Here is a 144,179-nt window from a genome sequence, read left to right as displayed (position 1 = left end):
GCTCTATCCTCCTCAGTCAGCCCTACCATCCCTGCCCCGTTCAAAAATTCTTACACCTTCCTGTCTTCTATTTGTCCCACAGTGTACAGGGCTTCATAGTACTTCCTAAATTCTTCCGCTATCCCTTTAGTAGTAGAGACTACCTCGCCTTTTTTATTTTGTATTTTCTCAATGAATTTCAAGTCTCTTTTTTTTTCAATAACCTCGCAAGGTGTTTACTTGACTTGTTTCCCCATAAATATCTATCTCTTGTAATTTTATTTAGGGCCCTTCTCGTGTCCTGTTCCATACTATCCCTTAGCTCCTCCCTTTTGATGACAAGCTGATGGAAGCTTTCCTGAGGTTTCCCTTATTTTTTTTATGTTTTTGTTCTAATGAATGAATTTCATCAATAAGCTTTTCCCTTTTCTCTTTTCTCTTTTTTTTTTATCCCAGCCCCAATGGAGATGAGGACCCCCTAATATACGCTTTGTGTGCCTCCCAAATGGTAGAGGAGGCAATTTCCTCTGTGTCATTTACCTTAAAAAAGAATTCTATTTCTTTCTGTACCAGATCTGACACTTTTTTATCTTTAAGTAGATTTTCATTTAACTTCCAAGAGAATGGCCACCTTTGGAACTCAGGTAGCCTAATCCTCATGGAAATCGAGAATGGTCGGATAGCGTAGTTATTTCTATTCTGGTTTCCTCAACAAGGTCCAGCAAGCTATGATCCATCAAAATATAGTCCAATCTTGAGTATGTCCTGTGTAGAGGGGAGAAGAAGGTGTAATCGTTTACTTTTGCATGCTGCACTCTCCAAACGTCCATAATATGACATTGATGCAGCCGGCGCCTGATCGTTTTTAACTGTACCTTACTTGTCCCCTGTACCCGGGATGTACTGTCCAAGATGCGATCGAGGCAGAAATTAAAGTCCCCCGCCAGGACCACCTCCCCCGTCTTGAACTCCATCAATTTATCTAATACCTGTTTTAAAAAAACAGTCGGGTTTTTATTCGGGCAATAGACGTTTGCTAGGGTAAACATTTTGTTCCCCAGATTGCCCTTCAGGAAAAGATAGTGACCCTCAGGATCCGTCATTCTGTCAATCAGAGAGAACTTAGATGTTCTTGAGAACCCTTAGATCTCCTTATGGGCGTATCACTGTAAAACCAGATGGGCAATGCTAGAGAATATAACTTAATATTAGTATCCAGAGCCAGATGGGTCTCCTGAAGGAATACCACATCAGCTCGGTACTGTTGGAGTTCTTTTAATATTTTATGTCTTTTAACCGGAGAGTTCAGCCCCTTAACATTGTACGATAAAAAATTTAGGTCTGTCATATATTTTAATATTGTTAGAGAGTTTTCATCCACCCAACCTCATCTGCTTTCCTTTAAAAATTTGTAACCACCCCTGCAGGATATAGCACACTCCCCGCCCTCCAACACCCACCCCCCCTCCCCTCTCGCCCTCCCTGGCCGCAATCCAGCCCTAAGCCTGCAGATAGGAGACAAAACTGGTCCCATACTGCTTGCTTCTTCAACAAGGGTGAAACTCCGGCAGTGGCCACCAGTGCCCCTGCCCCCCCATGGAAAAGTGGGGGGAGTGGGGGGAGTGGGCGGGGTGGGAACATAGACAGGGGGACCAACCCAGGCTATACCCACCCCCGACAGCCCCCTTCACAGCACCACATTTTATCCATGTTACTTTAGCTCCACCCCCCCACCACCCCCAATCCAGACATTCTCAAATTGAATCACCGTACACCTTATAAAAGTCCACACTGAGAGGAAAAAAAAAAAAACACCCACACCCCCCCTCCTCTCAATGTCCTCAATATCCTCTTGAGAGTCCCCAAAAAGCTTGTAACTCTTAACGCGGAATGTCCGGGACGGGAATGCCCAAATTTTCTCAGAAATCTTGGAGATCTTCCAGGAACCTCATCCTATACGATCTTCCCTTTTTCATTACTACTAGGGATGTTGGAAACCCCCTGCTGTACTTTATATTGGACTTTCTCAATTGGTCCAGCAGAGGTCTAAGCTGCCTTCTCCGAGCCAGGGTTCCTGCTGATAGCTCAGGGAAAATCTGTAATTCCTTGCTCTCGAATCGGACTGGGGGGGCTCCCCGCAGACAATTCCAGATCTTTTCTTTGACTTCATATGAATGAAATTTGATTATTACATCTCTGGGAATATCCTGTCTCAGGTTTGGGGGTTTTCTAATCCTGTGTACCCTATCTATCTTTAGGGCCTCATCTTCCTGTCTGCTCAGGATGGGGTTAAAGATTTTTTGCATTTTAATCACCAAGTTCTCACTTTGTTGTTTAGGTAGAGATCTAATCCGCAAGTTTTGGCGGCAACTTTGATTTTCTTGCTCTTCCAATTTATATGTCAGGATTTGAAAGTCGCTATGCATTTTCCTCATTTGCGTTTTTAATTCTAGGATTTATTTGGCCTGGATTCCTGATACTTCCTCTGCCTCCTCTACTCTGCGTAGCAAGTGACCCGTGTCTGTCCGCACATTCAGTATCTCTGATTTTATAGAGTTTTCTAGTTTGGAGAACATTTCCAACATTTATGTCTTAGTTGAAATTAATGCAATGTTTCTTTGCTCCTCCATGTCTCTGAAATCAGGCTCTCTTTCCTGCTCCGGATCCTCCCTGGGCCTCTCCCCCTGTCCCCCCTTTTGTTTCAGCGGGTCTTTCTTTTTATCTTTTGTTCCTGTCTGTTTCTTATCTAGTCCAGGGCTCTTTAAACTCACGTCTTTGAGGTATTTCTGGATTGTGCTGGTGTTTAAGCACTCTCTTGGGGTCTTAGGTTCTGCTATTCTTTGCGATCGACCTCTCATATTACCACCTTAATTACTCCCTTTCTGCTTTATTTAAAGTGTGCGCTGAAATATATAGTCAATCACATAGATGCAAACTGACCTCGAGACCTTCAGTGTACCATCCACCGCTTATTGCTGTGTTCTTACATCAGGGGCCTGCTGACTCAATGCTGGATTAGCGCTGTATTCGCATATAGCGTGTTTATCGATTTATACACCTATAAGTCCATCCCTGTGTGAATAGGTATACTTTAGCAAGAATCGCTCAGCACCAAAAAGATAGAACCATATAGATAGATAAGAGCATGTAGGCATGCAAGTGCTGGTAAAAGCGCATATGATACCATGTAATCAAAAAGCCGATTTATTTAAACAAGTCTCTTTAAATCCTCTTAAAGATGCATAACACTGCAGTTCTTCAGTATAAGTAAGAATTAGTTTTCATACCTGGGAACGGTTCCTTCTGCTACCACCATACCGTACCGTCCCGTGCTGGACTGTGTCGGGTGCTTGTACTCTGAGGTGGACTGAGTGTTTAGCTTCCGTGCTTGTGTCCACTCTCAAGCCTATATGCGCTCAGAGTTTCCTGCGGGGATATGCGAAGTCCTGCGGGGGGTGGGTGTTCACTTGGGGGAGAGTAACAAACATTGGGCTAAGGAACAACGAGGCTCTTCCTCCACATCCCGCTGTTAGGGGGATTGCTGCATCCAGGATAGGGCATGGAGAATTGGTGTCCTCACTCCACACACATGAGCTTTTAAGCTCCGCTAGTCTGCTCCTGACTGCTCCCGCTTAACACCGGAAAACACCAGCTTTCCTCCCTCAGACATGTCGATGCTGTGGTGGGGCTTCCAAGGGTTTCCTTTGTTGGGATCGCAGCAGGCTCTCACCCCGCGCTACATTCGAACAGCCTGGTCCTTTCAGCCCACCCCCGTCCCCTCACACCAGCGCCGCCATCAGGCCCCTCCCCTTACTCTAATGCGTCACGTCAGCATAACGCCAAGTCCCAAGTCATATTGAAGTGTTCTAATATCCTTTCTTTATAAATACACATTTAAACCTTTTTTTTTTTGCATATGCAGTATAATATAAAATCAAAAATGAAATGAAATGCTTCATATTGGTTGAATAGTTGTCATTGTCAAATGTTGATGAAATATAGTTAGTGAAATATAGTTACCTAAGACAGTGTTTCTCAACTCCAGTCCTCAAGGCGCCCCAACAGGTCATGTTTTCAGGATTTCCATTATTTTGCACAGGTGATTTGATCAGTTTCACTGCCTTGGTAATTACCACAGCCGTTTCATCTGAGGGAAATCCTTAAAACATGACCTGTTGGGGTGCCTTGAGGACTGGAGTTGAAAAACACTGACCTAAGATATACCAAACCTCTAACTAGATTACTGGACCATTAACAAGTTACATATTTACTGTTATGATATAATTATAAAAGCCGCAAAGCCACGGATATACCTATTATAGTTATGATAACCCATTTTTTCCTAATTATTTTGTACTAATTGATATTGTTGTGATCATTTTTGCAGATCACATTTTTTCTTATGGGTTAGACTCACAAATCTCCCACTTCCCCACAAATACTCAGTGGATATATCTAATTATCTATAATAGATAATATGGGAGTACAGATGGCGCTGCCCTATTGTATAAATTAATTCGTGGTGGGTTGAGTATCAAGAGTTACAAGCTATGTTCACTGGACTCAAACATATAGGTGCTACATCACTGTGTGCCTTAATATGGTCTAGGCCAAAAAATGTGACCATGTATGTGAAAAAAGTTGGTAATACCTAGTTAAGGATTAAACTCCTATCATCCCAGTGAACAAAGTTGCCTCACATGTTAAAAATAGGTAAATAATGTGAGAAATACTGTGAAAAAATGTGAAAAAAATGTGAAAAAATTGATCCTTGAAAAGTTGATTGATTAAATTAAAATAGACCCCAGAGTTCAAAAGTATTGTGACAGTCTGGCGCCTACTAAAGGAAAAAATTACCTATTACGTGAAAACCATGTGTGAAATAAAGTGTCAAGTGCAAATGCTGTTATATCTCTACCAGATTTTATAAAAATATTGGATGAGATTAAGATTAACCCCAAGGTTCAAAAATATTGTGACAGTATGGCGCCTAATAAAGGGAAAAAATTATTTTAAAATAAAGTGAAAAAGGCTTTTGTGAAATAAAGTGTCAGTGCAAACACCAATATATCACTCCCAGAAATATTAGTCAGTGTATCAATGATAGGATCTCTATTAAAGTTGCAAATTCTGATAAATATTAAATCCCACGAACATCATACATAAAAAGTTATATATAAAAAAATTATTTGCAGTCTATCATTTTTCTTAAAAATGATAGGCCTCTTAAAATGTGTTATCCCTAAAACCAGAGAGTTATTATAGCCAGATGGTATATAAAGTAAAGTTCAGTAATATGCAGTGATTCAGCCTCAGGAACAAGAACAAAAAGCAGTGACTTCTGTGTGTGCTTCTCAAACGGTGACTTGAAGTGCTTACCCCCCAGTGCTACCCCACTCACCAAAACCAAACACCCCTGCAGGGGTACTGAGCAACAGAGTGGGCGCCTTGGGGTGGTGTAATTCAATCCGGTGCTACTCCTGTTCCTCTGTGCTGTGTGATCCCTTCAGTAGTTCCAGGATGAGCTGTGCGTTCCAAGCTCTCTTGCCTCTTCCACTCCTCCATGACAACATCACGGAGCTGGTGAATGTTAGAGACCTTGTGCTCCTCCACCTTTCATTTGAGGATGCCCCACAGATGCTTAATAGGGATTTGGTCTGGAGACATGCTTGGCCATTTCATCACCTTTACCCCCAGTTTTTTTAGTAAGGCAGTGGTCATCTTGGAGGTGTGTTTGGGGTTCTTATTATGTTAGAATACTGCCCTGCGGCCCAGTCTCTGAAGGGAGGGGATCATGCTCTGCTTCAGAATGTCACAGTACATGTTCGCATTCATGGTTCCCACAATGAACTGTAGCTCCCCAGTGCGGGCAGCACTCATGCAGCCCCAGACCATGACACTCCCACCACCATGCTTGACTGTAGGCAAGACACACATGTTTGTACTCCCCACCTGGTTGCTGCCACATGCTTGACATCATCTGAACCAAATAAGTTTATCTTGGTCTCATACCACAGGACATGGTTCCAGTAATCCATGTCTTTAGTCTGCTTGTCTTCAGCAAACTGTTTGCAGATTTTCTTGTGCATCATCTTTAGAAGGGCTTCCTTCTGGGACGACAGCCATGCAGACCAATTTGATGCAGTGTGCGGCGCATGGTCTGAGCACTGACAGGCTGACCCCATACCCCTTCAACCTCTGCAGCAATGCTGGCAGCACTCATACGTCTATTTCCCAACCTCTGGATATGATGCTGAGCAAGTGCACTCAACTTCTTTGGTCGACCATGGTGAGGCCTGTTCTGAGTGGAACCTGTCCTGACAAACCGCTGTATGGTCTTGGCCACTATGCTGCATGCTGCATCTCAGTTTCAGGGTCTTGGCAATCTTCTCATAGCCTAGGCCATCTTTATGTAGAGCAAAAATTATTTTTTTCAGATCCTCAGAGAGTTCATTGCCATGGGGTGTCATGTTGAACTTCCAGTGACCAGTATGAGAGAGTGAGAGCGATAACACCAAATGGAACGCACCTGCTCCCCATTCACACCTGAGACCTTGTAACACTAATGAGTCACATGACACCGGGGAGGGAAAATGGCTATTTGGGCCCATTTTGGACATTTTCACTTAGGGTGTACTCACTTTTGTTGCCAGCGGTTCAGATATTAATGGATGTGTGTTGAGTTATTTTGAGGGGACAGCAAATTTACACTGTTATACAAGCTGTACACTTACTACTTTACATTGTAGCAAAGTGTCATTTCTTTCTCACGGAAAAAGATAAAATGATGAAATATTTACAAAAATGTGAGGGGTGTACTCACTTTTGTGAGATACTGTACATCTTTTACGAGAGGATAATGTACAAATTGAAATGGTTTTCAGAGGGAATGATAATTCTAGGTAGAGATTTCAACATCAGACTTTATCCGCTACAAGACACATCTAACGGTCAGACTTCAATTGCTTATAAGACTCTTAAACGTATTTAAACAATGCTGAACTCTCTAACACTCATGGATTCTTGGAGATTGTTAAATCCCACTGAGAAAGATTTTACATTTTACTCAATACCACACAACAAATATTTGAGAATAAGTAATCTTTTTATTACACAAAGAGACATTACTTTACTGACAGAGGCTAAAATAATTTTCAGTCTGTTTCCGATCATGCACCCATCGCTCTCACTCTTTCTCACCCTAAAAAACAAAACAAAACCTGCAACTGGAGATTAAACCACTCTTTGCTTCTGAAGCCTGATATTCTTGATCAGGTAACAAAAGTAATTAAAACCTACTTCTCTCTAAACTGTAATAATGAAACATCCCCCCTTATGACATGGGAAGCACACAAATGTGTGATAATTTGCGCTCTTTCTGCCACTATTTCATGACTCAAATCTCAACATAAGCAAACACTCTCTGTTTCATCAGCTACTGAGTTATTGGAAGCCAGGAGAGAACTTCAATCCATCCTAAAAAACAAGGCAAGACGCCTACTTTTCTTCAAAAAAAGACTTTACTACGAGCATGATAATAGGAGCGGAAAATTCCTGGCCAGAGCTTTAAAAGACACAAACTCTCAAGAAAATATCTTTTGTATACGCTCCAGAGAGGGTACTTTGGAACACTCGACAGCCAAGATAGCTGCATCATTTCATAATTTCTATACAAAACTCTATGACTACCCCGCGAGCCACAAGCTAAAATCTCTTCAGGGAGATAGGAAACATATAGCAGAATTCCTAAACCCAGACAAGATCCAAAAACTAGAACTCCCATTAAAGGAAAATTAACTTACTCAAGCCATCAAAGATCACTTAAACCAGGCAAAAGCCCAGGCCCAAATGGTCTGACATCTCAATACTATAAGACATTCGTAGATATTCTGAAATCTCCTTTACTAGCAAACTTTAAGGGGAGTAACATGGAGGAGGCAGCACTGGGCCTCATTAAGGAAGCTAATGCGGCCCTGAAAACACCCCCCGATGCTGAAGAGGCCTATGGCTGCTATGTAGCTGTAAAATTGCAGCAAGTGGAAGAGGGCCAATGCCTCATGTGTGAGAATATTATTTTTCAGGCCCTTCAGAAGGGGTTGAGGGGCCAAATGAGTGATAACATGCACTTATGTGAGCTCACCCATCCTCCTCCTCCTCCTCCTCCTCCTGCCACAAGTCCACCTCCAGAGCCACAGCTTCCAAGGAAGGCTGCAGGGAAGGCTGCAGGGAAGCGTGGAGGGAAGGCTGCAAGAAAGACATGAAAGTGATTGCCTGGGTTCAGTCTGGTCTGACAGAAGATGCAGGCTGTGGTAGTACCACAGCCTGGGGACATATATGCCATCTGTTGCTGTTCCTGATCTCTGGGAGTCCTGGACCAGATTGTGCTCCCTATTATATAGACTTCTCAGGCTACCAATTTTTATTTACAAAGAGTTGATGTGTGCCCTGGGGTACAAAGGCTTCGCAAATTCAAGCAGTTTCTCCAGCATTGCCTTCCTCTTTATTTTGTTATGAGCCAGAATAAATATTTTTTTATATGAAAATACTTGCCTATGTGTTTTTCTTCAAATAGGACAGTTTGTTTGTGAGTAGGCAGGTACATTTTTTGCGCGTCCGAATTGCATACAGAAGAATGCATATTCGGATAGGAACTTTTTCTGACCGAAAAATAGAGAACCTGCTCTCAATCTTTTGCTGGCTGGAATTTCACCAGCAAAAGTCTGATGGAGCATACACACGGTCGCAATTTCCGACCAAAAGCTCTCATCGGACTGCTGGCGGAATTTCCACTCGTGCGTACGGGGCATTAGATAATTTTAAGACATATAGTTACATCTCAAACCTAAAAACAAATTATAACAAATCTGAAGCCTTAAATATCTCTTACCTGAAGACACCTTAAAAAGAGCCAGACAAACTTGCTCTTTTAAATGGGAAAATAAAGCCCTGAAATATTTAGGAATATGGCTTACCCCCAACCATAGGGATTTATTTGGACAAAATTTGACACCACTTTTGAAAAACATTATAACAGATTTAAAGAAATGACATTCAGACGGCTTTTCGTGGTTTGGGAAAGCCGCAATCGAGAAAATGGTTATCCTTCCTAGATTACTTTATTGCATGCATGCCTTACCGATCGAAATCACATCTGTCTTCTTTAGACATTTGCAACATGTACAGCGCCAATTTGTATGGGCACATAAAAACCAAGATTACGTTTCAACACAATAAAGCGCTCTAAAAATGCAGGAGGTATGGGACTACCGGATTTTAATTGTTATTACTATGCCATGCATATCACAAGGGTTATAGATTGGCACTGTCATTATGCAAACAAAGATTGGATAGCTATTGAGAATGCATCCTCCACCCTCCCCCTAAAATTCCTACCCTGATCTGTAAAACCCAATATCCCCCAACTCTTAAAACAGCACCCCTTCATTGGTACCACCTTGAAGGTCTTCCATGTAACCTCTGCTATTCAGGCCCTCTCACCCAAATAGCAAATAACCCAAAATTTAGTCCAGGAATGCAAAACAAAGTTATCTCCTCCACTTCCAGTGGCTCCCCATTACCAGTGACCCATTGTTAACAATGGGGACTGATAAAATCAAAAGAAGACATACAAATTTTATGTGAAGGTAAGATCCTTCAGACATACCTACAGCTACATAGCTTTCTCACCAACCACAAATAAAAACAATCTTTCTCAAAAACGCCCACAGAACTTGAAACTTTGTGCTTGAAAGCACAAAAAGTGAAAAAAAAACTACATCCCTAGCCTGTTCATGGTTACAAGCCTTTATTAACAAATCAAGTGTTAATTTCAAATCCAAATGGATAACAGCTTTAGACAAAGATATTAACAATTCCCAATGAGAAAAGGTGTGTATACTATATCATAAATGCTCTATCAGCACTAGACTCCAAGAGACCTCCTACAAATTACTCACGCAGTGGTATGATACCCCTGACAAATTACACACATGGTACCCACAAACGTCGGCTAGGTGTTGGAGATGCAAAAAAGAAACAGGCTACACATTTGGTGGACTTGCCCTTTGATTTCTGATTTCTGGAGAATGGTTTGTGAGAACTCAGAAAATAACTGAGACAACTATAGAGCTGGATCCTACTCTCTGTCTTCTTCACATATCTCCAATACCTAACAGACGTTACAAAAATTATCTATCCCAAACACCTACTTAATGCAGCAAAAATTTTGATAACCAGATCATGGAAAACCACACATACCCCTTCAACCAGAGATTGGCTTTTAGAGATTGATTTCATCTATTCGATGGAAGAAATGCTTGCTGTGTCAAATGACCGCTTAGAACAATACCATAAAACTTGGAATTCATGGTCTGAATTTAAATATTCTACTGATTATGAACATCTTATGGGCACTTGAACTGTCCTCATTTTCTGTACTTTGCAGTATAACTAGATGTAAATCTTCTGATAACTCGTTGCTACTTATTATAGCTAGATTGGACAGCACAGTGACATGGTTTTCATTGTAACATTTCTCTATGTTTAACCCTTATTGTTGAATATTTTTAGATCTGAATAAAGCATACTTCATTAATACCACTGATTGTATGTGGGTGCAAACTCATATGAATATTTGCTGCTGAGCCCCTGTAGTCACAGTAGCAATAATATGACCTTATGGTTAAGATTTCAATGTTATATATATAAAAAAAAGATTTTAATCAATCCTTTAGGCTAAGCATAGAAAAGAATAAGTAAAATGGCATCAGCATGAAATAGCAGGTACTGTGATGGGTTACTTCAAGTTGGTATTTAAGCAGTAACCATTTCTAAAAACTTTTCTTGCTAGGACAACTCCCTATTGTCCCAGGTATACAAAGCTGCCATATCAACATCTATTGTGAGATGCCCACAATGAATTTGCATACATTTCCAGGGCACGTAGGAGCATTCTTTAACTACCTCAATACCAGGCACTTACACCCCCTTCCTGCCCAAGCCAATTTTCAGCTTTCAGCGCTGTTGCTGATTAAATGACAATTGCGCAGTCATGCTACACTGTACCCAAACAGAATTTGTATCATTTTGCTCCCACAAATAGAGCTTTCTTTTGGTGGTATTTGATCAGCTCTGTGTTTTTTATTTTTTGCTAAAAAAATAAAAAAAGACCTAAAATTTTGAAAAAAAAGTATTTCTTTTGTGTTATAAAATTTTGTAAATAAGTAAGTTTTCTCCTTCACTGATGGGCACTGATAAGGCAGCACTGATGAGGTGGCACCGATGAGGTGACATTGATGGGTACTGATGGGCACTAATGATTGGCACTGATAGGCAGCACTGATGGGCACTCATTGGTGGCAGTGGTGGGCACTGATGGGCACTTATAGGCAACACTGATGGGCACTGATGGGTACTTATGGGTGGCACTGGTAGGCGGCACTGCCGGGCACTGCTGGGTACTGATAGGCAGCACTGCTGGTCACTGATATGTGACACTGATGGGCACTGATATGTGGCATTGATAGATGGCATTGATAGGCATCACTGTTGGCACTGTCATTGGCAGGCATTGGGGATGGGCACTGATTGTCAGCAGCCTTGGCACTGATTGGCAGCTGCCTGGGCACTGATTGGCATTTCCCTGGTGTTCTAGGGTGGCATACCTGGTGGTCCACTGTGGTGGCAATTCCTGGTGGTCCTGGCAGCATCCTGGTGGTCCTGGGTGGGCGTCCGAGGTGGGGCTGAGCTGATAAACAATCAGCACAGACCCCCCTGTCAGGAGAGCAGCCGATCGGCTCTCCTCCTCTCGGGTCTGTCAGACATGAGTTAGAAAAAGCCAATCAATGTCTCTTCCTGTTTACATCATGATCAGCCGTGATTGGACACAGCTGATCACGTGGTAAAGAGCCTCCGTCAGAGACTCTTTACCGAGATCGGTGTAGTGGTGTATCAGACTGACACACCACACCACCAATCGCAGCTCTGCGTGCCCCCACAGGCACGTGAGAGCATCGTCATTTGGGAGAGCCGTAATATGACGTCCACCCAGAACGAGAGCCATGCCGACCAGCCGTCATTTGATGGCCGGCGGGCAAGAAATGGTTAAAGAAATTGTGTTCCTTGTTATTTCATGCTAATTAGCAGGTTCACTTTAATTATACAATATCAATTTGAGAGTCAGAGTATCCCAAAAATAAAGATGGGCAGAGTTTCAACAATCTGTGAAAAGTTGTGTCTAAAAGTTGTTGAACAATTTCTGAATAATGTTTCTTAATGTAAAATTGCAAACCTTTAAATAAATTAACATCTACAGTAAATAATATCATTAAAAGATTCTGAGAATCTGGAGAAATCTCTGTGCGCAAGGGGCCAGGTCAAAATACTTGGATGGCAGTGATCTTCAGATGGGATAGCATCAAAAAGCTCCTTAATGCAGAGAAGAAACCCTATCTGAACATTACTCTGAAATGTCTGTCTTCTCTGGGCCAAAGCTCATTTAAAATGGTTTGTTGCAAAGGTGTAAACTGGCCTGTTGTCAGACAATATTTTACATTCTTTTTGGCAACCATAGGCGCCACATCCTCCAGGCTAAAGTAGAGAGGGGCTCTACTGGCTTGTTAATAGCGCTCAGGACAAAAGCCTGCATCTCTGATGGCATGGCAGTGCATTAGTGCATATGGAATGGGCAGCTTCAATACATGGAAAGGCACCATCAATGCTGAAAGGTATATTCAGGTTTTAGCGCAGCATATGCTCAGGCAAGAATGGGACAACATTGCTCTACCAAAACTCCAGCAATTGGTTTATTCAGTTCCTATAAATTTACAGAGTGTTGTTAAAAGAAGAGGGGATGTTACACCATGGTAAACATGGCTCTGTCTCAACTCTTTTAGAATTGGATAGCAAGGTTAACTATAAAGGAGGCAAAATGTTACTACAATTACTGTAAAAAATGTGCTGCACAAAAGCATTGTAAACAAAGAGTAATCGCTTATTTTCTTACTGCAAGATGTTCAAATCTAAGTTATGTGAAAGTATAATTTATAAACATGTATTTATTATAAATCCCCGAATTAAAAGACTATAAAAAGATAACAAAGTAATTTTTTTGCCATTATAAAGAAAAATGGGAAAGCTTAGGGAAACCAAACTGATCTAAAGGATTGTTCGTTAACCATTTAAGAAGTTCTGGCTTCTGACCTTTCCCAGAGGCATTATAAATCATTCTTGTGGTTTTCTGACCTCTTGCTCAGTAACACAATAACAGAAGTGACTAATTCTGATAACCTACCATATTCAGTATTTGCTTACAAGAAAAATTGAAATGACTACCAGTCAAATTCAAATCAGAAAACAAATTGGTGTTAATTGTTTTGAGCAATTTTATTTTTTTGCAAACAGACAACAATAAAACAATTTCTCTTTTCCTAAAGTTGCATGGCATGTGTCTCTAAATGTTTATATGTATATTTTATAAAAGTACTTCCATGACTCTTTTTCTTATTCAGCTTTTTGTTATATATATATATATATATATATATTTAGTGTTAAATCCAACTCTAAAACTGTTGCATAGCTTTGCCCATAACTGTGTTCCTTATTTGCTCTATAAATGTCCCCCAGAGACTGTTCAGCTGTATTTTTTTTTGTATATTAGCACCTGTTTTTAAATTATTTTGGTCTGCTCTACCGCATTGTGATATTGCTTGATTTGTGTCAGATTTAGTTTCTTTGCAATGTATTTCTGAAGATATTTTTTTTGCCACTACTGTTACCATAACTACAAAGAAATTACCCTTTTTGAATGTTGGCAAAGGTACCCAAAAGCAGACTACTTCGCAAACTAGACTATTGAAAATTGTCAAAGTATACTGTATATATGATATTAAACAATTGCACAATGCTTGCATTCTTGAACTTTATAAAAAAAAATACTGTTCATTTATCTTTTTTTTTTTGTTCCACAAAATTTTATTGAAGTGAAAAAAACATACAGATGTACATTCTCACTGATGATGACAAAAGATTAATTAGAAAATAATTGGTAGAAGATTGAATCATATGAGATATTTCAGAACTGAAATTGGTATACAACAAATAGGAAAATATGATAAAAATATGCAATAAACACAAATTACATAGAGCTGTGTTCACAACAGAGATATGTAAAAGGAGAATCTATGCAAGACACATGAGGTATGGGTATAGAAGGGGGTAAAATAAAGAATAAAGTGGGGGGGGGCTTCTCAGAGTATTCTTTCATTTATCTGGGATTGGTGTTAGCTATTATTCTATTTGGGTAGGTATTATTTCTTTGTGATGTGGGTTTGTGGGTCTCGTTTCCCTATAAGAATTTCATTAGGGACCTGATTTGTGTTTATCGGGGAGGATAGTATTTGGATTTTTGGTTGTAGAAAAGTGAGTTTGTCATCCATTATCTATGGAGTAAGCGTCTGTGGATTTGAAATGTTGCCAACTGTACCATGTTGCTGTGAATTTGGATAGCGTTTCATGAGAGATGTTAATAAGTTCTTCAATATGTTCAATATTGTTCAGTCTACGGTACCATTCCTCTCTTGTCGGAGCAGCTGGAGAACGCCAATGGCAAGGGATACATTGTCTCGCTGTGTTTATCATAAACATGTTGACTGATTTGAGGTATTGTCTTTTGGGGATCTTGGTGTGGTGAAGTAGGTAGGTTGAGTGAAGTAGGTAGGTTGCAGGGGAGAAGTCATTGATATGAGATGTGACTAAGGTAATGGTGTCATGAACTGCCCTCCAAAAAGTCTGGATGACAGGGCACGACCACCAAATATGGAGTAAGGTACCTTCTTCAATATCACATTGCCAACACCTATTTGTGTTAGAGCATGAGAATTTGTGGAGCAGCGATGGGGTTCTATACCATTTTGAGAGGATCTTGTATCCGCATTCTTGGGTGGCTACATTGAGGGAGCCCTTGTGGATGTATGTACAGATAGTTTCCCATTCAGAGTCAGTAATTTTGATATCAAGATCATGTTCCCATTACGAGAACACCTTGTTGGAGAACGCTGATCTATCTTTAAAGAGGGATATATAGAGGGCCGATATGAGATTCTTTGGGGAGTTTTTTGGAACATAGTTCCTCTAGAGTGCTTAAGTCTCTCGTCCAATGATGAGTAGTATTTCTTCTATTCAGGAAGTGTTTCAGTTGTGTGTATGTCCAGCTTGGAATGTGATTGGGAGATATTGTAGCATTCAGATCTTCCAGTGACAAGAAAGTTCCTCCTCCATTGAAAAATTGGTGAGTTTGTATGTCTTTGTGTGGCCAAATGTGATTAAGGAAGTTGTCGTTTGTTGCGGGGGGGAACTCAGGGTTTCCACATAGTGGAGTAAGAGGGCTTAACCATGGGTTGGGGTTTGTGGTTTTGGTTGCGTTTTGGAATGTTGTCAGAGTAGGGCCTATTAACGGGTGTTGTTTGTTTTGGGTATGTATGTGTCGTTGGTTTATCCATGGTAGGGATCTCAAGGACTGCGAGGAAATGGAGTGCTCTAGTGTGACCCAATCTTTAACATCCTGATGGATGTTCCAGTCGACTATTCTGGTTAAATGTATCGCCCAGTAGTAACAGCGTAGATCAGGGAGGGCTATTCCACCCTTCTCTTTTGGGAGGGTAAGGCGGTCAAATTTAATTATTGACGGTTTGTGTCTCCAAATAAAGGAGGAGCAGGCTTGTCTAAAGGAGTTAAAAAAAGACCTGGGAATTTGTATTGGGATGGTTTGTAGTAAGTAAAGAAACCATGGGAGAATCGGTGTCATCTTGATGAGTGAGGCCCTGCCAAACCAGGACACATTGAGGGCGTCCCATCTTTTTAATTCTTCCCTGGTTTCTTTTAAGGTTGGAGCAAAATTATCATGGAAGAGATTTGAGAGGGATTTTGGTATTTGAATTCCTAAATATGTAATTGAATGTTTGGCCCAGTTAAAGGGGAAGTTGGCTTGGCATTGTGGGACTGTTTCTGGTGATAAAGTAATATTCAAAGCATTGGATTTTGAGTAGTTTATTTTAAGATTTGAGATCGATTGGAAAAGCTTTAAGTCTTCTAGAAGATTTGGTATTGAGATGTGAGGGTCAGTTAAAAAGAGTAGGAGATCATCAGCAAAGGCTGCAAGTTTATAAGTGTGTTGTTTTATTGTAATGCCTTTGATGTTGGGGTTAAGTCGTATTTTGTTGATTAGGGGTTCAAGTGTAAGTACAAAGAGTAGCGGCGAGAGGGGGCAGCCTTGTCTGGTGCCATTGTGGAGTTTAAAGGCATTTGACAGGTGGCCGTTGACTAGGACTTTAGCAGTAGGTGAGGTGTATAATGCCCTTATATATGACAGCAATATGTTTGGTATACCGATAGCTGAGAGGACAGCGTCAATATAATCCCAGGCCACTCTGTCAAATGCCTTTTCTGCATCCAGAGATAGAAAGAAACCTTCTTTATCGTTTGAATTGAGCCAATGATGAATGTTTAGTGCTTTGGTGGTATTGTCCCTACCCTCTCTTCCAGTTATAAATCCTACCTGATCTAGGGAGATCAGGGAAGGAAGAAGAGGCAGCAAGCGGTTCGCAAGAATTTTGGCATAGATTTTCACATCGACATTGATGAGCGAAATGGGTCGATAGTTTGTTACTAGAGAAGCGTCTTTGCCATCTTTTGGAATGACCGCTATATGTGCTTCTAGCATTTGTGGAGGGGCCTGCGAGTTGGAATCAAAGGATCTGAAGGCTGAAAGGAAGTGAGGTTTAAGTATATCTTTGAATGTTTTAAAGTATTGTAAAGAGAAGCCTTCCGGGCCCGGGGCTTTCCCTACTTTCATCTCCTTTATAGCTTTTTCAAATTCCTCTCCAGGAAATGGAGTATTTAATTATTGGGCATTTTCTGTAGCTATATGCATTGGGCCATACTTGGAAAGGAAATCTTGTATAATGAGTTTCTTTGTGTCCGAGTTACGGGGGTAATTGGAGCTGGATGGTATGTTGTACAGTGTTTGATAATACTTTTCGAACTGTTGGGCTATAGCCTCGTTGGAGGTATGTGTGGTTCCGTGTTTATCGTTTATGTGGTGTATGGTAGTGCTATGTTTTTTGTTTTGAACCACTCTAGCTAGTAATCTACCAGATTTATTTCCTTGCTCGTAGTAGATTTTGTGTCTCAGTATAAATTGTCTTTTGGTCTTCATATTTAGTTCTTCTAGAAGAAGCTTTCTTGACTCGGGTCAATTCTTGATATGTTTTCAATGCTATGTTTTGTTTGTATGCAGCTTCTAGTGAATGTATTTGAGACATAAGTGCTGAAATTTTGGATTGGTGTGCTTTTTTAAGTTTGGAGGCCATTTTTATGAGTTCCCCCCGAACGACACACTTATGAGCTTCCCATTGTATTAGGGTAGGAGTGTCTGGAACGCTGCTGAGTGTGAAATAGTCTTTAATGCAGGTTGAGAAGATTTCTACGTTCACTGGGTCTTTAAGTAAGGAGGGGTTAAGCCTCCATGTTTTTGTCTTGGTATTTGTTTCTGGAAAAACTAGCAGAATAATAATCGGGTGGTGGTCAGAGATTGTCATGGGCTCTATTGTGGGTGTTTTTAGTAGAGGGATGATGGGTTGAGAAATGAAAAAGTAGTCGATTCGGGAGTATTTTTGATGAAGGGGTGAAAAGTATGTGTAGTCTCTACCTTGTGGATTCAGCTTTCTCCAGGTATCATCATTTATCACCATCCATGTACAGTGTTTTACATTCTCAATGCTTAATTCTAATTTAACAAAATAAAAAAAAATACATTTGCAAGAAGCAATATATTAAGTTTTTGTTTTTTATAAATATATATATCATTTTTTATTGCTATTTTAGATAGAAAAACAATAGAAAAACAATACAATATAGTGTATGTCATGTTGCATTGATACCATCAGAACAGCCATTAAATCCTATATTCCTATTACAAACAAAATTGTTCCCTGTAACGGATGAAATTAAAACTTTAACCTTTTTTAATTGTAAGTATAGCTTACATTGACTTTAAACACATACCATATATTTAAACATTTTTTAAATTCCTATCCTCTTCCCTTTAAGGGGAATGGAGGGAAGAGGGAGGGAATAGCAAAGAAAGAAAAACATAAAAAGGGGAAAAAAAGAAAAAAATCCATGGAAAAAGAGGAATAGGGGAACAGGAAAAAAGGAAGAAAAGGAAATGAGAGAACCTGCAACGAATAAATACAACTGTCAAAAAGTTAAAGATTAATTCATGTTAACTGATATGTTGTAGTCTGACACATCATTCACTGGGGTCTGAAATTATTGCATAGTATAACATAGTAGTCTTAAATTTAAACCATTTTGCCCATGTCTTAGGATATTTTCTGGTTAGCCCTTTGTTCCTACATGTTAGTTCTTCCATTAGACGGAGCTCATCGACCTTTTGCAGTCACTGCGGGATAGTAGGAAATAGTAGTAGATAGATAGTAGTAGAAATCGCTTTCGCCAGTATAATGGAATCAGAGATTTACATATGTTTAATAGGTGTGGAATCATAGTCATCCTATCATCCTTCATTCGTACAGTGAAGTAGAAATGACTGTGGTTCAGGTCTAATTCCCCCCCCCCCCGTATTAAAGGGATCAACTTTGCCACTTCCTCCCAAAATGGGAGGAGCTTAGTGCAGAACCGCCATATATGCCTGTGTGTAGCTCGGTCTTCGCAGTCCCTCCAACACAGGGGTGAACTTGTCGAGAACATTGCATGTAATTAAACTGGTGTATAATGCCATCGAGTAAGGAGTTTAAAATGTACCTCCACCATTCTGCGAGAAGTGGTGGACATATAAGAAAGTTGTATAATCTTATATATAATTATATAATCTGGATAGTCTGGATTTTGCAAGGTCAGTAGTGCCTTATAAAAAAGTGAGATACAATGCTGTGATGAGTCTTTATGGTGCACAATTGCTTCGATAGGGTTCTGTTCTTTTAGAGAACGAATAGGTTGCGGAAGACTCCAAATAGATTGAGACAGCTGTACATATCGCCACTGATCCATAAATGTTGGCTGATCTACTCTGCACATGGACCTTAAATCTAAAACCCCTGGCATAAAATATCCATGTCTCAGCAAGGGCATTATTGAGGAATTATATTCCCAGCAGTATCGATTGTGTAAAGAGTCCCATAGTGCCAAGGTAGATCTAGTCAGTGGAGATATTGTGGGTGCTAACCCTCTCAGCAATCGTAGTATCCATGGAAGTACTGATAGGTATGTGTCTTCAAAATGCCATTTCAAGTTTGGGCTAAATTTTAGTCTTTCTAGTTCCAATCTACCATATGTGTCAATATAATCGCTTGGTAACATAATTTAAAATTTGGTAGGGACAGTCCTCCCAATTTTTTGGGGTGGTGTAAGGTGTCTCGAGATATTCTAGTACAGTGTCCCTTCCAAATATAATGTGCAATAGTAGATTGTAGCATCGATAAGAATCATATGGGGACACCTAAAAGTAGCATTTGAAAGACATATAGGGCTCGGGGAAGGACATTCATTTTTATAACATTAACCTTACCTAAGCATGAATGACAGAGAAGGGATCATTTATGTAAGTCTAATTTGATTCTATTAAGCAAAGTAAGATAATTATGTTGAAATATATTATTAAGATTATATGTAAGGTAAATGGCTAAGTACTTTAGTGTATATGGTTGTGCGGTAAAGGGAAATAGCATTGTTAAAGTTGCAACTTCATATATGCGTAGAGATATATTTCGTATATTAATTTTAAATTAGATATAGTTTGAAATTCATGGATTAACCCAAGTAAATTTGGCAATGTGATCCTTGGTTGTTGAACATAAAATAGCACATTATCTGCATATGCAGATAATTTGTGTTCCTTTCCGTTCACTTTTACATCATGTATGTTTGGGTTCACCCGTACAGTCGAAAGGAAAGGTTGTAAGTAAATGGAGAATCAAATAGGTGATAATGGGCATCCCTGAAAGAGTACCGTTATTAAAAGTAAATGTGTCGCTTAATATACCATTAACCATTACTCAAGCGGTTGGTTGTACATATAAAGATGCAATTCAGTGAAACGTTCTTGGGCCTATTCCCAAAGAGTCAGCATCAGATATTCCCAGGCCACTCTGTCAAATGCCTTTTTGGCGTCAGTTGAAAGTAACAGGGTTTTTTCGGGAACAGTGATTTTTTTTTTAATGCTTAAAGTGAAACAATAAAAATGAAATATTCCTTTAAATATCGTGCCTGGGGGGTTTCTATATTATGCCTGCAAAGTGCTACATTTTTCCTGTGTTTAGAACAGTACCCCAGCAAAATGACATTTCTAAAGGAAAAATTGTCATTTAAAACTGATCGTGGCTGTAATGAATTGTCTGGTCTTGGCAATTTAGATAAAACTCATTGAAAAAAACGGCATGGGATCCCCCCAGTCCATTACCAGGCCCTTTGGGTCTGGTATGAATATTAAGGGGAACCCCAAGCCAAAATTTAAAAAGAAAATTGCGTGGGGGTCCCCCTAAAATCCATACCAGGCCCTTCAGGTCTGATATGGAAAGTAAGGGGTTAAAATTAAACAAACGATCCGCCTCCATGGGAGGCTCCCACCGACTTACGCGTCTACTCTGTGACAGTTCTTATATAACTGAGGGCGGAGCCACCCGGTGACGTAAACGGGTGATCCTGCCCCCCTCTGACGCAATGGGGACTTTATCCGCATTAAGTAATGATATTGGGCAATAGCTTCCAAAGGTAGATAAATATTTCCCCGGCTTTGGTAATATGGGTGTGTGTGCAATAAGTGACTCTGGCAATAAGTGACTCTGGTTGAAAGACCTCTGATCCCACAATGAAGTTGGCATAGACAATCAGACATGGGAAAAGAATCTTTCTGAATTTCTTATAATAAGAAATTGTATACCCATATGGGCCTTGGGATTTGCTCGTCGGTGTTGACTTTAAAGCTGCATAGAACTCCTCTTCTGTAAATTCAAATTCCAAATTTGTTCCAAATTAAGTTTAGGTAACTGTGCTTATTATAGATAGTATAACATTTTTCCATGTCTTTCCTCTATAGGCTCAGGGTTTGATTTATCTCTCACATTATACAGATCTGCATAAAAATCATAAAAAGTCTGTACAATATTGGGGAGAGGTATGCACAAACTCCCCAGAATGGGGTTTAATCTTAGAATTAAAGATAGCTGTTTTTTTTCCTTTTAATGAACGGGCTAGCATTTTGCCTTGTTTATCTCCCCATTCATACCATCACATGAATTGGGAGCGCCTTTTAAAATCTGTTTCAAGTAATAATTTTAGCTTCTCTTGTTTCCATGTAAGATTTACCAGGGCAGCTCGCTGAAGAAAAATTTATAATAACACCCTTGGCAAAGTCTTCCAATTTAGACATTATACGTATGTAAAAAATGTGATTGTTTAATGTTCGGGCAATAAATGTTTACTAAAGTACACTGCATACCACGCATAATGCCCAAAGAAATAAAAATCTACCATGGTCATCTGTTATGATTTGATCTAATATAAAGGATGTGTTTTTATAAAAAAACAATGGCGACTCCTTTTGCCTTATTAGTATTCAATAGGCTATAGTACCATACAAGGTACTGTGAGGATTTTATATGAGTTGATGTAAAATGTGTTAAATATGTTTCTTGCAAAAATACAACAGTGCAAGAGATGTGTTGTAATTCTCTCTAAATCTGGTGTCTTTTGCCCGAAGTATTCAGAACCTTTACATTATAAGAAGTCCAAGTTAGAGTGGTCATTGTATGACAAAAACCCATCCTTTAGCAAATATTCTAAGTTGCAGGGGAAAAGAAATATATTAAGTTAAGAAGGCATTTTCTACAGAATACAGAATTTTTTGCTCCCCAGAAGAACTTACTTACATGAAAAGCATAGTTTCCTTTACATTTACTGTATATTTTAATGTCCTCTTCCTTTAAATCTTAGGTTAATCCAGCTTTCTTTAGGAAGCAATACAAAAGGTAGAATAATGTGGTATAGAACATGGTAAATGAGGTGAAGCTCCGCTGACTCCCATCATCCAAACATGTGCAAGCAAAAATGTTGGTTTTGGTTTTCTTTGCATGTTATTAGGTATTCTTTGCAAAGTCAAATTTCAACACACTCACTAAGAAAATTTCCTTGCAAATTAAACAGACCAGTTGCTTTCAGTAAGGGCTTGTTTACACTTGCTTGAAAACATGGGTTCGGATACATTTTTTTAAAGCTCTCAAAAAGCCATTCAAAGCTCTTGTCACTAAATAAAATGGTTAACTTACAGTCCTGGGGGGCATGGTTTAACCCTGCTGGAAGATGGCCGCATAATTCCTCAACTCCCGCTGCCACTGATCGTTCCAACCGCTGCACGGGGGTAACACCACTCCACTACACCCCATATTGGTCCACAAAGCATGGGGACAGCCTCTCGAGCCTCATCGGTTTCTCGATCCCGCTCCCCCCGTGAACAGGGAGGGAGTATCATCCAGAACATCCCGGAGATGTTCCGCAATCATAGAGGGAACAAGGTGGCCTCCCGCCATACATACACACAGGCTGCATCCTCTCAGATGATGGGACTCACACCCACGCCCTCCTCACTAGGGACAGCAGGACATGGGGACACGTGTATCACTATCCCGCCCCAGCAACACCTCAGCATCCATGACCTGAGGACCATACCAGTGGACATAAAAGACATCCTGTCAGCCTATCAGGAACCATGAATCAGACCGAGATAGAAGTATAGTTAAATCACACTTGTTTAATAACAATAATATTAATACGGTAAACAGAGTAAGCGTAGTCAAAACAAGCCATAGTTCAGTAACCGGATCGAGTAGTCAGCCAAGCAAATGTCAGAGAGCCAGAAAGCAAAGATATCACAAAACCTACTTTGCTTCTGTCCGTGGGAAATGCCTGGGGCAGCATCTCATAGTATATCTCAACCTGGTTGAGAAACCCTCTGCATTGAACTGGATCACCCTCAAATCGCTGGGGAAATGGAGCGAAACCAAACATACCTCTTATAGAGCTAATACTCAAGGTGGGTGCCTGCACAGAGACTGGCGCAGCAGCAGGGACAGCCTGCAACAGGTTGTACCATAGCAACCACAGTGGGAGACTCCAGGTGAGCCGTGCGACTCAGGAGTGTTTGTAACACTATGGCAAACTGATCCATGCGGTGATCCTGCTCATCCAATCTGGAAAAAATATTACCAACAAGTGTATTGACTGTATCTTCTGAATTCATGGCCTTCGCCTTCTATCAGGAACCATGAATCAGACCGAGACAGAAGTATAGTTAAATCACACTTGTTTAATAATAATAATAATAATAATAATAATAATAATAATAAGGTAAACAGAGTAAGGGTAGTCAAAACAAGCCAGAGTTCAGTAACCGGATTGGGTAGTCAGCCAAGCAAATGTCAGAGAGCCAGAGATAAACGTAGTAGTACAGCAAGCAGGATCAGGAGCCAGAAGGAACATCAGCTGAGCAAGTCTTCAACAGGAACGCAGGATAAAGTCTGTGAGATGTTGACAAAGGCGAAGGCAGAGATTAAGTGAGCTGGATGGCTTTAGGTAGGCAGGACTGATGAGCAGAATCAACAACAGCTGGGTAACTGTGGAGAGAGATGGGAGCTGGCAATTAGCTGACAACTGAGCGGCCAGCTCAGAGAAGGAAGGGATGAGGCCAGCCCTGACACAGCCGCCATTTTTGAACTCAGGATGGACATACACACACTGGCTGACAGGGTTCAGGAGGTGGAAAATGTCACTCAGAAGCAAGACACCGTCCTCCGCAGAACCACTAGGAGAGTGGACACCCATACGCGCCAACTCCTGGAGCTCCAACGTTACATGGAGGACTTGGACAATAAGGGGAGACGCCACAACTTGAGAATCCCGGGCATCCCTGAATCCGTTGAACCGGAGCAGCTCTCCCCCACTGTCACACTCCTGTGCAATGATCTCCTCAACAGTCCTCACAGTCACAAATTTAATTGACAGGATTCCTAGAGCCCTCAGACCTAGAGGAAAGGAGGCTGATCCTACAGGGACATTATCTGCTTCATAGTGGACTACAAATTGAAAGAAGAAATCCTAAAACAGGCCCAAAGCAGGGCACAGGTGATGCGTGCAGGCTCACCCGTCCAAATCTTTCATGATCTTTCCAGCATCACCCTGCAACACCGCAGAGACTTGAAACCCCTGCTGGACACCGCACTAAGGGAATACCTTATAGATGGAAGTTCCCTTTTGGTCTGTCTGCCACTACACAGGGTCGCACCACATTGCTGAGAGTGCCCGAAGACCTGCCACAATTCTGCCACACCATGGACATCCAACTGACTGACATCCCGAACTGGTACACAGAATTCCGCCATACAGTGACCAGGAAGGAACCACAACCAGAGGAACCCATGGATGCCCAGGACACCCGATACTGCAGACGTCAGTCCCCTTCTGGAATCCGGAACCGGGCAGGCACCCACAACTACTGCGAAGATGCTAGCCCCAGACTGACTCACCTAGACCACAGAGAGCCAGACAGGCCTGTTAACATCGCCTCTCACATTCCTAGTCAATCTGTCGCACTCAGCCCTGTTGAGCACAGTTAAGTACTTACGTTACCTGTTTTCCAGTAGCTGTTGATTCCTGAACTGCCTTGTTGATTTTGACGCCCTACCCCTGTAAGGTTCCTGCAACCAAAACTTACCGGTGTAATTAGTGCAGAATGTTTAGCCTGTACCTGAGCACACGTGATCAGGAGGTGCAACACACCGGTCTACTTGACTTACATTCCCTCAGTGCCCGAAGGCCTAGAGATGCAACATGCCGCCTCCCTCACCTTCTCTCTGTCAACTGCCTCCAAGCATGATGCCCTACATTTAAAGTAACAAACTTTCTTCAGATGCTGCTCAACACTAGGTCTCCCAACAGCGATTGCCAATTACATCAATTTGCCTTCTCACACACTGAACGATTACGGATTTATGCTCCAGCAGACTTTTGGGTAACTAATGCTTGTTGTTTATGCAGGGCAGGGACGCGTTGAGGTGGAATCTGGGTTTTATAGCAACATACTCAGAAACACCCAGCCCCACATTACTTACTGGGGAGCCAGGGGCAGCTTGACATACAGGGCTCCCCCTCCAGCAACACTATTGGTGTATTCTATTGCCACAAGGGGGAGAATATGACCGAAACCCCAGCATCCCCCTCGTCTCCCCAATTCACACTCCCACTATCTGGGGACAAGACTATGATCTGGTTATGATGGACGGTTACCATTATAACCAGTCGCATGGGGCTGGATTGACTCATCGTATTATCCCCGTTTATAGTTGTGAAGCAGGGAGATGGGCGTGATGACGTAACGCTCGTCATGAAGGGAAAGAGCAGAGCGTGTCAGCTGGAGGAAGCAGGCTCTCCCAGGTTCCCCGCTGTTCGTGTCCTCCCCCCAGAATGGTGAGCCGTGGTAAGAGGACTATGCACGGCTGAAGGACAGGAAGGAAGATCCCTGGACGTCGTAGATGAGCGGACCTGAGAGGAGGAGGAGGAGAACGGGTCCCCGCACGCCACACGTCGCCGCCGAGTGATTCCGTGGAGGAAGAAGGGGAAGCGCCTGAGCGGACAGGCAAAGTGCCGGACGGCGAGTGCGGGAGGTCGGGCTCATCTCTGTCCCCCCCGCCCCCCCTGCCCCTGCACCCCTCCCGAGTGAGGATTCCGGTAATACGGAGAGTAACCCTATGATGAGCACTTTGATCCCAGGATGCTGGTAAAGTACAAGCACTTCGTTTTTTTTTCCTCCTCTCCTCTCTTGGTGTTTGCTGTTTGAGTAGAATACGAGGCAAGAAAGAGGTGAGCAGAAGGGGACACGTGAAGGTAAAGATATGCCCATGTTTTATTGCTGATGATTTAAATAAGAGAAACTTGTACACAACTAAACGCTGAAAGAAGAGACATACTGAATGAGTAAAGTGGAAAAGTGTCCTGTATATACTGGAGAGCTGTGGTGTAGGGGTGAGGAATATACGGGGCAAGTATTTTCGGTCTTTACATCACCTCAGAAAAGTAAAGCGTGAAGGAAAAAACACAACTGAATGGTATACAGGGCCACACACCTGGAGGGGTTAATAAAGGAGTGAGGCGGGATGGACTGTAGTTATCTCAAATTGGAAGCGAAGAGGTGAGATTTCATAGCTTGACACTATTTAAATGCTTTTGCTCATGTTTTGACCTTAATTGGTGCTATTGCTGGACATAAAATCGCTATCCCCTGACACACCTCGACTGTTGTAAGGAGAGGGACAGGCTGATCGGTGCTTGGGGTTCGGTCCATTTAAGGAACCTCTCGGGGTTAAGAATACCCCCCTCTCTCTTTCAAATTTTTTTTTTTTTTTTTTTTTGTGTGGCTCCTTCCCCCCATCTCTGGTAGACTCTCCCACGGGTGGGGGGACTAGGCTGATTTAAAAACAAACGAGAGGGGCAAGAAAAGAAGGGAATGATGAATAAAGCAGCAGCTAAGTCAGGAAAAGGGGGGGCACCTTAAACCCCGAAGGATAAGACCACTAGCAGCACAATAAAACAATATATGTCCCAAGGAGCTAGCCCAAGAGGGGGGGACTTAGAGGCCCAAGAAGCATCAAGGACAGAGAGAAAAGGGGGAACCCCAAACAAAGGGGAAGATAAGAAGGCGCAATCAAGAGAGATTTCCTTTATGGAAGGCGAGATGGAAAGGAGCCGGGGGGAAGATAGAAGAACAAGTGTCCAGATTCTTTCTAAAGGGGAATTGAGTGACATGCTCCAAAAGATGGAGAATGCAATAAAATCAGAAATAGGCCTGGTGAGAGCAGACCTGGGAAGTCTCTTGGAAAGGGTAGAAATAACGGAGAAAAGAACGGACGAATTAGAGCTGGAGATGAGTAATCTGAAAGAGCAATTAAAAATTTCAAGACAAAACCAGAAGAAAATTCTCTATAAGATCGAGGATCAAGAAAACCGAGATAGAAGACAGAATTTAAGACTCCGCTCCGTTCCAGAAAATAAAGAAAAAGATCTGAGGAAGATTGCCTCCATAATTCTGGGCCCACTCCTTGGAGAAGGGGCGGTAGAGTTCCCCAAGATAGAAAGGATCCACGGAGTTGGAAGATTATATAATAAAGAACCTCAGAGGCCTAGAGATGTAATAATCAGATTCAGTTTTTTTGAAGACAAAGCGACAATTCTATCCAAATTGAGATCTAAACCCCCTCTGAAATTTGAAGGATCAGAGATTCAGGTGTATACGGACCTTGCGCCTGAAACTCTAGCAAGGAGAAGGCTCTTGAAACCTTTGCTAATTCAGATGAGAGACCAAAACATAAAATATAGCTGGGGGTTCCCAGCTTGTCTAATGGGCTATAAAGATGGAAGATCAGCAAGACTAAGGTTCCCTGAAGAATTGAAAGACTTTTGCGATAAGCTGGACATACAAGAGCCAAAACTGCCGGGTTGGGAGGAAGAGTAATCTGGTCTATTCAAAGGGGAGAAGAGAGGAAAGGGGGAGGGGGGGATTTGGGGTGTGGGGGGGGACGGAGGGAGGAGGGAGGTGTGGAAGTGGGCTAGGCGTAAGAAAGGGAGATAAAAGAAAGAAATGTAGGAGGTCAGTCTGGGAGGGGGATGGGGCGGTGGGGAAAAGTGGGCGAGGAGTCAATGTGGACGCCGGCCTATCCCTTCCTGTTAGTACCGTCATGTAGGAAGGGGTGGGGGGCACGCTCGAGGTCTCACCTCAAAAAAGGAGATTCACTACGCTCTATGGTATCCATGGCGCTGGGCGAATGGGGGGCCAAAGGGTGGCAGAGGGAGGGTGGGTGAAGGGGGGGTGGGGGAGGGGGGGTGAGGGGGGGGAGGAAATCTGTGCACAGGAAAAAAAAACCTAGGGTTAGCTCAGTAATGACAAGGCCAATACAAGAAACATGAGAAGAGATGAGGAAGTTAAATTTCATGATTTATAATGTCAGAGGTCTTAACACCCCCAGGAAAAGACATAAGATTTTGGGGGAATTGAGGAGATACAAAGTGGATGTTGTGTTTCTTCAAGAAACCCATTTGACACACGGTTCTAGCACTAAGTTATGGTCAAACGCTTATCCAAAATGGTTTTATGGGGATACAATAACAAAAAGAGCAAGAGGTGTGGCAATAGGTATTTCAAAGGAGGTGAATTTTAAAGTCGAAGAGAGATTAACTGATCCAGGGGGAAGGTACATCTTTCTGAAGGGCTCCCTGGAGGGATGGGAATGTACGCTAGCCAATGTGTACGCGCCAAATAAGGAGGCCACTGGATTTTTAGTAAATACTCTGTCTGGAAAAGTTAATGGAGTTCAAAAAAGGGGGCCTAATCATGATGGGAGACTTAAACCTCTGTATTGATCCAGAGGTGGATAGTACGCCGCATGCACTGGGGAAGACGAACGTAAACCTGAGAAAGTTACAACAGAAGCTCCACTCTTGTCAGTTGGTAGATTTATGGAGGATTATGAATCCCAGGAAGAAGGATTATTCGTTCTACTCCCCAGTGCACAGAACGTACTCTAGGATTGACTATATTTTGATAGAGCACTCACTCTTAGACAGAGTTGTAGATTCCAAGATAGGGACCATAACCTTGTCGGACCATGCCCCAGTCAGCCTGGAAATGTATGCCTCAAATGCCCAAAGAGTTCCAGCATCTTGGAGATTAAATGAGGATCTTTTACAGGACCAAACAAATTTAAGGATAGTTGAACAGGAGCTAAAACAATACTTTCTAACAAATGACACAGGAGAGATTTCGGGGTCCTCCCTGTGGGAGGCCCATAAGGCTTATATTAGGGGGATCCTAATAAAAATGGGAGCAAGGAGGAAAAGAGAAACAAGAGAGGAAATTAAAAAATTAACTGAAGAAACATATAATTTGGATCAGGAGCATAAGAAAGGACTAGGCCAAGATAAGAGGGTGTACCAAAACTTAATCCTAAAAAGAGAAGAACTAAAAGACCGAATAGATAGAGAAACAAAAAAAGCATTTTACAAGGTGGCAAAAGAAAGATACCAGAGTAGGAATAAGAGCAGCTGACTACTAGCCAAAATATTGCGGAGAAAGAAAGCTAGAAACTACATAGAAAGAATTCAAAATAGCAAAGGAGGTATGGTTCATACAACAAACAAAATAGGGGAATCTTTTAGGAATTATTACAATGATTTATATACAGGAGGGAAAAATAGAAGTCAGGACCGAGCTCATAAATTAAAGATAGGGGAATTTTTAAAAAAAGCAAATCTCCCTAAGATCACGGAGAATTGTAAGGATAACTTAGAAAGCCCTATAACGGTTGAGGAGATCAATAAAGCATTAGGGGAGTCAGCTTCGGGGAAAAGTCCGGGTCCGGACGTATTCACCTGTCTTTATTATAAAAAATTTAAAGATATATTAACCCCTAGACTCTGCGAATATATGAATGGGCTGGGTACGGAGTTGAGTTAAGTAGGGAGGCGCTGAAAGCTGAGATTACGGTTATTCCAAAAGAGGGGAAAAATGTTACGATTTGCTCTAGCTATAGGCCAATATCGTTGATTAACACGGACGTGAAGCTATATGCTAGAGTATTAGCAAATCGGTTGAAAGAGTGGATGAGTGAATGGATACACCCAGATCAAGTGGGGTTCATCCCAAAAAGGGAAGGGAGGGATAATGGGGTGCGTACCCTCCTCCTTCTGCAGAACATCAAGGATAGGGGACCCCCAGGTCTACTTCTGTCTATAGACGCAGAAAAAGCGTTTGACAGTGTAGACTGGGGGTTCCTGTTCCAAACCCTTAAACACCTGGGACTGGGCCCGAAAATGATGGGATGGATTCGGGCTCTGTATAACCACCCTACGGCCTCGATAAAAATCAATGGGTCCTCTTCGGCCCTATTCGAAATGGAAAAGGGGACGAGACAGGGCTGTTCCCTGTCCCCCTTGCTCTTTGTCCTCTCCCTGGAGCTGCTGCTTTCAGCGATCAGGGAGGACCCGGATATAAGTGGATTTCGGGTTGGAGATGAGGAGCATAAGGTCGCGGCCTTTGCTGACGACGTGCTGCTCTTCATAGCCAATTCCAGAATCACAATGCCAAATATATTGAAGGTTTTGAGACAATATGGGGAAGTGTCTAACTTCAAGATAAACTTGGCAAAATCCGAAATACTGAATATTAACTTAGGTAAAAGAGAGGAATGTAAGCTGAAAAAAGAATTCCAATTTACATGGAAAAAAGAAATAAACTATCTGGGTATAAAATTAGCAAACTCATTAGGGAAAATTTATAAATTAAATTTTATCCCACTGCTTGACGAAATAAAAGCTGAGAGTAAAAGGATAATGGGTAAACCACTAACGTGGCTAGGCCGCATTAATGCTATTAAGATGATCCTCCTACCAAAAATCATCTATAAGCTACAGATCCTCCCACTGGCATTACCACAGTTCTGTCTAAGGAAACTCAATTCAATTATAATGAAAACAGTTTGGAAAAACAAAAGGGCTAGGGTCTCTTTTGACATTTTAAAACAGGAAAAAAAAAAGGTGGCCTGGTGGTCCCAGATATTCAGGGCTATTACAAGGCAATATTGGTGTCAAGAGCGATCGAGTGGGTCAGAGAGAACAAACACAAGAGATGGGTGAATATAGAAAATAATTTAAGTAAGGCACACTTAGGACACATAATTTGGAATCCCCCACATTATAGATCACTAGATGGAAATACACACACATTGATGAAGGTGGTTATTAGAGTGTGGTACACAATTCACAAACAAATAAACAAGACATTTAACTCCCCCTTAATTTCACTTAGGGAAAATGATTATTTTGCACCGGGGAAAATGAGAATAGGAGGCAACTGGATTAAGAAGGAAAAGGCACAACTAAGGGACATAATAAAAGAGGGGAAGATTGTTCCGTTTCACGAGTTAAAACAAGATAGAGAAGCTTGGGTGATAGATAGATGGAGATACCTCCAGTTGAGCCATTTTGTAGACTGCCTGCCACAGCCAATAAGGTCGGGAAAGGAGCTTTCAGAGTTGGAAAGGCTGTGCTTGGTCAATAATACCAAGGGCTTAATATCTAAAATTTATAAAATGGGGTTGACGGTGGGTAGGAGGGAGGTACCTCCATATATCTCAAAATGGGAAAGAGAATTAGGATCGCAGATAGATAGCAACACTTTAAAAAAAATACTGGAGCTGACTCATCGCTCGTCTATTGACACCAATGTGGCCGAAATGAATTATAAGATCTTGACGGGTTGGTAAGTTACCCCAGACAAAGCATGTAAATACTAAAGGGATAAGACATCGGAATGCTGGAGGGGATGTAAAGGAGTGGGAAATATGGCCCACTTGTGGTGGGACTGCCCTGAAATTAAAAAATACTGGGTAAAAATATTGGGGATTATTAAAGAAATAACAAAGATAGAAGTAAAAGCAGACCCCCTGGACAGTATTACACCATGGAACAGGAAGTGAGGTTAAAAAGTATAAAGATTCCCTGGTGCCACACTTGCTTAATGCGGCAAAAAAAACTATTCCAAAAAAGTGGCAGATGGTAGAATGCCCATCAATATGGGACTGGGTCAATGAAGTGGAAGGTATTCGCTTTATGGAGGAAGAGGGCTATGGGGGATGGAGACAAAATAGGAGATTACAATAACTGGCAGGGTTGGAAGGAATTTAAAAAACGGTGGAGTACTACTGAGGGATTGAAAACTTGATTTGATTGAAGAGAACAAGGTCAACCAAGGGGGCACAGACGTGGGGGGGGGAGGGAGGGGGGAGGAGCAGGGGTAAAGGGGAGGGGGTAAGGGCGGGGGATTATCAGGGGTCATGATGGGGTAAAAGAGAAAGTAAAGACCTCTAGTAAGAATTTTTTTTGTACACTGTTTTTTGATAATAAATGATTTGTAAGAATGCAAACAAAGCTACAATGATGTGAAAAGTTGAAGGGACACGGATGACACGCAAATAAAAAAATTCAACGAAAATAAAACCAAACATAAAACAGCAAAGTGATCCCCTTTGGAGTGTGTAGGTGTAACGTTGTCCTAGTGGAGAAAAAAGTGGAGAAAATGAAAAAAAATGGAAACAATGGAAGAAATCGCATAAAGGACTGCTGCCTCCACAAATGCAATTTCCACCAAGGTGGAAAAACAGAAGGTAAGTGAAGGGTTAGTGTGTGGGTGTGGCGCAGTCCTAATTCATAGAAATACTTGGTAAATCGTGTGTAGCCAAATCCCATATGTAAAGTCGCATATAAAGTATAAACCAAAATTGCAAATAAAAAATTCAACGAAAATAAAACCAAACATAAAACAGCAAAGTGACCCCCTTTGGAGTGTGTAGGTGTAACGTTGTCCTATTTCAAAAAATACTTTGTAAATCGTGTGTAGCCAGATCCCACATGTAAAATCGCATGTAAATTATAAACAAAATATAAACAAAATCACATATAGCAAATATAACGGCTAGGTTGGCCCCCTTTGAATTGGGGGAGGGGGAAGGGGAACAGGGGATGAAATCAAAAATGACTTTAGCCAAAGCTATTCCATCCGCATAAAAACCCCATATAGTGATTGACAAACATAACATTGCTGAATAATTACATAGGTTAAATCGTGACTAGTGCTCAGTGCAGTTTAAGTGAAAAACTTGACATCTTTGTAAAACAAGGCAGGTATTTGTATTAATCTTGGTGACCAGGTGCTCGTGTCTTGTGATCATGCGGACACTCACCAGCTTCTTTAACCCCTGCGGGGGTAATGCACAGTCACAGTGTATGCCACTGTGCGGCAATCCACAGGCTGTTTCTGGGTCACGGTGACGTTTTAGGCTTAAGAGAAGAAAGAGGAGATTCCATAGCGTAAAACCATAAAAAACTCTTTATTGAACGCAGATGACAGAATGGTACTCACATTTAAGCAGTTTATAATAGGCAACCAAATGTCATCAAAACAGGAGAGCGTCAGATTTAAGTTGGTGATCCTCTGGGAGATGATGCAAAAGCGTCAGAATAGGCCACGCCCTACGTGTTTCGTCATAGGGACGAAACAACATATGTTTTTTATGTTGTTGTTTTTTATGCTATTGATAAAAAGCACAGTGTAACAAACATAAATAAAAAAAAATGAGGCGTACAACTAGAAAATTGCACATAAGGATCAGAGAACACATTACAAATATAAAAAACGGGTTTAAAAAGCACAGTGTATCCAGATACTTTAGAGACCACCACAACAGGGACCCCTCAGGCCTTGTTTTTTATGCTGTTGATAAAATCAAAGGGCACTGGAGGGGCGACAACAAGAAAATTAAAGTGTTGCAAAACGAAACTAGATGGATTTTCCAGCTAGACACACTACAACCATCAGGAATGAATATAGATGTCGACCTAAATTGCTTTCTCACTAACTATTAGTACTACCAGTAAACTACCACTATTAGTTAGCTTAATCTTTTTTGACGTGAAAAATAAAAAAGGTTCCTGACATATGACATTAATTTTAGGCTCCATGATGACACAAACACCATCTTCCCTCGGTCTCCTTCCCACCCCTCTTATTTTACCCCCCTTTTTATCATTTTTATTTTTATTTTAATTTCATTATTAAATTTTCAGAAAATTTTTTTTCATATTTAGTTAACTTTTTATTTTATAATATTGCATGTACATAGTGATATGCAATTTATTTTTAGTACTTTGGAGCAATAAATATTAAACATTTCTGTGTATATGTATTTTAAATTTTATATTTTATATTTCTATGTATAATTCGTCAGGTATATTTAATTATACTGTGCGAATAATTAATACTGCCTCTGCCTATGATGATTCTTTGCGGATTTATTTTCCATCTTGATAGAGTAAATCTGTGGCTCAGAGTGACACATACTCGAACGGAGAAGTTTTTTCGTACGGGGTCACCGTATAATCCAAATATACCCCGCACATTCTACAAGAAAATGGCAGCGGACTCAGGTATATAACCTACATAGATCTTGCAGAACCTACAAGAAAATGGCCGCGGACTTCGGCCTGCAAAATAGCATATACCTATCAATTGCTCTATTGGGCTTCGGTCTGCAAAATCTCTCACAAAATGGCCACGGATTTCCCTTTGGTTTATTTCCTGTTTTTACAACACTAGGGCCATTTCCTGTTTTTACAACACTAGGGATATTCCACTAAAGGTTTATACACATGGCTCCGGTCTGCAATAGCCACATGCAAGATGGCCGCGCAAAAACCTAAGGGAAAATGGCCGCCGGAGGTTTCAGGTGTGCAGGCATGCAGCACATCGCACAGTATAAAAGGAGGGGAGGTGACGCAAAGGGGACACGCTCCAGTTGATGTCCCTATGATGAAACGCGTAGGGCGTGGCCTATTCTGACGCTTTTGCATCATCTCCCAGAGGATCACCAACTTAAATCTGACGCTCTCCTGTTTTGATGACATTTGGTTGCCTATTATAAACTGCTTAAATGTGAGTACCATTCTGTCATCTGCGTTCAATAAAGAGTGTTTTATGGTTTTACGCTATGGAATCTCCTCTTTCTTCTCTTATGCCTAAAACTTCACCGTGACCCAGAAACAGCCTGTGGATTGCCGCACAGTGGCATACACTGTGACTGCGCATTACCCCCACAGGGGTTAAAGAAGCTGCCTAAAACGTCACCGTGACCCAGAAACAGCCTGTGGATTGCCGCACAGTGGCATACACTGTGACTGCGCATTACCCCCGCAGGGGTTAAAGAAGCTGGTGAGTGTCCGCATGATCACAAGACACGAGCACCTGGTCACCAAGATTAATACAAATACCTGCCTTGTTTTACAAAGACGTCAAGTTTTTCACTTAAACTGCACTGAGCACTAGTCACGATTTAACCTATGTAATTATTCAGCAATGTTATGTTTGTCAATCACTATATGGGGTTTTTATGTGGATGGAATAGCTTTGGCTAAAGTCATTTTTTTATTTCATCCCCTGTTCCCCTTCCCCCTCCCCCAATTCAAAGGGGGCCAACCTAGCCGTTATATTTGCTATATGCCATTTTGTTTATATTTTGTTTATAATTTACATGCGATTTTACATGTGGGATCTGGCTACACACGATTTACAAAGTATTTTTTAAACTAGGACAACGTTACACCTACACACTCCAAAGGGGGTCACTTTGCTGTTTTATGTTTGGTTTTATTTTCGTTGAATTTTTTATTTGCAATTTTGGTTTATACTTTATATGCGACTTTACATATGGGATTTGGCTACACACGATTTACCAAGTATTTCTATGAATTAGGACTGCGCCACACCCACACACTAACCCTTCACTTACCTTCTGTTTTTTCCACCTTGGTGGAAATCACATTTGTGGAGGCAGCAGTCCTTTATGCGATTTCTTCCATTGTTTCCATTTTTTTTCATTTTCTCCACTTTTTTCTCCACTAGGACAACGTTACACCTACACACTCCAAAGGGGGTCACTTTGCTGTTTTATGTTTTTTGTTTTTTTTCCATTTTCTCCACTTTTTTAATTTTCTGTTCCTTTGCGCGGATACACCACTCATATTTCATATCAAAAGTTATGTATTTCTTTTGTTTGAGTTAAACATAAACTTTTTAGCTTATACATGCCAGCTACTCACTGTACCCTACTGACCTGAACCGCGTTTGGGCAGGACAGGTTGGTCCCCCCTGCACCTTGGTTCTATTTTTTTTTGGTCAATTAACCCTACCCCCTTCTTTACCCTCTGTGAGATTGCTATTTGAGCATACTCAGGACCCTTCCCCAACCCGACCCCCTCCCATCCACTTGAAGATTTCTGTACCCTTACCACGACGCTTCATAATACAGCTCACACCCTACTACAGGTACAACTATGCTCGCTGAACATGCGTTGCCTTAACACCCCTGAAAAAAGGACCCAACTACTATATACCTTACGAAAGTCCAAAGCCCACATAGTCTTTATCCAAGAAACCCATTTCTGATCAGACAACATCCCCAAGCTCCAAAGTAATTTCTTTCCACAGGTATACCATGCCTCCAATGGCATCTATAAAACTAGAGGAGTGTTGATCCTGATCTCCAAACATTGTCCCATTCACGTTCTAGATGTTCAGCGCAATCCCAATGGAAGATTTATTTTCCTCAGAGGAACACTACATGACAGACCTATCACTCTAGCTAACCTGTACGCCCTGAATAAACACCAGGTGCCCTTTTTTTGCAAAACTTTGCAACACCTCACATCCTTCCAAAATGACATTCTAATTGTAGGTGGAGATTTCAATGTGGCACTCTCCCCCTCCCAGGACACTTCCACAGGAACCTCCTCTATGACCTACAGAGCCCTACGAGCCATCAAAACACAAGTCGGTGACCTAACCCTACATGACACCTGGTGCACGCTACATCCACACGACAAGGACTTTATATTCTTCTCCCCATCACACGACAAATACTCCAGGATTGATTATTTCTTCCTGTCACAAAATGACCTGACACTCCTAACCAAAGCAACCATAGACCCCATGCTTTTATGGGATCATAACCCCATTTCCATGACTCTGACATTTCCCACCACATGCAGCACCTCCTTCATTTGGCATCTCGACAACTCTTTACTGACTGACCTTGAAGTATCCCAGACAATCAACAACCGCTTATCACAATATTTCCAGTAAAACACCTCCCCAGAAACCTCTCCGGCTACTTTGTGGACAGCGCATAAATGCGTTATTAGGGGTGACCTCATCTCCCTGAACATCAAAAGACTTAAAGCCAGAAGAGCACGTATTGAAGAACTATCCATACGCATTCGCACACTGGAACAGACACACAAACAAACTTTTGCTACCAAAGTTCTCACCGACTTAATGACAGCTAGAGAAGAGCTTCTAGAGGAGTTTAACAAAACTCTGAAGCACAGATACGCACTTACACAAAAGGTTTTCTATGAACATGGGAAACGTTTAGCCAGAGCATTACATTTAAGAAAAGCAGCTTCAACCATTCACACTATCAAAGATTCTGCGGGTAACACATTTGCAGCACCAGTTTTTGCAGTACTTTACCAAACTATACAATTTACCCACCTTGACTGCAACTGGATGGGCACCGGACTGAAATGAGGCCATCCTCGACTTCCTGAAACAGTACAGCACCACACCCCTCACGACGGAGGCAACTACAGACCTGAACCATCTTATCTTGTTGGCTGAAACCATAGCCGCCCTAAAACAATTGAAACCGGGCATGAGCCCAGGCCTGGATGGCCTAACTGTCAGCTACTACACATCTTTCACTGACATTCTACTCCCACACTTCACGAAGGCCTTCAACTCTTTATCATCATCACCACAGGCCCAAAAAGACATCCTAGAAGCGCACATTACATTGATACCAAAGCCAGGCAAGGACACCACTATGGTATCCAATTAACAGGCCCATCTCACTCTTAAATGTGGATGTAAAGCTCTATGCCAAGGTCCTAGCTAACCGTATACTCCCCCTCCTCCACAAACTGATCTCATTAGACCAAGTTGGCTTTATCCCTGGACGCGAGACCAGGGATAACACCATCAAAGCCATTAACATTCATCATTGGCTCACAACAACATCCAAACCAGGCTTTATGCTGTCCCTCGATGTGAAGAAGACATTCGACAGAGTAGCCTGGGACTACATGACAGCGACGCTACAAGCTATGGGTTTCCCAGATATTGGCTCTCAACTCGTCACCCACTGCTAGGATCCGAGACAATTGTCGCCTTCTCCATAACAGATGGCACATGCCAGGGATGCCCCCTGTCCCCTATTATCTTTGTGCTCACCATGGAACCCCTCCTACGCAGACTACGTGCCAACACAGACACCAAAGGAATTGACGTAAAATCCAAAACCTATAAAACGGTGGCGTACGCGGATGACATGTTGCTTTTCCTGTCAAACCCATTAACAACCATACCTAATCTATTAACTTTGCTCTCTTCAAAAATATCTCCAACCTACAAATACATTTTTCAAAATCCAAGGCACCGAACATATCCCTCCCCCCAACCTTGGTAGCACAACGCAAATCCAACTTTCCCTTTACTTGGGAACCACATGCAATTACTTACCTGGGCAAAAAGATTCCCACAAAGTTGTCCGAGCTATTCTCTAGCAACTTCTCACCTGTACTTCATTCCATACAGCAGGATCTCCAAAAAATGGACCTCAGGCATCTTCTTCTGGTTCGGGAGAGTTGCCATTATCAAAATGAATATCCTACCCAGATTCCTATACTTATTTCAGACCATCCCGATCAAAATCCCCACTTCGTTCTTCACATGCTACAAAAGGATATGTAGACACTTCATTTGGGCAGCTAACACCCCTAGATTGAATTGGGACAAACTGGTCCTTCCAAAAAATAAAGGGAGGGATAGGTCTTCCAGATGTACAAAAATATTATTGGGCATGCCATGTGTCCAGAATCATAGATTGGCATGTGAATAAGAAGACCAAAGACTGGATTAACCTAGAGGACTCTTTCGCGCAAATCCCACTAGCCCATACCCCATGGATTGACCAAAAATTGATCCCCACAGAAAATGTGACTCACCCTTTAATAGACCCTACCCTAATGACATGACGACATTAAGGAAACTAAATATGACCCCTACTCCAGGACCTCTTACCCCGCTAGACCAGAACCCAGATTTTCCTCCAGGCCTCATGGAATCCACTCGAAATTACCTTAGTCTAGCACCACCACTTAGAGTAGAACAATTTTATCAGGATGGCCATATGCTGACGTACCAGGCCTTGACCTTTCGATTCCCTGAGTGGAACATACCATTCTTCAAATATTTACAATTAATGCCCCGTACACACGGTCGGATTTTCCGATGGAAAATGTGTGATAGGACCTTGTTGTCGGAAATTCCAACCGTGTGTAGGCTCCATCACACATTTTCCATCGGATTTTCCGACACACAAAGTTTGAGAGCAGGATATAAAATTTTCCGACACAAAATCCGTTGTCGGAAATTCCGATCGTGTGTACACAAATCCGACGGACAAAGTGCCACGCATGCTCAGAATAAATAAAGAGATGAAAGCTATTGGCCACTGCCCCGTTTATAGTCCCGACGTACGTGTTTTACGTCACCGCGTTTAGAACGATCGGATTTTCTGACAACTTTGTGTGACCGTGTGTATACAAGACAAGTTTAAGCCAACATCCGTCGGAAAAAATCCTGGATTTTGTTGTCGGAATGTCCGAACAAAGTCCGACCGTGTGTACGGGGCATAAGACACTTCCTCAATAGTGCCAAACCCATCACTCAATGGCATAGAGACCACACTCCCTTAGAGGCACTCTGTTCTAGCACAGAATCGCAAAGACATTTGATTTCAGTCGTATACTAGCTCATGTTCAGTGGTTGCGACCCAAAAGCAAATAAATTAAGTCATCAATGGGAAAGGGAGATCGCTCTGGATTTATCCAAAGAAGAATAGGAGCAAATATACGACCACATCCACAAGGGTTCCGTTAACGTTTTGGCACAAGAAAATGGCTTTAAAATCTACTCCAAATGGTAGAGGACACCCGACAAGATTCACAAATATCACCCACAAGTCTCCCCACTATGTTGGAGATGTTGTTCTGCCCTAGGCTCATTAATCCATGTCTGATGGGAGTGTACCCTCATGCAACCCTTCTGGCAGAAAGTCCACTGCTTGACAACCCAAATAACGACCTACACTCCAGATTTTGCCCCGGGCCCAATACCTTCTCCACCACACATCTATACCTCAATCGGTCTACAAAAAATCCCTTACTCTCCACCTCATCAATGCAGCCAAACAATGCATATCGGTCCACTGGAGAAGCCCCAATCCCCCGACCATCCCCGAATAGCTCAGTCGCATATAGAGAATAGCGGAAATGGAAAACTTAATTCACCAAGCAAAAGAGACGCTGACCAAATATCAAAAAACCTGGGCCTGTTGGATTCACTTTAGGGAATCCCCAGACATCCAACAACTATCACATAACACATGAACACCTAACCCTTCATCATTACAATGAAACTTGACGTCTGAATAGTTTGGTTCACACACGAGCTGCTACCCCACCCCCACTGTCCTACCCCCCCCCCACCCCCCACATCTTTTACTTTGATGTTATTATTATTATTATTATTATTTCTTATCCTCTCTCTGCTTGCATTGTCTGTTGGGAAAACAAACAAAAAGACTTCAAGCTCCCATCCAGTACCCCCACCCATTCACAGTTAGCTCCTGTTATGGGTGTTTGGGAAAAAGGGGGATGCTGGCACTTTGCCTCTGCTTCCCAGATCAGACAATGCAAAACCAGCATCACAACTCTGTACAGCTAAGTCACCATGGTCAACACCTAAGCACACTCAACTACAATATATTTACAGGTTGCATTGTATTGTATTGTGATCTTCATGCTGAAATGTTCTCCATCTCCAGTATGTATCACTGTATTTGTCACGCTGAACTTATTATTCTGTTTGACTTATAGTTCTCTTGCAATGCTTGTCAATTTGAAACTGTTAATAAAAACATTGAAACAAAAAAAAACTTAGTCCTGCTTACACCTAATGTTTGCTCTGCTTCACTTCAAAACTTATACCCCATGTCACTTTAGTGGTTCTTTAAAGCGTCTTCAAAGCCTCTATAGAAGTCTACGAGGAAGCTCGCTTGAAGCGCCTGAAGCTGTTGAGAGACCTTTATTCAGCTTTAGCTTTTCTTTGTTTTGAAGAAATTACAGGTATGAGATATTAACACACACAGAGCATCTGCCAAGATTTATTATAGCTTCAAAAAAGCACCATCAAAGCATCATCGAAGCACCACTGAAGCATCATAGAATAATTTCAGAAGCATCAGAAACACATCAAAAAAGCATGTTGAAGCAATAGGTGCTTTAATGTGTGTTGAAGTCGAAGCAAGTGTAAATAAGCCCTAAATTGACCACACTGTCACTTCATCCCACATGGTTATGTGTAATTTTAACAATGAATTTCTGAATGTGCCCTTTATATTTTTATACACAGTAGTCATAGCCCTATGAAACAAAGAAGGATTAAGAACTTCTGTCCTTAAGGACAAGCATACCAAAATGACCCTTTTACAGTAGATGTGGTTTCCAGTAAGGTGAAGAAAGTAGACTACACAAACTGTGCTATGGTGCCTTAGTGATTGGTAAGCGACACATATTGTCACATGTTTATGCTTAAATCAGTGGTTTTCTAAAGATTAACTGAAAATTATAAAGAACTTTATGAGCTATACAAGGTGAATTCTGTTCTGTGAAAATTATAGCTAAGTTAAAACTAAACAAAATGCCATGCCATCATCACATGTTAATCTTTTTATCAAGCTTAAAGGGGTTGGAAACCCTTGTGTTTTTTTCACCTTAATGCATCCTATGCATTAAGGTGAAAAAACTTCTGACACTGACCAGCCCCCCAGACTCCCGTTTTACTCATCTGGTTCCCACAGAGGAGACACGCTCTACCTCTCTGTCCATTGTCTTGGCTCTTGATTGGATAGATTAATAGCAGGGCAGCCATTGGCTCCCGCTGCTGTCAATTAAATCCAATGACGTGGGCGCTGCGGGGGGCGGTGCGGAGTCCTGTATTCTGTGTGAATGGACACAGAAGCAGGACTCAGGAGCGCGCCCGCTCGGTTGTCCACCTTAGGAGAGCCTTCTCCAACGTGGGCACTCTATGCGGGGAGAAGCTACAGTAGATGACTGCGAAATTGTGTCAATCTCGCCGCTGTTATCGGCGAGATTTGACACCTATGAGCCCCATTGTGGGAGCCAGCGCTGAGCTGACTCCCTCATCGGGAAAGGAAAACTGTTTTTTCCTTTCGCGATGAGCGACAGGCATTGCTGACAGGTGTCTGGGATGAATCATGAGGGGGAACGCAGCGCCAAATTTAAAAAAAAAAAACAGCATGGGTTCCCCTCCAGGGGCATATCAGGTCCTTAGGTCTGGTATGGATTTTAAGGGGAATCCCCTACGCCGAAAAAACGGCGTGGGGGTCCCCCCAAAATCCATACCAGACCCTTATCCGAGCACACAGCCTGGCCGGTCAGGAAAGGGGGTGGGGATGAGCGAGCACCCCCCTCCTGAACCATACCAGGCTGCATGCCCTCAACATGGGGGGGTGGGTGCTTTGGGTCAGGGGGGTGCCCTGCAGTCCCCCACCCCAAAGCACCTTGTTCCCATGTTGATGAGGACAAGGGCCTCTTCCCAACAACCCTGGCCGTTGGTTGTCAGGATCTGTGGGCGGAGGGCTAATCAGAATCCGGGAGCCCCCTTTAATAAGGGGGCCCCCAGATCCTGGCCCCCACCCTATATGAATGAGTATGGGGTACATCGTACCCCTACCCATTCACCTGGGGGAAAAAGTGTCAATAAAAAAACACACTAGACAGGTTTTTAAAATTTATTAGGCAACTCAGGGGGTCTTCTTCTGACTTTGGGGGTCTTCTTCTGACTTCTCGGCTCTCTCCAGCCTCTTCTCCCGCTCTCCAGTCTCTTCTCTGCTCTCCGGTTCTTCTCCTGCTCTCCGGTTCTTCTGCCGGGCTCCTCCACTATCTTCTGCTCTTTTACCGCACTTTTGCTAGCGGTGGCCCGGTCTTCTCCGTCGTCCCTGGGTAGGGGTACGATGTACCCCATACTCATTCACATAGGGTGGGGGCCGGGATCTGGGGGCCCCCCTTAGTAATGCCCCTGGAGGGGAACCCTTGCCGTTTTTTTATTTAAAATTTGGCGCGGCGTTCCCCCTCATGATTCATACCAGACACCTGTCAGGAATGCCTGTCGCACAGTTTTCCTTTCCCGATGAGCGAGCCAGTGCGATAATCACAGTACCCTGTCACTGAGAACCATGGGATGGGATCGCGCTGGAAACACATTCTCGCGATCAGGTACTGTACCAGCACCGCCGGGGGACCCCAGAAGAGGAAGACTGGGGCCACTCTGTGCAAAACAAACTGCACAGTGGAGGTAAGTATGACATGTTTGTTATTTAAAACAAAAAAAAAGAAGGTATACAACCCCTTTAAAGGGTAACTCCACTTTTGTGAGGAAAAAAATAGCAAATAAAGAAAAAATAATATAGCGCATATAATTGCAACAATAATCATTTTGTATTTGAAGGACTTACACCTACTTTAACAGATCTGCCAGTCTACAAGTCCTGGCATGCTTTTAAGATACCAGCACCAGATGTTTAATTATTACCTCTCTATTGATAGGCTAACTTTCTGCTTTAGACTAAAGCCACGTACACACGGGCGGACTTTTCTACCAGACTGGTCCGACGGACTTTCCGATGGACTTTCAACGGACTTTTGACAGACTTCCGACTGACTTTTTAACAAACGGACTTGTCTACACACGATCACACCAAAGTCCGATGGATTCGTACGTGATGACGTAAGAAGTTGATAGCCAGTAGCCAATAGCAACCCTAGCATCGGTTTTTGTCCATCGGACTAGCATAAAGGCGAGCGAATTTCTGGGTCCGGCAGAGTTACAACATAAAGATTTGAAGCATGTTCCAAATCTAAAGTCTGTCAGATTTTCGACTGGAAAAATGCGCTGAGGGTCCGATGAAGCCCACGCACGATCGGATTGTCCTCCGGACTCGGTCCATCGGACCAGTCCGGTCAAAAAGTCAGACTGTGTGTATGCTGCATAAGAAGCATATTTATAAAGTGGTAAATGGTGGGTTGTCCATTAATTTGCTACTCCATGTCAATATATTTGCCCTTTACATTGTTTGCTGTACTAAACAAAATTTGCTTCACATTCATTAATAGGGAATCTAGATAAGTTAAATGATGCAGTTTCTAGATCGGGTCCTATTAAGTTTTCCTACTTGAAATTTCATAATTATTGATTTGGCAGTGATTCCTATGGAAAAGCCAATGTGCTCTCACCACTGATTGTTTCCCTGTAAGTAAATTTGCTAGACCTCTAATAGTTAAAAATGTTAGGTATAATTAGGGATGAGCTTGATGTTCGCCGAACAGTGTACATTATGGGGCGTTTGCGTGTAATTCGCGAGCACAGCGGAATGCCCCATACAGCACTGCAAGATCGCAGTGCATTAGCGTCTGATGATTGGCCAAAGCATGCACCTGATCTGCATGCTTTGGCCAACCACAGGGTGTTCTGCTGTGAGAGCCATAATTGGCCAAAGGCAAGGTGCCTTTGGCCAATCATGGTTCAGGGGACTAAGTCCACGCCCCACACTATATAAGGCTGCTTACATAGCAGCCACATGTAGTGTTGTTGGCGTCGACGGAGAGCTAGCTTGAGCTAGATTAGGCAGGTAGGTTATGTAGTTAGTGGCAGTTAGGGATGAGCTTCGCGTTCGAGTCGAACCCATGTTCGACTCGAACATCGGCTGTTCGAACGTTCGCCGAATTGCGAACGTTATGGGCCGTTCGTGCCAAATTCGTGTGGCGCGTCACGGCCCATAATTCACTGCGGCATTGCAGTGCATTGCTGGCTGATGATTGGCCAAGCATGCACTATGACCTGCATGCTTGGCCAATCACAGCGCCGTAAGTAGAGAGAGCTGTAATTGGCCAAAGCCAGGGTGGCTTTGGCCAATTATGGCTAAGGGGGTTTAGAACATGCCCCACACTATATAAAGCTGCATGCCAACTTCATTTGAGTTAGCTAGATTAGGCAGGACAGTCAGTGAGTTAGCTGCATTTATAGTGTATTGTGTTTATATATATATGCATCCCAGGTGTTGTGTGTGTGTGTATGTGTGTGTGTGTGTATGTATGTGTGTATATATATATATATATATATATATATATATATATATATATATATATTATATAATATATATATATATACTGTATTCAGTTTAGCTAGATCCGTTCCTGTTATCTTCCTACTGACAGGCAGGCTTGTCTTATTACAGTATTTACAGCTACCTGAAGAAAATTGCTGGTGTTATTTTGATCCTATTAGTACCACAGTCAGGCAGCTAGACTAATTAGAGTTAGTGTAGTGCGTCCTCCTTACAGTGTTCAGCTAAAACTACAAGTTAGTGTAGTGCGACCTCTGCACAGTGTTCAGCTAAAGCTACAAGTTAGTGTAGTGCGACCTCTGCACAGTGTTCAGCTAAAGCTACAAGTTAGTGTAGTGCGACCTCTGCACAGTGTTCAGCTAAAGCTACAAGTTAGTGTAGTGCATCCTCCTCACAGTGTTCAGCTAAAACTACAAGTTAGTGTAGTGCAACCTCTGCACAGTGTTCAGCTAAAGCTACAAGTTAGTGTAGTGTGTTCTCCTCACAGTGTTCAGCTAAAACTACAAGTTATTGTAGTGCGACCTCTGCACAGTGTTCAGCTAAAGCTACAGGTTAGTGTAGTGCATCCTCTGAACAGTGTTCAGCTAAAACTACAAGTTAGTGTAGTGTGTCCTCGTCACAGTGTTCAGCTAAAGCTACAAGTTAGTGTAGTGCGTCCTTCTCACAGTGTTCAGCTAAAACTACAAGTTAGTGTAGTGCAACCTCTGCACAATGTTCAGCTCAAGCTACAAGTTAGTGTAGTGCGTCCTCCTCAGTGTTCAGCTAAAACTACAAGTTAGTGTAGTGCGACCTCCTCAGATTGTTCAGCTAAAGCTACAAGTAAGTTTAGTGTTACCTCTGCACAGTGTTCAGCTAAAGCTACAAGTTAGTGTAGTGCAACCTCTGAACAGTGTTCAGATAAAACTACAAGTTAGTGTAGTGCGACCTCTGCACAGTGTTCAGCTAAAGCTACAAGTTAGTGTAGTGCGTCTTCCTCACAGTGTTCAGCTAAAACTACACGTTAGTGTAGTGAGAGCTCTGCACAGTGTTCAGCTAAAGCTACCTGTAGAAGGTTGGTGGTGTTTTCCTGATCCTATCACTACCGCAGGCAGCTAAATAAGCTACAAGTTAGTTTTTTGCAAGCTCTGCAGAGTGTTCACCTAAAGCTACCTGTTGAAGGTTGGTGGTGTTTTCCTGATCCTATCACTACCGCAGACAGCTAAATAAGCTACAAGTTAGCTTTTTGCGAGCTCTGCACAGTGTTCACCTAAAGCTACCTGTCGAAGGTTGGTGGTGTTCTCATACTACAGGCAGGCAGTTGATTTTGCTAGCTGCAGTATCAATATATATATATATATATATATATATATATATATATATATATATATATATATATATATCCCAGCTTAGTGCAACTGCAGGCCATTAGTATGTCTGGAAGGCAGACAGTCACAAGCCAATAAAAGAGGGCAAGCAGGCTCTGTGTCTAGAGGCAACAGTGCTGGTCGTGGAGACGGTGCATCCTCATCAGCACTTGGCCGTGGGACACGCTTGGCCTTCTTTTCGGCAGCTGGCCGTGTTGAGCCGCAACATGCGGAAGACTTGGTCGAGTGGATGACCTAGCCGTCCTCATCCTCCTCATCCTCTCTCACCCATGCTCAGGGTACTTTGTCTGGCAAAGCAGCTGCCAACGCGGCCTCTTCCCTTGGCTCAATGGCATCAATGACTCCTTCCCTAGCCCCACCATGTTCTCCTGAGGAGTCCCTCGAACTGTTTGACCACAGTGTTGGGTACATGCTCCAGGAGGATGCCCAGCGTTTAGAAGGCTCTGATGATGATACTGAGCTAGATGAAGGCAGTAATGTGAGCACGGACAGAGGGGGTGCCCAAGAAGGACAGCAATCTGGCAGTCATGCTCCCCCTGCTGCAGCATACTGCCAGGTTCGCTCCAGTGATGAGGAGGGAGGGGATGATGAGGTCACTGACTCAACGTGGGTGCCTGATAGGAGAGAGGAGGAGGAGGAGGAGGCACATCACCAACGAGGCAGGATGCCCTCCAGGGGCCAGCCTAAGGGCAGCACACTGACTGCATCATACCCCAAAGCTCCGCATGTGCAGGGTGCTGCTGTCTCTGTGCGTTATTCCAAAAGTTCTTTGGTGTGGGTCTTTTTTGAGATGAGTGCATCAGATCGCACTGCTGCTATTTGCAACATATGTCTCAAGCGTATCTCGCGTGGCCAAAACATGTCCCGCTTGGGCACCACATGCTTGACCAGACATATGTTGACCTGCCATGCAGTTAGTTGGCAAGTGTATCTAAAAGACCCACACCAAAAAACAAAGAGGACCTCTCCTTGCTCCTCATCAGCTGAGATCGCGAACCCCACTATACCTTCTGTCCTCTCTAGCCGTTCAAAGGGCTATGCAAGTATGCAGGCCAAAAGATGCCATGCAGTGCTTGAGCTGGTGTGCTTCGGGGACAGGAGCCACACTGGGGCAGCGTCAGCTCTGCAGGGGCAGGTTCAAAGGTGGTTGATGCCACGCCAACTTAAGGCAGGAATGGTGGTTTGCGACAATGGCACCAACCTCCTCTCTGCCCTCCGACAGGGACAAATGACCCATGTGCCCTGTTTGGCTCACGTCCTTAACTTGGTGGTGCAGTGGTTCTTGGGCAGGTACCCAGGCTTATCCGATGTCCTGAGGCAGGCCAGGAAAGTCTGTGTGCATTTCCACCGGTCATATTATGCCAGTGCTCGGCTGGCAGACCTCCAAAAGGAGTTTAACCTGCCCAAGAACCGCCTAATCTGTGACATGCCCACCAGGTGGAACTCAACATTGGCCATGCTGCAGCGGCTGCACACGCAGCAGAGGGCCATCAATGAGTACCTGTGCGACTAGGGCACCAGGACAGGTTCAGGGGAGCTTGTTTTTTTTCCCCCACGCCAGTGGGCCATGATCAGGGATGCATGCACTGTCCTGTCACCATTTGAGGAGGCCATGAGGATGGTGAGCAGTGACAGTGCATGCATCAGTGACACTGTCCCCCTTGTCCACCTGTTGGAGCACACGCTGCATGGAATAATGGATAGGGCACTTGAGGCAGAACAGAGGCAGGAAGAGGAGGACTTCCTTAGCTCTCAAGGCCCCCTTTATCCAGACAGTGTTCCTGCATGCCCACCGATCACACAGGAAGAGGACAAGGACGAGGAGTAGCAGGAGGAGGATTGTGTCAGCATGGAGGTGGAGCCTGGCACTCAGCATCAGCAGAAGTCTTTAAGGGATCAGTCCCAAGAAACACATGGACTTGTACGTGGCTTGGAGGAGGTGGCTGCGGACCATGTCATCCTTAGTGACCCAGAGGTCTCCAGACCGAATGCCTCAGCAAACCTACGTTGCATGGCCTCCCTGATCCTGCAAAGCCTGCGTAAGGATCCTCGTATTCGTGGTATCAAGGAGAAGGACCAATACTGGCTGGCAACCATCCTTGATCCACGTTACAAGGCTAAGGTTGCGGACCTTATCTTGCCATCGCAGAGGGAGCAGAGGATGAAACATCTTTGGGAGGCCTTGCAGAAAGGTCTGTGCAACGTGTTCCCAGAGACTGGGAGGTTACAAACTCCTGTTTCTGGACAACGTGTTGCTGAGGCTTCGGTCAGTCAAAGAAGGAGCGGTGGAGAAGGTGGCCGTCTGACCGATGCGTTCAGACAATTTTTTTAGGCCGCAGCCCCAAGGTATGATTGGTTCCAGCAACCATCGTCAGCATCTGTTTTACATGGTGCAGGAATACCTAGGGGCAAGATCTGACTTGGACACCTTTCCCACCGAAAATCCTCTGGGTTACTGGGTCTTGAGGATGGATCACTGGCCAGAGCTTGCACAGTATGCAATTGAGCTACTGGCCTGTCCTGCATCCAGCGTTCTTTTGGAATTCAGTGCTGCTGGAGGCTTTGTAACCGATCACAGGGTGCGTCTGTCCACCAACTCGGTTAATCGACTGACCTTCATAAAAATGAATCAGTCTTGGATCACCACCATCTACCAAGCACCTGATGCTGATGTAACCGAATCATTTTTTTTGAAATCTCAGATCCCTTCAAAGGCTGCCTATGCTGATGCTGAGTGACTATCCTGAGTAATTATCCTCTTCCTCCTCAATGATCACGCTGATAGCTTGTAAGAACATTTTTGGTTCTGGGCGCCACCACCAGTGCCTAAGGCCCAATTTTTCAGCCCCTGTTTAACAGGGGCGTGTAATTACAATTTTTGATGCAATACTTTGCATCAGGGCTTGTTTCTGCGTTCCAACTAGAGTATCTGTGAGGGGTTGCAGTGTTGTGGCACTAGTGCCTTAGGCCCAATTTTTCTGCTCCTGTTCAACAGGAGCATGTAATTACAATTCTTGATCGCATATTTCACTGCAGGGCCCTGTGAGGGCTTACAGTGTTGTGGCAACAACAACACCTAAGGCCCAAATTTCTGCTGAGTATATAGGGCAGGCCCCTACTTTCAAACATCCAACTTACAAACGACTCCTACTTGCAAACGGAAGGAGACAACAGGAAGTGAGATGAAATCTACCCTAGGAAGGGAAATTCTCTCCTGTGAGGGTTAATATGGGAAAAACGTTTCTCCTTTCCACTGATGCTTTATCACCAATCCTTGTTTCACAAAAAACCCCACATTTTCAAAAAACATTTGTCATTAGGACAAAAAGTGAGGTGAAATCTTCTGAAGAGGAGCACAGACAGCAAAACAAATGTCACAGGGGTGATAACCCTTCCCTATGTTTTCCAAAAAGCTTAAAATAGATTTTTTGGCTGGAGCTAAACATGTTAAAAATGTACCAGTTCAAAATTACAAACAGATTCTACTTACCAACAAACCTACAGTCCCTGTCTTGTTTGCAACACCTGTATACTGCTGTTCAGAGTATATAGGGCCTGGTGGCCCCACGCCTTTCCTTTTTTTTAATTTAGGTGCGGGGTTCCCCTTAATATCCATACAAGACCCAAAGGGCCTGGTAATGGACTGGGGGGTACCCATGCTGTTTGTCTCACTGATTTTCATCCATATTGCCAGGACCCGACATTACATTAAAGCCGCAAGCAGTTTTAAATTAATTTTTTTCCTTTAAAAATGACATTTTGTGCAGGGACTGTTCTAAGCACGGGAAACACGCGCCACTTTACAAGCATTCTGTAGACACCCCCCAGGTACAATATTTAAAGGAATATTTCACTTTTTTTTTAACTTTAAGCATCATTAAAATCACTGCTCCCGAAAAAACGGCCATTTTTAAAAGTTTTTTTTGCATTGATACATGTCCCCTGGGGCAGGACCCGGGTCCCCAAACCCTTTTTAGGACAATACCATGCAAATTAGCCTTTAAAATGAGCACTTTTGATTTCCGGGGGGTGTTCGGCTCATCCCTAGTGGCAGTGTATCTGATATTGATATATATAGATATAGAGATATATACATATATATACAGTCAGTCAGTCTAATATGTATATATACACATATATTCTGCATTTAGCGTAAACTATATATTCAGTGTATACTCTATATTCAGTCAGTGCAGGCAGTGTATTTGATATATACAGTTGTGCACATAAGCTTACATACCCTGGCAGAATTTATGATTTCTTGGCCATTTTTCAGAGAATATCAATGATAATACAAAAACTTTTATTTCACTCATGGTAATTGTTTGGCTGAAGCCATTTATTACCAATCAACTGTGTTTACTCTTTTTAAACCATAATCACAACAGAAACTGTTGTCAGCCAGGAAGTACGTACTCAGACGTACTTGGACATTCCAACATGACAATGATCCAAAACAGAAGGCCAAGTCGACCTGTCATTGGCTACAGCAGAAAAAAGTGAAGGTTCTGGAGTTTATATAATAGTGTGTACAGCAGGGATCACCAAACTACGGCCCTCCAGCTGCTCCGGAACTACACATCCCATGAGGCATTGTAAAACTCTGACATTCACAGACATGACTAGGCATGATGGGAATTGTAGTTCCTGAACAACTGGAGGGTCGTAGTTTGAAGACCCCTGGTGTACAGTTTCTAATACACTTCAGGTGGTTTACATAGTATATAATACAGGGCAGCCGGTGTACAGTTTCTAATACAGTGCAGGCGTTGTGCACAGTATATAATACAGTGTGTACAGTTTTTCAGTACACTTCAGGTGTGTACACATTATGTAATACAATGTGTACAGTTTCTAATACACTTCAGGCAGTGTACACATTGTTTAATAAAGTGTGTACAGTTTCTAATACACTTCAGGTAGTGTACACAGTATATAATACAGTGCAACCGGTGTACAGATTCTAATACAGTGCAGGCGGTGTACACAGTATATAATGCAGTGTGTACAGTTTCTAATACACTTCAGTGGTGTACACAGTATATAATACAGTGCAGCTGGTGTACAGTTTTATATATACAGTGCAGCCGGTGTACATAGTTTATAATACAGTGTGTACAGTTTCTAATACACTTCAGGTAGTGTACACAGTTTCTAATACAGTGCAGCCAGTGTACAGTTTCTAGTACAGTGCAGTCGGTGTGCACAGTATATAATACAGTGTATACAGTTTTTAAAACGCTTCAAGTGGTGTACACAGTATATAATACAGTACAGCCGGTGTACAGTTTTGAATACAGTGCAGCCGGTGTACACAGTATATAATACAGTGTGTACAGTTTCTAATACACTTCAGGTGGTGTACACAGTAAATAATACAGTGCAGCAGGTGTACAGTTTCTAATACATTGCAGGCGGTGTACAGTATATATTACAGTGTAGTGCGGTGTTAAAAAAAAAAACCATCATGTCCGGAAGGCCAATAAGGAGACGCAGATGCTCACAGGCCACTACAAGAGGGCAAGCAGCCTCTGTGTCTACAGTCGGCAGTGGTGGTTGTGGACATGGTGCATCCTCTGCAGGTGGCTGTGGGGCACGCTTGTCCTTTTTTTTCTGCTGCTGGCAGTGTTATTGAGCCAGAACATGCAGAAGAGTTGGTGGAGTGGATAACTAAGCCTCATCCTCCTCATCCTCTGTCACCTAGGTTCATAGTAGTTTGCCTTCCAACGCAGCTGCCAAAGCGGCCTATTCCACCAGCTCCTTGTCCACAGTTACTCCTTCCATAGCCCCACCATCATGCACAGAGGGGTCACCAGAATTATTCAAACATAGTGTTGGTTACATGCAACTGGATTATGCACAGCAATTTGAAGGCTCCGATGTTGGTTCCCAGGTTGAGGAAGGGAGTAACATGAGCCTAGAGAGAGGGGGTGCCACAAAAGGACAAGAAACTGGCAGTCATGTTCCCCCAGCTGCAGCATACTGCCAAGTTTGCTCCAGTGACGAGGAGGGAGGAGATGATGAGGTCACTGACTGTATTTGGGTGCCTGAGAGAAGAGAGGAGGAAAGTGAAGAGGAGGCACAACTCCAGCGACGCAAGATGTCCTCCAGGGGGCAGATTAAGGGCAACCACCTTATTGCATCACACTACATAGCTCCGCAGGTGCAGGCAGCTGCTGACTTTGCTGACTTGTGCAAGTTCCTTGGCTTTTCAACACATGTGCAGCAGATCGCACCGTTGCTATTTGCAACCTATGTCTGAAGCGGATCAAGCATGGCCAGAGCAGCACCCGCTTGGGCATCACATGCTTGACCAGACATATGACAACCTGCCGTGCAGTCTGTTAGCTACAGCACCTGAAAGACCCACATCATAGAAAAATGTGGATTTCTCCTTGCTCCTCATCTGGGATCTTAAACCCTACTATACCTCCAGTCCTCTCAAAAACCTGCACTGAGAGGATTGAAGGTATAGCAATAGGTGCCACAAGTACTTGCAGCCAATCTGCTAGCAGTACACCACCAGTTGATTTCAGCAAGCAAATTTCGCTACCCCAGTTGCTTAACCGTAAAAAGAAATTCTGCACCAGCCACCTACATGCTCAGTGTCTAAATGCTAGCTTGGCCAAATTGCTAGCACTGCAACTGCTGCCTTTCCAGCTAGTAGACTTTGCCCCCTTTAGTGAATTTGTGGAATGTGCTGTACCACAGTGGCAGGTTCCAAAACGGCATTTCTTTTCACGTAAGGCCATTCCGGCTCTCTACCGGTATGTGGAAGGCAATGTTTTGGACTTGTTGGACAGGGCGGTCAGAAGCAAGGTTCATATTACTGCTTACTCATGGTCCACCAGGCATGGGCAGGGACGTTACCTTTCCTTCACAGCACACTGGGTAACTCTGCTGGCAGCTGGGAAAGATTCAGGACAGGGTTCCGTGTTGTTGGAGCTTGTTCCGCCACCATGCCTCCCAAAAGCTAGTGGTGATTCTGCTCCACCTCCTCCTCTTCTTCTTCTTCCTCCTTGGCCTCTTCTGCAGAATTGTCCTCTGAACAAGCAATGCTCTGTAAGCCTTCAAGGGGCTATGCAAGCAGTCAGGCTAAAAGATGCCATGCTGTGCTTTAGTTGGTCTGCTTAAGGGACAGGAGCCACACTGGGGCAGAGATTCTGTTAACTCTGCAGGGGCAGGCTCAGAGGTGGTTGACGCCATGGCAGCTTGAGCCAGGAATGGTTGTATGTGACAATGTCACCAACCTTCTCTCCACCCTCCTACAGGGACACGTGACCCATGTTCCATGTTTGGCACACATCCTGAATTTGGTTGTGCAGTGTTCCTTGACTAGGTACCCAGGCTTTCAAGATCTCCCGAGGCAGGCCAGGAAAGTCTGTGGTAACTTTTGCTTCATTTGTGACATGCCCACTAGGTGGAACTCAACATTGGCAATGCTGCAGCAGCTGCACACACAACAGAGGGCAATTATTGAGTAACTATGTGAGTATGGCACCAAGACAGGGTCAGGGAGCTTGGCTTTTTTTACCACACCAGTGGCTACTGATCAAGGATGCACGCACTTTCCTATCACCATTTGAGGAGGTCACAAGGATGGTGTGCAGCAACAATGCATGCATCAGTGACACTGCTCCTCTAGTCTTCCTGCTGGAGCACACACTTCATGGACTCGGCATTTGAGGCAGAACAGCGGGAGGAAGAGGAGGACTTCCTTTCCTCTCAAGGCCCCCTTTATGCAGATAGTATTCCTGCGGGGCCACCAAACACACAGGAAGAAGAGGAGGATTGTGTCAGCATGGATGTAGAGGATAACACGCAGCAGTCATCAAGGGATGGTTTTCAGTCCCAGAAACCCAAGGAGTTGTACATGGCTGGGAGGAGGTAGTGCCTGACAATGTCATCCTCAGTGACTCAGAGAACTCAGAATCTCATGCCTCTGCAAACTTACGCTACATGGGCTCCCTGATTCTGCAAAGCATGCAAAAGGACCCTAGGATTTGTGGTATCAAGGAGAGGGATCATTATTGGCTGGCAAACCTTCTTGGTCCACATTACAAAGGTAAAGTTGCAGAACTCATCCTGCCTTCGCAGAGGGAGCAGATGATGAAACATCTTCAGGATGCCTTGAAGAAAAGTTTGTGTAACGCCTTTCCAGACCCTGGGAGGTTACCATTTCCTGGTGTTGGACAGAGAACGTGTTTCTGAGGCTTAGTTCGGTCAGAGAAAGAGCGGTGGAAAAGGTGGCGGGCTAACTGATGCCTTTAAACAATTTTTCAGTCCTCAGCGCCAAGGGCTGATAGGTTCAAGCAACCATCGCCAGCGCCTGCATTATATGGTGCAGGAATATCTAGGGGCAAGAGCAGACTTGAAGACCTTTGGAACAGAGCATCCACTGGGTTACTGGGTCTTGAGGATGAACCACTGGCCAGAACTTGCTCAATATGCAATTGAGCTACTGGCCTATCCTGCATGCACATTCAGTGCTGCTGGAGTGTTTGTAATGGATCAAAGAGTGTGCCTGTCCACAGACTCCATTGATAGGCTCACATTTATAAAAATGAATCAGTCCTGGATCAGCAGCTATCAAGCCCCTAATGCTGATGTAACTGATTGAATTTGCTAGGGACTAGGGATGAGCCAAACACCCCCCTGTTCGGTTTGCACCAGAACATGAGAACAGGCAAAAAATTTGTTCAAACACGCGAACACCATTAAAGTCTGTGGGACACGAACATAAATAATCAAAAGTGCTAATTTTAAAGGCTTATATGCAAGTTATTGTCATAAAAAGTATTTGGAGTACTTATATTCCCTCTATACTAAACCTTGTATAATGCTCATTTCGGATCTAATTTGCTAGATTATTTTTTATATCCCCTTTCCCTAATTTTCCCTACTCCTCTCCTCCCTTTTTCTCTCCCCCCTCCTCCCTTCCTCCCCTCGCCCCTCCCCTTGTCCTTTTCCCTTCCCCCTATCCTTTTCCCTATGTCCCCCTTCCCTCGTTTCCTCTTAACCCCCCCACAATTACAAAAATTTTATTTTATGGGAATGACACCAGAGAAACATATGTATATGCACCTTTCAGTTATTTACAACCAATATTCCGTATGTTTTTACCCTCCTTTTTTTTTGATTAATACCCTAATGTTAACTGCAGTATTGAAGGTTTTGATCCTAAACTGATTCTAACATCCCCGTCTGCGGCGGGGAGCAGTCATTGCTCTCCCCCTCTATGGTGCACCCACTTTCTGACTGGTTTTCTAGTTGCAGAGTTGGTGCACTTACTAGTCGGGCGTTACTGATTTATAGCCTCCCCACTAGGAGGAAACCTCAGTGGCGTGACCTACACCTTTTGCACTCCCTTCTCTTCTCCTCTCTCTCTCCCTTCTCCTATTCTTTACCTTTACCTTTTCTTTTCTCTTTTGTCGGTTGTCTCGCATGGGCCCTGTGCCCTCTGATGCTAGCTCTCCATGCACCCATCCATGGCCCCACTTAATATACTTACCCTAAATGTTAAAGGACTTAACTCTCCACACAAGCGAGTGAAAGCTTTTCAAACGTTCGCATCTCTGAAAGCCAGCATCGTGGCTCTTCAAGAAACCCACTTCTCTAAGCGCCATACCCCTAGCTTTTTTAGTCCTAAATATCCACAAGTTTTCACTTCCTCAGCAGACACGAAGCACCGAGGGGTCCTGCTGGCCTTCCATCACACCATGCCATTCACCCCTTTATCTGAAATAAAAGACCCAGAAGGTCACTACTTAATTCTTGTAGGCCTACTGCAAGATGTAACAACAACTTTTGTTTCTTATTATGCCCCCAATACTAACTCAAACCCCTTTTTCTCACATTTGTTACCAGTTGTAAGAACACATTGTAAGGGAACTTTGTTTCTGTGTGGTGATTCCAATTCTGTGTTGCAACCACATACAGATAAATCACCCTATGCCCCTGAACACCACACCCCCTCAATCCAATTCCATAAACAAATACAAAAGGCCGCTCTCTTAGATACATGGAGAGAATCCAATCCCACAAAGAGAAACTACACATTTTACTCACACCACCATAAATCCTTCTTCAGAATTGATCACATCTTTATTTCTATAGCATCCGCCCCACTCTTCCTTCATTCGCATATCCGACCAATCCCATGGACAGACCACAGTGCTGTTATTACCACATTGTCCTCCTTAATACCACAGGCGACAAACAGGTCGTGGTCCATGAACGACTCTCTCCTAACCAACCAATCATACTGTTTAGATATCCAGGTAGCCCTCAAAGACTACTTAACACATAACGCCACCCCCGACATCTCCCCTATATTGCTCTGGGAATCTCATAAACCAGTCATATGAGGCACATGCATCTCAGTTGCGTCACGTCTCAATAGAGATAAAATTCTCAGATTACACCAACTTGAGTCAGAATATCACAATAACTTTCTACAATTCCAAGCCAGTCCTACTGAAGCACATAAAACAACTTTAGAAAAGACTAAACTTGAGTTAGACCTACTTCTGGCTGAAGCGGCTGATAAGACTATCCGCAGATCCAATCATATGATCTATACCAAAGCAAACAAGCCAGACACATACCTGGCTTTACGCCTTCGCAGACCAGACCGTGTTCGTGTTCCCATCAGTCTCAGACTGGCTAAAGACACGATTACTAGTAATCCAATTAAAATTCTCTCTGAATTCCGAAAACAGTTGGCAAATCTTTATGAGTCTAAAACAACGTTTCTGCTGAATCAGGCAGAAAAACTTTTCCATAATCTGCCTATCCCCACATTATCAGATGCCAGTCGCAAGCTAATGGAGAACACGATCACAACAGAGGAAGTCTTATCGGCCATCAAGTTGCTCAAACCCCACAAATGTCCGGGTCCGGATGGCCTCCCTAGCCTCTATTATAAAAAATTTGCAACTGAATTAGCCCCCCTTCTTACCAATTCTTTTAACGCTATACTTAAACAGCACTCTTTTGGTAGAGACACGTTGACGGCACTTATATCAATGATCCCGAAGCCGAACACAAATGTCACCTTATGGTCCAACTATAGACCAGTTTCACTCTTAAACGTGGACATCAAGATCCTGGCCAAAATTTTAGCCCTACGCCTCAATCCTATTATAGGGGGATTGATCCATAAAGACCAAGTAGGTTTTATACCTAAACGACAAGCGAGCGATTACATTCGACTTGTGATCCTCCTACAACACCTAGCCCATTCTCGTAAAATTCCAATGCACCTCCTCTCCTTAGACATACGGAAAGCTTTTGACACAGTCTCTTGGCCCTATTTATTTTATATTCTCCAATGTTGGGGCTTTGGCCCACATTTTCTGGGCTGGATCAATGCATTATACAACCACCCACAGGCATATGTGCACTATTCAGGATTTCGTTCTGAACCCTTCCCGATTTCGCGAGGAACCAGACAGGGCTGTCCCTTATCCCCCTTAATATTTGCGCTCATGATTGAACCCTTAGCTGCCCTGATAAGAACTAACCCTGACATCCGAGGCTTAGAGGTTGCTGCAACCTCACACAAATTGTGTCTCTTTGCTGATGATGCCCTCTTGTTTATTACATCGCCCCATACCACCGTCCCAATCCTAATGCGCACCTTAGATAGGTTTGCTCGGATCTCTGGACTAGAAGTCAACCAAACTAAATCAAAAGCTCTCAATGTGTCTCTACCACATGCTGATTTAGATAAGCTGCGCAAAAATTTCCCTTTTCATTGGTCCTACACATCTATTCCCTATCTAGGGATTAAATTGACAAATGATCCAATAAACTTGTTCCAATCCAACTATCTTCCAATGCTGACCCAGCTAACTTCTCTTCTTAACTCCTGGCTACCCTTATGTGTCTCCTGACTCAGACGTATTGCGGCTGTGAAAATGTCCTTGTCACCGAAACTGTTGTATTTATACAGTGCGCTTCCTATCGCGGTCCCCCTTACTACCATAGGATTATACAAAACAAAGTCTTTAAATACATTTGGGGCCCTACACGACCCAGAGTTGCGAGACCTGTTCTACTTCGTAACAGGCTCAGCGGATGGCCTTGGTATACCCAACTTTTTGCATTATTATCACGCAGCTAGGCTAGCTCAGTCTACCCTTTACCACTCTAAATCTGAAATACCACTCTGGGTCAGCCTTGAGGCTATTGACTTACACCCGATTACTATAACTCATTTGCTTTGGCTCCCCTCAACAACACGAGGCCCTATAACCAATCCATTAACGCAACATACACTTAAACTCTGGGATAGATTGAAGACCCCCTTCAAATTGATCTCCCCGCTTCTGTCTTTTCTAGGTCACCCTAAATTTTATCCATCCTACACAGAACCAGCTTCATTTCAGGCCTGGGTACGGGCGGGTCTGACTCGCATATGTGACCTAGTTAATAGTGATACTATAAAATCATTTCCAAGTATCCAAGCACAAACACAGCTCCCCAGCTTCCGCTATCTCCAAATCGCTCATTTTGTTCAAACAACAATAAAATCTCTCTCTGGGCTGGATACTTTAACAGAATATGAAACTATGTGCGACTCAGACCCGCATGCCCCAAGAGCTATCTCTCGTCTTTATGCCCACTTTACTACGCCACCTTCAAGCCCTCCCACCTACGCGCAACGATGGTTAAGGGACTTAAATGTTAATATTGATGCGGAGGACTGGGTGACCATTTGGACCAACACAAAAAACTCATCTCAAAACATTGTTGCCTCAGAGGCGAATTACAAAGTGTTGATGCCCTGGTATCTAGTCCCAGCTAGAATCGCTAAATTTCTACCGGAATTTTCCCCAAACTGTTTTAGAGGATGCGGGGATAGAGGTACACACTCGTACATCTGGTGGACGTGCCCTCTGGTGCAGCGTTTCTGGGAAACCACATTCCAAATGGCATCTACCCTCCACCAAATCACCCTAAAACCTAACCCAGCAGTGGCTCTACTCAATCTCATACCACAAGATTACACCAGAGCACAGCATCACCTCCTCCTTCAATTATTCACTGCAGCCAAGCAAACGATTGCTAAGGCTTGGAAAACACCCACACTTAGTATACCTGAAATGAAAAATAGGATCACCCAAGCAATGATACACAGCAAGATCGAAGCGAAAATTCTAGATAAGGTCCCCCATCATACAAAAACCTGGCAACCATGGATTGAGCATTTTCTACCCTCTGATATTGACGAACATCTCTTGGGACTCTGAATTAGTCCCGACCTAAACCTAAGATCTCGACACCGCACCCTTGCCCATGTGCTCTGACCGACCAACACCCCTCCTTTCTGCTATCTCCTTTCCCTTTCTTCAAACTCTCTCCTTTCAATCTACCGCTTCCTCTCCCCCTTTTTTCTTTCCCCTTTCTTCTTCTCCTAATACCTACTGGTAGTGTACTCTGTCTTATAAGATGGTCCCGGCGGCTCTCTTGTCTGTTTCCTAAGGGATCTGCCGGCACCCCAACATGCCTAATTAAGAGATTCTGCTCCCTACTATTATTTTTAATTTTAACTAAACTGTTTTATGTTAACATGATACCCAGTATTGTAATTTATGGAACATTTGCTTGTTAATTACCAATAAAATTATTTGAAAAGAAAAAGTATTTGGGGACCTAGGTCCTGCCCTAGGGGACATGGATCAATGCAAAAAAAAGTTTTAAAAACGGACGTTTTTTTGGGAGCAGTGATTTTAATAATGCTTAAAGTGAAACAATAAAAGTGTAATATTCCTTTAAATTTCGTACCTGGGGGGTGTCTATAGTATGCCTGTAAAGGGGCGCATGTTTCCCATGTTTAATTTTAAAAAAAATGGCGTGGGGTCCTCCCAAAAATCCATACCAGACCCTTATCCGAGCACGCAACCTGGCAGGCCGCAGGAAAAGAGAGGGGACGAGAGAGCGCCCCCTCCTGAACCGTACCAGGCCACATGCCCTCAACATTGGGAGGGTGCTTTGGGGTAGCCCCCCAAAACACCTTGTCCCCATGTTGATGAGGACAAGGGCCTCATCCCCACAACCCTTGCCTGGTGGTTGTGGGGGTCTGCGGACGGGGGGCTTATCGAAAGCACAAGGGGACCCCCAGATCCCGGCCCTCCCCCCTCTGTGAAATGGTAAGGGGGTACAAAAGTACCCCTACCATTTCACAAAAAAAGTGTCAAAAATGTTAAAAATGACAAGAGACAGTTTTTGACAATTCCTTTATTTAAATGCTTCTTCTATCTTCTTTCTTCTGTCTTCTATCTTCCTTCGGATTCTTCCTCCATCTTCTTCTTCTTCTTCTTCTTGTTCTTCTGGTTCTTCCTCTGGTGTTCTCGTCCGGCATCTTCCTCCGCGGCGTCGGCATCTTCTTTCCCTCTTCTCCTCGGGCCGCTCCGCATCCATGATGGCATGAAGGGAGGCTCCCACTGTGTGACGCTTCTCTTCTTCTGACGGTTCTTAAATAACGGAGGGTGGGGCCACCCGGTGACTCCGCCCCCCTCTGACGCCCGGGGACTTGACGGGGACTTCCCTGTGGCATTCCCCATGATGTCAGAGGGGGCGGGGTCACCTGTTACGTAACGGGTCACCGGGTGGCCCCGCCCTCCGTTATTTAAGAATCGTCAGAAGAGGAGAAGCGTCACACAGCGGGAACCTCCCATCATGGTGGATGCGGAGCGGCCGAGAAGAGGAAGGGAAGAAGACGCTGCAGAGGAAGATGAACAAGAACAAGAAGAAACTAGGGATGAGCTTCGAGTTCGAGTCGAACTCATGGTCGACTCGAACATTAGCTGTTCGCAAGTTCGCCGAACAGCGAACAATTTGGGGTGTTCGCAGCAAATTCGAATGCCGCGGAACACCCTTTAAAAGTCTATGGGAGAAATCATGCCTGTAAAGGGGTGCATGTTTCCCATGTTTAGAACAGTCTGACAGCAAAATGAAGGAAAAAAGCCATTTAAAACTATTTGCGGCTATTGCATTGCCGGTCAGACAATACACATAGAAGTTCATTGATAAAAACGGCATGGGAATTCCCCACAGGGGAACCCCGAACCAAAATTTAAAAAAAAAAATGACATGGGGGTCCCCCTAAATTCCATACCAGGCCTTTCAGGTCTGGTATGGATATTAAGGGGAACCCCTGCCAAAATTTAAAAAAAAAATGATGTGGGGGTCCCCCTAAATTCCATACCAGACCCTTCAGGTCTGGTGTGGATTTTAAGGGGAACCCCGCGCCAAAAAAAAAACAGCGTGGGGTCCCCCCAAAAATCCATACCAGACCCTTATCCGAGCACGTAACCTGGCAGGCCGCAGGAAAAGAGGGGGCGACAAGAGAGAGCCCCCCCTCCTGAACCGTACCAGGCCACATGCCCTCAACATTGGGAGGGTGCTTTGGGGTAGCCCCCCAAAACACCTTGTCCCCATGTTGATGAGGACAAGGGCCTCATCCCCACAACCCTGGCCGGTGGTTGTGGGGGTCTGTGGGCGGGGGGGCTTATTGGAATCTGGAAGCCCCCTTTAACAAGGGGACCCCCAGATCCCGGCCCCCCCTGTGTGAAATGGTAAGGGGGTACTTGTACCATTTCACTTAAAAACTGTCAAAAATGTTAAAAATGACACAGTGACTTGAAGGGACTTCCCTGTGACGTCAAGGGGAATGCCGCAGGGAAGTCCCGTCATGTCCCGTGTGTCAGAGGGGGGTGGGGTCACCAGGTGGCCCCGCCCCCCATTATTTAAGAACCGTCAGACGAGGAGACGCCGTCATACAGCGGGAGCCTCCCTCCATGCCAGCATGGATGCAGAGCGGCCCGGAGAAGAAAATGAAGAAGAGAAGAAGAGAAGAAAAGAAGAAGATGAAGAAGAAGATGAAGAGAAGAGTGGGAGCCTCCCCCCATGCCATGGGTGCGGAGCGGCCCGAGGAGGAGATGCTGGACGAGAACACCGGAGGAAGAACCAGAAGAGCCAGAAGAACCAGAAGAAGAAGAAGAAGATGAAGGAAGATAGAAGAAAGAAGAAAGAAGAAGCATTTAAATAAAGGAATTGTCAAAAACTGTCTCTTGTCATTTTTGACAGTTTTTAGTGAAATGGTAGGGGTTGTACCATTTCACACAGGGGGGGCTGGGATCTGGGGGTCCCCTTGTTAAAGGGGGCTTCCAGATTTCAATAAGCCCCCCGCCCGCAGACCCCCACAACCACCGGCCAGGTTTGTGGGGATGAGGCCCTTGTCCTCATCAACATGGGGACAAGGTGTTTTGGGGGGCTACCCCAAAGCACCCTCCCAATGTTGAGGGCATGTGGCCTGGTACGGTTCAGTAGGGGGGGCGCTCTCTCCTCCCCCCCTTTTCCTGCAGCCTGCCAGGTTGCGTGCTCGGATAAGGGTCTTGTATTGATTTTTGGGGGGACCCCAAGCCTTTTTTTTTTTTTTTTTTTTGGCGCGAGGTTCCCCTTAATATCCATACCATACCTGAAGGGCCTGGTATGGAATTTAGGGGGACTCCACGTCATTTTTTTTTAAATTTTGGTTCGTGGTTCCCCTGTGGGGAATTCCCATGCCGTTTTTATCAATGAACTTCTATGTGTATTGTCGGACCGGCAATGCAATAGCTGCGAGTAGTTTTAAAAGGCTTTTTTCCTTTGAAATGTCATTTTGCTGTCAGACTGTTCTAAACACGGGAAACATGCGCCCCTTTACAGGCATACTATAGACACCCCCCAGCTATGAAATTTAAAAGGATAATAAAATTTTATTGTTTGACTTTAAGCATTATTAAAATCGCTGCTCCTGAAAAAACGGCCCTTTTTAAAACTTTTTTTTCCATTGATCCATGTCCCCTGGGGCAGGACCCAGGTCCCCAAACACTTTTTATGACAATAACTTGCATATAAGCCTTTAAAATTAGCACTTTTGATTATTCATGTTCGTGTCCCATAGACTTTAACGGTGTTCGCGTGTACGAACAAACTTTTTACCTGTTCGCATGTTCTGGTGCGAACCGAACAGGGGGGTGTTCGGCTCATCCCTAGAAGAAACCAAAGGAAGATAGAAGATAGAAGATAGAAGACAGAAGATAGAAGATAGAAGACAGAAGAAGCATTTAAATAAAGGAATTGTCAAAAACTGTCTCTTGTCATTTTTAACATTTTTGACACTTTTTTTGTGAAATGGTAAGGGTACTTTTTTACCCCCTTACCATTTCACACAGGGGGGAGGGCCGGGATCTGGGGGTCCCCTTGTTAAAGGGGACTTCCAGATTCCAATAAGCCCCCTGCCCTGCAGACCCCCACAACCACCGGCCAAGGGTTGTGGGGATGAGGCCCTTGTCCTCATCAACATGGGGACAAGGTGTTTTGGGGGGATACCCCAAAGCACCCTCCCAATGTTGAGGGCATGTGGCCTGGTACAGTTCAGGAGGGGGGCGCTCTCTCGTCCCCCCCCTTTTCCTGCGGCCTGCCAGATTGTGTGCTCGGATAAGGGTCTGGTATGGATTTTTGGGGGGACCCCACGCCACTTAAAAAAAAAAAATTGGTGCGGGGTTCCCCTTAAAATCCATACCAGACCTGAAGGGCCTGGTATGGAATTTAGGGGGACCCCCACGTCATTTTTTTTTTTGGTTCGGTGTTCCCCTATGGGGAATTCCCATGCCGTTTTTATCAATGAACTTTTATGTGTATTGTCGGACCGGCAATTCATTAATAGCCGCGAGTAGTTTTAAATGACTTTTTTTCCTTTGAAATGTAATTTTGCTGTCAGACAGTTCTAAACATGGGAAACATGCGCCTCTTTACAGGCATACTATAGACACCCCCCAGGTACCAAATTTAAAGGAATATTACACTTTTATTGTTTCACTTTAAGCATTATTAAAATCACTGCTCTCGAAAAAATGGCCGTTTTTAAAACTTTTTTTTGTATTGATCCATGTCCCCTGGGGCAGGACCCACGTCCCCAAACACTTTTTTTATGACAATACCATGCATATAAGCCTTTAAAATTAGCACTTTTAGGGGCGTGGCTAGCCAGCACCGAAGATGGCCGCTTGAACTAACAGCTCTTCAGTGAGGGAGAACAGCGGAACCTTCCTAGCCTGTCAGACACAGCGGACTGAAGCCATCTCTACCCCAGAGCTCCAGAACAAACCGTCCTATGATGTCCCGTAAACGGATGGGAGATCATCAGCCCAAAAAGCTCACTACCTTCCTGTTTCCACCGGAGCTCCAGGTCAGTGATCCACAAGATGACGGCGGCCTCATCGCACCACGGGAGGCTTACACAGATCTCCCAGATGAACATCAGGGTGAAATGGACATATTAGCACTTCCCCTGTCCCCCACACAAGGCACAGAGTCAGATCCCCTTACTAACAGCCCAGCCAAAGCTAGGATGCGGATGGATGCACCGCTCCCAAAGCAGTCCCAGGCAGCATCTATAACACAGGCCTTCAATCCGCTTCAATCTAACCAGGCCTTGCACAGCTCCATGGCCTCTTTCCCCACCTCAGGGCAGCCAGTTATGGATACTACCCTGAAAGATATGCTTATGTCCCTGCAAACATCTTTGATGACAGATCTCTCCTCTCTGTTTCATAAAATCAATACAGATATGAGTGCGATAGATCAAAGGGTTACTACCATAGAAAAGGGCATGGCAGAATGTACAACCACAGTAAATGATCTGATTGGCACTTGGGGGAGGTGAAGGATGAGCAAGAATGGGTCCGGGCCAAGCTGGCCAATTTGGACGACCGCTCCAAACGCAATAACGTGAAGCTGAGGGGGGTCCCTGAGAATGTACCACCAGCAGACCTGCCAAAATACACCAGAGATCTTTTACACACCATTCTATCAGATGCTTCACTCAGAGACATTATCATTGACAGGATACATAGAATAGCGAAGCCCTCCCACTTAGTGGCAACAGTACCACGGGATGTACTGATGCGGGTACATTTCTTTCACAGAAAAGAGAAACTGATGTATGAGGCAAGGAATAAATCTCCGCTACCCCGCCCGTATGATGGAATTCAGATATTCCCAGACCTCTCCAAGTACACGCTTCAGCTCAGGAGAAATCTGAACCCTATTACAAAAGGACTCGACAATCACAAAATTGTGTACAAGTGGAGATATCCTGCGACACTCCTCATATCGAAAAATGGCACCACCCGCATTGTCAGTAACCTGCAGAAGGGAATGCAGCTACTACATGAATGGGGCATAATCCTAGAACCCCCGGCTAATATTACACCGCCTCTACCACAATGCAAAACGCCACAACCTCGCCGCCACCAAGGAACCAAAGGATATCCATTCTGGATTACTACCTGACTATGACAGGCCGACATCAACAATGATAAATCTCCCTCACTGCTCACTGTTCACTGTTGAACACTTAGTTCTTTCAAATTACTAACTGTTTCCCCCTATAGTGGCTTAGCTGATTTCAGCTTGTTTATAGGTTTACTCACACCACATCTCTTCCTATATTGCCCGAGTTACGCATTACAGGAAAGTTTTCAGTGGTATATCTGTGTTCCTATTATTTTTTTTTGTTCTTGCAGTTATTCTGATGTGTTGTCTTTTCATCAGTTCCTGCTCTAAGCTCATATCACCGTCGACATCCCCACCTCGTGGACCCCACATCTCTGTACAAGTGAAATCTCTCTACAACTCGCCTGCTACCACATTACTGTAAGCGTTTACCATCTAATTTCCCACTTCACAAACCACTGTCATCCAGACATGCCACTTAACATTTTATCACTGAACGCAAAGGGACTCAATCATCCAGCTAAAAGGCATTCCCTAGTGACATTATCTGTGTCCAAGAGACTCATTTACTGCCCAAATCAACAGCCCTCTGCTCCAATGGAAAATACCCCACTATCTACCATTCTACTTTCACGTCAAAGAAAAGAGGAGTCCTCATTGCTATTAAAAACAATATAGACTTTCTACTAACACAGGAGATTTCTGACCCTCAGAAAGCTAAACAAGGCCACCTACTTATATGCGGTGACTTTAACCTGGTAGTCGATATACATATGGATACTACTTCTGCAAAAAGGAGAGACCCCCCCCTGAAGCAATTCCTCACATCACAGGACTTATTTGATGTCTGGAGATGCCATCACGGGTCTGAAAAGGATTACACATACTTCTCTCCACATCATAAATCCTACTCGAGAATAAACATGTTTATTATGGATAAATGGCTCTTACAAAAAATCAGTGCTTCTGTAGTCCACACCATGTTGTGGTCGGACCACGCTCCCATAACGATCTCTATTTCTGACAATGCCCACCAGAGGAATACATTTCTCTGGCGTGCTAACAATTATGTATTGCAACACCCGACCTACTCTCAGGAAATTTCAGAGCATCTAAAAGAATACTTTGAACTTAGCAGCGGATCGGTGGGGGATCCCGCCATGGTGTGGAATGCAGATAAGGCTGTAGTTAGAGGTATCCTAATGAAGCTAAGTCATCTCTGTAAAAAAAAAAAGGAGGACGCAGCGTGTTGACAATCTGACTTCTCAAATTGCGCAGGTTGAAACCCTACATAAAACTGACCCAAATCCACAACGACTGGCCCAACTGTTGTCACTGCGACAGGATTTGAGGACACTACTCCTCAACTCCTTTGAACAAGTGCAAAGAAAAATTAGAGCTACGTACTATTCTACCTCCAATAAGGCTGGGAAATTATTGGCACAGCGCTTGAAAGGGAGACGGACCAAAACTCAGATACCTCACATGACTCATCCGCATACTAAGCAGATGCTGACTAATCCACAAGACATAGCCAATGCGTTTAGTGACTATTACAGTGATCTATACAATATCAGCAGAGACTCATCCACATCACAACCCTCCCATGATGATATTGACGCATTTTTACAAAAAATTACACTCCCCAAATTGTAGGACGCGCAACTAGACGTTCTGAATGAACCCTTCACTGATCGGGAAATTCTAGCAACCATAAAATCGCTTCCTCCTGGGAAAGCCCCTGGACCAGATGGCCTAACAGAGGAGTATTACCAGAAATACTCCAGCCAACTACTCCCATACCTGACTCAATTTTGAACAACGCTGCCTCCTCTTTTAAACTCCCTAAAGAAATGTTGAATGCTATTATTGTAACACTCCTGAAACCAGGGAAGGAACCAACCTCCCCCCAAAACTTCCGTCCCATATCACTTTTAAACTTGGATGTGAAAATTTATGCTAAAACCATTGCTAGGCGCCTCCTAGAGATAATGCAAGAACTCATACATTTGGATCAGTCCGGTTTCACCAAAGGCAGACAGGCCCCCGTCGCCACAAGACGTATTATTAACTTAATACATCATGCTGAGTCCAGCGGAACGCCTTCTCTGCTGCTTTCTTTGGACGCAGAGAAGGCATTCGACAGGGTTCACTGGTCATATCTCCAAAAAGTACTCATCAAGTTTGGATTCAAAGACCATATCTATAGGGACATTATGGCGCTTTACACCAATCCCACTGCACAAGTCTACTCCGCAGACATGTTATCCCAATCGTTCAATATAACTATCGGTACACGCCAGGGATGCCCCCTGTCACGATTGATATTCAACATACTAATGGAACCCCTGGCAGAACACGTACGTTCGAACCCCTTAATCACAGGGCTGACAATAGGAACAACCTCACATAAAATAAGTCTTTTTGCGGACAACGTCATCCTGATCCTGTCCAATCCAACAACCTCTTTAGCGGAAGCACACAAACTACTAGAATGGTTCGGAAAGGTCTCCTACTATAAACTTAATGCATCCAAATCCCATATTTTAGATCTCAAACTTGACGCCACAACCAAAATTTTGCTACAGACGCAATATCCGTCCTCGTGGCCGGACAGAAGCAACCCCTACCTAGGGATCCACCTTACTAGAACTGTCAAACACCTTTTGTCAGATAACTACAAACATCTCCTCGCCAAACTACACCTAGACACCCAATCCATAACTAAACAGGAACTATCATGGTCCAGGAGACTTGCAGCTTTTAAAATGCTCCATTTACCACAAATCCTCTACCTATTCAGAACCCTCCCTATTTCCATACCCAAATACTTCTTTAAATCTCTCCAAACCTTATTCAATAAATGCATATGGAAAGGGTCTAAATCCAGGTGTGCACACTCTAAGCTTATGAAACACAAATCAGCGGGGGGCTCAGGAACACTATTACACTGCTTCATTATTAAATCAACTTACTGAATGGTTCCGCCCAGATCCTTCTAAATTATGGAGTAAAATAGAAACTCTGTTGTTGTTATGTCCAAATCTGAAAGAATGGTTGATGAGCATTCCCTTGGGAAATAAAATTCCTTCAGCGCTACCCCCCACCATGATAGCTTCAGCTAAAGCTTGGACCAACTTGATCCATGACAATACCAAACACTCCACCAACCCAGGGATACCAATCCCTATACAATCTTTCCAGCATCTCTCACCAGATCTACCTCTGCTCAAATGGCCCAAATTTGGAATAGTGCACATTCATAATCTTCTCAGAGAATCCCACATAAAATCCTTTCAACTCCTCCAAAGTGAATTTAAACTGCCTCCTACCGAGTTCTTTACTTACATTAGAGTCAAACATTGCCTGAAACAGATACACTTACCTCTATACACGGTCCACCCAAAGGCCTGGGAACAACTAAACAACACTGCTCACAAACCAAAAGGAATATTTTTTTCCTGGGCATTCCCCAGGCCTTGTTTGCATCTGTTTGTAGCCCTCCAAAGCCGCTTACTGCGATAGCCAGCTATAAATGAAGGCGGTGGCAAGTTTTTTGAGATCACCTTGGTGTGTTTATTGGTCCAGAAACGCACCAGCACCTTTGCAGCCATGGTGCTATTTGCTGGGTGTTTGGTGTGCTTCTGTACCTTTAAGAAGGGATGGGCTGCCCTTCAGTCCACCTGCCAGCATTTATCCATTAAAATGCATGTGCCTCCACTGTGGGGACACTCCTATTTTAGTGTTAGGACCACAGATATCAGGATGCCGTGACGAGGCTCTGTGGCTTACGCATGCATTTGCAAATGTGTGCGGACTAAACCCCTGTTTTTAACGCGTACTGTTAGACAGGTCAATTTGGTTGTCTGCAAGCTGGTGGTAAGTATGCTTTGGTTTTTTCCTGGGCATTCCCCAGGCCTTGTTTGAACCTAAAGGAATATCCCTCTTTTATAACATACTTCAGCAGAAGCTCCAATTCGTCAAGTCGTCTCCCCACACTCATCGGGAGCATGACTTGGGGAACACATACACGAACCACCAATGACAACAAGCACTACAATCTATTTACAAAGCCACTAAATGCTCTAAACTCTGGGAAATAACCCAAAAACTGTCTCTGAGATGGTATCTAACCCCATCAAAACTGGCATCGTTCAGCTCAAACACTAATGACAAGTGTTGGAGATGTAACTCGGCCAAAGGGGATATTTTTCACATAATGTGGGCATGCAATTCTATCCAAACATATTCAAAAACTACCTTTCGTATTCTATCGGACATATCCAACCACCACATACCCCCTACGCCTGACTTAGCGATTTTAAACCTAAACATAGACCAGTTACCCCAACCCACCAGACACGTGGTCACACATATTTTATTGGCCGCTAGATTGAGCATAACTAGGTTATGGAAAACAACGAAGGCCCCAACCATAGAGCAAACCTTAGACTTGGTAAACACACACTACGGTTACGAAATGACAATGGCTTCTAGTGGTGATTACCTGCATAAGCACAAGCTCCAGTGGTCTCCATGAGCGAGATGGGCAGGAGCTGAAAAATTTCTTTAACAGAGCTGTAACTTAGTTGATACAGACATGATACGGTAACCAGTTAGAATTCAATTGTATACTCACTGTTGGAATACAGGCTATATATACAATTTAACCATAACATTGTCCCCAGGCAACAAAAGAGATCCCATTTGGGGTTCCTGGGGACAATAACAACATATATATGTACAAACCTATATTTATTGATTGAGTCTTGCTATAAAATTTTCCTGTTAGTAGTTTTACTTATATATTTATGTTTATTAATAATATGTGATTTCCAATGAACATGTACAATGTGTACATTGTATTTATCTGTACTTGATTTAAAACAATAAAAATCTATTGAAGAAAAAAAATTAGCACTTTTGATTTCTCCCATAGACTTTTAAAGGGTGTTCCGCGGCTTTTGAATTTGCCGTGAACACTCCAAATTGTTCGCTGTTCGGAGAACTGGCGAACAGCCGATGTTCGAGTCGAAATGAGTTCAAATGGAACTCGAAGCTCATCCCTACTAGGGACCTGGGGCCTATCCTATTCCTCCTGAATCTTGATGATGCTAGCTTCCAACAATATTTTTGGTTTAGGGCACCACCAACACCCAAGGCCCAATTTGTCTGCCCCTGTTTGACTGGGGCATGTAATTAAAATTTTTGAAATAATATTTAACAGCAGGGCTGTTTCTTGCGCCCAACAAGAGTAACTGTGAGGAGGGGTTACAGTGTTCAGTCAGGCACCACCAACACCCAAGGCCTAATTATTTTGCACCTGTTTGACTGGGGCATGTAATTACATTTTTTAAAATAATAATTAACAGCAGGGCCCGTTCCTGTGCCCAACCAACAAGAGTAACTGTGAGGAGTTACAGTGTTTTGGCACTACCAACACCTAAGGCCCAATTTTTCTGCAGAGTATATAGTGCAGTCCGTATAGAATATATACTGCAGTTCAGAGTATATAGTGACGTCCATATAGTATATATACTGCAGTTCAGAGTATATAGTGCAGTCCATATAGTATATATACTGCAGTTCAGAGTATATAGTGCAGGCAGTATAGTATATATAATACAGTGCAGGGTATATAGTGCAGTGTACATTATATAATATAGTGTACTGAAGTGGTTAAGGGGAACCGTGATGATGTCACGAAACGCGTAGGGCGGAGCCAGACGACGCGCTGACGTCACCCCCAAACAGTGTTGCTTCCTAATAGGATGGGTTTGTCCGTGCTCCTGTGGCCAAGGAACCGGACTTTAGGCTATTCATTTCCGTACGTTTGTAAGTGTTCATTTATGTACTTTATTTTAAAATAAACCTTACAGTTTTACACTATGTGAGCTCCCCTTTTGTATTTATGGTACATCCCCGCTATGAGTTCTGCTGGTGTGGCTGGCGCTGTGACGACCTCTAGTGGATGTCGATAGGAGCCCCCATGGTCTGTTTAAAGTTTTTCTGCTAGCTGTGACCCTCTGTGGTGGGGGGTCATGGCCATTTGGTAAGCATTAACCCCTTCCATTTTTCAGTGGTGGATCCTCCTTTTTAGTCACGGAATAAGTACCAATTGGTATCTAGACTTTTTCTACACTATCTGTGGGCTATCTGGAGTCATTACCATTCACATTGAATTTTTATTTTTGGATGGGACATTTTGGTGGATCACATTCAATTGATATTTGTTTTCACCTGTGCCTGCACGTATTATTATATTCTGTTTATTTTTGGTTATATATTTATGATTACACATGCACTAGCGCAACTCCCTTTTTTTTATATATATTTCTCTTCACAATTGATGTTTATTGTTGGGAGTGCAGCTTTTTGATTATTTATTGCTCACTTGGTTATAGCGCAGTTCTAATCCCTTTTTCTATACTAATTTTAAACATTCAACTAACTGCTGCTTGATTTATAAGATTCCTTCACTGGTTTACCATATGGATATTTTTGAATTTAGAGCCCAGAGGGTGGTTGATACCACTGGGGTTTTTGACTCCAATCCCACCTCTGTAGACTCAGGAACAAGTGGTCTCTTTATTAGATTAACCACTTGCCGACCGGGCCATAGCCGAAAGACGGCAACAGCGCGGTCGGCTAGTTCTGGGTGGACGTCCATGGACGTCCTCCCAGAATACTGCTCTCGCGCGCCCCCTGGGGCGCGCACCCGAGAACTTCCGTGACCGCCGGGTCCAGAGGATCGCGGCCGTTTGACGGAGCGATCAAATGACGGAGCGATCACATGTCAACAGACCGGCGTCATCTCATGACGCCGGTTCCTCCCTCCCCTCTCTGTACCGATCGGTACAGTGTGAGAGGAGAGGGGGAGGGATCGGATGGCAGCACCGCTGTGGGCTGCATGTGTAGTGCCCACAGCGGTGCTCAGTGACAATTGCTGTCACATCCATCCATCCCTCAATGCTCAGCCAACCCTGCAATACTCTGCATAACACCCTGCAATACTCTGCACTATACCCTGCAATACTCTGCATAACACCCTGCAATACTCTGCATAACACCCTGCAATACTCTGCATAACACCCTGCAATACTCTGCATAATACCCTGCAATACTCTGCATAATACCCCGCAATACTCTGCACTATACCCTGCAATACTCTGCACTATACCCTGCAATACTCTGCACTATACCCTGCAATACTCTGCATAACACCCTGCAATACTCTGCATAACACCCTGCAATACTCTGCATAACACCCTGCAATACTCTGCATAATACCCTGCAATACTCTGCATAATACCCCGCAATACTCTGCACTATACCCTGCAATACTCTGCACTATACCCTGCAATACTCTGCACTATACCCTGCAATACTCTGCATAACACCCTGCAATACTCTGCATAACACCCTGCAATACTCTGCATAACACCCTGCAATACTCTGCACTATACCCTGCAATACTCTGCATAACACCCTGCAATACTCTGCATAACACCCTGCAATACTCTGCATAACACCCTGCAATACTCTGCATAATACCCTGCAATACTCTGCATAACACCCTGCAATACTCTGCATAATACCCTGCAATACTCTGCATAATACCCCGCAATACTCTGCATAACACCCTGCAATACTCTGCATAACACCCTGCAATACTCTGCATAACACCCTGCAATACTCTGCATAACACCCTGCAATACTCTGCATAATACCCTGCAATACTCTGCATAATACCCCGCAATACTCTGCATAACACCCTGCAATACTCTGCATAACACCCTGCAATACTCTGCATAACACCCTGCAATACTCTGCATAACACCCTGCAATACTCTGCATAATACCCTGCAATACTCTGCATAATACCCCGCAATACTCTGCATAACACCCTGCAATACTCTGCATAACACCCTGCAATACTCTGCATAACACCCTGCAATACTCTGCATAACACCCTGCAATACTCTGCATAATACCCTGCAATACTCTGCATAATACCCTGCAATACTCTGCATAACACCCTGCAATACTCTGCACTATACCCTGCAATACTCTGCATAACACCCTGCAATACTCTGCATAACACCCTGCAATACTCTGCACTATACCCTGCAATACTCTGCATAACACCCTGCAATACTCTGCATAACACCCTGCAATACTCTGCATAACACCCTGCAATACTCTGCACTATACCCTGCAATACTCTGCATAACACCCTGCAATACTCTGCATAATACCCGGCACTACTCTGCATTATACCCGGCACTACTCTGCAATATACCCGGGCACTACTCTGCAATATACGCGGGCACTACTCTGCAATATACGCGGGCACTACTCTGCAATATACCCTGCAATACTCTGCAATATACCCCGCAATACTCTACAATATACCCCGCAATACTCTGCAATAGCCCGCAATACTCCGCAATTTTTAACCAGTTCCCGCCCACAGTCATATGACGTCCCTGACTTTGAGCGGGTATATCTGAATGATGGGTGCAGCTACAGGCATCATTCAGATATCAGCTTTTTCAGCCAGCGATTTCCTACACCATAGGAAAGATCATAGCTGCTGTTCCACTGCTTGATCATTCTTATGGGAGGCGAGAGGGGACGTCCCCCCCTTCCCGCCACCCTCCGGTGCTTCTACCGACTCACCGCTACGATCGAAGCCAAGATCGTTTTTTTTTTATTATTATTTCAGGCTTCCCAGCCTAGAGGTGAGATGTGGGGTCTTATTGACCCCATATCTCACTGTAAAGAGGACCTGTCATGCCATATTCCTATTACAAGGATGTTTACATTCCTTGTAATAGAAATAAAAGTGATCAAAAAATTTTTTTGGGGGGAAAAAGTGTCAAACTAAAATAAATAAAGTAAAATAAACAATAAAAAAAAAAAAAAAAAAATTTAAAGCGCCCATGTCCGTGTGCTCGCATGCAGAAGCGAACACATACGTAAGTCCCGCCCACATATGAAAACGGTGTTCAAACCACACATGTGAGGTATCGCTGCGATCGGTAGAGCGAGAGCAATAATTTTGGCCCTAGACCTCCTCTGTAACTCAAAACATGTAACCAGGAAAAAATTTTAAAGCGTCACCTATGGAGATTTTTAAGTAGCGACGTTTGGCACCATTCCACGAGAGTGTGCAATTTTGAAGGGTGACATGTTGGGTATCTATTTACTCGGCGTAACTTCATCTTTCACATTATGCAAAAACATTGGGCTAACTTTACGGTTTTGTTTTTTTTTAAAGCACAAAACTGTTTCTTTCCCCAAAAAAACGCGTTCGAAAAATTGCTGCACAAATACCGTGCGAGATAAAAAGTTGCAACAACCGCCATTGTATTCTCTAGGGTCTTTGCTAAAAAAAATATATATAATGTTTTGGGGTTCTATGTAATTTTCTAGCAAATAAATTATGATTTTTACATGTAGGAGAGAAATGTCAGAATTGGCCTGGGCGCTCCAGAACGCCTGGAGGTGCTCCCCTGCATGTTGGGCCTCTGTATGTGGCCATGCTGTGTAAAAGTCTCACATATGTGGTATCGCCGTACTCGGGAGTAATAGCAGAATGTGTTTTGGGGTGTAATTTGTGGTATGCATATGCTGTGTGTGAGAAATAACCTTCTAATATGACAATTTTGTGAAAAAAAAAAAAAAGAAAAAAAAATCTTGATTTTGCAAAGAATTGTGGGAAAAGATGACAATTTCAAAAAAACTCACCATGCATCTTTCTAAATACCTTGGAATGTCTTCTTTCCAAAAAGGGGTCATTTGAGGGGTATTTGTACTTTTCTGGCATGTTAGGGTCTCAAGAAATGAGATAGGCCGTCAGTAATTCAGGTGTGATCAATTTTCAGATATTGGCACCGTAGCTTTTGGACTCTCTAACATTCACAAAGACCAAATAATATACACCAAGTTGTACTTATTTTTACCAAAGATATGTAGCGGTATAAATTTTGGCCAAAATTTACGAAGAAAAATTACTAATTTGCTAAATTTTATAACAGAAACAAAGAAAAATTCATTTTTTTACCAAATTTTCAGTCTTTTTTCTTTTATAGCGCAAAAAATAAAAAACCCAACGGTGATTAAATACCACCAAAAGAAAGCTCTATTTGTGTGAAAAAAAGGATAAAAATTTCATATGGGTAAAGTGTTGTATGACTGAGTAATTGTCATTCAAAGTGTGAGAGCACCGAAAGCTGAAAATTGGTCTGGTTAGGAAGGGGGTTTAAGTGCCCAGTGGTCAAGTGGTTAAAGAACCTTACTATATCCGAATTGCACACTCAATGGGACATAGCCTACTTGGAGACTTACATCAGGGAGGCTATGGTCCCAAGGAGTCTGAGGTGGGAGATACCCCCCCAAAAAGGAGATATGGACCTAGAGGGGTGGTTCAAGTATTTTAATGACTCCGGGGTTAATCTCCTGCGTTTCCTCATCCAGAGGAAGACTGAAAAATTGGCTCGTCTGGATGAGGAGGTTAAGAAGGTTAAGGAGAAATTAACACCCACTATTAATAGTGAGGAGTATAAGGAATGCTCCAAAACCTTACTCAAAACATTAGAGAAGGAGGAAAAGGACCAAAAAATCAAAAAAAAGAAAAAATATATGAGAGACAAGGAGGACTACCAAACAGGTCTGGTTTTTGTTTGGCAGAAAAAACTTGCTTCAGAACTAGCAGACGAAACGGTTATGGACACACAACCTGTAGGTGGGGTGGGTGTGAGACCTGTACCGAAACCCATCCCTGCTCGAGTAGTGAGAGAGTATCAACACTCCCCTATGAGGAATATCCCTAATGGGAACAACAATAAGAACAAGAATAGGAATAAGGGTAAACCCCCTGGACCTATTTCCAGACAGTCCTATTCAAATATTCCCCCTAACACATCCAATAATCATTATGATTTTAGCTACTCTAATCAATCCAACCACCAGAGGGTGAATTCCCCACGTCTATGGGGTACCCCGATGGGCAGAGAAAGATCTGGTGTTTCTCAACATCAACCTGGCCCCAATTCAAACAATTACACCCATTATCCAGTTCATAATGGAGACTTTGGGTCTAATATACCCACTCAGAATCGTTTTTTCCCCTATCTGACTCTGAGGCTCCCGGTTTTTATGACCAAGAGCCCCCTAGATACACATACAATGAAATGGAGAGGAATGGGGGAACCTATTATCCCCCGAGACAGGAAGGGGGTTATGGACAACCTAGATTGAGCCCTGGCCCGAGACCCCAAGGGGCACAGGGTAACTTCAATTGGGGTTTTCCCATGACCAACCAGGGTCAAAAGAGGCCAGGAGAACGAAAAGAGGAGTTAGAGGGGGGAGGCGGGTTCAATCAGCCAAAAAGAAAGCGACCTTAGGTACCGGAGTGTTTAACTTAAGTAAACAGGTGTTAACGAATTCTGAACTACAGCTGCTTGATAAGGGTTTGAAGTTCGCTCCGCCCAGGAGCTTGAGTAAATTTCAAACGTATATGGATATACACAAATATATACGGAAAATCAATATCAAAAGGTATATGCTAAACAATCCAGTTACAAGTGATATTAGTGGCGATTCCATCTTTAGACACTCTGGCCTTGCCAATGCTTCACTCTTCAACCCCCCTGGCTCTCTCGCTCCAGCCGTCAAAACGTTTAAAGAAGTCTTGTTGAGGGATTTGGAGCAGATTAGGGTTAAAAATGAATAAGAATCTAGAATCAGGTCTGGAATCTTTATGTAATAATAAAGCTTTGGTGATCCGCCCCGCAGATAAAGGCGGGGGGATAGTCATCCTTGATCGGAGCGACTATTTGGAGGAGATGCACCGTATCGTGGATGACCGGGACACATACACTCCCCTCACTAGGGACCCGGTGGTCAAATACAAGAAAGAGTTGGAGGTAATTGTGGACAGGGGTTATCGTCAGGGGATTCTGGACAAGAGGGAGAAATTCTTCCTGATACCAAGGGCTCCTCGTACTCCAGTAATTTATTATCTCCCCAAGGTCCACAAAAGCCTCACTTGCCCCCCGGGACGGCCGATTGTCAGTGGCATTGATTCGGTTACGTCCCGGGTGGGCAAGTATATAGACCACTTCTTGCAACCCTTGGTCCAGAAGGTTCCATCCTTTGTGAAGGACACTACACAGATCATCAATATGCTGTCCCACATTGTGTGGAAGCCAGGTACACGGTTGGTTACGGCTGACGTCACTTCACTCTATACCATCATACCCCATGACCTAGGTTTAGAGGCAGTGGATATGTATCTGACCAGAGATTCTGGTCTTGTTCCATCTCAAAAAGACTTCATTATGGAATTGCTTAATTACGCCGCGGGCCATAATTATTTTTGGTTCGACCATCAATTTTTTCGCCAAGATAGGGGCGTGGCCATGGGGGCGAAATATGCCCCCAGTTTGGCCAATTTATTCATGGCCAAATGGGAGGAGGACGTCGTCAAGGCCTGGGACAGACCACAGGTGATCCTGTGGGCTAGGTATATTGACGACGTCCTCCTCCTATGGGACGGCGGCGAGGCAGAGCTTGTGAACTTCATGGCTTTCCTGAACACAAATGACAGGGGTATTAAATTAAACTTTGAGATTAGCGAAGTGGAGATCAGCTTTCTTGACCTAAAGATCAAGGTTCAAGATGATAAACTAGTGACATCCACTTACTTTAAGGCAACTGACAAAAACTCCTTTATTCCCCTTGATAGTTGTCTCTATAAACCCTGGTTGAGGGCTGTTCCCTTGGGGCAATATACACGCCTTCGGCGCAATTGCACCGAAATCAAGACTTTTGACAACCAGGCAACTATCCTAACCGGGAGGTTTATCGAAAAGGGATATGATCAATCTGAATTATTAAAATCATTAGAGACAGTAAGGAGTAAGGATAGATCTCTTCTGTTGGGAGGAGGCCAGCGTCAGGGGGTTTTCCACCCAACACCGCCAGATAAAAGATCTAATAAAAAAACACTGGCACATCCTGACTACAGATCCAGTCCTCAGTACAATCCTACCCAAGAACCCCCGTGTTGTTTTTAAGGGAGCATCTACATTGGGCAATAGAATTGCCCCTACAGTACAGGATCCACCTGTTATCAACAGATCCTTCTTTCATGACCTTACAGGGTACTATAAGTGTAGAAATTGCCAAGTCTGCTCCCTCAATAGGTGCAGAGAAAGAAAAATATGTCAGTTTATGTCCACTAGTACTTCACGGACCTATCAGGTTAAACCGTTTATAACCTGTACGTCCGAGGGGGTTGTCTATCTTATACAATGCCCCTGCGGATTGCAATATGTGGGCAGGACCAAGAGGGCTCTCAAGGTCAGACTGACCGAACATATTAATAATATCCGCAGGGGTTTTGATAAGCACCCTGTGTCGAGGCATTTTGAAGAAATACATGGTAGGGACCCCTCTAATACTTTGTATGTAGGAATTGACAAATACAAACCGCATTGGAGGGGGAGCTGTCTCGTAAGGGAAATCTCCAAGTGTGAAATGTCTTGGATTTACCGGTTAAGAACATATTTCCCATTTGGGTTAAATATGGATACAGACGTCAATGCATTTATCAACAATTCCTAAGGCTTCAGGCTATCTGTGTTTGCAGGGTTAAATTTTATATACTAGATGGATATCAGACTAGCCATTGACTATACAGTATTACACCTGCTCCTTGCCAGTATTTGCCTCCTAGAGAATGTTCCTAGAGGGCTGTGTGAGACATAGGGTTACCTATTTCCTAACCTGGTCCTGGCTCCTTTGTAGGGTTCTGTTACATTAGGCTGGTCTGCTTTTCTTTCTTTTTTCTATTTTTTATCATTTTTCAATTTTATTTTTTTTCTATATTTCGTACACTTATCTATTTTATATCAAACTGTTTTGATTTGTATTAGTTTATTTTTACCTTACATTTTGCTTTTTATGCTTACGTTATGTAAATTCTCATATTCAATATCTTTGTGCCTTGTGGTCTTTGGAGTGTCCACTATATGCCACTTCAATTTTTGATATAGACATCTTGGTGGTTTTATTCTTGATTCGGGTTCCTACAGTGCATTCTGGGTATAATCACCAGATGGCGCTGCTGAACCTTCAGTGGGGACACTTAGACGGAGACCACAATTGCAATTTACTCTACTTCCGGTTTTTGGTTTTATATGTGGAGTGACCGATTATAAGTTGCATGTTTGTAGGACAAGCTCCCCGTTTGGGACCTCTCTTTCCCACATCCCCTATCTATCCACCAGACATTTCCCCGGTTTTGTCAGTGACATTCCGGTGGTTTTATTTAGCAAATTATGGTTTTTAGTGTCCACTTTGAAATGCCCACCAGATGGCGCCGCTGAACCTATGTGGGAGTTTGGTGATAGAGACCACAACCCACGAAGTGTTCAACTTCCGGGTTTTTACAAATTTCTGGTATAGATTGATGGGGGATTGTGGACTTTTATACTTAGAATTTCCCCCCTGGATTGTGCGTGTTGCGTATAAATAGGTCTTGCAACTCCCTAGATGTGAGAAGTGTAACTAGTATCTCCAGACTTTCAGTCATTTATTATAGGTTTCTGATCGCTGTTTTGTCAAATAGTTTTATCTCATTTATGTTTTATCTCTGGTTTTACATCTGTATTGGATGTGATATATATCTGTATATCATTTTTGTACATATATAGTGATGTTTAGATTTTATAACCATACAGCCTTTGCGGATTGCCCGTGCTGATAAGTGTAACCAGACGCCGGAAGTTTCTGACGTATCCTGGGTGACTATCGGCATGTAGGAATCCAGAGCGAGGCGTGGTTTTGCTTTGTGATTATTTAAGGAGGTGACGTAGTGCGCCGCCTGTGCCCCTGGAAGACGTGATGATGTCACGAAACGCGTAGGGCGGAGCCAGACGACGCGCTGACGTCACCCCCAAACAGTGTTGCTTCCTAATAGGACGGGTTTGTCCGTGCTCCTGTGGCCAAGGAACCGGACTTTAGGCTATTCATTTCCGTACGTTTGTAAGTGTTCATTTATGTACTTTATTTTAAAATAAACCTTACAGTTTTACACTATGTGAGCTCCCCTTTTTATTTATGGTACATCCCCGCTATGAGTTCTGCTGGTGTGGCTGGCGCTGTGACGACCTCTAGTGGATGTCGATAGGAGCCCCCATGGTCTGTTTAAAGTTTTTCTGCTAGCTGTGACCCTCTGTGGTGGGGGGTCATGGCCATTTGGTAAGCATTAACCCCTTCCATTTTTCGGTGGTGGATCCTCCTTTTTAGTCATGGAATAAGTACCTGGACTTTTTCTACACTATCTGTGGGCTATCTGGAGTCATTACCATTCACATTGAATTTTTATTTTTGGATGGGACATTTTGGTGGATCACATTCAATTGATATTTGTTTTCACCTGTGCCTGCACGTATTATTATATTCTGTTTATTTTTGGTTATATATTTATGATTACACATGCACTAGCGCAACTCCCTTTTTTTATATATATGAACCCTATGAAAGAATTAAGAAAAAAATATGGCATGGGTTCCCCCCCAGTCCATAGCAGGCCCTTTGGGCCTGGTATAGATTTTAGGGGGAACTCCACGGCAAAATAAAAAAAAAACAGCATGGGGTCCCCTCAAAATCCATACCAGGCCCTTTGGGTCTGGCATAAATTTTAAGGGGAACTCCACTCCAAAATTGTAAAAATTGGCGTGGGGCTCACCCCAAAATCCATACCAGACCCTTATCTGAGCAAGCAGCCTGGCAGGCCAGGGTGGGGGGGAATGAGCGAGTGCCCCCCCCAGTCCATAGCAGGCCCTTTGGGCCTGGTATGGATTTTAGGGGGAACTCCACGGCAAAATTAAAAAAAAACAGCATGGGGTCCCCTCAAAATCCATACCAGGCCCTTTGGGTCTGGCATAGATTTTAAGGGGAACTCCACTCCAAAATTGTAAAAATTGGCGTGGGGCTCACCACAAAATCCATACCAGACCCTTATCTGAGCAAGCAGCCTGGCAGGCCAGGGTGGGGGGAATGAGAGAGCGCCCCCCTTCTGAACCATTCCAGGCCACGTTCTCCCCAAAGCACCTTGTCCCCATGTTGATGGGGACAAGGGCCTCGTCCCCACAACCTGGCTCGGTGGTTGTGGGGGTCTGTGGGCAGGGGGCTTATCGGAATCTGGAAGCCCCCTTTAACAAGGGGGCTCCCAGATCCTGCCCCCCTTTGTGAATGGGTATGGGGTATCCCTTGTACCCCTACCCATTCACCAAAAAAGTGTAAAAAGTTAAAAACCACAATAGACAGTTTTAGACATTTCCTTTATTAAAAAGGAAAAAAAAGTGCGCTGCAATGTCCATACATCTTCAATCACGCTGCCTGATGGACCTGAAAAATAGAAAAAAAACAAAAAACCTCCACCTCGATGGGAGGCGTGCCACCGGCTGCTGTCTCTTGGCTGTGACAACTATTATATAAGTAAGTCCACCTGGTGACGTAACCGAGTGACCCCTCCCCTTCTGACGGCATGTGAGGAGTCATCTGGTTACATCAGTGGGTGGCCCCGCCCTTGCCTATATAACAGCTGTCACAGCAAAAAGACAGCAGTTGTGGGACGCCTCCTATAGAGGCGGAGTATTTTAGGTTTTTTTCTATTTTTCGGGTCCGTCGGGCGGGTGTCGCGGGGACACTTTTTTAAATAAAGGAATTGTTAAAAACTGTTATTTGTGGTTTTTACTTTTTGGCACTATTTTGGTGAATGGGTAGGGGTACAATAGGGGGCGGGATCTAGGGGTCCTCTTGTTAAAGGGGGATTCCAGACTCCAATAAGCCCCCGACCTGCAGACCCTCACAACCAATGGCCAGGGTTGTGGGGATGAGGCCCTTGTCTCCATCAACATGGGGTCAAGGTACTTTGGGGGATCCCAAAGCACCCTCCCCATGTTGAGGGCAAGCAGCCTGGTATGGTTCAGGAGGGGGGCACTCGCCCGTCCCCCCCCTTTCCTGGCCTGCCAGGCTGCTTGCTTGCATAAGGGTCTGGTATGGATTTTGGGGGGACCCCACGCCATTTTTTTTACATTAGGGTGTGGAGTTTCCTTTAAAATCCATACCAGACCTGAAGAGCCTGGTATGGATTTTGGGGGGCCCACACTGTTTTTTTTTACATTTTGGCATGGAGTTCCCCTTAAAGGGCCTGGTACGGACTGGGGGGGACCCACGCCATTTTATTCCTTGATTATTCATCTATATTGCCGGGATCTGGCAATACATTACAGCCACGAGCAATTTTAAATTACATTATTTCCTTTAAAAATGTACATTTTCTGTGGCTCAGTAAAACACATCACACAGATGTGCCACTTTACAGGCAGACTAAGGGGACCCCACAAGGCACAATATTTAACCAACTCAATACATGGAACTTACACCCCCTTCCTGCCCAGGCCATTTTTCAGCTTTCAGCGCTGTCACATTTTGAATGACAATTGCGTGGTCATGCTACACTGTAACCATGTGAAATTGTTATCATTTTCTTCACACAAATATAGATTTCTTTTGGTGGTATTTAATGACTCCTGGGTTTTTTATTTTTTCCCTAAAAAAATAAAAAAGACCAAACATTTAAGAAAAAAAAAAAGATTTTCTTTCTGTCAGTTAATTTTGTAAATAAGTAATTTTTCTCCTTCACTGATGGGCGCTGATGAGGTGGCACTGATGCACACTGATAGGCTGCACTGATGGGCACGGATGAGGTGGCACTTATGGGCACTGATGAGGCGGCACCTATGGGCACTGATTAGGTGGCATTGATGAGGATGCAGGAATATGCCGCACTTATGGGAACTGATAGGTGACACTGATGGGTGGCACTGGTGGGCGCTGGGCACAGATAAGCAACACTTGTGGGCACAGATAGGTGGCACTGGTGGGCACAGAATGGCAGCACTGGTGGACACAGATAGGCGGCACTGATGGGCACTGATAGGCATTGATGGGTGGCATTGATGGGCAGCAGTGATGAGCATTGATGGGCAGCACTGATAGCCAGCACTGACTGGCATCACTAATGGCCACTAATTGCTGGCACTTGTGGGCACTGATTGCTGGCACTTGTGGGCACAGATTGGTGGCAATTGTGGGCACTGGTTGGCACTGATTGCTGGCAGTGGTGGGCAATCATTGCTGGCACAGGTGGGCACTTAATTGTAATCAGCCCTGATTACATACCTAGCTGTCCCCTGTGAGGAGATGCCGCTGATTGGCTCTCCTCTCCTCACACTCTGTCAGTGTGAGGCGAGGAGTGTTGATTACCGGCATCTCCGTGTTTACATGTGACCAGCTGTAATTAGATGCGCCGATCACATGGTTAAAGAGCCACGGCCGTGGCTTTTTACACAAATCGGGGTCACGCTGTGTCCTAGCAAAATGGCTCGGCTGCGATCGCCACGCGAGAGCGGTTGTTCTGGGAAGCCGTCATATGACGTCCACGCAAAATGAGAGCCACACCGCCCAGCCGTCATTTGAAGTGGTTAAAGAAATATTTCATTTTTATTGTTTCACTCAAAGCATTATTAAAATCACTGCTACTGAATAAATGGCCATTTTAAAAACTTTTTTTGCAGTGATACATGTCCCCTGGGGCAGTATCTGGGTCCCCATACACTTTTTATGGCAATAACTTGCATATAAGCCTTTAAAATGAGCACTTTTGATTTTTCATGTTCGTGTCCCATAGACTTTAATAGGGTTTGCATGTTCGCACAAATATTTTGCCTATTCAATGTTCTGGTGCGAACCAAACTGGGGGGTTTTCAGCCCATCCCTAGTTAGGAGAGATAAAAGGTGCATTTAAAAAATTGTTAAAAAAGCTAGTGAAGAGTGCAATGTTGATGTTGTTGTGTACCTTGGCACAAATGATTTGTCCCAGAATGATGTGTGTTCTGTGCAGAAAGATTTTCTGAATTTGGGCCAGATCTTCAACAGTAATGCCACGTACACACGATCGGAATTCTCATCGGAAAAGCCTTGGATGGTTTTTCTGGCGGGATTCCGCTCAAGCTTGTTTTGCATACACACGATCACACCAAATTCCAACCGACAAGAACGCGGTGACGCTCAACACGTACGACGGGACTAGAAAAGAAGTTCAATATCAAGCGCCACCCTTTGGGCTCCTTCTGTTAATCTCGTGTTTATCTCGTGTTAGTAGAAGTTTGGTGAGAGACGATTCGTGCTTTTCAGCCTCATGCTTTTCAGATTATTGCTGCTCTTCAGTTTGTGCTTGTGGGTTTGTATCTTTTCTTCAGTGCCTGTAGTCAGTTTGCATTTGTCTGTCAGTGCGTGCTATTTATAGTTCCGTATTTGATCTTCAGTGGGTTCTTGTCCACTCGTTTCTGATTTTCAGCTCGTTCTTTCAGGCCTTGCTGTTTTTCAGTGCTTTCTGTTTAGTTAGTTCTGACCAGCCGACCGTTTTGAAGCCATGTTGCAGGTATGTCCTCGTCATAGAGTTCATGCTGTGTGGTGTTGGGGTTCTTACTTTGACCCAAGCCCAGTCCATGAACAGGGTGGGGAGGAGTTCATGGACCAAGAATTGGTTGCTCTAGTGTGACCAATTCTCTCACATGCCTTTGTTGCGGGAGATCCAGGAGAATAACCCTGATGATTTCAGGAATTATCTCTGGATGATGGACCCCATTTTCCACCGTTTGTTGGCTTTGCTGTCCCCTTATATTAGCATGCAGGACACCTTCATGCGGCAAGCCATCACTCCCGAACAAAGGCTAATCACCACATTGCGGTACTTGGTGACTGGGAGACATCTGCAGGACCTCAAGTTGTCAACAGGCATCTCCCCCCAGGCTCTGGGGATCATTATTCCAGAGACCTGTTCTGCCATCATTCAGGTCCTGCAGAAGGACTATATTAGGGTAAGTTTTCTCCTTTAACATCACATTCTATGTATTTAATGTTTGCTAATGTATTGTATTTCTTTCATCATTCCCTAAATACCATGATTGTAATATGATGTGAATGTCCCCTTTGTGCCCATGCATGCTGGCAGTTTTTAAACTTCCTTTTTTGTTCTTCATGCATATTTGCCTTCACTAACCTCCCCAGCATGCTATCCTGGGCCCATATCCACCTAGCCTAGTCACTTAACAATGTATTTTGTCAGCTCCATAGTAGTGCTTTACCCTAAACACCCCCTAATATGTGTCCAAATGTTATTTGTGTCCTTAAATTCAGGCAGAGTGCCAGAGGCTTTTTTTGGGGTCCCAAAATCATTTGGAACACTCCCTCTCCCCAACCGCTAAATCAACCCATACCAATCCTCTATCTGCTGACTTTGCCAAACCCATACACACTATGGACCTGTAGTTTATACTGACACTTTTCACGGGGTGTTATATTTCTATCTTTATTACTGTTTTTTGTATAGAATCAGAGTGTCACCGGTATCATGCTGTTTTGACTCATATCTTTACAAATATATACTAGCGCCACTATCTCTATCTGTACACATGTGAGAGGTATAGTTTTGGAATTCAGAACAATTTACACATTTATTTAAGTGGCAGCTTTTCGCTGTACACTGTGTATGTACACATCTTGTATTCATTTACACAACAATCACTTATTTTTGTCACTGGTCTTTGGCACAGTGGAGTGAGAGAGAACCAAGGGCGGCTTATTTTTACCTCTCTTGCTATAAACCATACACACTATACCTACCTCTTTTGTGTTCATATTTATGGATGAATTCAACAAAGCATGTAGTGCAAGGGCCTGCCTGAATACTTTCAAATGGTACTGTTTAAAGTTTAGTTCCTCTATTATCTTGCTAGTTGCAGAATGTAAAAATGTGCTTCAAATTGTACAGTGTGTATTCATATTTTTGTATTATGACACTTGTTACCTGTCCAGTGGGCTGCCAATAGTGCAAGTAAGGAGGGGCTGGCCAAAGTAACACACATTATTTATGCATTCAGCTCTCAATGAAGTGGAGAGGGTTACCTGTCCAAAATATCTCCCCCCTAAAATTTTTGCAATGGGCCATCAGAGGGGGGAATGAATCTGCTAAGTGGACCTTATATTTTGCCTTTAAATAATCCTTCCAAAAAATGTTATACTGGTGTTGGCCAAGAATGTTTGTGTCTAATCTGCTTGCAATGTTTATGTGCAAAATGACAAATTTTTATGTTTTTGTTTGACTCCACAGTTTCCTTCAACGCCACAGGAATGGCAGACTCTGGCATCCCACTTTGGCGACTGTTGGGACTTTCCCAACTATGGAGGGGCAAATGATGGGAAACATGTCCACATCGTACCACCACCCCATTCGGGGTCATACTATTATGAATATGAAGGGTTTCATAGTATTGTGTTGATGGCCGTGGTGTCAGCGACATATGAATTTCTGTATGTGGACGTGGGGAGGAATAGCCGGATGTTGGATGGTGGAATCTTTGCCCGGACCGAGTTCTATCGACATCTCCAGAATGGTGGCTTGGGATTGCCACCTGCGGAAGAGAACGTTGAGGGACTGCCATTTGTGTTTGTCGCAGATGAGGCATTCGGTCTGGGTGATCACGTGATGAGGCCATTCCCCCAGAGGACCCTCACCTCGGAGAAGAGGGTTTTTGATTACCGGCTGGCCAGAGCCAGAAAAGTCGTGAAAAATGCGTTTGTGATAATGGCCAGCCGGTTCCGCCTATTTTTAAGTGCCATAAATATGGTGGAGTACAAACTAAACCACATTGTGTTATCTTGCTGCATACTGCACAACTTTTTAAAATGAATTAATCCAAGTTATATTGCCTCAGTTGGGCCTGATGCCAGACTTAATGAAACAGTGATAGCCCTGGAAGCGGACCGTCCTGGCTTGCCCTCGCAAAGTGCCCATGAAGTGCGGGAAAAATATGTTGAATTTTTTATGGGCAGGGGGGCCATTGCTTTGCCAGCCAATTTGGAATAACATTTTCCATTTTATCAGATAAAATCTTGATTTTCACTTACTGCTTGTGTTTCTTTTTGCTGTCTCCTAGGTTCTCCTAGTGCACTTGTAGTGCCAAGTGGGTTTTCCATTATTAAGTAACACCCATTGTCACTGCAAACACAAACTTAATACAAAAACTCGTATTGATCATTGAAAGAAGAAGCCACATATTGTTGAGTATAAAACCTCTCACTCCGTGCACATGCACATGTGCGTTGTAAAACTTTTTTTATAAAAAAATATGGGTTTCTTAAAGCTTTACCTTGAATTTTTTTTAGGGTACATAAACAGGCATGTTTCAAAACATAACATACATACATATCTTGCCTTCATCAGATGGGGTGATGTCACCCCTGTAAAAGCCAAATTTTGAAGATGCATACAAATTGGGAGTCAAACTGGGTCTTTTCCTCCTGATCCCATACCTAATGTCAACATGTGCTATCTTCCATCATGGAGGATCAATGGACGTGTTTTGGGGGTGCAACCACTTCCTCACACCTACCTGAGTTGCGAGGAAGGGGTTGCAGCCACAAAACGCATACATTGATATTCCCTGATGGCAGATAGCACATGTTGACACACTGTGTGCATCTTCAAAATGTGGCTTTTAAAATGCATAAAAAATGGCTTATAAAAACAATGGTGGAATTTTTTGGTCATTTATATTCTTCCTAGTACATCAATCATGTTCTTCAGTTTCTGTTTTGCTTTATAAAGTCTAAATCCTGACTACAATACGTGATGCCCTGGACAAGCCTTTGGGCACTGTCACTGGTAAAATGAGCAGCTTGTTCTTCAACAACATGCACATCACCTTAAAGAAAAAATACACATCATGTATTATAAATATGCAGGCATACATCTATTACCTGAATCTGTGGTGTAAGACACTCATCTGTTGTGGTGACAATTTCCACCACCTCTCCTTCCTCCACATCCTCAGCTTGTGGTGTTCAATGGTTCCCTTCTTCAGGAGGTGGGGGGGGGGGGGGGTTCCTGGAGTCCTCAGATGTCCTGAGTCTTTTCTCCCCTATGAGAATGAAATAAAAGGTATACTTAGCACACATATATTTGAGGCCAGAAATAGTAATATGAAACATTGCTTGGAAGTGGGGTACAATTGTCTGTTTGGGCAGAGTTCAAAGCTGAAAACATGATTTATTCCCTTAACCAAGCTGGAATACTTACCTTTTTTGGACAAATTTCACACATGGAGACACCCCAAGTGTCCACTGGAGCACCTGTGTGGGACACCCTAAAAAGTTTTTTCTTGTGTCCCACACTAGTGCTCCTGAGTGATGTGTAAACGGCTGCTGAGTGTCCTCTCCTTACATTACACTGAATTAAGTTTGTAATTCCTTCTACTTCTTTTAATACAAATTATCATGACCAAATGTAGTTAACCCTGTATCTGGCAAAAACATTGTATTTAGTTGGCAAACGAAAGATGTTTACTACGGCCGATTACTGTGCCCATGAACATGAAAGCAGCCATTTTAACCTGTACTACAGTAAAGAAAACCACATGGAGTAGTATGCAAGTAATAAGAATAATAGGAACACATGACAACTACTTACTTTTTAGAAGCACTCTCTTGATCCTTCTGTACTGATCCTGCTCCCTCAGTTTCAGGTCTGAGCATTTCCTCAATTGCTCCTTGGATCATCGTACCCCAAAATTCCTGTGCAGACTCTTCACAACTTTAGTCATGATCTTGGCCTTTCTCTCATTAGGGTTGGTGTACGGTCCATACTTCCCATCATAGTCAGCCCTCTTCAATATGTTGACCATCTCCACCATCTCTATAAAGGCCATATTTGAGGCCTTAAATCTCCTCCTCCTGGATTGAGAAGTTTCTTGATCCGGGCTTTCCTCCTTGTTACTGCTATTATCACGCACCTTCTGTGTCTCCGCCATGTCATCTCCCACTGTGCGCAGAAAGAGAAGGGGCGGGGAATATTCTAGAAAGAACGTCAAGGGCGGGCGACGCGGGCTGAGTTTAACGCATGTGTAGTGTATATAAAGCTAACACGCGTGTGTCGTACCTACGTTCTGTGTGCGGAAGAAGGAGGAACGGAAGCGACGAACGTAATAACGAAGGTAACATTTTAACTTGGGACATGAGTGGCCTATACAGATTCTAGATTGAGGCCTATATTGGGATAAGATTAGGAGAGTTTAGCCTGATATTAGTGTTTTTGTCTTTTGTTTGCGCAATTTGTGGGAGGAGAAAAACCCCTTATATAGAAATAAACCAGCTAGGAAGGCATTGCTGGAGAAACTGCTGGAATTTGTGAAGACGCAGGTCCCCAATGCAGATATCGACTTTGTGGAGAGGAAAATTGGTAGCTTGAGAAGCATGTATAGGAAGGAGCTTTTAGAAGGTCCATACAGTAAGTCCATGAGGTCAGGAGCAGCAGCAGAGGATGTGTATGTACCCAGTCTGTGGTACTACAACAGGATGCGGTTTCTGGAAGACCAGATGGAAGCCAGGGAATCACTTTTGACTTTTCAGGCCCCCCTTCCATCCAGCCTTCCCTCAACCCTTCCCTCAACCCCAGCTGAGGCTTCCGAGGACCAACCTGGGCCTTCCATCCTGGAAGAAATTGAGGAGCCCAGCTGGAGCCAGGTATAGTATTTTTAAATATATTTTTGTGGGAAAATTATTGTTGTTAATTAGATGTTATTATTGCTAAGAAATGAATGATTTAACAAAAAGTGTTTGACATATAAATAGACAGTAGGGGCCAAAAATGATTGGGACAAGAATGAAAAATGCTGGGCTTAGAATGATTGTCTTTTCTATTTATTAACATTCAATTTGCAACAGTCATGAGCTGAAAATTGTGTGTGATTGATGAACCAAAAACTAAAACTATGTCCCCTTTTCATACACAGGAAGACCTCAGCCAGGAGGAGGCTCTGGAATGTGACACACAGGAGGAGGTGGGGGTTAGTGTCAGCCAGGAGGTGGGGTTAGTGTCAGCCAGGAGGTGGCCGGGCCCAGCCTCACCCAATCCCAGGTCCCTACCCTCTGCCTTCCACCCAAATAGCCCAGGAAGGGGAGGAACGTGGAGGAGCCAGCACTTGTCCTCATTAAGGAGGCTAATGAGGCCCTGAAAGCCCCCCTCAAGGCTGGAGAGGCCTATGGCTACTATATAGCCTCAAATTTGCACAAAATGGAGGAGGGCCAATGCCTCAACTGTGAAAAAAAAAATTTTGAGGCCATTCACAAGGGGTTGAGGGGGCAAATGACCGATGATGTCCACTTATGTGCACTTGCCCATCCCCCTCCTCTTCCTTCTCCTGCCACAAGTCAACCTCCAGAGCCACAGCCTGCAGGAAAGTCTGCAGGGAAGACTGCAGGGCAGCGTGGAGGGAAGGCTGCAAGGAAGACAAGAAAGTGATGACCTGGCTTCAGTTTGGTCTGACAGAAGACGCAGGCTGTGGTAGTACCAAAGCCTGGGGACATATATGTCATCTGCTGCTGTTCGTGATCTCTGGGAGTCCTAGACCAGATTGTGCTCCCTATTATATGGACTTCTCAGGCTACCAATTTTAATTTACAAAGAGTTGATGTCTGCCCTGGGATACAAAGGCTTCAGAAATTCCAACAGTTTCTCCAGTGTTGCCTTCCTCTTTATTTTGTTATTATGAACCAGAATAAATGGAGATTTTTTTATATGAAAATACTTGCCTATGTGTTTTTCTTCAAATAGGACAGTTTTTTTGTGAGTAGGCAGGTACATTTCAAAAATACAATGTTTAATTAAGAAGGGACACCAAGCAACCTTCTTGAGGTTTACAAATACAAGATAATAATGTTGTTGTGGAAACGTGACATACAAAATAAAGAAAATATGGAGATCACTATAAAATAATTTAAAATAAAAAAGAAACAACAGGAGATCTTGATTAAAAAAATAAACATTATTATGGAGATCTGGCTTTAAAAACAAAAAAGATTATTCATGAGATCAGGAGAAATAATAAAGAAATCAGTTTGTGAGAACTTTGTGTGAATATGAGCAGCAAAACAACTTCATTCTTCTAGCATTCTAAAGAAGAAGAGAATGCGCTACATTAAACGATTTAAAACATTTCAGCGTGATGAATGTGCCATCTCCATTATGAACGCTAGTTTTACCATACCGAGCGTTTCTGTCTCATACTTGATTGTGAGCATGCGTGATTTTTTTTGCGCGTCGAAATTGCATACGGACGATTGCATTTTCGGATAGGAACTTTTCCCGATCGAAAAATTGAGAACATGCTCTCAATGTTTTGCTGGCTGGAATTCCGCCAGCAAAAGACCAATGGAGCATACACATGGCAAAAAGCTTTCATCAGAGTTTTGCTGGCGGCATTTACGATCGTGTGTACGCGGCATTAGGGTGTACTGTTACATTTTTAGTCTTTAGCCAGCAAAAGACCGATGGAGCATACACACGGCAAAAAGCTCTCATCAGAGTCTTGCTGGCGGCATTTCCGATCGTGTGTACATGGCATTAGGGTGTACTGTTACATTTTTAGTCTTACCTGTGCAAAATGGACAACAAGAGAAAGTACTTCATAGCAGAGTTCGATGTTTGGTTAAAGGATTGATGCAAAGCTGGAGGTTTTGGTTATTTTTAAACATTAGTAGTTTACTGTAGCTTGAAAGATAACATGTGATTGTATACTTTTGTGAACAGGAACATACAAAAGAGTATATAGCATTGCAACTCGATAACACATTTAACCTTGATACCTCACGTTATTCCGTTCCTGTATAGAGGGCACAACAGTACATATAACAATAGAAACATTTTAGTAAGTAGTCACAAAAAGTCCCTAGAGGACTATACTAACAAGCGTCTCACTCAAATCATGTCAGATTAAGTTTATCAGTTATCACATATAATCCTTGTATTACTCTTATGATAAAGATAGCATTTAGTAAAGAAAGAAAGAATGGGGTACGTAGGGAAGGGAGGGGGGAGTTGAGAAGCCCTATTGAGTAGTTGTTGAACTCAGGAGTAGTCATCAAATGTAATTAAGTGTTCTTGCATAGCAAGACCACTTACTGTTATCTCACATATATATTTAAGTGTTCTTGCATAGCAAGACCACCTAGAAAAGGTACAATTTCTGGGGAAATTGTGAAAGTGTTCTTGCCTCCCACAGTTTTCACACTACAGAGACAAATAATATACCGAAACGAGCGGATTGTTCCCGATTGGCGTGTTATTTGTGGAATGTTTTGCCGAATGGTCCACGAAATGACGTTTTTGCGGCGAAATTGGTCCCATAGGAATGAATGGCGAAATGTACAAAACTAGAGTGGGAAGTGACAAAAGCTGACAACCCCATGATCAGCCAAAACATTATGACCGCCCCATGTAAAAAAAAAAATATTTTTGAAAAAAAAAAGTAATTTTTGAAAAAAGTAAAAAAATAATTTTTGAAAAAAAAAAATCATTTTTGAAAAAAAAAAAAAATATTTTTAAAAAAAAAATTATTTTTGAAAAAAAAAAATTATTTTTGAAAAAAAAAAATATTTTTGAAAAAAAAATTACTTTTAAAAAAAAAATTATTTTTGAAAAAAAAATATATTTGAAAAAAAAAATATTTTTGAAAAAAAAAAATTATTTTTGAAAAAAAAATTACTTTAAAAAAAATAATAATTTCGAAAAAAAAATTATTTTTGAAATAAAAAAATTCATTTTTGAAAAAAAAAATTACCTTTGAAAAAAAAAATTACTTTTGAAAAAAAAAATCATTTTTGAAGAAAAAAAAATCATTTTTGATTAAAAAAAATTCATTTTTGAAAAAAAAAATTACTTTTGAAAAAAATGTTCAGCTCTTTCAGCGAATGATGGAACTTTTTTACTACTATTTATACTTTTTAAAATATTAAGCTTTTTAACACTTTTCACAGTTACTCAAGCCACTCCACCCCACCCAGTTACTCCGCCCACTCCAGTTGTAGAGGCAAGAACACTTTCACAATTTCCCCAGAAATTGTACCTTTTCTAGTTCTTATTATTATAGCCAAATTTACCACCCTAACTCCTCCCACAGTTTTTACACTACATAGACAAGTAATATACCGAAACGTGCGGATTGTTCCCGAATGGTGTGCTATTACTTTGTGGAACGTTTCGCCAAATGGTTCACGAAATATCGTCGTTTTTGCGGCGAAATTGGTCCCATAGGAATGAATGGGGAAACTAGAGTGGGAGATGACAAAAGCTGGAAAATCAGAACATGATTTCTAAACTGCCGCCACTCCCTCATTTTCAAGCCCACCTACACAAATCTTATATCAAAACGTTCAGCTATCCCTGCTGCCACTAAACATGTCCACGGCTAAGCCATAGTCCTGATAGTTTTCACAATATGACCATTTGTTTGCAACTCACGCCGTCCATTGACATTCATTGAAACTACACTCTAGCCCCCTCCAAATTTGAAGGGCAATTTCTAAACTGCGACTGTGCCTTCATTTTTAATATTTCAGAGACATACTATACATCAAAATCTAGGTCTGGGTCTTGTGATTCTCACAATATAAAGATCTTCGCTGTAGGATGTATAGTTTTTAAAATACGGCCATTTGTTTAGAGGTAATTTCAGGAAATTTTAGCCATTAATCAGAGTGTACTGTTAGTGTTTGTTTTGTTGCCATGGTTACCAAAGCTTCTGTTATACACAGGGGGGAAGGTGGCTGGAGCATCTCAGCTGATTACAGAGCCCGGGGGAGGGGACAGACACACCATGTACTGATTTATAATAGAGGAATATGATGGGGCAGTTTTGATGGGGTAATTCTGATGGGGCAGTTTTGATGAAGCAGTATTTGGGAAGCATAAACAGGGCATGAGCGTTGCTAGGAAACAGTGGTTGTAAACACAAGATGCTGAGACACTCCAAATGCATGTGACTTCATCTGCTAGACTTGATAATGCTTGTAGACTCCTCCCACAGTTTTTACACTACAGAGACAAGTAATATACCGAAACGAGCGGATTGTTCCCGATTGGTGTGTTATTACTTTGTGGAATATTTCGCCGAATGGTCCACGAAATATCGTAGTTTTTTGCGGCAATATTGGTCCCATAGGAATGAATTGCGAAATGTTCAATGTCATTTAATTGGTGTCCTATTACCTTGTGGAACTTTGTGAAAAGCTGAAAAATACCAGTGTGAATCCGGCCTCAATGTCATTTAATTGGTGTGCTATTACTCTGTGGAACGTTTCGCCGAATGGTTCACGAAATATCGTCATTTTTGCGGTGAAATTGGTCCCATAGGAATGAATGGTGAAATGTTCAAAACTAGAGCGGGAGGTGACAAAAGCTGACAACCCCATGATCAGCTGAAACATTATGACCGCCCCATGAAAAAAATATATATATTTTTGAAAAAAAATATATATATTTTTGAAAAAAAAAAAATATTTTTGAAAAAAAAAAATATTTTTGAAAAAAAAAATTATTTTTGAAAAAAAAATTACTTAAAAAAAATAATAATTTCGAAAAAAAAAATATTTTTGAAAAAAAAAAATTATTTTTGAAAAAAAAAAAAAATATTTTTGAAAAAAAATTACTTAAAAAAAAATAATTTCGAAAAAAAAAATTATTTTTGAGAAAAAAAATTACTTTTAAAAAAAAATCATTTTTGAAAAAAAAAAATCATTTTTGAAGAAAAAAAAATCATTTTTGAAGAAAAAAAATCATTTTTGAATAAAAAAAATTCATTTTTGAAAAAAAAAAATTACTTTTGAAAAAAATGTTCAGCTCTTTCAGCTAATGATGGAACTTTTTTACTACTATTTATACTTTTTAAAATATTAAGCTTTTTAACACTTTTCACAGTTACTCAAGCCACTCCACCCCACCCAGTTACTCCGCCCACTCCAGCTGTAGAGGCAAGAACACTTTCACAATTTCCCCAGAAATTGTAGCTTTTTTAGTATTAAGTGTTCTTGCATAGCAAGACCACTTACTGTTATCTCACATATATATTACTAGAAAAGGTACAATTTCTAGGGAAATTGTGAAAGTGTTCTTGCCTCTACAACTGGAGTGGGCGGAGTAACTGGGTGGAGTGGGCGGAGTAACTGTGAAAAGTGTTAAAAAGCTTAATATTTTAAAAAGTATAAATAGTAGTAAAACAGTTGAAGTCCCATCATTAGCTGAAAGAGCTGAACATTTTTTTCAAAAAAGATTTTTTTTTTCAAAAATGAATTTTTTTTTAAATGATTTTTTTTTCAAAAATAATTTTTTTATTTTTTCAAAAATATTTTTTTTTAAAAAATAAATTTTTTTTTTCTCAATATTTTTTTTTTCAAAATTTTTTTTTTTTCAAAAATATTTTTTTTTTCAAAAATGATTTTATTTTTTCAAAAATTATTATTTTTTTTTTTCAAAAATTTTTTTTTTCAAAAATTTTTTTTTTTTTTTTCAAAAATATTTTTTTTTTTTTACATGGGGCAGTCATAATGTTTTGGCTGATCATGGGGTGGTCATAATGTTTTGGCTGATCATGGGGTTGTCAGCTTTTGTCACCTCCCACTCTAGTTTTGAACATTTCGCCATTCATTCCTATGGGACCAATTTCGCCGCAAAAACGTAATTTCGTGGACCATTCGGCGAAACATTCCACAAAGTAATAACACACCAATCGGGAACAATCCGCTCGTTTTGGTATATTACTTGTCTCTGTAGTGTAAAAACTGTGGGAGGAGTCTACAAGCATTATCAAGTCTAGCAGATGAAGTCACATGCATTTAGGGTGTCTCAGCATCTTGTGTTTACAACCACTGTTTCCTAGCAACGCTCATGCCCTGTTTATGCTTCCCAAATACTACTTCATCAAAACTGCCCCATCAGAATTACCCCATCAAAACTGCCCCATCATATTCCTCTATTATAAATCTGTACATGGTGTGTCTGTCCCCTCCCCCGGGCTCTGTAATCAGAGCTGAGATGCTCCAGCCACCTTCCCCCCTGTGTATAACAGAAGCTTTGGTAACCATGGCAACAAAACAAACACTAACAGTACACTCTGATTAATGGCTAAAATTTCCTGAAATGACCTCTAAACAAATGGCCGTATTTTAAAAACTATACATCCTACAGCGAAGATCTTTATATTGTGAGAATCACAAGACCCAGACCTAGATTTTGATGTATAGTATGTCTCTGAAATATTAAAAATGAAGGCACGGTCGCAGTTTAGAAATTGCCCTTCAAATTTGGAGGGGGCTAGAGTGTAGTTTCAATGAATGTCAATGGACGGCGTGAGTTGCAAACAAATGGTCATATTGTGAAAACTATCAGGATTATGGCTTAGCCGTGGACATGTTTAGTGGCAGCAGGGATAGCTGAACGTTTTGATATAAGATTTGTGTAGGTGGGCTTGAAAATGAGGGAGTGGCGGCAGTTTAGAAATCATGTTCTGATTTTCCAGCTTTTGTCATCTCCCACTCTAGTTTCCCCATTCATTCCTATGGGACCAATTTCGCCGCAAAAATGACGATATTTCTTGAACCATTCGGCGAAACGTTCCACAAAGTAATAGCACACCATTCGGGAACAATCCGCACGTTTCGGTATATTACTTGTCTATGTAGTGTAAAAACTGTGGGAGGAGTTAGGGTGGTAAATTTGGCTATAATAATAAGAATAATATATATGTGAGATAACAGTAAGTGATCGTCGTTTTTGCGGCGAAATTGGTCCCATAGGAATGAATGGGGAAACTAGAGTGGGAGATGACAAAAGCTGGAAAATCAGAACATGATTTCTAAACTGCCGCCACTCCCTCATTTTCAAGCCCACCTACACAAATCTTATATCAAAACGTTCAGCTATCCCTGCTGCCACTAAACATGTCCACGGCTAAGCCATAGTCCTGATAGTTTTCACAATATGACCATTTGTTTGTAACTCACGCCGTCCATCGACATTCATTGAAACTACACTCTAGCCCCCTCCAAATTTGAAGGGCAATTTCTAAACTGCGACCGTGCCTTCATTTTTAATATTTCACAGACATACTATACATCAAAATCTAGGTCTGGGTCTTCTGATTCTCACAATATAAAGATCTTCGCTGTAGGATGTATAGTTTTTAAAATACGGCCATTTGTTTAGAGGTCATTTCAGGAAATTTTAGCCATTAATCAGAGTGTACTGTTAGTGTTTGTTTTGTTGCCATGGTTACCAAAGCTTCTGTTATACACAGGGGGGGAAGGTGGCTGGAGCATCTCAGCTGATTACAGAGCCCGGGGGAGGGGACAGACACACCATGTACTGATTTATAATAGAGGAATATGATGGGGCAGTTTTGATGGGGTAATTCTGATGGGGCAGTTTTGATGAAGTAGTATTTGGGAAGCATAAACAGGGCATGAGCGTTGCTAGGAAACAGTGGTTGTAAACACAAGATGCTGAGACACCCCAAATGCATGTGACTTCATCTGCTAGACTTGATAATGCTTGTAGACTCCTCCCACAGTTTTTACACTACAGAGACAAGTAATATACCGAAACGTGCGTATTGTTCCCGATTGGTGTGCTATCACTTTGTGGAACGTTTCGCCGAATGGTCCACGAAATATCGTTGTTTTTGTGGCGAAATTGGTCCCATAGGAATGAATGGCAAAATGTTCAAAAGGAAATGTTGCTAGGAGACAGTGGTTGTAAACACAAGATGCTGAGACACCCCAAATGCATGTGACTTCATCTGCTAGACTTGATAATGCTTGTAGACTCCTCCCACATTTTCCACACTACAGAAACAAGTAATATACCGAAACGTGCGGATTTTTCCCGATTGGTGTGCTATTACTTTGTGGAACGTTTCGCCGAATGGTCCACTAAATATTGTCGTTTTTGCGGCAAAATTGGTCCCATAGGAATGAATGGCGAAATGTTCAAAACTAGAGTGGGAGGTGACAAAAGCTGACAACCCCATGATCAGCCAAAACATTATGACCACCCCATGATCAGCCAAAACATTATGACCGCCCCATGCAAAAAAAAAAATATTTTTGAAAAAAATAAAAATTAATTTTTGAAAAAAAAAATATTTTTGAAAAAAAAAATATATTTTTGAAAAAAAAATTACTTTTGAAAAAAAAAAAATTAAAAAAAAAATCATTTTTGAAAAAAACAAAATTCATTTTTGAAAAAAAAAATTTCATTTTTGAAAAAAAAATCATTTAAAAAAATCATTTTTGAAAAAACAAAAAAACAAAATCATTTTTGAAAAAACAAAAAAACAAAATCATTTTTGAAAAAAAAAAATCACAAAGCTCTGAGGGGAATTATAGCTCCTCTCACACAGCTCTAAGGACAATTATAGCATTATAGCTCCTCCCACACAGCTTGGAGGGAAGTTATAGCTCCTCCAATACAGCTTTGAGGGGAATTATAGCTCCTCCCACACAGCTCAAAGGGGAATTATAGCATTATAGCTTAGCATTATAGCTCCTCCCACACAACTCTGAGGGGAATTATAGTTTCTCCCACACCGCTGTGAGGGGAATTATAGCTCCTCCTACACAGCTCTGAGGGGAATTACAGCTTAGCATTATAGCTCCTCCCACACAGCTGAGGAGAATTAGAGCTCCTCCCACACAACTCTGAGAGGAATTATAGTTTCTTCCACACCGCTGTGAGGGGAATTATAGCTCCTTTTAAACAGCTCTGAGGGGAATTATAGCTTCTCCCACACAACTCTGATGGGAAATGTAGCTTCTCCCACACAGCTCTGAGGGGAAATATAGCTTCTCCCACACAGCTCTAAGGGGAATTATAGCTCCTCCCACACAACACTAAGGGGAATTGTATCTCCTCCCACACAGCTCTGAGGGGAATTATAGCATTATTGCTCCTCCCACACAGCTCAGAGGGGAGTTATAGCTCCTCCCACACAGCTCTGAGGCGAATTATAGCTCCTCCTCCAACACAACTCTGAGGGGAATTATAGCTCTTCGAACAAAGCTCTGAGGAGAATTATAGCTCCTTCCACAAATATCATCATGCCATTTAAAGGAAAGAGATCTAAAGCTGCAAAGATACGCTGGACTAAACTGGATCCGGAGCCCCACAGCAGCATAGTGGATATGGAGGTTTGTGACAGTGAATGTGCCCAGGAGGTACATAGTGAACCTGTGGTGTCATTTTCATGTTCAACTCAGTGTCAAGTTCAAGAGCACAGTGACAGTGTGATGGGCACTTCTGAAAACCATGGCATGCAAGAACCATGTGTACCAAGTGAGATTTCTGTGCAGGCATCATTTCATCAGGGTCATCATGGCTATGGAAGGTTAAGGAACAAACAGTGTACATGCATGGCTCTGACATTTTTGGCATACCACAGTGAGCTTGATGATGTGAGAAAGGGTGATCTTGATCAAATACTGAAGAAGGGCAACAGCTTGTATGGCTCAACAATAAAACAGCTAAAACAAAGAAATGTCTATCAGCATCAACACTTGACAATGGAAGAAGTGCCCCTCAGAGTCAACACTGACAAATATGAGTATAACGTTGTTAAATCTCCAGTGTTATCGGGATGTATGAGAGACACGGTAGACGGTGACAACCAAGGTTGGTTTGTTGACCTCTCCACAAGACTTCAGTGCCTCAATGCAGATGTTACACATGCACTTTTTATAGTAGTGCCATATTGCATTGCATTGTTCAGAGACAAGTCTGGGAGATATGGACTGTTTGATTCTCATAGTCGAAATAAGGATGGACTTCCTGCCACTGGAAAAGGAAAAGCTGTTATGATCACTTTTACACATTTGAGTGATATGGGGGCAAGGATTTATAAGTTGTATGAATTGCTCCTTACAGACACCAGAGGCCCTATTGATGGACTGCAGTATGACTTCATGCCAGTCTCATTTCATCGTGCAAGACGTCTGTCAGATGGTTTGCTGTCCCCACTGGTGCAATCTGACAAACCACATAATGCAAAGCATGTGGAGAACAAAGTGACACAGATGACCAAAGATGTAACACACACTGGATTCCCAGCCAGCAAGCATTCTCCACGGTCAGTTGATGCGAAATCCTCACAGGGCATATGGAAGGACAGTAAGGCATTGTCCAAATTAAATGCACAGAGACGACAAAAACTGAAGACAAGACACAGAAATGAAAGAAGGCGTGATTTCAAGGCTACAAAGATGTCTGTCACCAATAAGAAAAGGACATACATCACCAGCGATACAGAGCAGATGCTGATTTTAAGTTGAAGCAGAAGCAATATATCATTCGCAAATATGCAACAGATGCCAATTTCAACTTGAAGCAGAAGCAATACATCACCAGAAAATATGCGACAAATGCAGATTTCAACTTGAAACAGAAGCAGTACACCACCAGAAAATATGCGACAAATGCAGATTACAACTTGAAGAAGAAGCAATACATCACCAGAAAATATGCCACAAATGTCGATTTCAAGTTGAAGCAGAAGCAATACATCACCAGAAAATATCATAATGATCCTGCTTTCAGAAAACGTCACTTGCAACATTGCATGAGTTACATGAAAATGAAGCGTCAAACTCAAGCAGATTTTCGCATAACCCATAAGATGCAATGTGCCTTCAAAATAAGAATGAAATACAGACGATGGACTCGTGTCATGCGGGAATGCAGTCAACCAGTGGACAACAGCCTAATGCAGACAGCTATATCCACTTTCCATGAATGCATTAAAGCTGGGCCAACATTTGTGTGCACGATGTGTCATCGCACCCTTTTCCCTAACCAAGTGAAACATTGCATTCACAGCAATTACAAGAAGAATCTACACATTGTTGCTGCCTGTTTGACAGGGAAATATGTCCATGTGTGCAACAATCACTGTCAAGGACCTGAACAATGCACCGTACCAGATGAAAGGACCAAAGAATGGATTTGTCACAACTGTGATTTACATTTAAAAGCAGGACACAAATCATCCATCGCTGTAGCTAACAACATGGAGCTGGCGCCCATTCCCCCAGAGCTCTGCGATTTGAATGTGCTGGAAAGACAACTTTTGGCCAAAATACTGCCATTTGCCAAGATCATCACACTTCCCAAAGGTCGACAGGCAGCTATACATGGCGCTGTAGTGTGTGTGCCATCCGAGGTGGAAACCACGGTCAATACTCTACCAAGATCGCACAGCAAATCCCAGTTACACAGAGTCAAGCTGAAAAGACGTCTGACTTACAAAGGCCACCAGCTGTTTCATTATGTCAACATGGGAAATGTAGTAGCAGGTCTGTCAAAACTCATTGACACACACCCCGACTACAGTGACATTTCAATTAGAGTGGATGAGACAATCACTGATGATGATGATAATGATGATGGGATGGAACTCGACAGTTGTGACGAAACTGAAATGATGGAGATACTTGAACGCATCGAAAATTGTGATCCATCAGAGGTACAGTCTGCATGTTTACCGGCTGCTTCTGAGCAACAGGAAGGCCATGACCAACAACCTCCCAATGCAGAGGATGAGAAGGATACACTAAGACCTGGAATTGGCCTAGACAGTTGTTTGCAGCCATCTGACCTTGGAGAGGAAGCACTGACACACGGTGATGGAATATTCAGCATTGCACCTGCACAAGGAAACACACCTGTCAGCTTCTTTAAAGTTCCTAGGCTTGAGGCAATGGCTTTCCCTGTTCAGTTCCCTACTGGACAGAATACATTGGACCAGGCAAGACAAGTCAAACTGTCCCCGAGCATGTATTTCAATGCAAGGCTTTTTTTTGTTGATACTCGTTTTGCAAGAGACACAAGCTACCTCTTCTTTGCGCAGTTTGTCACAGAAACACACATGGCCAAAAGCAGCATGTCCATCTAGTTAAGGAAAGGAAAACCCAATACCAGGGATGGACGGAAAATATCCAACAAGCTGCTACAGGACAAGTGTGAGGTTGAGAGGTTGGTGCGAAACCGAGATGCCACAAGGTTCATGCAACCACTGAGAGGGAGCCCAGCTTACTGGGATAAAAATCTGAAGAATTTGCTAGCCATGGTCAGACAATTGGGTAAGCCAACATTTTTTCTTACCTTCTCTGCTGCAGAATTCAGATGGCCAGAGGTAATAACGGCAATAAAGGCACAACAAGGTCAAAAGGTGGATTTTGCGGGGCTAGACTGGGCTGAAAAGTGTGACATTCTTCGAGGCAACCCAGTGACCACCATGCGCATGTTTGACAAACGGGTTGATGCTCTGATGCGAGAGCTGCTGTTGGGTCCTGCACAGCCAATTGGTGAAGTTATCGATTACTTTTACCGGGTTGAATTTCAGGCGAGAGGGAGCCCTCATATACATTGTCTCTGTTGGGTAGCAGGAGCTCCTATATTTGGACAAGACAGTGATGACAAGGTGTGTGCCTTTATAGATCATAACATCTCATGCCAGCTGCCTGATGAAGCCAAACAGGCCTTACTTCACAGATTTGTAACAGAACTTCAAATGCACAGCAGATCTCATTCAAAATCATGCAAGAAAGGTAACAGAGTATGCAGATTTGGATTTCCAAAGCCACCTATTAGAAAAACGAGGATAACTTACCCGATGCCAGAAGAACAAGGAGATTGTGCAATGAAACCACAAGCAGCCAAAAACAAACTGAAACCAGTCTGGGATTTGCTTAATAACCCAAAAGTGCAGCTTGAAGACATGTCACAGCTACTGGCACAGTGTGATATGACTTTGAATCAGTACAACTCCTACATTCAGGCATTGACCTCCTCAAGCGTGATTCTAATGAAGCGTGATGTCAAGGACTGCTGGGTGAACAACTATAATCCACATTTGCTGACGGCCTGGAACGCCAACATGGACATCCAGTACATTCTTGATGAGTATGGTTGCATCATGTACATGTTGTCCTATATATCCAAGCCAGAACGGGAGCTGAGTGACTATCTCAAAACAATAGTCAAAGAAATGAGCCCAGAAACAGCGACAGAACGAGAAGAAATGAAAGAGGTTCTTCAGGCTTATTCAAAACACAGAGAGGTCAGCGCCCAGGAGTCTGTGGCCCGTACGTGCAGCCTGAAAATGAAGTCTTGCTCACGTGAGGTTGTTTTTCTGCCAACTGGTGACAACGCACTGAAAATGAGTCTCCCGCTCAGTGCATTGCAGAACAAACCAGCCGATTCTCTTAATGTGTGGATGACGAGTTTTGTCGACAAATACAGAGCCAGACCTGAAACACCAGAGTTTGAGTCCATGTGTCTGGCAGACTTTGCATCCCATTACAGGGTTGTCTATGGCAAGCAGAAGGAAGATGGCAAGCAAAAGGAAGACAGCAAGCGTGTCAGCCTATTGAATGAAATGGGAATGATTCAAAAACGCACGAGAGGGAAGCCTGCAATCATCAGGTACGCACGCTTCTCAGAGAAGAAGGACCCTGAGAACTACTACGGCAGACTGCTTAAACTGTACCTCCCCCACCGTTCAGAGTCATCACTGAAAACTGTAAGGTTCCCAACACACCAGGATTTTTACAAAGGCGCCTGTGTGAGCTTACCAGGAGAAGAAGCAATCCAAGCAGTGTCTGCAATTGTTACCAGCAACCAAAAGAAGTTCGAACAACACAACAAAATTGTGGAACAAGTCTTGGATGACTTTGTAAAAAACGGACCTGTTGAAGATGCTTGGAACACCTTTGCCCCAGAAGCTGAGTTGGATAGGTTGGAATGTGTAGAGGAACGCAAAGAAGGGGAGCCACTTCATGAGAATGAACAAGATGATGTTCCGGAGTATACACGTCACAAACAAACAGGTGGAATTGCGCTTACTGTGAAAGCCCCACAAATGTGCCCTGATTTCCTTCGGAAAATGTACAGAAACCTTAACCGGACACAAGCTCAGACATTCTACTCAGTTTGTGACTGGTGCACTAACCGTGTGCGTGGCCTAAATCCTGACCCATTCTATTACTTTGTCACTGGTGGTGCAGGGACAGGCAAATCACACCTGATAAAGTGCATCTATGCTGAGGCGACAAAGATACTCTGTAAACTTACCAGACTACGTGAGGAAGCAGACATATCCATGCCCAGCGTTTTACTAACTGCATTTACAGGAACAGCAGCTTTCAACATTTCAGGCAACACATTGCATTCTCTGCTGAAGTTGCCAAGAAGCTTGAAGCCACCCTACCAAGGAGTTGGAAATCTAATAGATGAAGTGAGGGCACAGCTGTCAAATGCGGAGATCATTGTTATTGACGAGGTGTCAATGATTTCAAAGCCCCTGTTTGCCTACATCAACTGGAGATTACAGCAAATCAAAGGCAGTAAGAAACCTTTTGGTGGTATGTCAGTACTAGCAGTAGGAGACTTTTACCAGGTCCCCCCGCTGGGAAAAAGTAAGCCACTCTGCGTGTTTGAGGAAAATACCAATGACATCTGGAAAGACAACTTTCAGATGATCACGCTGACAGAGATCATGCGACAGAAGGAAGACATTTCATTTGCTGAGCTTTTGAATAGAATCAGAGTCAAGCAGAAGACTGGCACCTTAAGCAATGATGACAAAGCTCTGCTTGCTCAGGCTTTTACAGATCCCACCCACTGCCCTAATGACGTGCTACACATATTTGCCACCAACAAAGAGGTTCACAAACATAATGCTGCAACTGTGTCTGTTCTCCATTCAAACGTCACCAACATAGATGCCGACGATTACAGAAAAGACCCTAAGACAGGAGTGATGCTGAGGCAACACCAACCTTTCAAAGGACACAAAGACAATCTGATTGACACACTGCAAGCAGCTGAAGGTGCCCGTATCATGATCACAAGAAACATTGATGTAGAAGATGGGCTTGTTAACGGGACATTTGGCAAGATTGCAAGAATAATCATCCAGACTGAGAATGGTGCTACTACGGTAAACAAGCTTGGGCTTGTGCTGGACAATCCAAATGCAGGACAGAGATACCGTAACAAGTCGTCTTGTGATGCTGACAACTTGGTGTACATAGAAAGGGTAGAGGAAAACCTGAGACAGAAAGGAGTTGTTCGCAGGCAGTTCCCCCTGAAGTTGGCTTTTGGATGTACGATTCATAAGTGTCAGGGGATGTCGATACAGTCGGCAGTGGTCTCATTGAAACGGGTCTTCCAACCGGGAATGGCCTATGTTGCTCTGAGTAGAACGACTACACTACAAGGACTGTACATAACCGACTTTGATGAGAAGAAGATCTTTGCTGATCCTGAAATCACAGCTTCCCTGGATTCAATGAAGAATGCATCACTGGAAAGTGTTATGCCCCTCTTAAAGTTTCTACAGACAACAGACAAACAGCAAACATTAACAATTATCCATCACAACACGGAAGGATTACCAGCTCACATTGAAGATATCAAATCTCACCATGAGTTGACACTTGGAGATGTTTTATGTTTCACTGAAACTCATCTCTCAGGCTCTTCTGTTGCTGAAAGTCTCCAGCTGGAGGGCTACAACCTGTTCAAACGCAACAGACACCTCTCGTACACAAACCTTCCTGACATTGCAAGTAAAAGTGGCGGAGGTGTCGCCTTGTATGTCAGAAACCATTTCAAGGCCTATGAAAAGCAGTATCATCACAATGTGACTGACTTGGAGTTCTTGGTTGTCAAACTGGAGTCCCCTGTACAAGCTTTGATCGCTGTCGTTTACAGGCCACCGGATTACAGTATTGGCCAATTCCTTACTAACCTGCTGGGCCTCTTGGAATCTTTGGAAATAATGGATTGCCAACCTATAATACTCTGTGGAGATTTCAATGAAGATTTTCTGTGCAGAGAAAAGAAGCCAATATCTGACCTTCTTCACTCAAGAGGATATACTCAACTGGTCTGGGCAGCCACCACAGAAAAAAACACACTGTTGGATCACATTTACATCTCCAGGGTGCAGCAGTGTCTCCAGTCAGGAGTACTGCACAGTTATTACAGCTACCATTATCCTGTGTATTGTGTTTTGAGCAGTGGTTGTGAACACGCTTAGAGCCTGCATAAACAGGGCATGAGTGTTGCCAGGAAACAGTGGTTGTGAGACAGTGGTCATCAAACAGATAAAGTGGCAATGAGGGTCAGTTTACGTGGCCATAGTTATGTGGGACCATTTACAATTAGCTAAACATCATTCTCTATATTTCATGTTCGGTGTACTTGTTAGACACTGAACTCACTTACTCCCCCCCATCCATCACAGACATCTGTCCTCATCATATAGTAAGAGGAATACCGCGCTGTAGTGCACCCAAAAAGGGTACCTGTTCGTGAAATATTGTGAATGACCAAATAGGGGATAACCAAAATAGTGATGAAAATAACTTAGTGAAAAAAAATTTAAAAAAACTACATAATAACAAAAGCAGCCACTCTATGTGAGATACACACACTAATACAACAATATAACAAATATAGCAGCGCTGTAAATAGGAGTAAATACTAGTACCAGTGTTGAATAGGACTAATTGGTTAGAACCCAAATTAAATAACTAACACAGTTCTTGAAACCTAAATCAATAAGTGTTCACTGGACAGTCCTAACACAGTGAATAAAGTCCAAATAAATGTTGTGAAAATACATAGGCTCAGACCCCATTTTTTTAAAGCAGGAAATGTAAAATAGAAAAAATTCCTCCACCGCACCACGGTGGTAGCTGAAAATAAAATGCGCGCTTACCAAACGGCAAGCACAAGGGGGCTTGCGACCTTAACCCGGTCAGGGCCTTTCATTGGATGGGCTTCTAGGAAACGACATGCCACTTCATACAGCCAAAGGGTGATGATACCACTAGTCCACCAAGTCACAGGAAATCACTCTTATCATGGAGATTAATAAAAGACTCCTAGCTGGGGGGTTGTTCTCATTTAGGGGTACCCCGGGAAAAGAGAGGGAAACAACATAGCGTAATCCTGGTTTTGAGGTTTATTAAAAGAATTAAAATAACACTTACAGTGTAGCAGATTCAAATAAGCATAAGAAGCCGGCTGGCTAAAACGATCACCCGTCCTACAGACGGTAGATGCAGCACGTCAGCTCGCCCTATCACACTGTCCTCATCACACTCACCCTCTCCTTCCTGTGCTATAGCCTGCTTGCTGATTAGTAAGACAAAGAAACAGCAAGGAGCAAAACTGCAGAGAAACTGAAAATTTGTAAGGGTTTAAAGTATATGCTTTAATGAATTGCCTTGTATCCAAAAAGTTCAAAAAGTTGACTGTTCAAAATGTTAATGTTAATGTTAATGTTAATGTATAACGGAAATATACCGCCAGTTCGCTTGTGATGCAATATATTGAAATTATATGTACACTGTGTAAACTGTTTTTGACACACTTGATTTTGGGACGCGAGTCCGTCAGGTGCTATGCTTTGGCTGGGGCGGAATAAATCCTGGTAACCCTTAAGTCTGTGTCCGACAAAGTCATTTACCAATATTTCTACCTTCTACATCATTAGCACTTGTGCACTTTTTAAATTTGATCAATCAATTGGTTAGTGTAATGTTTACTATCTTTACTCACTACAAACACTCCACACAGTTACTCTGCCCATCTGCCCAGTTCAACCTTTCCACAGTTACTCCAACCACACAACAGTTACTCCAGGCACTCCCCCCAGTTACTCCGCTCACTCCAGATGTAGAGGCAAGAACACTTTTCACAATTTCCCCAGAAATTGTACCTTTTCTAGTTCTTATTATTATAGCCAAATTTACCACCCTAACTCCTCCCACAGTTTTTACACTACATAGACAAGTAATATACCGAAACGTGCGGATTGTTCCCGAATGGTGTGCTATTACTTTGTGGAACGTTTCGCCAAATGGTTCACAAAATATCGTCATTTTTGCGGCGAAATTGGTCCCATAGGAATGAATGGGGAAACTAGAGTGGGAGATGACAAAAGCTGAAAAATCAGAACATGATTTCTAAACTGCCGCCACTCCCTCATTTTCAAGCCCACCTACACAAATCTTATATCAAAACGTTCAGCTATCCCTGCTGCCACTAAACATGTCCACGGCTAAGCCATAGTCCTGATAGTTTTCACAATATGACCATTTGTTTGTAACTCACGCCGTCCATTGACATTCATTGAAACTACACTCTAGCCCCCTCCAAATTTGAAGGGCAATTTCTAAACTGCGACCGTGCCTTCATTTTCAATATTTCACAGACATACTATACATCAAAATCTAGGTCTGGGTCTTGTGATTCTCACAATATAAAGATCTTCGCTGTAGGATGTATAGTTTTTAAAATACAGCCATTTGTTTAGAGGTCTTTTCAGGAAATTTTAGCCATTAATCAGAGTGTACTGTTAGTGTTTGTTTTGTTGCCATGGTTACCAAAGCTTCTGTTATACACAGGGGGGGAAGGTGGCTGGAGCATCTCAGCTGATTACAGAGCCCGGGGGAGGGGACAGACACACCATGTACTGATTTATAATAGAGGAATATGATGGGGCAGTTTTGATGGGGTAATTCTGATGGGGCAGTTTTGATGAAGTAGTATTTGGGAAGCATAAACAGGGCATGAGCGTTGCTAGGAAACAATGGTTGTAAACACAAGATGCTGAGACACCCCAAATGCATGTGACTTCATCTGCTAGACTTGATAATGCTTGTAGACTCCTCCCACAGTTTTTACACTACAGAGACAAGTAATATACCGAAACGTGCGGATTGTTCCCGATTGGTGTGCTATCACTTTGTGGAACGTTTCGCCGAATGGTCCACGAAATATCGTTGTTTTTGCGGCGAAATTGGTCCCATAGGAATGAATGGCAAAATGTTCAAAAGGAAATGTTGCTAGGAAACAGTGGTTGTAAACACAAGATGCTGAGACACCCCAAATGCATGTGACTTCATCTGCTAGACTTGATAATGCTTGTAGACTCCTCCCACATTTTCCACACTACAGAGACAAGTAATATACCGAAACGTGCGGATTTTTCCCGATTGGTGTGCTATTACTTTGTGGAACGTTTCGCCGAATGGTCCACGAAATATCGTCGTTTTTGCGGCAAAATTGGTCCCATAGGAATGAATGGCGAAATGTTCAAAACTAGAGTGGGAGGTGACAAAAGCTGACAACCCCATGATCAGCCAAAACATTATGACCACCCCATGATCAGCCAAAACATTATGACCGCCCCATGTAAAAAAAAAAATATTTTTGAAAAAAATAAAAATTAATTTTTGAAAAAAAAAATATTTTTGAAAAAAAAATATATTTTTGAAAAAAAAATTACTTTTGAAAAAAAAAAAAATTAAAAAAAAAATCATTTTTGAAAAAAACAAAATTCATTTTTGAAAAAAAAAATTTCATTTTTGAAAAAAAAAATCATTTAAAAAAATCATTTTTGAAAAAACAAAAAAACAAAATCATTTTTGAAAAAACAAAAAAACAAAATCATTTTTGAAAAAAAAAAATCACAAAGCTCTGAGGGGAATTATAGCTCCTCTCACACAGCTCTAAGGACAATTATAGCATTATAGCTCCTCCCACACAGCTTGGAGGGAAGTTATAGCTCCTCCAATACAGCTTTGAGGGGAATTATAGCTCCTCCCACACAGCTCAAAGGGGAATTATAGCATTATAGCTTAGCATTATAGCTCCTCCCACACAACTCTGAGGGGAATTATAGTTTCTCCCACACCGCTGTGAGGGGAATTATAGCTCCTTTTAAACAGCTCTGAGGGGAATTATAGCTTCTCCCACACAACTCTGATGGGAAATGTAGCTTCTCCCACACAGCTCTGAGGGGAAATATAGCTTCTCCCACACAGCTCTAAGGGGAATTATAGCTCCTCCCACACAACACTAAGGGGAATTGTATCTCCTCCCACACAGCTCTGAGGGGAATTATAGCATTATTGCTCCTCCCACACAGCTCAGAGGGGAGTTATAGCTCCTCCCACACAGCTCTGAGGCGAATTATAGCTCCTCCTCCAACACAACTCTGAGGGGAATTATAGCTCTTCGAACAAAGCTCTGAGGAGAATTATAGCTCCTTCCACAAATATCATCATGCCATCTAAAGGAAAGAGATCTAAAGCTGCAAAGATACGCTGGACTAAACTGGATCCGGAGCCCCACAGCAGCATAGTGGATATGGAGGTTTGTGACAGTGAATGTGCCCAGGAGGTACATAGTGAACCTGTGGTGTCATTTTCATGTTCAACTCAGTGTCAAGTTCAAGAGCACAGTGACAGTGTGATGGGCACTTCTGAAAACCATGGCATGCAAGAACCATGTGTACCAAGTGAGATTTCTGTGCAGGCATCATTTCATCAGGGTCATCATGGCTATGGAAGGTTAAGGAACAAACAGTGTACATGCATGGCTCTGACATTTTTGGCATACCACAGTGAGCTTGATGATGTGAGAAAGGGTGATCTTGATCAAATACTGAAGAAGGGCAACAGCTTGTATGGCTCAACAATAAAACAGCTAAAACAAAGAAATGTCTATCAGCATCAACACTTGACAATGGAAGAAGTGCCCCTCAGAGTCAACACTGACAAATATGAGTATAACGTTGTTAAATCTCCAGTGTTATCGGGATGTATGAGAGACACGGTAGACGGTGACAACCAAGGTTGGTTTGTTGACCTCTCCACAAGACTTCAGTGCCTCAATGCAGATGTTACACATGCACTTTTTATAGTAGTGCCATATTGCATTGCATTGTTAAGAGACAAGTCTGGGAGATATGGACTGTTTGATTCTCATAGTCGAAATAAGGATGGACTTCCTGCCACTGGAAAAGGAAAAGCTGTTATGATCACTTTTACACATTTGAGTGATATGGGGGCAAGGATTTATAAGTTGTATGAATTGCTCCTTACAGACACCAGAGGCCCTATTGATGGACTGCAGTATGACTTCATGCCAGTCTCATTTCATCGTGCAAGACGTCTGTCAGATGGTTTGCTGTCCCCACTGGTGCAATCTGACAAACCACATAATGCAAAGCATGTGGAGAACAAAGTGACACAGATGACCAAAGATGTAACACACACTGGATTCCCAGCCAGCAAGCATTCTCCACGGTCAGTTGATGCGAAATCCTCACAGGGCATATGGAAGGACAGTAAGGCATTGTCCAAATTAAATGCACAGAGACGACAAAAACTGAAGACAAGACACAGAAATGAAAGAAGGCGTGATTTCAAGGCTACAAAGATGTCTGTCACCAATAAGAAAAGGACATACATCACCAGCCGATACAGAGCAGATGCTGATTTTAAGTTGAAGCAGAAGCAATATATCATTCGCAAATATGCAACAGATGCCAATTTCAACTTGAAGCAGAAGCAATACATCACCAGAAAATATGCGACAAATGCAGATTTCAACTTGAAACAGAAGCAGTACACCACCAGAAAATATGCGACAAATGCAGATTACAACTTGAAGAAGAAGCAATACATCACCAGAAAATATGCCACAAATGTCGATTTCAAGTTGAAGCAGAAGCAATACATCACCAGAAAATATCATAATGATCCTGCTTTCAGAAAACGTCACTTGCAACATTGCATGAGTTACATGAAAATGAAGCGTCAAACTCAAGCAGATTTTCGCATAACCCATAAGATGCAATGTGCCTTCAAAATAAGAATGAAATACAGACGATGGACTCGTGTCATGCGGGAATGCAGTCAACCAGTGGACAACAGCCTAATGCAGACAGCTATATCCACTTTCCATGAATGCATTAAAGCTGGGCCAACATTTGTGTGCACGATGTGTCATCGCACCCTTTTCCCTAACCAAGTGAAACATTGCATTCACAGCAATTACAAGAAGAATCTACACATTGTTGCTGCCTGTTTGACAGGGAAATTTGTCCATGTGTGCAACAATCACTGTCAAGGACCTGAACAATGCACCGTACCAGATGAAAGGACCAAAGAATGGATTTGTCACAACTGTGATTTACATTTAAAAGCAGGACACAAATCATCCATCGCTGTAGCTAACAACATGGAGCTGGCGCCCATTCCCCCAGAGCTCTGCGATTTGAATGTGCTGGAAAGACAACTTTTGGCCAAAATACTGCCATTTGCCAAGATCATCACACTTCCCAAAGGTCGACAGGCAGCTATACATGGCGCTGTAGTGTGTGTGCCATCCGAGGTGGAAACCACGGTCAATACTCTACCAAGATCGCACAGCAAATCCCAGTTACACAGAGTCAAACTGAAAAGACATCTGACTTACAAAGGCCACCAGCTGTTTCATTATGTCAACATGGGAAATGTAGTAGCAGGTCTGTCAAAACTCATTGACACACACCCCGACTACAGTGACATTTCAATTAGAGTGGATGAGACAATCGCTGATGATGATGATAATGATGATGGGATGGAACTCGACAGTTGTGACGAAACTGAAATGATGGAGATACTTGAACGCATCGAAAATTGTGATCCATCAGAGGTACAGTCTGCATGTTTACCAGCTGCTTCTGAGCAACAGGAAGGCCATGACCAACAACCTCCCAATGCAGAGGATGAGAAGGATACACTAAGACCTGGAATTGGCCTAGACAGTTGTTTGCAGCCATCTGACCTTGGAGAGGAAGCACTGACACACGGTGATGGAATATTCAGCATTGCACCTGCACAAGGAAACACACCTGTCAGCTTCTTTAAAGTTCCTAGGCTTGAGGCAATGGCTTTCCCTGTTCAGTTCCCTACTGGACAGAATACATTGGACCAGGCAAGACAAGTCAAACTGTCCCCGAGCATGTATTTCAATGCAAGGCTTTTTTGTGTTGATACTCGTTTTGCAAGAGACACAAGCTACCTCTTCTTTGCGCAGTTTGTCACAGAAACACACATGGCCAAAAGCAGCATGTCCATCCAGTTAAGGAAAGGAAAACCCAATACCAGGGATGGACGGAAAATATCCAACAAGCTGCTACAGGACAAGTGTGAGGTTGACAGGTTGGTGCGAAACCGAGATGCCACAAGGTTCATGCAACCACTGAGAGGGAGTCCAGCTTACTGGGATAAAAATCTGAAGAATTTGCTAGCCATGGTCAGACAATTGGGTAAGCCAACATTTTTTCTTACCTTCTCTGCTGCAGAATTCAGATGGCCAGAGGTAATAACGGCAATAAAGGCACAACAAGGTCAAAAGGTGGATTTTGCGGGGCTAGACTGGGCTGAAAAGTGTGACATTCTTCGAGGCAACCCAGTGACCACCATGCGCATGTTTGACAAACGGGTTGATGCTCTGATGCGAGAGCTGCTGTTGGGTCCTGCACAGCCAATTGGTGAAGTTATCGATTACTTTTACCGGGCTGAATTTCAGGCGAGAGGGAGCCCTCATATACATTGTCTCTGTTGGGTAGCAGGAGCTCCTATATTTGGACAAGACAGTGATGACAAGGTGTGTGCCTTTATAGATCATAACATCTCATGCCAGCTGCCTGATGAAGCCAAACAGGCCTTACTTCACAGATTTGTAACAGAACTTCAAATGCACAGCAGATCTCATTCAAAATCATGCAAGAAAGGTAACAGAGTATGCAGATTTGGATTTCCAAAGCCACCTATTAGAAAAACGAGGATAACTTACCCGATGCCAGAAGAACAAGGAGATTGTGCAATGAAACCACAAGCAGCCAAAAACAAACTGAAACCAGTCTGGGATTTGCTTAATAACCCAAAAGTGCAGCTTGAAGACATGTCACAGCTACTGGCACAGTGTGATATGACTTTGAATCAGTACAACTCCTACATTCAGGCATTGACCTCCTCAAGCGTGATTCTAATGAAGCGTGATGTCAAGGACTGCTGGGTGAACAACTATAATCCACATTTGCTGATGGCCTGGAACGCCAACATGGACATCCAGTACATTCTTGATGAGTATGGTTGCATCATGTACATGTTGTCCTACATATCCAAGCCAGAACGGGAGCTGAGTGACTATCTCAAAACAATAGTCAAAGAAATGAGCCCAGAAACAGCGACAGAACGAGAAGAAATGAAAGAGGTTCTTCAGGCTTATTCAAAACACAGAGAGGTCAGCGCCCAGGAGTCTGTGGCCTGTACGTGCAGCCTGAAAATGAAGTCTTGCTCACGTGAGGTTGTTTTTCTGCCAACTGGTGACAACGCACTGAAAATGAGTCTCCCGCTCAGTGCATTGCAGAACAAACCAGCCGATTCTCTTAATGTGTGGATGACGAGTTTTGTCGACAAATACAGAGCCAGACCTGAAACACCAGAGTTTGAGTCCATGTGTCTGGCAGACTTTGCATCCCATTACAGGGTTGTCTATGGCAAGCAGAAGGAAGATGGCAAGCAAAAGGAAGACAGCAAGCGTGTCAGCCTATTGAATGAAATGGGAATGATTCAAAAACGCACGAGAGGGAAGCCTGCAATCATCAGGTACGCACGCTTCTCAGAGAAGAAGGACCCTGAGAACTACTACGGCAGACTGCTTAAACTGTACCTCCCCCACCGTTCAGAGTCATCACTGAAAACTGTAAGGTTCCCAACACACCAGGATTTTTACAAAGGCGCCTGTGTGAGCTTACCAGGAGAAGAAGCAATCCAAGCAGTGTCTGCAATTGTTACCAGCAACCAAAAGAAGTTCGAACAACACAACAAAATTGTGGAACAAGTCTTGGATGACTTTGTAAAAAACGGACCTGTTGAAGATGCTTGGAACACCTTTGCCCCAGAAGCTGAGTTGGATAGGTTGGAATGTGTAGAGGAACGCAAAGAAGGGGAACCACTTCATGAGAATGAACAAGATGATGTTCCGGAGTATACACGTCACAAACAAACAGGTGGAATTGCGCTTACTGTGAAAGCCCCACAAATGTGCCCTGATTTCCTTCGGAAAATGTACAGAAACCTTAACCGGACACAAGCTCAGACATTCTACTCAGTTTGTGACTGGTGCACTAACCGTGTGCGTGGCCTAAATCCTGACCCATTCTATTACTTTGTCACTGGTGGTGCAGGGACAGGCAAATCACACCTGATAAAGTGCATCTATGCTGAGGCGACAAAGATACTCTGTAAACTTACCAGACTACGTGAGGAAGCAGACATATCCATGCCCAGCGTTTTACTAACTGCATTTACAGGAACAGCAGCTTTCAACATTTCAGGCAACACATTGCATTCTCTGCTGAAGTTGCCAAGAAGCTTGAAGCCACCCTACCAAGGACTTGGAAATCTAATAGATGAAGTGAGGGCACAGCTGTCAAATGCGGAGATCATTGTTATTGACGAGGTGTCAATGATTTCAAAGCCCCTGTTTGCCTACATCAACTGGAGATTACAGCAAATCAAAGGCAGTAAGAAACCTTTTGGTGGTATGTCAGTACTAGCAGTAGGAGACTTTTACTAGGTCCCCCCGCTGGGAAAAAGTAAGCCACTCTGTGTGTTTGAGGAAAATACCAATGACGTCTGGAAAGACAACTTTCAGATGATCACGCTGACAGAGATCATGCGACAGAAGGAAGACATTTCATTTGCTGAGCTTTTGAATAGAATCAGAGTCAAGCAGAAGACTGGCACCTTAAGCAATGATGACAAAGCTCTGCTTGCTCAGGCTTTTACAGATCCCACCCACTGCCCTAATGACGTGCTACACATATTTGCCACCAACAAAGAGGTTCACAAACATAATGCTGCAACTGTGTCTGTTCTCCATTCAAACGTCACCAACATAGATGCCGACGATTACAGAAAAGACCCTAAGACAGGAGTGATGCTGAGGCAACACCAACCTTTCAAAGGACACAAAGACAATCTGATTGACACACTGCAAGCAGCTGAAGGTGCCCGTATCATGATCACAAGAAACATTGATGTAGAAGACGGGCTTGTTAACGGGACATTTGGCAAGATTGCAAGAATAATCATCCAGACTGAGAATGGTGCTACTACGGTAAACAAGCTTGGGCTTGTGCTGGACAATCCAAATACAGGACAGAGATACCGTAACAAGTCGTCTTGTGATGCTGACAACTTGGTGTACATAGAAAGGGTAGAGGAAAACCTGAGACAGAAAGGAGTTGTTCGCAGGCAGTTCCCCCTGAAGTTGGCTTTTGGATGTACGATTCATAAGTGTCAGGGGATGTCGATACAGTCGGCAGTGGTCTCATTGAAACGGGTCTTCCAACCGGGAATGGCCTATGTTGCTCTGAGTAGAACGACTACACTACAAGGACTGTACATAACCGACTTTGATGAGAAGAAGATCTTTGCTGATCCTGAAATCACAGCTTCCCTGGATTCAATGAAGAATGCATCACTGGAAAGTGTTATGCCCCTCTTAAAGTTTCTACAGACAACAGACAAACAGCAAACATTAACAATTATCCATCACAACACGGAAGGATTACCAGCTCACATTGAAGATATCAAATCTCACCATGAGTTGACACTTGGAGATGTTTTATGTTTCACTGAAACTCATCTCTCAGGCTCTTCTGTTGCTGAAAGTCTCCAGCTGGAGGGCTACAACCTGTTCAAACGCAACAGACACCTCTCGTACACAAACCTTCCTGACATTGCAAGTAAAAGTGGCGGAGGTGTCGCCTTGTATGTCAGAAACCATTTCAAGGCCTATGAAAAGCAGTATCATCACAATGTGACTGACTTGGAGTTCTTGGTTGTCAAACTGGAGTCCCCTGTACAAGCTTTGATCGCTGTCGTTTACAGGCCACCGGATTACAGTATTGGCCAATTCCTTACTAACCTGCTGGGCCTCTTGGAATCTTTGGAAATAATGGATTGCCAACCTATAATACTCTGTGGAGATTTCAATGAAGATTTTCTGTGCAGAGAAAAGAAGCCAATATCTGACCTTCTTCACTCAAGAGGATATACTCAACTGGTCTGGGCAGCCACCACAGAAAAAAACACACTGTTGGATCACATTTACATCTCCAGGGTGCAGCAGTGTCTCCAGTCAGGAGTACTGCACAGTTATTACAGCTACCATTATCCTGTGTATTGTGTTTTGAGCAGTGGTTGTGAACACGCTTAGAGCCTGCATAAACAGGGCATGAGTGTTGCCAGGAAACAGTGGTTGTGAGACAGTGGTCATCAAACAGATAAAGTGGCAATGAGGGTCAGTTTACGTGGCCATAGTTATGTGGGACCATTTACAATTAGCTAAACATCATTCTCTATATTTCATGTTCGGTGTACTTGTTAGACACTGAACTCACTTACTCCCCCCCATCCATCACAGACATCTGTCCTCATCATATAGTAAGAGGAATACCGCGCTGTAGTGCACCCAAAAAGGGTACCTGTTCGTGAAATATTGTGAATGACCAAATAGGGGATAACCAAAATAGTGATGAAAATAACTTAGTGAAAAAAAATTTAAAAAAACTACATAATAACAAAAGCAGCCACTCTATGTGAGATACACACACTAATACAACAATATAACAAATATAGCAGCGCTGTAAATAGGAGTAAATACTAGTACCAGTGTTGAATAGGACTAATTGGTTAGAACCCAAATTAAATAACTAACACAGTTCTTGAAACCTAAATCAATAAGTGTTCACTGGACAGTCCTAACACAGTGAATAAAGTCCAAATAAATGTTGTGAAAATACATAGGCTCAGACCCCATTTTTTTAAAGCAGGAAATGTAAAATAGAAAAAATTCCTCCACCGCACCACGGTGGTAGCTGAAAATAAAATGCGCGCTTACCAAACGGCAAGCACAAGGGGGCTTGCGACCTTAACCCGGTCAGGGCCTTTCATTGGATGGGCTTCTAGGAAACGACATGCCACTTCATACAGCCAAAGGGTGATGATACCACTAGTCCACCAAGTCACAGGAAATCACTCTTATCATGGAGATTAATAAAAGACTCCTAGCTGGGGGGTTGTTCTCATTTAGGGGTACCCCGGGAAAAGAGAGGGAAACAACATAGCGTAATCCTGGTTTTGAGGTTTATTAAAAGAATTAAAATAACACTTACAGTGTAGCAGATTCAAATAAGCATAAGAAGCCGGCTGGCTAAAACGATCACCCGTCCTACAGACGGTAGATGCAGCACGTCAGCTCGCCCTATCACACTGTCCTCATCACACTCACCCTCTCCTTCCTGTGCTATAGCCTGCTTGCTGATTAGTAAGACAAAGAAACAGCAAGGAGCAAAACTGCAGAGAAACTGAAAATTTGTAAGGGTTTAAAGTATATGCTTTAATGAATTGCCTTGTATCCAAAAAGTTCAAAAAGTTGACTGTTCAAAATGTTAATGTTAATGTTAATGTATAACGGAAATATACCGCCAGTTCGCTTGTGACGCAATATATTGAAATTATATGTACACTGTGTAAACTGTTTTTGACACACTTGATTTTGGGACGCGAGTCCGTCAGGTGCTATGCTTTGGCTGGGGCGGAATAAATCCTGGTAACCCTTAAGTCTGTGTCCGACAAAGTCATTTACCGATATTTCTACCTTCTACATCATTAGCACTTGTGCACTTTTTAAATTTGATCAATCAATTGGTTAGTGTAATGTTTACTATCTTTACTCACTACAAACACTCCACACAGTTACTCTGCCCATCTGCCCAGTTCAACCTTTCCACAGTTACTCCAACCACACAACAGTTACTCCAGGCACTCCCCCCAGTTACTCCGCTCACTCCAGATGTAGAGGCAAGAACACTTTTCACAATTTCCCCAGAAATTGTACCTTTTCTAGTTTGATTCTTATTACAAATAGCATTGTAATAACGTCAAGTGTTCAATAAGCTTGATCAAGGTACATTGAGTTATATTGACCCGCCGGTCCCAGAAGTGAAGAGAATGGTAGGCCTTCTATGAATCAACCAGATTTAAGCAAATCATAGGTTTTTGAGAAACAAAATTCAAACCACGGTGACCAGGTTTTGTGGAATCTTTCCACTTTTGTCTGATGCCTGAGCCAGCGTCTCTTCCATCAAACAGATTTCCGAGACCCGACCCAACCAACCCGACATAGACGGTACTCGTGTAGTCTTTCAGAAGACTGGGATCAGTGCTTTGGCAGCATTCAACAAGTGTTTACTAATTTGGATTCCGTAATTTGCTTAATTATTTCCCTGATCTTGTTCCAGAACGTGGTCAGTCGTGGTCAGTGCCACCATATGTGTATCAGGGGGCATATGTCGCTCCCACATCTCCAGCAAGTGTTAGAGGTCTGTGGGTACCACACATGTAGCTTTGCTGGGGTAGCGTACCAATTTCTGAGCAACTTGTATGCTGGTTCCTGCATCTTGGTGCTAATAGAATAGTGTGTTAGAATGCATGCATTTTTCCACTGATTAGAAAGTGAAAATGCTGCGCTAAACCCAAAATGTGAGAAGCAACAAAACAACAAAAGCAGCTAGCACACAAACAAACCAAGTCCAATGAGAAATAACAAAAAGTGCAGCGCTAAACATGTCTAACATGTGATAGTAAGCATGTAAATATAAAATAAACACCCTTGCAGATGTGAGAGCATCAAATTATAATCAAATGTCCTGTGTGAAATATGGAACAGCAAAGTAAAAAGTCAGTGTTAGAGGGATATCTCTTCAAGTTGAAAGATGCCAGTGGACATCAGGAGACGTATAGATATTCAATATGGAATGAGAGGGTACCCTTAACGGATCCATAGGACGCACATACCGTATGGCAGTGTGTCAGAAAGGCATAGGCAGGATCTCCCGTGGTATCCAGACTAGGGATGAGCTTCGAGTTCAAGTCGAACTCATGTTCGACTCTAACATCTGCTGTTCGCCAGTTCTCTGATCAGTGAACAATTTGGGGTGTTCGCGGCAAATTCGAAAACCGCGGAACACCCTTTAAAAGTCTATGGGAGAAATCAAAAGTGCTAATTTTAAAGGCTTATATGAAATTTATTGTCATAAAAAGTGTTTGGGGACCTGGGTCCTGCCGCAGGGGACATGGATCAATGCAAAAAAAAAAGTTTTTAAAAAAAGGGGGTGTCTATAGTATGCCTGTAAAAGGGCGCATGTTTCCTGTGTTTAGAGCAGTCTGACAGCAAAAGGAAAAAAAAGTCATTTAAAACTACTTGCGGCTATTAATGAATTGCCGATCCGACAATACACATAAAAGTTCATTCATAAAAAAACGGCAGGGGAATTCCTCAGAGGGGAACCCCGAACCAAAATTTAAAAAAAAAATGACGTGGGGGGTCCCCCTAAATTCCATACCAGAACATTCAGGTATGGATATTAAGGGGAACCCTGGCCAAAATTTAAAAAAAAAATGGCTTGGGGTCCCCCTCAAAATCTATATATCTATTTATACAATGCTAGCATTTTCAGCTTCCCACATTGCCATTTTATTTATAAGTGATCACTTTTTATCTATGTATGGTGTCTTACTTCAATAAAATCCCATTTGTCTGATCTACACCATGTAGAGCCCCCCTTTTTCTTTTTCACGCTGAACCATCACCTCTGGATCATCCCTCCTTTGGAAACTGGGAATTTGAGGGATAGTCGTTCAACTCCTGTTCGTGTTCATCATCATCCATTGGAGCTTGCGGCGTACAAGACATCACTTGGTCTGGATACCACAGGAGATCCTGCCTATGCCTTTCTGACGCACTGCCATACGGTATGTGCGTCCTACGGATACGGTAAGGGTACCCTCTCATTCCCTATTGAATATCTATATGTCTCCCGATGTCCACTGGCATCTTTCAACTTGAAGAGATATCCCTCTAACACGGACTTTTTACTTTGCTGTTCCATATTTCACACGGGACATTTGATTATAATTTGATGCTCTCACATCTGCAAGGGTGTTTATTTTAGATTTACATTGTTATGTTTCCACTGATTGTCCGTTATGTCCATCTGGAGTGCTTTTGACCAATTCCTCCTGAATATGTCCTCGGAGTTGGGGTTATGGTACTGTAACCACGAGTATGTAACTAAATTCGCTCTCTGAAAGTGTGTGCCATCCGCACAGATCGACTCTAATGCCCTGTACACACGACCGGTTTTCCCGTTGGAATAAACTCTGAAGGTTTTTCCGAAGGAGTTCCGACGGAATTCCGCTGAAACTGTCTTGCGTACACACGATCACACCAAAGTCCGACCGTCAAGAACGCGGTGACGTACAACACGTACGACGGGACTAGAAAAAGGAAGTTCAATAGCCAGTAGCCAATGGCTTCCGTCTCGTACTTGCTTCAGAGCATGAGTCGTTTTTGGTACTTCGGAACAGAATAGAGACGAGCGGTTTTCCCGATAGGAATTGGTTCCGTCGGAAATATTTAGAGCATAATCTCTTTCTAGGTCCGTCAGAATTTTCGACGTAAAAAGTCAGATGAGGCATACACACGATCGGAATATAGGATGAAAAGCTCCCATCGGACTTTTTCTGTCGGACATTCCGCTCGTGTGTACGGGGCATAAGTCTGTCATTGGTCTGGTGAAGTCTCTTTGCTTGGCTTTACTGCTGATGCAGCTGCGTATGTGGAAATATGTCCTAAGTGGTAGTTGTGGGATTCCACTGTCCTTTTTTAGGACAACAAAAACCTTAAACCCACCCCTGTGGAAACAGTCACCGACTGGTAATGAGGTGTTAGTATTCACGTACTGGAGCGAGTGGTTCCCGATCCCAGGGGAGAAGTCTAGGTTGTCTTTTATCGGAATCAAGGGACTGAGTGGGGAAGTCACCGTGGAGTGTTTTGTTTTATCATGGAATGCAGACAGAGTAATTTTTATTAGTGAGTGCTGTTTTAAGAGTTGCTTGTGTCTTAACCCTGGGTTCCAAGGAGAGAAGCGCAGAGGGTAAGGGCTCAGCCCTGCCTCTAACACTACACAATTTTTAGTGTTGCCATGACAATGCCAGTCCACTATTCTTGTCAAATAAGAGGCTAAATAATAGTTCTTAAAGTCAGGGAGTCCCATCCCCCAAGCTCCTTTGGCCTAGTCAAAAGAGAGAATTTATTTCTAGGTCTTTTGCATATCCACAAAAATTTTAGAAATATAGTGTGCAGTTTTTTAAAGAAGCTTCAGGGGATTTTGACTGGTAGGGCACGCAGCAAATAAAGCAGCCTGGGAAGGATGGCCATTTTAAGAATGGCAGCTGGTCCAAACCAGGAAAAATAGCCCGCGTTCCATAATTTGAGGTCCCTCTCTATTATCTGGAGTAACGGTGGGAAGTTTAAGTCAACAATGGAGGACAACTGTGGGGTTAGCTAGATTCCCAGGTATCTCAGTGCCATCCCTTTCCATTTAAAGGGGCAGTTTTCCTGGGTCCTAGCAAGATCAATGCCTGATGGGTAATGTTCATGGCCTCCAATTTGGGATAATTTATTTTGAGACTGGACACAAATCCATAGTGGGTAAACTCTTTGATGAAGTTGTATAGTGTGATATGTCGTTTTGTCACGAAGAATAAAAGATCGTCCACATAAGCCACGGTTTTGAATGCTCTGTCTAGGAGGTGGATCCCATTTAACGACTCATCCTTGTTGACCATTCTGATAAAAGGCTCCAAGGACAGAATGAACAGTAGTGATGACAAGGGGCAACCCTGCCTTGTTCCGTTCATTATCTCTACTCTATCCAACAAGGAACCATTGATTTTTATTCTCGCTAAATCTTTTTGATATAGTGCCATAATCCAGGCCATCATGTGAGATCCCATGTCTATATGGTCACAAGTTCCAAACATGAAGTCCCAGGAAACCCTACCAAAGGCCTTCTCTGCGTCTGTTGACAGGAAAAGGCCGTTGATGTGTTGGAAATGGGAGACATGCATCAGGAGAAGGGCTTTGATGATATTATCTTTAGCTTCCCAGCCTGGCATGAAGCCCACTTGTTCCGGGCCTATGATAGGATCTAGAAGTGGTCTCAGCCTGGTCACCAGAATCTTTGCAAGCAGCTTAAGGTCCATATTCAGTATCGATATAGGCCTGTAGCTGGAGCAATCAGTAGGATCCTTGTTGGGCTTAGGTATAACAGTGATATGTGCAGTAAAAAAATCAGGGGGTACCAATCGTGGGCCAGACAGAGAGTTCAAAGCCTTAGTCAATGGATCTGTTAGTATGTTTATGAATGTTTTATAATAGATTGAGGAGAAGCCATCTGGGCCTGGGCTTTTTCTGGGTTTTAGATCTTTAATGGCCTGTCGGATTTATGTGGGGAGATTTGCTCTTCCAATGGTGATGTGATGACGTCTGTTAGTTTGGGAAGGCCACTTTCATTTAGGTAGTCTTGGATAGCTTGGGCCCTATCCCCTGCCACCGAAGGAGGCCTATGTTGTGGGGGTAGATTATACAATTTAGAGTAGTAATTATGGAAATGATTCGCAATGGCATCTGTCTTGACATCTGGTCATTTAATACCCATTATGTTCTTGGAGGTGTACACACTGTCGGTCTTTTCGACCGGACTGGTCGGACAGACTTTCCAGCGTACTTTCGACGGACTTTTGATGGACTTCCGATGGACTTTCTAACTAACGGACTTGCCTACACACGATCACACCAACGTCCGACGGATTCGTACATGATGACGTACACCGGACTAAAATAAGGAAGTTGATAGCCAGTAGCCAATAGCTGCCCTAGCATTAGTTTTTGTCCGTCCGACTAGCATACAGACGAGCGGATTTCTGGGTCCGGCGGAGTTACGACGTAAAGATTTGAAGCAAGTTCCAAATCTAAAGTCTGTCAGATTTGCGACTGGAAATGTCTGCTGAAGGTACTGGTGAAGCTCACACACGATCGGATTGTGCGCCGGCTTTGGTCCATCGGCGTCCGTCGGACCAGTCCAGTGGAAAAGTCCGACTGTGTGTACGCGGCATTAGGTTCCCTTAGAGCTCTAGCAAGGAGTCTACCTGTTTTGTCACCTTCCTCATAGTGCATTGTATTTTTGAAAAATAGTAGGCATTTCACTTTAGCTTCTAGTGTCTGCTGTACTGTTTTCCCCACTTCTAACAACACTGTAGCCAAGATCACAGACAAAGACTGTTTATGTCTGGTCTCTAGTTGGAGGATCTTCTCAGTCAATGGTCGTTTGATTTCTGCTTTCTGTTGTTTTTTTACGTTGGGCGCCCAGTTTAATCGAGTCCCCCATAATAGAGCACTTATGAGCTTTCCAGATCATCAAGGGGTCTACCTCTGGGGTGTCATAGAATTTAAAGTAGTCATTGAGCATTGAGAGATGAGGTTATTTTGGGGATTAAGTTGGGTCAGTCAAAAGTGATGCATTCAATCTCCAGGTGTTTGATTTGGGTCTGGGGGTAATGAAGTATATCGTCAGTGAGATAAGGGCATGATCAGAGATTAACTGGATTCCCGTGTGTGCTCTTGTGGCTTTAGGAAGGTCTCTTTGGGAAATAAACAAATAGTCTATGTGGGAGTGGCTGTTATGTGGTATGGAGTGAAATGTAAAGTCCCTGGCCTCAAGGTAAAGAAATCACCACAAATCAATTAAATGCAGGGAGTGTAAGAGAGACTTGACTGCTTTAAGGAACTTATATGCGATGCATGACTTGCCAGAGGACGAGTCAACTAGAGGATTCAGTGGGATATTAAAATCTCCTCCCAGTATGAGACACCCTGCTGTGAACCCTTGGAGCGCCCGCATTACACTTTGACAGAAGGTGATATGTGCTGAATTAGGGAAGTAGACGTTAGTAAGCGTGATAGGGGAACCCCCATACCTGCCTTTCAGGAAGATGTATCTTCCCTCTGGGTTTGCCAGGCGGTCAGTTAAAGTAAAAGGAGCCTCTCTACTCACCAGAATCAAAACTCCTTTTGACTTGGAGAGGTCATTTGTGGCATGGCATGACTCGGTAAAAAAGGAGCCAGTAAGTTTTGGGACATGATTTGTCTTGAAATGGGTCTCCTGCAGGAATGCAAAATGTGGCCTACCTTTCTTGAGTTCCCTCATTAATGTGGACATTTTTTCTGGAATATTTAATCCTTTTATATTGTATGAAATGACTGTTGGGCGGCGGAGGAATGGTATCAGTCTTGTACCTGTAAAATAGAGCTGAGATCACATCAATATTTGACCCCTAGTTTTGCTAAAAGGTGTAGGGGGGAGAGGTGAAAGTAGGGTGGAAAGAGAAAGAAATAAATCAAAAGAGATGGTAACAAGAGTCTTATCACAACACTTTAGAAAGTATTTACTATGCTAAAGTAGAAAATTTGTGGATCGTGGGTCAAGGAATATCCCAGGCCCAGGACCACTTTGTGGAGAGGTGGGTAGAGGCTAGTACAAAATAATAATGTATTTCTGAGACGTCAAGCTCGGTATATCAATATAAGAAAGCAAAAGAAAAATAAAGAAAACCACGGCCAAGTATAGAAAAACTCAGCCTATATATACTGTAGCTAGTAACATCCATTAACATGTTAAAACAGTAATCATAATGAAAGAATGGGGGAGTGGAGGTGCGAGAGCAGTTGCTGACACTGACCTACACACGTCCACGCCTGGAAAGTTAGATCTTGGCACTTGGTAATGAATAACAATTAATCGTAAAAATATAAAGTTTAATGCATACAATACATAAAAATACAAACAGTATGTTTAGTTAAAAAAACAACAATTTGTATACACCACAGTTAACATGTTACTGGCGGGTTCCCCCGTAAAGTTTCTGTTGAAGAGGGGGTATACATGAAAATCCTCAACCGGTTTTGCAGTAGGAGACCGCTTCTTCAGGAGGAGTGGTCTATAAAACAGATAGTACATTTACAGCAACGTAAAAGGAAGGGAGAGGGGAGAAAACAAGGGAGGGGCAAGGCAAGGAGGAAAGCAGGGGGGAGAAAAAGAGGGAAGGAGAGGGGGGATAGGGGGAGGGGAGGGGGTGAAAGAGGGGGGGAAAGGGGGGAAAGGAGAGTGGGGGAAGAAAGAAGGGGTGGTGAGGAAGGAGGGGGAGGGGGAAGAGAGGGAGGAAGGGAGGGGGAGGGGAGAAAAGAAAGGGGAGAGAAAGAAGGGTGTGAAGGGGCAAGGGAAGGAACAAAGCAAGGGAAAAGAGAAAAGAAAGGTGCCACACAGGTAACCACAAAACCATCCTATCCTTCAAAAGATATATATGTTGGAAACATAGCTCACCAGGCTATTAAGCTGGCCACCATAAACGCATGGGCTGAATGTACCAGAACACGGTGCATAATAATAGAAAAAAAGTAGGGATAACTCCCAGGAGCAAATAATTACCACTCAGTATCTGGGAATGCAGCTGAACAGCTAACACTTGATGTGTAAAATCCCAGAGTAGCACTGTAATCTGTAAAATACAATGATAAATCAGATAAAATCACTGGAGGCTAGAGGCAAGAGAGAGGGAGGGGGAGGAAAGGGAGAGAGGAGGGAGGGGGGTGAGGATGGCAGTTGGAGATGCAGGGCAAGGAAGAAACACATCCCAAACCGCTCTCGAAGCACACTAAGCTGCAGATGTAACCATCCACCGTGACAGCCCAGCGGGGAGAGTCAGTTAATGCTCACACAGTGGTCTAACATAGACCACTATATGGGCTCCCCAACCCTGCAGGCATCAGATCACGCCGCCGAAGGGCGGCGTCTGATGTCACAGGGTCTTTTTACCCACACTGCGCAGGTGCACGGTTGCCATGCTCCTGCACAAGCACGCGCTGACTCAGCCCAACTCATAGACCGAAAGGTCCAGGCTGGTACAGTGCAAGCAGAGCTGAGAAAAGCATCCTGCCAGGGTAAACACATGTCCGCCGGAGGGAGAAGGGACAAGGATACCTGCGGGGCCTGATCAACCGATAAAGAGAGGGGGAAAGCGGGTCTCCCTTTCAGCAAGAAATTACATTGCAAAATAAGAAAAACATAATAACATAATAATATTTTATTATGCACCGTGTTCTAATACATTCAGCCCATGCATTTATGGTGGCCAGCTTAATAGCCTGGTGATAGCCTTTTGATGGATAGGATGGTTTTGTGGTTACCTGTGTGGCACCTTTCCTTTCTATTTTCCCTTGCTTTGGTCCTTCCCTTACCCCATCACACCCTTCTTTCTCTCCCACTTTCTTTTCTCCCCTCCCCTTCCCTCCCCACTCCTCTCTTCCCCACCTTCCCCTCCTTCCTCACTCCCCCCATCCCCCCTTTCCTTCCCTCCTTTTCTTCCTCCCCCCTCCTTTCCTCCCTTGCCTTGCCCCTCCCTTGTTTTCTCCCCTCTCCCTTTCCCACCCCTTCCTTCCTTCCTTCCTTCCTTCCTTCCTTCCTTCCTTCCTTCCTTCCTTCCTTCCTTCCTTCCTTCCTTCCTTCCTTCCTTCCTTCCTTCCTTCCTTCCTTCCTTCCTCCCCTTCCCTTACCCTTCTCCCCCCTCCCTCCCCTCCCCTTCCCTTTTTCCCCCTTCCCCCCTTTTTTTCCCCCTCACACCCCACACCCCCCTATCTTCCCCCTCCCCTTTCCCCTCCCCCACTCCTTATCCCCCCTCCCCTTCTCTCCCCCCCTCCCGCTGGTTTTTTAACCCCGCACGTACCTTCCCTCACGTCATTACTTTTTTGATCTACCCATCACTCTACCACACCTGTGTGTGTACTTCAAAACAATTTTTAGTTCCCAATTCTTAATTCCTATATTATCCTCCAATTGGATTCTGTTATTACAATCCCCCATGTCCACAGTGGGGGAATTGTTTGGGTCCTGTCGTTTACTGGTCCCGCTCGAGTGGGTGAGCTGGTCTTCTCCTTTTTTACCACTGAATGTAATATGTTTTTTAAATTTATTTGCTGTATTTTTTACAGAAGCAGTCTCTTACTGCAAAACCGGTTGAGGATTTTCATGTATACCCCTCTTCAACAGAAACTTTACGGGGTAACCCGTCAGTAACTTGTTAACTGTGGTGTATACAAATTGTTGTTTTTTAACTAAACATACTGTGTGTATTTTTATGTATTGTATGCATTAAACTTTATATTTTTATGATTAATTAATTGTTATTCATTACCAAGTGCCGAGATCCAGGCGTGGACATGCATAGGTCAGTGTCAGCAACTGCTCTCGCGCCTCCACTCCCCCATTCTTTCAACTTAAATCTGGATGATGGTACTTTTACTCAATGTATATTAGTTTTCAACTTGAGGCCATACTCATTAATTATTCTAGTAATCATAATGAATCAACCTTAAAAGGAAAAAGAGTTATATTGAATGAACCCTGAGTTGGGAAAAAAAAAAAAAAGAAAATTGTGTGAGCCAACAACCTAGAGTCTTATGACGCGTACACACGCACGGACTTTTCGGCGGACTAGGTCCAACAGTCTTTCCGACGGACTTTGCAGCGTATGTCCGCCGGACTTTCAAACGAACGGACTTGGACACACACGATCACACCAAAGTCCGACGGATTCGTACGTGATGACGTACGACCGGACTAAAATAAGGAAGTTGTAGCCAGTACTCAATAGCTGCCCTATCGTCAGTTTTAGTCCGTCGGACTAGCATACAGACGAGCGGATTTTTCGACCGAACTTGAGTCCGTCGGAAAGATTTGAAAAATATTTTATTTCTAGGTCCGTCAGACTTTTGGGGGAAAAAAAGTCAGCTGGAGTCCACACACGATCGAATTGTCCGACAGAGTTCGGTCCACCGGACCAAGTCTGCCGGAAAGTCCGCTCATGTGTATGTGGCATTAGGGGAACGAGGGTGAGCGACCCAATGCTTTCAGCCATGTGATCAATAGTCCAGTCTCAGTTGCCTTCCCAAACATTAATGCCCCAAGAGATCTTACAAACTGATAAAGCCCTGGACATAGTGTTTGCATGGAAGAGGATCAAATCTTTGTGATATGTACAGTCTCCTTATAGACGTGTCTGCTGGCACAAGCCTGTGTCACAAACTTGGAGCATATATATAAAGCAGGTGAATTTAGAAACCAGCCTTATCAGGCACAAGGCCTCTGGTAAAGTGGGTTTGATTACCTCATATCTTCCCAAGATCTGTATATGGAAAACAACACAAAGGGAACAATAAGCCAAGGTAACTCAGGGTAAACGTTTGCTTAGCCTAAAAGTTTCAGCATGGTATGGAGAGAATACCGTGACCCGGTGGGATGTGCCATGGTCACAGAGGAATGGTGCGGCAATCGCCAACACCAGGAATATACACAATTACCCATCATCCAGAGCTCTAGAGGTATTCGGTCTTGCGTTGGGTGTCCCCATGATTAATCCCCCACCTCGGCTGTGTTTCATCTTTTTAGACAATCATATTTCAGGGGAATAGAACGATGATCTGGTCGGACTTCCTTCTGCCCGCGGAAGTGTAAACTCCTGATGCCATTCTGAGAGGTCCAGGAGTTCCAGGTTCAAGGATTCACAGAAGTCATGGAGGTCTGCCATTGTACGTAGTATGTGTTGCTTACCCATGTGTCTTTCAAATCATTTTCCCTTAATTTGTCCAGTAGGGGGCACAGTGCTCTACAGTTTTTAAAAGTTACCTGTGAAAGGTCTTGGAAGAGCATAATGGTTGCCCCATTGAAAATAATGTGATTGTTTCGTCTAGCCTTGCGCATAATGTCTTCCTTCGGTGGGAAGTTTTGTAAGCAGCAAATGATGTTCCTTGGTGGGGCTGTATAGTTTCCTGTCTCTGTGTTTCCCCGTCGTCTCCACTGCAGCTAGTTTCTCAGTCAGGACCAATAGATTGAACTTTAGGTCCATTATGGCCGCTGAGAAGGTGGACTTTATGTTGGCTGCAAAGCCTGACATATCAGCCTAGGTTAAGGGTTGGTCAGAATGTTTGTAACCCTTACCTGTGTCCTCTGCCACTGACTGAGAGTCCTCACTAAAGTCCTCCTTCTCCCTCAGTGCCTACGCCATCTTGTTTCCCACCACGCTGCCTCTTGAGGAAGACTAAGACTTAAATAAGTCTTATATTTTCCGAGCCGAGGAAGCTGCTGTGCTATGCCGGGGCCAAAACTGCAAGGTCTGGTGCAGTCATTTGCCCATTTCCAGGGTGATCTGTGTAGGGTGTCAGGCCATAGACTGAGTTTCTCCACGGAGCTCTGTTAAGGTGCGACCATCTCCACCGGGTGCCAAGCCACGCCCCAAGCCATGCCCCCAGGTTTTGGTTATTAACCACTTCCCGGGTTTGAAAATTGCAGCGCAAATATTGTGTGACATAAAAAGTTGCAACAACTGCCATTTTATTCCCTAGGGTCTCTGCTAAAAATATATATATATATATATACATAATGTTTGGGGGTTCTGAGTATTTTTCTAGAAAAAAATGATGATTTTTACATGTAGGAGCGAAGTGCCAGAATTGGCCCGGATGGGAAGTGGTTAAAGTCAGGATGCTATCAGGTGGTCTGACATTGAGCTGTACAAGAGAGATGGTCTGGATCCCTCACACAAGAACACTGACCTTCTTAGTATGGAATGTAGGAGTTTTTTTGGACATGCATTTGTAGCACTACCCCCGTAGTTGCAAATGTCAGGGTTGCCCACTGCTGCACAGCCAGTCACATTGCATTTCCATCTTGAGCTTTGTTTTTGTTGCTTTATCATGAGATAATAACTTGGATGGGGATAGGAATTATAGGCTGTCCAACTGGACAGTAACAAAAAGAACCAGGGACAACTTCCCCCTATTGACAGCTTCCACATGATCCTCCTGCACAGTTTCACTTGATCCTCTGTACAGCTTCACTTGATCCTCTGTACAGCTTCACTTGATCCTCTGTACAGCTTGATTTACTCCTTTTCTAGAAATTAAGTCTTTTGTTAGCTTAACAACAGCCCCTTACAGGCTAGGAACTCTCAGTCCCTTGAGAAAAGTAGCACATGGGTTTGTAAACTGCATCCACTTTCTTGTAGACACTAATCTCAGCTCTAGCACTGCAGGAAATTCTAGCCCACCTGGCTGCCACTTCTTCCCAGTCTACCTGACTGACATGCTGCACTAGTCCACCTGACTGACACTTGAGATCTCCCAGGGCAAGGCTGAAGACTTAAGCGCACCGCTGTTCTTAAGAAAGACCTGCTACGTGTGGCAGGCTCTTTCCTTGTTTGTCCCTGCACCATGCTGATGTACTCACACTGTCCTTCCCTGCTTCCTCTGCCTCTCAGGAAAGTCAATTGCTATTGCTGGGAGACACCATCTGGTCCCAGTGTAATCACAAAGTGAGGCTGACATTTTTTGTTATATAACAAAGGCGTCAACACCATCTGGTGAGTGTGGATCTTCATTAGAGCACACAGTGATATAGCAGCACCAGAGGGCACTATCTTGGTGTTAAGACACAGCACATCTTTTCACAGTTTTGGGAATTGACTTTCACCTTGGATTTGATGATGATTAATTATTTTGGACTGAGCGCTTTAAAAAATAATTGATAGAAATAGAAATAAATAATAGACAGCTCTTCTGTCTAGGGACAACTTGGACTTTGTTGCAATTACAGAGACATGGTTCAGTGATTCAAATGACTGGGAAATACCGTATTTATTGGCGTATAGCACGCAAAGGCGTATAACACGCACATTAATTTTAAGAGGGAAGTTTCAGGAAAAAAACTTACATTTTAAATAAGGAACTTTGAAGCAAAATAAGGGTCAATGCCAATCTGCAGCCTCACAAGTGCCATCAATGCAGCCTCATCAGTCCACATCAATGCAGCCTCACCATTGCCATCAATGCAGCAGCCTCACCATTGCCTTCAATGCAGCAGCCTCACCATTGCCATCAGTGCAGCCTGATCAATGCCCATCTGCAGCCTAGAGGGGACAGGGAGGGGGGCAGGATGAGCGCCGACAGATTACATACAGTGAGAATCTAATATGCTATACAGAACAGTGGTTCAATGGCGGCCCAGGAGATGGGAATTCCTATTACACAGGCCGCCAAGTAAACAGGAGATTTTCACTGAATGTAATCTGACGGCGCTCGTCCAGCCCCCCTCCCTGTCCCCTCCAAGGCAGCTAAAATTTGCACCCGAGTTTCATGGTGAAAAAGTGAGTGTTATACGTCAATAAATACAGTAACTACACCAGGGTATATCCTATACAGGAACAACAGAGTAGGGTAGATAGAGTTCCCATACATGTCAAAAATAGCATAATGCTAACAAAAATTCAGAAAACAAATGAAATACTCGAAACCCTCTGGGTTTACCCCCAACCAGAGAGGGATCTTCCCTTAGAATTGGTGTAGTATACAGACCCCCAGGACAGACTGAATATTATGATAACTTGTTGATTGATTAGATACCTCAAAGAAAAGTTTTTGATTATAGGAGAATAAACATGCCTGAAATTAACATGAATTCTTAAACTGCTATTGCAAGCAGAAGCAGCGATTTAATGGGGGCAATGAATGGGGTTTCTCTAAAACAGTTAATAAAAAGACAAACCCGAGGTGATAATATTCTGGACTTAGTACTGACAAATGAGGATTTACTGTCTGATGTTTGGGTGGGAGAAAATGTGGGTTCTAGTGATCACCAGTGGCTTTGGTTTGATATTAAAACAAGAACTGAAAAATCATATAGGAAAACAAAAGTTTAAAATTTCAAAAGGACAAATTATACTGAAAGGGGGACATTTCTAAAAAAACGAATAGAATGGATGGGGTAAAATGACAGGAGTAAGTAATCAGTGGGCACTGTTAAAGTCTACCATCCTGGAGGCAACAAGATAAAAAAAAAAAAATGATACCTGTTCACTACAGAGATAAGTAGGATAGTAAAGGAAAAAAAATCAGCAAATAAAAGATTCAAGGGATCAGGAGGTATTATGCCCTGTACACACGGTCGGACTTTGTTCGGACATTCTGACAACAAAATCCTAGGATTTTTTTCGACGGATGTTGGCTCAAACTTGTCTTGCATACACACAGTCACACAAAGTTGTTGGAAAATCCGATCGTTCTAAACGCGGTGACGTAAAACACGCACGTCGGGACTATAAACGGGGCAGTGGCCAATAGCTTTCATCTCTTTATTTATTCTGAGCATGCGTGGCACTTTGTCCGTCGGATTTGTGTACACACGATCGGAATTTCCGATAACGAATTTTGTTGTCGGAAAATTTTATAGCCTGCTCTCAAACTTTGTGTGTCGGAAAATCCAATGGAAAATGTGTGATGGAGCCTACACACGGTCGGAATTTCCGACAACAAGGTCCTATCACACATTTTCCGTCGGAAAATCCGATCATGTGTACGGGGCATACTGTAACTGTCAGAGAAGAGTGTCAAAATAAATAAAATGAGAATATCTACTAGAAGAGATAGCGTTAAAACGCAAATACGCACTAACGCGGAGGCTATTTTATGAGTTCAGGAATAAATCCGGGAAAATGTTTGCTAGAGCACTTCAGAATAAAAAGGCGGCATCAACCATCCACACCATTACGGACCCCTCGGGTAAAACAATCGTCACATCAGAAGGCATAGTTGATCAATTTGCGCAATACTATACCAAAATATATAATTTAACCACCCCGAACACGACCGAGGAGGACACTGAACGAAAAGAGACGTTTACCAATTTTCTTAGTCAATATGGCCCCAAACCTATTACCTCCCCTGAGGCTGTAGAACTAGAACGCCCCATCTCCCTAGAAGAAATCAATGAAGCCTTAAAACAACTGAAGGCAGGCAAAAGCCCTGGCCCTGACGGTCTAACTGTTAGCTACCATAAATCTTTTGCAGATGTCCTCCTCCCTCACTGGCTGAAAACATTTAATTCACTATCCTCCTCATCACATGCTAACAAAGACATCCTCGATGCCCACAAAACACTGATACTGAAACCAGGCAAAGACACCTCTGTAGTATCAAACTACAGGCCCATCTCACTTCTAAACGTAGATGTAAAACTCTATGTTAAAGTACTCGCAATTCGACTACTTCCTTGACTCCCCAAACTGGTCTCTCTGGACCAAGTTGGATTCATCCCCAGATGTGAGGCCAGAGAAAGCTATCGGCATACATCACTGGCTGTCTTCGTCCCTCAAACTGGGATTCCTCTTATCTCTCGATGCGGAGACAGCGTTTGACAGAGTGGCCTGGGACTACATGACAGAAGCTCTAAAGGCATTGGGTCTTCGTGATCACATGCTTCAGTTCATCCTTGCTCTTTACTCAGCGCCAACTGCAAGAATCTGAGTCAATGGTCGGATGCCTTCTCCATATCCAATGGCACACGCCAAGGTTGTCCCTTATCACCCCTCGTATTCGTGCTTATCCTAGAACCTCTACTTTGCAGACTCAGGGCTAACCCCGACATTAAAGGGGTCGAAATAAAAAAAACGACAATACAAATTGGCGGCAAACGCAGATGACATCCTGTTATTCCTCACAGACCCCATTGCCACTATACCCAACTTACTAAAAGATTTTTCTCTGTTCAAATCGCTCCCCAATCTCCAAATTAAAAAATCCAGGGTATTGAACATTTCTCTTCCCACAGCCATTGTGACACAATGCCAAAATATTTTCCCTGGTTGGGATCCCCACGCCATCTCAGTATCCAGCTCCCTACAAAATGACCTGATTTGTATTCCAGAAACGTCCTCCCTACTCTCATAATCATCCAACAGGACCTCCAAAAATGGAACATGGGCCCCTTCTCTTGGTTAGGAAGGGCAGCAATTATAAAAATGAATATCCTACCCAGACTCCTTTACCTTCTCCAGACCTTACTGATAAAAATTCCTTTAGCATTCTTTACAACTTACAAACACATATGTAAAAACTTCATCTGTTCCCCCAAACCCCCTTGACTGGGATGGGACAGACTGGTCCTCTAAACCCCCTTGACTGGGATGGGACAGACTGGTCCTCCCTAGATTGAAAGGAGGAATTGGACTTCCAGATGCTTACACTGGTCTTGCCACTTGGTTAGGATAATTGACTGGCACGTCCATGCAAACACTAAAGACTGGATTAATATTGAGGAGTCATTCTCCCATATCCCAATTAGCCACTTACCATGGATCAAATCGAAGATGATCTCTAAGAAGAGTGCCGCTCACCCCCTAATAGACCCAACCCTACAGAGCTTCCGGGTGGCATGCAAAAGACTAAATTTAATGACATTAGGAGGAAACACATACGCAATATTGGTATAATGTTCAGCGCTAAACCATCTGATGAAAAAAGATTAACGTTTAAAATTTAAATGAAAAGGCATGCATCTGCATGCTGATACATGAAGGTGCAAGCATGTGAATGGTGAGTGGATTGAAAGTTCTGGGGGATGAACCCCTAAAAATGAGTCTCTAAAAAAGGCTCTAAATGGTGGCTGTAAAGGGAGCGAGGCTGCTTCAGGCGTGGGCTGGGGAACCTGATCACTGTGAACAAAAGGAGGAGAGAGAAGCACCAAGCAATCCTTTAAACAGCTTATGGGTCTCTGGGTTGGAGTGGTCTCTGGGTTGGAGTGGTCCAGGGCTATCAAACTGGGGAGCCGCCCACACGCTGTCTGGCCAATCAGAACGTATTTCGGGGGCACGGCCTCGCCTTCTTCATCAGACACACAGCCGACGTCTCCGTGAGGCTTATTGAGGCTCCAGCTGTGGCTAACACATGGCGCTCATGGATCCCTCAATAGAGACTTTACGATGGTCCTCATGGGCTGCTGTGACAATGCACATGGAAGCTCCCACCTGCTCTAGCACTCTGTAAGTGCTCCAACATTTTTCACGCAAGTTTTTAGTGTTGTTTTATACTTATATAATGAATACATTCCTTCTAATGTCATTAGATTTAGTCTTTTGCATGCCACCAGGAAGCTCTGTAGGGTTAGGTCTATTAGGGGGTAAGTGGCACTCTCCTTAGGGATCATCTTCGATTTGATCCATAGTAAGTGGCTAATTGGGATATGGGAGAATGACTCCTCAATATTAATCCAGTCTTTAGTGTTTGCATGGACGTGCCAGTCAATTATCCTAGCCAAGTGGCAAGACCAGTGTAAGCATCTGGAAGTCCAATTCCTCCTTTCAATCTAGGGAGGACCAGTCTGTCCCATCCCAGTCAAGGGGGTTTAGAGGACCATTTTGTCCCATCCCAGTCAAGGGGGTTTGGGGGAACAGATGAAGTTTTTACATATGTGTTTGTAAGTTGTAAAGAATGCTAAAGGAATTTTTATCGGTAAGGTCTGGAGAAGGTAAAGGAGTCTGGGTAGGATATTCATTTTTATAATGCTGCCCTTCCTAACCAAGAGAAGGGGCCCATGTTCCATTTTTGGAGGTCCTGTTGGATGATTTTGAGAATAGGGAGGATGTTTCTGGAATACAAATCAGGTCATTTTGTAAGGAGCTGGATACATGTGAATGGTGAGTGGATTGAAAGTTCTGGGGGATGAACCCCTAAAAATTAGTCTCTAAAAAAGGCTCTAAATGAAGGCTGTAAAGGGAGCGAGCCTGTTTCAGGCGCGGGCTGGGTAACCTGATCACTGTGAACAAAAGGAGGAGAGAGAAGCACCAAGCCAATCCTTAAAACAGCTTATGAATTTATTCAACATATATGTATAAAACAACACTAAAAACTTGCGTGAAAAATGTTGGAGCACTTGCAGAGTGCTAGAGCAGGTGGGAGCTTCCATGTGCAGTATCACAGGAGCCCACGAGGACCTTCGGAAAGTCTCTATTGAGGGATCCATGAGCACCATGTGTTAGCCACAGCTGGAGCCTCGATAAGCCTCACGGAGATGTCGGCTGTGTGTCTGATGAAGAAGGTGAGGCCGTGCCTCCGAAATGCGTTCTGATTGGCCAGACAGCGTGCGGGCGGCTCCCCAGTTTGACAGCCCTGGACCACTCCCACCCAGAGACACACAGCCGACGTCTCCATGGTCCTTATCGAGGCTCCAGCTGTGGCTAACTCACAACGGTCGTGGATCCCTTAATATTGACTTTCCGGTGGTTCTCCTGTGCTCCTATGACACTGCATGTGGAAGCTCCCACCCGCTCTAGCACTCTGCAAGTGCTCCAACATTTTTCACCCAAGTTTTTAGTGTTGTTTTATACTTATATACTGAATAATATCCTAAGCTAGTTAAAGGATTGGCTTGGCGCTTCTCTCCTCCGTTTGCTTTCCTTTTGTTAAAAGACTAAATCTGGCTTCCTCACCCGGACCTAAACCGCGAGACATAAATTAGAGCGGAAAACTTTTTTGATAAAGGCAAGCTCCTACAATATTAAGCCCTCTCCTCTAGATACCCTAACTGAACCATTCCTTTTTTCAAATACATACAGATCAGGCACTTCCTCAATAGCTCTAAACCACTCTCCAACTGGCACAAAGATCACACTCCCTTTGAAGCGATCTGCACAAGATCAGAGCCCCAAAGACACTTGATTTTGGACATATACACGCTCATGTTCTCAGGTTGCGATCCCATGGCACACAATTTGCCAACAATGGGAAAAAGACCTCGCATTAGATCTATCAAAGGAAGACTGGGAGTGAATCTACATCCATATCCACAAGGGGTCCACTAACATATCAGCGCAGGAAAATGGTTTCAAAATATACTCCAGATGGTACAGGACCCCGGATAGGATCCACAAATATCATCCCAGTGTCTCCCCGCTGTGCTGGAGATGCAACAAAGCACATGGTTCCCTGCTCCACATTTAGTGGGATTGTCCGTTAATACAACCTGTCTACTTTCCAAAAGGGGTCATTTGGGGGATATCTGTACCATCCTGACATTTTTTGGCCTCACGAAATGAGGTCATCAGTGCATTGGGATTGATCAATTTTCAGATATATATCATAGTTTGTGGACTCTTTAACTTTCCTACAGATGAAATACTGAATACACTGATTTGGGTTATTTTCACCAAAGAAATGTAGCAGAATACCTTTTAGCCTAAATTCATAAAGAAAGATTATTTATTTACACATTTTTATAACAGAAACAAAGAAAAACTTGCTTTTTTCAAAATTTTCAGTCTTTTTTAAAAATTTTTTTGCAAAAAATATCTATTTGTGTGAACAAAATGATAAAAATGTAGTTTGGGTACAGTGTTTCATGACCGCACAAATGTCATTCAAAGTGTGACAGCGCTGAAAGCTGAAAAATTGGCCTGGGCAGGAAGGGGTTAATATATGCATTTAGTTTATTTCTTAATATTGTAAGGCCCATCCTTTACAAAAAATCAGTTTACAGGGATTCTTCCCAGGAAACACCTTGCTTTGACACACCATGTTTTTTATATCATTTTTTATATTCCTGATTTATTCGTCTATTCTATGCCTTGATGTCATTTTTCATTGGTTACCCTACATATTGTTGCCCAGGACACAGGTAACGTTTTTATTATTAAAATATATATTTTTTTATAAATTCTTTCTGGCACTTTTGATTAGAAATTGGATTTTTTCTCTTGTATGTCATTGTAACTGTTCTCCAGGGTTTTCTCCTTTTTACATAGACAGATGTCACATCCAGTAATGTAATTTTATTTTTATTCAGTGGGTCTAGTACATTGTGGATTAACTTGGTTTTAAGGGATGGCATTTTCATATACTGTAACTCATTTGGGGTTTAGTGGGTAGTTTGGTCTTCAATATTCTGTCCCTCCGTAAAATCAGTCAGTGCCTTTTTAATCATTTTCTCTATATCTTTATTTGTCATTGTATAGTCTGTGATAAAGAAAAAGCCAATGATATATTCTTTTAAATTGCCTTAGTGTTTTGCAGTATTTTATCCCTAATCCTATTCCCCAGTTCTACACAGATTCTCTCTAGTCCCTTCCTGTTGTTTTGACTCAAAACTATCTATTATCATTTATACCACTATATATTGTGTAACAGTTTTCATATTAAGGTGTATCTAAAACTTTTTTTTTGTTTTGGAGTGGTAAGGGATCATGACCCCTGTCAGGTTTGTATTGCTGGCACACAGATGGAGAAAACCTGAAATGTGTTTAACTACTCAATTTAAAAAAGAAAAAGAAGTTTGAGCTTTTGAAATTATTTAATGCATATGCTGAATAACTATCCTCTGTATATTTATTATATCTGATTTACTACAGTGACCTTGGTACTGTGGATACTGTTATTTGTTTTTTTTTTTTTTCTTGGCACAGACATTGAGATTAGCATGGTGTTATGTGTTAAAATATATCTACTGTATGAAAAGTTCTGCCAAGCCCTCATATACTGTAAATTGCCTTTGGGTATACAGTTGTGTATTTAACAATCAATCATATACAGTATTAGCATGTGTATAGCCAGTGCCGGGAGAAGGTCATCCAGCGCCCAGGGTGAGGATTGAAAACTACGCCCCCCCCCCTTACCTGGGAGAAGGGTGTGGGGCTAATAGCGGAATGTATGCAATGTTTGTATGCACTGAAATAGCACCAATTGTTGTCGTACACTGCAGCAAACTGAAGAGTTTAAAACTGAATCATAAATATGGGGATACAGTGGTGGAGAAAAAAATGTCCCTGCATGCCAGTGTTGCTAGGGGAAAAAAACAGTGCTCCATCACTAGTGTCAGTCTGAGGAGGACGCTCAGTGTGATAAAGTAGGGATGCTGAAAGGGCCCATACAAATGTGTGGCTATACTTGCTGCTGCTCAGACAAGTGATATGTGGCAGATCACTTTTTAGAAAGTGTTTGACATTTGTTGAGGAGGCAATATGTCACCTCCTTCCTGCTTGTTTTAACTCACTGACCCACTGCAGATGTGTACATTGCATGTAGTTGCAGAGTAGCCCTGTTCTATTTAATTTTTGTTGTGTGCGCAAAGCATTGTGGTCATGACATGTGTAAAGAACAACTGCATCTCCTTGTTCAGGTTGGTGGTTTGGGGTGGTAAAAACTTGGTTCAACCACTTACTTTTATCACCCTTCACCCACCCATGTGCGCAAATCCAACATGGGCCTTGTTTACACTTGTGGTTGGGGGGAAAGGGGTGGTGGTAAAAAGGTAAGAACAGGTGACTATGATGTGCTTTTACTGCCTCTTAGCTATCCACATCCCCACCCCAAACAAGCTGCAAAGGCAGTCATATGAGGGGAATACACATGCACAGCAAACATTACAATGATGTATCTTCTGTCACATTTGACAGGCCGATATTCTGCTGAACATAATCCATGCAAGTGAATGGGGCTGAGCTGCAGCCCCTCTGCAATCACATGCAACGCATGTGGTTTTGGCAAGTGGTGCAGGATTTTAGGGGGTACAGTAGGTGGTGAGGAGGTGATATAATGGCTTCTGTCTGTCTGTGTGTCAAATGATCTCTGAAAAGTAGTCCAATGCAAATCACTTTTCAGTGGGCCATTGCAATTGTAAACTAGCCCTAAAGCTCTGATTTAGTAAGGGATCTGCTCACAGATCCCCTGCAGATTGAAGTGGGCTCTATCTGTGTGAAAGGTTTCTTAGAGCTCCCCACCCCCGACTCGCTGAACACAAAACATACAGCTGATTACATGCCACCATGAGCCTAAACATTATGTTGCTTTCGGAGGTCGGTGCTACTGCTGAATGCGAATAATGTAGTTCATTGAGGCTGCCCTGCAACCGCGCTACATCTAGTACAGCAATTATTCAGTTAAATTACCACCTCTCAAATCGTCCTGAAAAGCGATCCAAGCAGAGCTTTTCAGAGGAGCAACAGTCATGTCCACATTTGTGCACCAACCCTAAAAAAAATATCCCAGTTGGTCTTTAATACTGAGAAACATGTGCTGCCTAGGTGAGGATTAAATTGTTAAGCCTCATACATACGATTGGATTGTTGGCCAACAAAACCGTGGACTTTTGTCCAAAACTTTTCTTGCATACACACGGCCACACAATTGTTGGGCAACAACTACGAACGTACTGACGTACTACGTGTTTTTTCAGCTCTTTAGCGCCACCCTTTGGGCTCCTTCTGCTAATTTCGTGTTAGTAGAAGTTTGGTGAGTGCTGATCTGCGCTTTTTTTTTTTTTGCGCTTTTCATTTAGCACTTTTCATTTTGCGCTTTTCAGTTTGTGCTTTTCAGTTTGCGCTTTTAATTTTATGCTTTTCAGTTCATTTCTGAATGGCCGTTCGTCAACCAGACATGTTGTGGAATCTGAGGAGATAACAAGTTATTTATTATTGTCCCTGGAGTTATTGCTTTGAGTTATTTGCTTTTTTGGTTGAATAATGATTTGATTTGGAATATTTTCTATATTTTTGGATGCATAGAATGCACTTTTTGGTTAAGTTCTATTGGCAGATAGCATGTCTAATTTTATTTGCTTTATTTTTTTAATGCACAATAAAAAAATTGTGGAGAATAATACTTGGCTAGGTGTTTTACTTCAAATGACAGTTTAGGAGTAGGCAGTTACATTTTAAAAAATACAATGTAAAATTGACAAGGGACATCAACATAGTTGTATCTTTGATCTTAAAAGCTATGGGATAATGGTGTTGTGGTAACTTGCCCAAATTAAAAAAAAAAAAAAAGCATAATAATATTATTCTTGATGTAGCACTAACTCTCGGTAGAGCTCCTAGGCTGTTAACTTCACTCTCGATACCTCTGTTTCACCGCCACCGGGTCTAGGGTCCCTTTGAGTCTACCTCTGGACGATGTAGGCACCAAACACTTGAGTATATTTTCCAATGCTTTATTGAACAAGTAATAAAGGAAGTAGCAGGAAAGAGGCGGAAAGAAAGTTGCAGGGAAGCTCAAATACCTTTCCTTAGTATTCTTTAGAACAATCTTTGGAATTGAGCACTTGTAGTTGAATGCACTCCCCTTGAGGGATTCAAACTTTGCCCGCCTGGATAGGCCTCTCTCACTTGCCTAGCAGCCAGTACGTAGCACGAACAAAAGTCTTTGCCACAGACTTGTTTGGAATAAAACCGTATGATCCTCTGCCACAGGATGTATTGGTTTGCGATGAACGTCGGACACAGTACTTGAACCTTTAAGCCAACCCGGCAGTACTGTGCAGTAAGATTACTTTAGGATACATCCTCCAACCGAGTCACCAGGCCCCTCTCCAGACCACCACTCTGCATGATCCTTCCATGACAGGTCCTCCCCTGGGATCTCCTCGGTTGTCCAGCTTCTTCACTCAGGATAGACAGCTCAGGACCATTCCTCTGCTACTGTGGTAGGCCCCAGACAGGCTTCTGGGCCCACCCACATGCCGCAGCGACGTGGGCCTCCGGAATGGAGGACCACGAGGTGGTACTCTTAACGCATACCTGTCGGCCAGGAGGGCCAGCAGGTGGCTGAAAACGAACCCCTGAACATGGCGTCTGTCCCATAAAAACCCTCTCCCAGAATGCAACTCGGAGGACCACCTCCACTGAGTTGTCTCCGGGACAGAGGAGCACTCATACGCTTCAACACGTTGCCTTTCCAACACCAGCCCATGGTGACAACAACACCCACTGGCACAGTGTGGAACTACACGCAACTCAGCCAAGCTGGAACAGAGGCAAATCTAACTTCACCTAACAAGTAACCCACAAGATTTACCTATCAGCGGTAGATTAAAAATCTACATACATACATACCCCCCCACTACAATAGACGTTGTCCTCAATGTCTGTAAAAAATAAAATAATAACTCCCAAGCCTGAGAGTAGGTATTTGAGCTTAAAACGTGGATTAGGGCAAAGAAGAAGGAAAGACAGTATAGAAATATACAGTTTTAACCTTTATATAACAGTATGTTCACATCCGCAAACAAAATCACATTATGACTGTCACAACCCCACTATCTATCTAGCTGAAAATCCTAACAGCTTGATGGAGGATCCAATTGCTCCTGAAAAAAAAAAAAAATTAAACACACACCAAATATGTACAATATCCTCCAAAACAGTTTGGTAGCAAAGTCTCATTCCAGCAGGAGAATGACACTCTCTTCCCATATATTTTTTCCTTTTAAAGAAACAAACTAAAGAAATTTTAGAAGTCCATCCCTATATTTTCTTTTTAGGTAAATCACATCCTTTCAATGAGGAAAAAATCCAGCTAGCAAATATTTTTTGGATTTAGAAACGTTGAGATGAACATTATATTTTGACCACGAGGATTGCTAAACACTGACACTGTCTAACTATACACTCCAAAGTTCTCTGTTCATAATCACCAATAAAACCGAGGATCTGGCAATGTCAGTTTCTTTCCCAGTTTATCCACTGTGGTGATAAAGTACACTGTATCGTCTTTTCCTGATCTGCAAATGACCACTTTGTCAGCATAGATGTGCCGACCATAGTTCCAGTGTAGGAAACATCCACTGAAGCGTTCATCCATAGCAACAGAACATCCAGTTTTCCGGAAAGGCTTAGGCACAGACAAATAGTCCCAAACAGCTTCACTGTACCACAGCTCCCGGTTAGATTCAATCTCTTGCATAATGTCCTAGGTAACATATGGGAACTCCAAACCATATTCCCTGGCCACACGTTTGTTAAGCATTCTCTGTAAATGTGCAAGTTTGGGCAATGACCTATTTTTCCCCAAACCAGGAGGCACACAAGAGTTCAATGACTTGCTCAC

This window comes from Aquarana catesbeiana, linkage group LG01 (genome assembly GCF_042186555.1).
Source record: "Aquarana catesbeiana isolate 2022-GZ linkage group LG01, ASM4218655v1, whole genome shotgun sequence".
NCBI lineage: Eukaryota > Metazoa > Chordata > Amphibia > Anura > Ranidae > Aquarana > Aquarana catesbeiana.
This window is presented reverse-complemented; position numbering follows the sequence as displayed.